Below are 144179 nucleotides of genomic sequence, written 5' to 3' on the forward strand. Positions count from 1 at the left end.
CCATCCAGTGCTCCGTGGGCTCAATCCTAGCACTGTGGTGGCTGTGGGACCACAGCAGCCCGCTCTGGGGACTTTTCCAGGTGGAACCTTTACCTGGAGACAAGGACACTCTGTCTCTAGAGGGAAACAAAAAAGGCAGCTCAACAGAAGGAGAGTAAAGCTGACACCAGCTTCCTGCTGAGGCTTCCTGATTGCCTTTATTGAGCTCACATGCTGCTAAGCATCCAGAAGAAAACAAAACGCAAGCCTGTACAAAACTTGAACCTAGGACTGACCAAAGAGAGGTCCCCATCCAGGAGGCACGGACACCTCAGCCCATCTCCCCACCACGCGCAGGAGATTGTGTGTGGCGCTCAGCCTGGGGTCGAGCTCTGGGGCCACGAACGAATAAAATGTTAATGAATCCCACTGCTGAGGCAGAGCAGGTAAAACGCCATTTAAGAAAAGCTATTAGAAGCAGGCTGTCTGCAGGGAAACATCGTTTGTCATCGCACGCTCAGGCACTTCTCAGACGTGGCGCATAGCACAGGCCAAAATCTGCTCGTGCTTCCCGTGGGGCTGCCGGGGAGCTCAGAGGCCACGGGGGTCCTTGGCATGCAGGCAACCAGCTCCCTCGCTGCCTTTGAAGATCTAACATGAAAAAGATATAAGGCACGATCCCAACAGTTTTGGTATAGCATTCATTTTCAGAGTGAAGTCTGAAAATATTATTACCAAATAACCTTCCCTCTGAGACACATTTTACTAAAGGACGATTAGACTTTAAAAAGGCAGCTCTACTCATTAAAAATGGAAAATCTTATTAAAGAAAGACACAACAATAAAAATGTAAGAAAAGAAACCGGTTGCTAAATGCGACAAAAGGGATGCTCCCCCTGCTCAACTACTAAAATGTTATAGCAAAATGCTAAAAAAAATCCAAATGTTCACACTGATGTATGCACTGATGGATGATGGGACAATTGGTGCCAGATGTTAATATTGAAACACAGATTGTTGCTGCTCTTAGAAAGTTCCAGGAGGAGAAGCTCTTGGGTTTAGTAGCAAGAGGGAATAGAAAGTAATCCTGGAAAAAAATAGCTAAGCCAAGGAGAGCATAAGGTAAGTAGCCCATCCGTTCACATACATGCAGATTTTGATCTGCCAAAAGGAAGAAAAGCAGGTAGCAGAGGCAGCTGGTACCCAAAGCCACTCTCCCTGCCCTCTCCAGCCCCTCTCCTCATCCCACAGAGGGGATGAGGCTGCAGCTCTGCAACATCCTTCCCTCCCCAGTCAAGAGCAATGGGGAAATCCCCAAACAAGATGTGAGCATACCTCTTGCTGGGCTGGGAGGCACACTGAGAGAAAGTCCTGTGCTCCCACCTCCCTGTTGCGCTCATAGAGGTACCTGCCTCTCCTCCTCAGCACTACACTTGATCACTTGATAAAGCAAATATGCTCACATCCAGGGTGACTGAGAAATGGGCTATAAAGAGAAACACATGGGAAAACAGGAGGGACAGCACAGAAGCTCAAGTAACATATTTTTTTTTTCCAGGCTGACCTAGTTACTTAACTAACTGGCAGAGATACTCACTAATGATGGAGAAGAAAAGCAATCGGTCTGCCAGCAGCAGTTTCACAGAGGATGCTAGAGTTTACTTAGCTATTTGTCTTAAAACCAGGATACATCAAATAAAGTCTTTGCTGTCTTGCTGCTTGACATTCTGCTGTACAGTCACTATTCCCAGTTCAAATAAACTTCCAATTCCTCAGCGATTGCCAAAGGATGTGATAAGACTTGAATCCAGATGAACACAGAGGAAGCATTCAGAAACATTTTCTTATGTAACACAGACAAGTACATGTATCATTTTTGTTTTCACTTGTGCTGCCACCAGAGTATATTAATCTGAAAAGCTATAGATGAAGAGATTTTCCATCCCTTCTAATTCACAGTGAAGACTAGTCCCTGCAGGATTTATCGGACAACTGCCAGCTCATCTGTTCTGCGTGGCAGCAAGGTAATAGTGTACCTGTGACCAATCAGTAAAGCAAAAGGCAAGTCTTTCATGAAAACATGGACCTTTTTTACTACTCTTGTCAACTGTAGCACCAGTTCTGCTCTTCTTGAGACAATCTTTGCTCAGATTAGGAGTTACACAAGTAATACCCAAAATAAGTCAACGTCTCACACCTCTGGTCTTATACTGCAGTTCCTGTGCTCACATGGTCACACAAGAATTTCAGCTTGTTGGAAACGCAGGAACAAACCTCAGCAAAACTCAAGTTTCTGACACTCAGCATAGAAAAGTTTGGAAATGGGACCCTAATCACCTAGGTGGAAAAGTTGATGAAGAAAAATTTGGATCACGCAAAAAGCGTACTCCTCTACTTCTAAGAGAGAGGCATTGAGTACACAGTTTACGATAGTCCTGATCAACAAATACAAAGTGGATTAAAAAAAATAAAATGATTTGAGGGGAAGTAGGATGACTTGTGAAGAGCTTACAGCGCATTCCCATCCCTCCCCACAAGCACAGATTTCAATTTCTTTTCACTTGCCTATATATAACTTTTTCCAAACTTAAAAATGAAGGAACAAAAGAACAGAAAGCCAAAATAATTTTTTTCACTGACCCAGAAAATTGGATTTTGATCCCATTTGGAATACAAGGACATTTAGTTATTCAAGTTTGTCTTTTCTTAGGGTTGAGAAACGGCTTTTCCAGCAATCCACAGAACTGGTGCAGTTAGCACAGCACAGGGCTAGTCCTACTGACGGATGGAAAGAGAGGCATAGAGGTGGGCAGATATTAAATTGCAGTTTAATTTTTGTTTAAACTTGTGATAGTGACCTTTAATGACAAGTATCTGTAGAAGTGTTGTACTCCACTAAACATTAAAACAAACCTCATAAAGGTGTTGGAAAACAGTGAGAATATGACCAATAAGGTCAAGCACAGAGATAATATTCTATCCATCTTCTTAGTTATTTTGCAGTGACATTTTAATATTATCATACTCTGAAAACATGCATTGTATGCAATAACTTTATTAGGGTCAAATAGATATCACAATATAGATTCATCCACCGAGTAGCCATAAACTGGTTACAACAATCATAGAAGAAACTAAGCTGTTTTAAGCTAATATGCTTTCAACATTACAGCTCATACAATAAGATTATATACTGATACACTTTTATTTAGAAATGCAGATGATCAGTTTGGATTAGTACATTGTGCTTCAGGCTTTAATTTCTGTCAATGCATCCCATATGCCATAGTGAGGACAGGCTGAATTTTCCAGGGAGAAATCAGAACCGGCTAAGAACCTGGCTCTGGCTATTTTAGGGTGAGTTCCTCTGAACTTGGGTTATTTGGTCAATCCAGATACATTCTCCAGTAGCACCAAGCTAGCGCTCAGAGCAGCAACAGAACAGAGGGATATCTAACAATCTTTGAACAGCACGGATAGAAAGACTGTCTTATGAGAAGAGGGTAGAGAGGAATATTTATGCTTTGTGAAGTCACAACAGTACATGCATTTTTCATGTTTTGCTGTACTGAGCAACAGGGCATCTTCAGGTGGTTTTGTATACTGATATCTGCACCTCTGTTATCTTAGTTAAATAAATACCTTTGTAAACATATAACACAGTTACTTGGTCCTTATTCTCCACAGCTCACATTAAAAGATTCACAAAACATCCATAGAAATAGTGATTTATAGAATGAATACTTAGCTCAGTTAAATGGAATAAACATTGGTTAGGTACCATATATACTACTGAATGCCATTTCAAGGAAAAACATTTTTGTTACAAAGCATTCAGAACTTGGGTAAGCCATATATTCAACTCTGCAAAATATATAAAAGATGCATACTTCTTTTAAACGGACATTTAACAAAGTGTAGTGGCAGAAATTGAGAAGTTCCATTTTCACAGTCCAGACAGTTGGTAGTATGAAACTGCTTATCCATGCACTAAATTACAGATGACTTGGTTAATTGAAATAATAGTAAAATCTTAAGAAACGGAAGATATAATCAAAACAAATGCTCCAAAGAGTCACAGACAGGCAGTTTTGAAAATGTTACATGCATGGATATACAGAATAATCAGTAGAAATAACAGTAAAACACTTCTGTTTGTCACCAAAATGCAGAAGGAAATTCAGTTATATTATGCATATTAAATACTACAGACTTGTGGCTACAAAATGCTTCTACCATCTCAACACATACAAAACTACCATAAAGTTATCTCTACAGAACATACTACAACACGGACTCCAGGTCACCACCTGCAATGTGCAACTCCTGACATTAGTCAGGGGCTAAAAATGCCAGCCCCAGCCACAGGCCACCTCCCATCCACCTCAAAAGGTAGGGCAAGATCTTCAATCGACATTGAACACTGTGTTGTAGTATTAATTTGTGTGAAACCCTTAAAAACCTGGTGCCGCTGAAACTCGAGACCTGTTAAACGCTCTGTGTGTGAGGGATGTAAGAGCTTGTGCTGCGTGAAACCTTAGATTTGATTAGCGAAGGAGGTTGGCCCGCTCTGGCCGTAGCTCTGGGGCTGGCCGTAGTCACCCACCTGCCCGTAGGAGCCCGGCTGGTTGTAGCCCCCGGCCGGCCCGTAGCTGTCTTGGTTGTAGCCACCCTGGTTGTAGCTGCTGGACTGCTTCTCCATGGTGTCTGGAGGGTGCCGCTGGCCCGAGGAGTGCCAGCCCGTCTCCTTAAACACAAACCAAATGTTGCCTGCCCACAGGATAAAGTTCAAGAATCCAAAGACCTGGATGGAGAGAAAAGGATCTCGTCACCCCACAGTTGTGGTGACACCGCCCAGCCTGATGGTTGGGACCCTGCATGGTCCTTGGAGAAGGCAGGGCTGCTCCCAGTCAGTCCATCTCCCCAAATCCGCCAGAAAGGTTCCTCAGCTGTGGAGCAAACACCTAAATTCACCTCCCTTAGCTCTAGCTCGCTAGGTTAAGTGCGTTTCCCCTGCTGTTTTAGAACAAGGTTGGCATTTTCAGCTACTTTTTTGTTGTTTGAGAACATAATTTAGTTTAAAGAAACATTGGAAAGATAAAATGGGAAGGAAATATTTTTAAAAGAGAGGAATTAATTGCTCAGCTGACTTTAAATAATTTATTTTGTTCTTCTAACATTTTCTAAATACTGAAATGACATTTAAACACGCCATTTAAGCAGAGAGACTGATTTATATTGCTCTTTTTTGAGGATTTTTAAAGGAATCTGTCAGGCACAAAACCTTTCCTTCCTTAAGGACAGCACAGACTCCTTTTCCAAAGCATTGAAGCTGGGCAGCTTACAAGCAAGCAGGCTGATGGACTTGCTTGGAAAGGCACATTGCCTCCTCCAAGCTCCTGCCCTTCACACCCATCCCACTGCTGCTCCACAGCACCTGCTCTGAGTCAGGCTCTGCCTTTCCCTGCGGCAAGCTCCTATTTCCATTGATGGCATTTCAGCTAACAGGTTTACATTAGCTAATTTGGATCAACACACGGGTGAAAGAGATGAAAGTACATTTGCAAGGTAATTGTGAAAACAATCAAATTCACTTACAACCGAAGTGTTCAGGCTCGACATAACAGGACTGCGAACAGGCAAGCATTTGTTGGACTGCTGTTTGCAGGCTGACATCAGTAATAGCACCTCGTCTGGGTCGGTCGCAATCTTTACATCTGACAGTCCTTTAGCCCAAGCAGATGAGCCCACTAGCCACAAGAATGAGAAGACCACTGTCACAATGAAATCCTAAAAGACAAATCAGTTGGGAGCATTATACTGGTGTGTCCATTGAGAAGAAAAATAATGTTAAAAAATCACCAGAAAGCTGAAAGCTTGCATCCGAGAAGAGAGAAATAAACAAATAAGAGCTTGTTATTTTGCAACAGGTCATGATTACTGTCATCACCTACAGCACTAATTTTCAGAAGAACTTGATGTGCCCTGTGGCTGCCACCAACATCTTGAGCCAGAGGGCAGCTTTACAAGCTCATGGACAGTATGCAGGGTGCTGAGCTGCCTTGGAAATCTGTCTGTTTGCGATGTCTGGTGCAATTCAAAAACTCAGATGCCCAGGAAGGAGCCTGGCCCTCCTGAGGGCTCTGGATTTCCAATGGGAAGTGTTTCCATCGGCGACAGCATCTGAGACAGAACCTGGAACTGGCTAATCCTCAGCTACCAGATGAGGAGCTTTCTCACAAGCTACAGGTAAGGCCAAATGTCCCTGTTGCATGAACTGTGCAGCCGCTAATTATGACGAGCAAACAAATAAACAGAAAGCCTTGCCAAGCACAGAGACTGCTCAGCTCCTCTGTCCCGGCAGCGCTTTGCTCCTAATCCCCATCGATGAGAGAAGAGGGGAGAAGGTGCGGCGGTGCCTCCAGGCTGCAGCGACTCCCAGCAGCTCTGCTCTGAACCACTCTGCTCACTTTTCCCTCGAAAGGCTCTCAGGAGCACGCACAGGCATAAACTTCTCCTTGTCTTGGCCAGAACAAGTGGCCAAGTGACACTGTTGCTGTGTGGGTTTGGGGGGAGAAGGGGGAGGAGGTGTGATTTTTCAAGCTTTCTTGTGTCTTGCTAAAACAGAAGAGCCTTTCTGCTGTCATCTCTCATCCCATCTGTCAGCCCACAGCAGATGGTGGAGGTGCCAAAGTCTAACATACCGCTGACTGCATTGCTGCGGCTCGATACCCCAGCTTGGTGGGGGCTGCTTCCCCTTTTCCCCTACAAAGTAAAGGTGTGCGAGAAAGGAGGAGAAAACGGTTGGTAAGAACGCAGCATTTAGGGTCTGTATCCAAAGAAATAAGGGATCCTCTGGGAAAAATCAGTCTCCTTTTCTACAGACACCCTGGGGATTGGGCTCTCCATGGCACGAAGCGTGGACGCGAGCCTCTGCGATGGGAGAGGCAGCAGGAGATGAACCAGCCACTCGAGTGAGCCCTGAACAAAGGACTGCTCCGCTCACGCAGATGGGATTAAATTAAGCGTGCTTGGATGCTTCCCAAAGAATACATCCTTTTTTTTAAACAGTGCCACAACTTATTCTCTGCAGGCCTGTGTCTGCCACAGCGCTTTGAGTTCCTCCGACCTCCCTTGGTGCTGCCCAAACAGGCCCTCTGGGAGGGCGTGCTGCGAAGGCTGGGAGCTGACAACTATCTTAGCATCCAGCAGGACCCGGTGTAGGCAGAGGCACGTAGCCCACGGTGTGTTCTCTTCTCAGGGAGATTTCCAGCAAGAAAAATTATCGTACGCTTTGTGTCCTCGCACTAACGGAATGAGAAATGGATTTCCTAGAGGCAACAGCTCAATTTAAAATATTTTCCTAAAAATTCCAGCTGGTAGAAATGCCAAATACTTGCTAAGCTATGAATTATGATGGTATATGCTTTTTTCTTGCAATGAGGCTTGACTCGTTACGTACCTGGCTGCCAAGCCCACATATAGGCTTCCATCAACCCAATAGACTAGGATGTACGAGAGGTTTGGGGAATACTTTACTTAAACAATAATGAATTCTCTCTCAACATCACCACGCTGTTATGCTTTCCAAGTGAAATCAAGCTCTGGAATCAGTGCCTTAACAATAAAATAAACAAACAGTAGGTAGAAATTCAAGGGAGAGACAATCAGACCAAAACTAACATAACATAGAAGATGAAACTTGCACAAAAGAGGAAAGTTTTAAACTGAGCAAAGCTCTCCAGGCAAGTACCTACAGCAGAGGGGTTCAGACTCTCTCTCCAGCTCACAACGTCAGGCTCTTGGCTGGACCCATCCTGCTCATGAGCATCACTTGTGAGCTGCTCCAGCATTTCATGTAGCACACACTGACCTCAGTGCTGCAGTCTGAAGGATTCACACCACTTTAAAAACTGCAGGGACTGAAGCCAGGGTGGTCTTCAGCCACAAGCACAAGCCTTTCTGCTCCAAGTGGGGCAGAGAGGTTGGAATTTGAGGGTCTTTAAAGCCCCTTCTGACCCAAACACTTCCATGATTCTGTGACTTGAGAATTTGCTGCATCTCTTCCGCACTGTGCAAGGAACAAAATATATGACGAGAGCAAACTTATGTCTTCCCTATTTATTTTGAATCTTTGCTAACCTTCAAGCTTTGGCTGGGACTTGAACCTTTCTTGTTTTCAAGTGGGTTTGGATTCCTGGCTGAACATTTTCACAGCTCTGGGTGGAACAGAGTTACAAGATAATGACATGCTGAAAATAAAAGTGAATTTCAAGCTAAGCTGTTCTGTGGCTTAATGTTTATCTGGGGAATTTCTCCTTGGTAATTAAAGCCAGAGTGCCTGCATACTAAAACAAATCTAGCATTTGAATGTTTAATATCCCCATAGCATGTTTTTTTTTTTTTTTTTCCCTCCTTTGGAACAAAGTAATTTTTGTAGTTGTTGTCTTGAAACGATGCCTACAGATCTCTTTGGTGTGTATTGTGGTATGGTTACTCTATACTTCTAATTGTGAAGTTTCTTTTTCAGATCTCAGCTGAGATACTTTGGTCTGCCTACAGGTGCCTTTGGGAAGAAAGCAAAATAGGAACATGTAGGAGAAAGCAGAAAACAAGATTTAAAATATGCAGAATATCCAAGGAGGGAATTTTTAAGAGCTTGAAGTATGCACAACAAGAAAAAAATCTTGCTGCCTTATTCACATTGAAACTTCCTATTACCAACTTTGCCAAAAATGCCTAATTGGGACAATTTTATCTATTATATGATTTAGAATAGAACTATCAACATGTCTTTTCACCTTGTGGTAATCAGAACGTTTCTCTTTGCTATCAAACCACCAGCTTTTGCCAAATTCCTGACTTTAGGGCAACAGTGAGATGTGAATCCAGAAACCCAGCACCCTGCATGCCCTCAGCCTGCCAAACCCGCCTGCAGAAGGCACTGCTCCATGAAGCAGCAGGTGCCTTTCCCTGCTCTGAGCATCTCAGCACTTTCAGAAACCCCCAGGGAGCTGTAATGCATGTCCCTGCTTTCCCTGCTGCCCCGGCCAGCATGGTACCAGGCAGGACAAACCACTCCAAAGCCTGGCTTTCATGGTCACACAGGAACCACCCCAACCAACCCCCTCCATGAAAGCCCCAGCCTGGGAAAGCAGCCAGTGGCTGCAGGTAACAAACACCTTCTTACAATATAGCTCTTTTTTGGTAGCAAAACCTGCTTCATCTTTTCCAATGTCACTTGTGCCTCTCCTCAAGAAGCTTCTGAGCTCACAGGCGAGGTGCATGCTGCTGCATCCCGGGGCAGAGCGTTGGGCTCCCCTTGCTCTGTGTTTGTCCCTTGGTCTGCACAAAATCCCACCCTGGGTTTCCTGCAGAACCCAGCTTTGAGCCAGTTACACGCTTTGTGCTGCAGTCTGCAGCCCTGGGAGCTCTCTGACAGCAGAGACACGCAGGGCTCTTTGGGAGGCACCAGTGGTTGCAGCAAGGTCACAGAGCTTCGAGAAAGAGATGACAGAAGTGGCCTGACATAGCTCTTTGAAATGCAAAGAACTATTCAGGTTATTCACATTTTTGTTGGTTTTGTTGTTGTTGTTTTGTTTTGTATGTCACTAAAAAGAAATCAGTCTTTGTTTTTACAGGTGGCCCTCTATTCTTTGCCTATTTATTTTCTAGAAGGCAGGGCAAAGCAGAGGAAATTAAACATGTTTAACCAAAGACACCTCCAAAGAGAGAATTAGCAGTATACTTTACTCACTTGGTCCACAACATATGTAAAGAACCAAACGGCTTTCTGCTTAATGTGATTATTCACGGGACTCCAGATGCAAACGACCTCATCTCCTTACCTGTAAGCATCTTTATGCACTGCAATAATGAGATTATCAAATAATCACTACAAAAATGAAATATCTCTTTCCAGGGTTATGTCAGTCACTTTTTTGACTAAATCACTTTATGCTTTTGTATCAGTTGATTGGATGCTAATCAAGAGATGTACACGTACACACAAGTGCATGTGATTTTTCCCTCTGCAACTTTAATCCCAGGTAAACTCTGCTCATTCCTTTAGGAATTGGCAATCCAAGGTCTTCTCTCAGATTTATCTATCCAGGACGAAGCCACCCAAATTGTCTCTCTGTGGAGGCTGCAAGGCAAGATGAGGGTACACATGTTATCTGCAACTGTTGCTCACTGCACAGTGCATCCTGACAGCCACAGGAGGAGCTAGCAGCTCCAAGTACTGGGAATATTTCCCTGCCGTGATGTCTCACTCCTCTCTGAACATTAAAATATTTTTTCCACAGTTAAAGTGATGCTCAGCTGAGGTCTCAGCACAGGCTGTTGCTTTTCCCTGTATTTGTGTGAGCAAGGTGAATGCAAAACATTTGTAACTGAAATTCTCTCCATGAGTTTCCTGTGACCAAGCGGTCATTTAATTCTTTACAGTCATATGGTCTGCATTCAGTCAGGCCTGCTGCAATTTGGGATGCATTGATAGTGCTTTACTGCCTGTGCAAGGGATTTTTGATTTTGTTTTTTCTCCTCTCTCTACTTCTATCATACTTATTTTTCAAATCCTAAGAAGACGTCAGGAAGAAAGGCAGCCAGCTCTGAAAGGGCGCAGCCAAAAGGCAGATGCCACCCCAGACTGAGCAGCTACCAAGCCAAGAGGAAGTAGAAGGCCTAAAATGGGAAGGGTTTTAAATACAAAATTATGATCAGGCTCTGCAGCAGAAGCAAGGACAGACAAAACCATCTCCAAGCTCATCACTAAGAGACAAAAACCTGGTAGCCTGGCAGCAGTGCCTGACCCACTGATCTGCTCTACTTAGGAGAGACGAGAGGACGGCTCTGCCTCTCGTGCTGATGCGCTGGGTGACTGCTAGTGTGGCTCAGGCATGCACAGATCTCCACAGAGATTGTCTTTGGCAGGAACAATCTCTATCAAATATCTGATTTGTTACAGGTGTGATCTCATGGGTGCTTCACTGCAGGGTGGCATCTTCCCAGAGCTGGGAGATGCATTGCCTGCCTCCCTTGCACAACGCATTACATCCCTCAGGTGAGCCCTGCAGAACTGGTTTGCACTCTGAGTGTCCCTTCACTCTTGAATCCCTTCTGGCTAAAGCTGTTTTTTCTCTGCTTTAGACCCTGAATTTTCCTTAAATCTCCACTGCACAGGACCTACTCCTTGCCCCAGGCAGGCTGCAGATGTATGCAACCACTGCAGTGGGCAGCCTCTGAGGAGACCACTGGGTATGTGGTCCAGGTGAAGAGATTTTGTTTGTTTGTTTGTTTGTTTTGTAAAACAAACCAAAGCTGGCAGCACAGAGGAGATGCTAGAGCACATTGAACTCCCCTACTGGCAGGCGTGACTGCACATAACCCTAAGCCACTGCTCAGCACCTCTTAGCCTGGCTCCTGCCCCAGCAGGAGCTGCTTTTGCTGTAGGGCACAGAAGCATCTTTATATTCAGAACAAATAAGGTCACTTAGGCTTGGTTTAAAGACTGGAAAACTGCAAACAGCGGCTTTGGTAACAGACACCAGTTAAATTTAACCTGTAGATTCAATTACAATCCATTACACAGAACAAATTAAATCAATGCCACGCTGATGCTGTAGCGGATTGCACCGTGCATCCTGTGACAAACACGACTGCAGCAGCTGTGACAGGAAAGTCCTAGACAATGGCAAATGGCAACATCATAAGCTGACATATTAGTGTTATTTATCTTGTTCCTTTTTCTATTATGCAGGATAGCATGGTTGGTCAGAAAAAAAGAATTATTTTCCACAAGAAAGTTAAAATGGCAGATCTCTGCAATTAATCCCTTGATGAGGCAGTTTGAAATGAGATACTGAATCAAGCAAAGCAAGGCACTATTTATTTACTGTTTCTATAGGGACCCCTTCATCTTGCCCAGTTTACCTCTCCTTTTACTGTGATGATTTCCCTTCCTTCCTCCTTAATTCTTCAGGGTGAGAGGGAAAGACCCAAAGACTTCCAAAGGAAGAGGCTTCATTCCCTTTAATGCAGACTGAGAACCTTTACTTCTGTATCAATTCATCAGTTTCAAATGATGCAACCTTAAATTACTCACATTTTCTTGCAGCAGGAAAATCTCTCAAAACTGCCAAGATTACCTTCCTACAGTTTTATCTTCCACCTGCTGTTACTGGAGCTATTTCCTTTATCAGGTACAGACTTTTTGAGTTGGTGATTTATTTTCCTTCCTATTATGTTTTTCTGATGTTATTTTCTGGTGGCTTTCAGTCATTTGAGAAACAGGTCTCACCCAAATGCCTCGTTTCTGGGAGTGTTAAACTTCATATTTTCTGAAATAGAGAATCAACTTTTTCCTTAGCCAAGTCTTGACTAAAAATTCACTTTCCGTTTGAATTGCTCTCTTCACACCAACACTTGAGCAAGGTATTTCCTTTCCTTTAATGTAACCTTATTCTCATGGTCAAGGAGGAGAGCATTCCCTCTAGCAGTGTGAAGTGCCCCTAAAACCTGTGGATGCAGGGACCTGGCCAAATTTCATGCAGCTGAAGATTGGTGCGCAAGCAAGACCAAGGGGTCTGTCACAGGTCACGATGGATTAAAAAGTAAGGGAGATCTCAAACAAAATAGCTGTCATGGGTTTTACAGCCTTGATTTATAAGAAAATGAATACATATAATCACTTGTTTCTTGTTATGACCCTTTCAGAATCAGTAAAAACAAAAATAAAGGCAAAAACAGGCACAGCTTGATGGGTGCATATAGTGATAACTGGAAGGTAAGGAAGCTCCTAAACCAGCACTGAGACAAATGCGCTGGGTGCTTGTGGTAATTCTGGAAAAACAACCATGTAATTCTTCAAAGAAAAGTCAATCAGCCGCACCCAGCAGTAATTGCACACTTACAATTAGAGGTCCCCTGTTGTTTTCACGGTACTTGTTCTGGAAGAAGATGTAAACCACAGTGGCAGCCAGCGAGTAGAGGAAGGCGAAAACCGCGATGGTGACGAAGAACTCCGCAGAAGAGGAGAAGTCCCCTATCAAGGAGAGCTTTTCTCGGCGTTTCCCTTCACAAGTGGGAGCATCAAAATTCACTTGATGCAACCTGGAAAATATTCCAAAGAGCAGCAGGTGAAGCACAGAAATAGAGAACCATTACCTGAATAAAGATACATTGATATTTGCTGTTTCCCTGTCTCATTCCTAATGCGCATGGATCTCCTGCTTGAATAACTGGCCCCGAGAGCAGTCTCGTGGGCTGTGCTCTTCAGGGCTGCTCATACACGTGAGGTTGCTTCTGGGTGAGACCCAGAACCTGCACACTTGTTTTCATCAGACTTTTAATCAATCTGAGAGAAAAGTTGCTGTTCCAGTGGTTTGGTACAACTCACCTTCTCTGGGGCTTTGCCATGGCAACAACTGAAAAAGGGTGACACGAGAAGTCATTTGAGTCTTGAATTCATACAGTCAAGGAAAAAGAGAACAGGTCTTATCCTCTCTATCAGTAGCATGGGATACCTACTTTTGGAAGCTCAAAACTTGTGTAAAACAGTTTAATGCACAGCTACCTGTAGCTGTTGGGCCATGGGGCTGTGAGCTGTACAGAGCCCTCTATGCTGGAGGTTTTTAAAGCCGAGCTGCAGCAAAAATACACAACTCAAGCCAAAGAAACAGCCTGCACACCTTGGTTTTAGCAATCAAAGCTTGTGCTCACACACCGTTCGCAATCAGCCACCAAGCTAATAGATTTGTGGGGGTCTGACAGCTCCTGCCAGAGCCTTCTTTGCTCTAATAATTCTAATTTCTGATTCAGAAAGAGAAATGGAGTCCCTTGGGTGTACGTGAGTGTGTGCTTTGGCTGGTACCACTGCATGTCCCAAATTAGCATCAGTAGGGACATTGGGCCTGATGAGGGATCATGCAGTTCTGGTCTGAGCTGGGAGAGCAGAAGGGACAAAGCCAGCAGAAAGTCAACATCAGCGATTAAAGAAGTTATGATCTGGTGCTGAGAAAGGATGAGGCCTTTTGGGAGACATTCCTCTGCTCAAGGGCAATTAATGTGCGCAGCAGCGAGCCACCGGCGGCAGCAGCTGTGAATGTATGACTAAATAAAAAGTTTGGTCCCTAAGGGAAAACAAAGAACCCGCGGCAGAAATCACTGAGGATGGATTAATGGACATGTGAGGATTGCATGGCTTTTATTTCCTGGTCCGAACTAAATGTATCCAAACGTGTAGGCAGAATCTTTTCATCAGTGGCTGATGCATAACACCAGTTATCTGCCTTGGGCACTTCCTTCCCTGAGCTCCTGTCGCTGTAGTAGCGTGGCGTGGAAGCACAAAACATGTGTCCAGATCACAGAAACAAGCAGCAGTTGCCTCGTCTTCCCTGTGAACGCAGCCAAGTCTGATGAGAGCTGCACATGTGAGACTGATGCCTCTGAACACATCCGACAGCTTCCTGACGTGGCTGCAAAGCTTTGTGGCATCAGTGCACGCACGGTTTTTTATTAGGTCTTATTGCCCTTTCCTAAAAGTGGAGAAGAGGAAAAGGAAGGTTTCCTAGTGCCTGCCATGCCCATTCTGCAACCTGGAGAGAAAGCGGCTTCATTTCAACCACCGCCAGGACTACAGGAAGGCTTGAAATGCATGATGTGATGTGGGAAGGCCAGGCCGTGCCATGCTGATGGAGCCACATGGTGCTGTGCTACCACCTCACACCGCAAAGAGACTTTGGAGAATTGCTCTGGCCCTCAAGTTACTGTCACAAATACCATGGAACCAGGCCGAGTTACATTAAATACAATCCTACTTCTCTGGGGAACAAGGCAACTCTGACTATATTTTACCAAGTAAAACAGATCTTTAGGGTAGTTTTATTTTTAACCTGGAGTCCAGAAATACCACACTTGGCAACACAATGTTTTGCACACACCAAAGGTGAAATGACTTAAGGAATATTCCTATCCAGGAGTTGCTGCCCAGCCCTGCCCCTTGGGCTGCCCACCACCAGCAGCCTGGCTGCAACACAGCGAAGGAACCAGCACCACTTTCCTTTTCCTTTCCCTATTTTCTGGGCTGCATCTTAGTTCTGAATCACGATAACATCTTACTCTTATCTTCCCAGCGGTGCTTTTCTGGCCAAGCATCTGTCAGTGATACCAGATACCTTGTGATCACAGCAGAACTTTTCCATCAAGTTATATTTATTCACTAGCTTTTCTTTTTAGATTTCTCTAGCCTCTAAGAGTATGTGTGATAATTGGTGTCTCTTGGGGACACCACACCTCTGCCCAGACAACTGAGATCTCGGTGCAAATGGCCCCAAAATAGTCCATGACACAGACCTGGGAAGAGGAGGCTGTGGCAGGGATGGGAGGTGAGGGAGGCCCTGAGGCAGTGATGGAGGATGTTGGCTTTTCAAGATGCATTTTGAAAGTTCCTTTAGGACAGAGGAGGGTCAGTGATAAAAAGTCTGGGTTTACTAATCAAGTCTTCTTTGATCTGGAAGCTCGAATTTTTCCACCAGTGCTGCTGAGTCAGCCTTTCTGGGGGCAGGACTGCTCAGTGATGACTCAAAAAATTAATTGCCTCTACCTCTGCCTCCCACTTTCAATGTGATTCTACCCATTATGCCTCCTATTTCCTCTGACTTATTGTTCTTTCATCTTCTCTCATTTCTCATTCTTTCCACCCCACCTTTTCTTCCGAGTCATCCTTGGCCAGTGTCTTCCTTCTGCTGCTTTTCCATCTCCAGCACCGCCCCTGCATTTCATCTTCACCTCTCCATTTCCTAGGAGAGGAAATCAGGAGCCCTGAGAGCAACTCTCTGCAATCACATCCTTTGCACTTTGTTAACATCTGAGCAATGCTGCTGGGCTGCATTAGCAGAAGTGATTTTCACTGACTGATAATACAAATAAGAAACACTTCACTGTTTACCTAATTAGGGGAAGAAAGTAATGGAAACCTTTCTTCCTAGGTTCCTCAACACCTGAGCTGGACAATGCTTTTTGGCTTGTGCTGTGCTAGGTGTTATTAATTGAGAAATAAAAACAGTGACCCAGGAATGTGACCTTACAGCCCGCATCCAGCGGGGCATTGCTAGGGGCAGCCTCGCAGCTCATCGCTACTAACACCAACCCTTCACCCACTGGGGCTGTTTGCTAACAGCACCACCATAACCAGGCTTTCTGGGTCTGTTTTCCCTCCAATTCACACGAATCTGAAGCAGAGTCCACCAAAGGCAGTCGAGTCGCACTGATGAAGTCACGGTAATTAAGGGCTTGTGAGATTTCTACCACTTGGCAAACTTTCCGCTGCCGTGGGAAATATGATGACAAGACAGCTGTATTGTCTGGCTTGACAAGATCAGAAGAGGGTAGGAATGTTTTACAGTGGAAAAAAAGGATTTTTACATTGTTCCCCGACAGCAAAGAGCGGTTAGGTTTTCAGACACTAATTACTCATACTCTGAAAACAATACATGAAGCCAAGCACACCGAACAAAGCTACAGCTGCTACATGTGCGTGGGGAACAGAAGTTGTGCTCCCTCCATGTAAATGTGAAGCTGCCTTTCCTTGCTGAACTTCCTCAGTACAATATTCAAGACAATTTGCTTTTAATTATGGGCCCTCCCTTTCTCCAGCAGCCTAGGCCACCTGATGATCCTGGAGCACAAAAGCAGACAGAGCCAACTGCTCCAAGGGCCCAGCTCATCCCACATCCCATTCTACCAGCAGACACAGGACAAGAGCCCAAGCAGGAGTGTGCACAGGGCGATCTGATCTCCTCTGTTTCAGGAAATCTCCTCCTTCAGCAATGCACTCAGGGCTGAGCCTTGAAACCAACAGAACATGCAATTAACAGCAAGTGCATGCTCAAGTATTATTGATGAACAGGCAGAGATTTCCTCTCCCGGGCTCTGATCAGTGCCTAGATTAATAAATAACAGATAAAGTTCTGCCTCTGAAAATTCTCAATGGGGGTTAGTGTTTCTCCATTTCTTTACTAGGATGTGGTGAAAAAAACATGACAAAAAATCTGTTTTGGCAGATTGTCCTATTTTCTGAAAATAGCATCTTGTAATCCACCCCCCCACACCCGTCTATGACATGCTTGAACAAAATCTGCAACACCCACACACGCGCTTGCAAAAGCTCAAAGATCCATTATCCTTGCATCAGGCTTTCTTTTCCCCCTCACTTATTTCTGGTAGTCACACTGTCAATTGTATTTACTGTCTGCAAAGCAATCGGAGAAACACACTGCTGGAAATTAGTTACTGCAGGTAGTGCCTGCGGAGGAATTTGTTGCAAAATGTTTATCTTGGCTGGTAATCTCCAAAACAAAGGATAAGTGATATTTCAAAATACAGTAGGCTGAAATACACAGGACAAAGCTGCTCTGGCAAGACAAGAACGTGATGGGAATTTTTGTTTTTCTCTCTCCGCATACAAAGAGAAGGTATTTTTTCAAGTCATCCCTAGAAACACCACAGGTCCCTCATTTTGGAGGACTGTGCTGATGTGCTTTCCCACCAGCATCCCCAGCCAGCCAGTCCCTGGACATATGCACCTCCTCAAAGTGCCAGATGCGGATTTTCTGTAGGTTTAGTTGAAGAACACTAATAAATGGGACCTTTTTCTCTCACAGCAGAGCCCATCATTCCCTGGAGATGCTCCCTGCAGGAAGAAAAATACTTTAAAAGTGACCTTTAATACTCAGGTGAAAGCAGAAATCTGACTGAGAAGGAAAGGCCTTCTCTTTAATGAAATCAAGGTCCACTGACTCTTCCAGAGCCACAACATCCTTCACAGCACACCCTCAAGGAGGGAGCAGTGCACATACTGCTCCTCACTGCAAAGAACATTTCCCCTGGCATTGGGCATCCCTACATTTTTGGTGTTAAATGCTGGCTATCTGAAAGGCTGCCCACACGGCAAGAAACAGGTTTCTTTCCAGCCTTCAGGAGGGTGGCTGGATCTGAGCTCTACACCTTCCTCCTCCTCCTCTTCCTCCCCCAGATCTGCTCTCTGAGGACAGACTGCTATAGGGTGGAACCCTGCAGCAAAGCCATGCTGCGAGCTCTCATACACACCATGAACACATGCAGAGGGAGCCACTGCTAAGCAGTTGTCCTCCATCTCTCCATCTTTTTTTTTTTTTTTTATTTCCCAATTATAGCCATTATCCAGTAATTCCCCTGGCATCTGAGTCTTTGCATCCAGGCCTCCCGGAGCTGTTGAAGTCACTCTTTCTTTGAGGCAGCCAGCCCATTAACGCCACATTTGATCTGCTTCAAGCCGTTAATACCAAAGTTCTCTCCAGCCTTTCAAAGTCGAATACCTGAAGTGTTAATAGACCCCTGGGCAGCTGGGGGGATGTGAGAGGCTCAGCCCAGCAGCAGGACAGCAGGTACCACAGAGGTGATTGTTCCCTGTCCCTTTTGCACCTATGATGTTTTGGCAAAAGCTGAGTTTTCCACCCCTTCGCTAAGAGTGACAGGACTGTTTCTTTCCTAAGCCTGCACTGACAGCTTTTTTTTTTTCCCCCTTGAGATAAGAGAATTAGCATTTGCTTGAGCATTCAGTCCCCTACATTTCCCACTGCCCATCTGCCATAGCTTATCCCAGCACTGCCTGAATATACCACAGCCATTCAAAAATTGTGAGGTGCTTACCCATATTTCCTAGGTGTCCTAGCAATTGTCCATACCTCACTATCTGTCCCCCAAAAGCAGCCTCCCCCTTTTAGTCTCCCCAGAGTCCAGAGGTGCTTTCAGACCCTTCTTCCACAGCAGCTGCAGTGCTGCTTGGGAGCCCTGCTGCTTTTCTTTAAGGAAGCAGAGCTGGACCTCAGGACACTATTTTCTGCCACATCTGTCACCACAAAATCAGTTCATTTTTCTCTGGAAATTGGAAAAAAAATCTCCATCTGACTCAGCAACTTAAGCTTGGTCTTTTGTTTCTTTGCTTTCTAGAGAAAAAAAAAAGTTTGCTGATCAAAGAGGGTTTGAAAGCATTTCACTTTGAATTTCTGTCTTCTCAATTACTCCAAAAAAAGCCAAAATCTCTTCAGGATTATTCAGCATCATCAGTAGTTTCACACTTACATACACACTTCATCTTGCAGACATTTATTCCTAACTTCTGTCCCAGACATTTGAATATCCTAAAGACCTACCAGTCTACGTTCTCTTCTTGTTTATGTCAAGTCAAAATACTGGAAAAATATTTCCCCCTCCATGTTTTCATTTTCTTAAATTGTCAGGTTCCCAGTCCCCACTCACAGTGCAAACACGTGGCCAGTGCTATATTGTTAGGCCACTGTTTTTAATAGGACAAATTGCCAGCCACAGTTGTCTCAACACCACACAGTGCGTGCACAGAGAGGTGGCAATTCCCCCAGCACCAGCAGCACATGAACAGCCATGGAACAGCCACAAACAGCTGGACAGCCATGAAGCCTGCCCAGAGCCATGTGGCATGCATGTCCTCTGCTCCAGCCTCCTCCATCCTCCACCTCCTATCTCTTTAACACAGAGAGACAGGGAGCATCCAAGGTGCCCAGGTCTCCGGGAAGGGAAGGAATAAAACCATTTGGAGGATGGAGTCTAAAGGCTTTGGAATACGAACATCCTCATTAAGACAGAGCCCTGTCCCTGGTGGTATCCACAGCTTGGGAGCCCTCTCGTGGGGCCTGCTACCAGTGGTTGTGTCCACAAAGTTCTTGGAGAGCAGCAACAGCCTCGCCACACGCTCCTGCAGGAAGACGTCCCAGTCGCATGCTGCTCATAGCAGCGAGCCTCCCCAGACTGCGCCCGTAACAGCGATCCAAGCCCTAGTACTCCATCGTAACACCAAAAAGGAAATCCATCGTAACACCAAAAAGGAAATAAAACGGCTCTTTATAGAACATGCTGCTGCAAGCACTCACAAGGCTGAGTGGGTGATCCCAACCCCAATTCCAAGCCCACATCCAGACCCAGATTTATCTCCCGAGAGACTTTCACAGCTCTCCTCAGAAAGGCACACTTTCCCTTTCCATGCAAGCAGAGCACAGCAGTCAAAGACATCCTCCACCAGTCTTTGCAAACCCAAATACTTTCTCAGATCCAGCTTTGCGGTACAGGCTGGTGGGATTTCCCTTCACTAAGCGATTTTCTTGGGGCAAACTGCTTCCTAGCCACCAGGCAGCTTGGCTACTGTTTCTGAAGGAAAGTAACCCTTGATTATCCTTTAGAAATGTCACTGTGTCCATGGAACAATGCAAATTAGGAGTCCTGGAAATGTCACAGGCACACATTAGCATTGCTGTACCTGCCCAACTTTACCCAGTCCCACAGCGCAGACCTGGGGGATCTCACAGCCCATCCATCCCCCACATGCTGCCCCTCTCCCCCGGCCAGCCATGGGAGCCAGCTCGCAAAACAGCAAGACTGTCAGAGCTGAACAAGAGCTCCCATGTGGAAAAAAACCTATGAAGATCTCAACTTCTAAGGTTATATTTTAAGAAAAAGAAAGTGTAAGGCAAACTCCTAAAAAACAACAGCTGAATCTAATGAGACCATTCCTGGGCAGGGGGCACACCAGGCCCCTGGGCAGTGCATCCATGTGGAGCAACGTGGGAGCTCTGAGCCCCCCCTCTTGCACCCTGCCAACACGCTCCATGGCTGCTCTCAACAGTTCATGAGATTTACACCAGCTCCATCTCACCTTGCCTCCCACAATCTAACAGGCTACAAACTCTGCATGAAGTCAATCCAAATTCATGGGTATCACTGGGTGTTCAGCCAGAATCACCCCAAACCATAAATTCTTTGCCCTGCAAGAAGCAGGGTTCACATACAGTTTAATCTAGGTCTATAAACCCTGCAAGCAGCAATTTCAGCTTCAGGACCAGCAGACATAAATATGAGAGCAATTACAGAAGGTGCAGCAACATTCATTCCTTTGTATTGTATTTTCACATTAACTTTGTATTTTAACTATAATTTCTTCAAGTATATTGTCCTAAGGCATTAGAAGCAATCAAATTCAGTCCTCTGTGGAGTTTTACAGCATGACTCCAATAAAACTCCCAGTCAAGACGTTTTCGTTCAAAGTAGAAGTCAGCACCTTCTCTCAGGGACCCTATGGTTCTGGGGAAGCCTTCAGGGCTGCTGCACTGCAAATGCAGATTTGGGAGCAGGGGAAGGACTTGTCTGATCACTGCTGCCTGGGGTATGGGATCAAACACCAAGCAAAGCCAAAGGGTTTCTGCTTTGGTTGCTTCTGCATTGGCAGCATGAAAATAGGCAAAAAAAACTGCAAGGGAAGTAGTAAAAAGCCTGACTTTTAGAAAAAGCCTTTGTGGCAGGCACAGATAAAACACCATCACCATACAATGCTGTAGAGACTATTCATGAATATATATTAAAAATTCAAGTAGGAAAAAAGCTGCATATGTTAAGAAATCCAAAAGTGACTTCCACTTTAAGATCAAGTTACAGTTAAAGTATTAAAGAATTTTTCTTACACCAAAACAGTGTTAAGCATAAAATAGAGCATCTACAAAGCAAAGTAAGCTAGTCTGCGGATCAATACCATCCACATTCATCGAGAATCCAATTGCTTTGAGTGTCAAAAGAAAAGCTTCTACAACTCAATGAAGATTTAAAAAGCAACATTCTCCCTTTTCTGCAGCAGACACCACCTCCACAAAGTCAGTGACATTTTGGTAATTTCTGCAATGGTCATTTCTACAAAGTGTCCACCAACATGCATGGAGAGCAACAGGGTTTTAAAACAATGCTAAAAGAAGCTGACAAAGACTGCTGAGAGGAGAAACTTCCATAGTTGCCTGAAGCCAGCATTGCAGATGACTACTAAAGTTTAAAGACCTATTTATCAGCAGCTCCTTGTCTCCCAGCAATGACCGACATTTATAATCTTTTGGTGAACACGTTTTCCATTGAATTCTGAAGCAAGGCTTACTACAAATGGGTTAAAAAAAAAATGAACACTGGTACATTCCAGCACAGAAATGTGCTAATATTGACATAGGCTTTTTCCAAAGAAAGATAGCTGTAAAGCACTGAGTTTGCTACTTTCTCCTTAATTATCATCTGTAGCTTCTAAGTAGGCAGTTTAGGCCTGACTGTCATATTTCAAAGGAAAAACTAGCCTACCCATCGCATGCAGATGAGGTGTACACTTTAAAGAGCACTCTGTGGAAACATCTTTATTCAAATGAGATGCTTAAAGAGTGAAAAGCTCCCGTAAAATACAATTTCCTTTTCTTTCAGACACAGGGACTACTTCAAGAGACAGTTTTACTAGCACACTGGAAATATAATGTGAGATTTAAAATAAAAAGGGAAAACAGCATTTGTTTTGCTCAATGCTGCAGTGCAAAGGCATGCATAGACATCTCCCCTCTTCAGGCTTTCCCATTAGCGCTAGTAGGCAACCCTGCTCTACCCCACTGACATATAAGTTTTTTTTTTTTTTTTTTTTTTAAAAAGTTGGAAAGATAGAGCTATTACAGAGAAATGTGGTGTTGAGCCACAGTTTTCTAGTCTCCATCCCCAGCTGGACTCACACCTTGCCAGCCCAGTCCATCCATTCCTGGAGCTCACCCCCATCATCGCTTGCTGCCAGGCTCTGAACAAGGCACTGGGTCAAGACAGGGTTCTGCAGAAGTAAGCTCTCCACAAGGCAGCAGGTATGATACTAGCAGATAACCTCTCTACCTGGCAGCACAGCATCCTGAGAGCACTGCTCCTTCACAAAGTTTCACTTAAATCAGCTGCTGAAGCCCAAACACTTCAATGAAACTCTGCCAGTTTCAAGAAAAATGTTAGGCTTGTGACATGAACAATAAAGTAGCAAAAATTCCTCGGTACAAACTCAGTAAATAAAGCCTGCCAACTAAGCTGGCAATCAAGAAAAAAAATGTTTCTTAGAGGATTGGTTAAAAAACACCTTAAAAAGATGAATACCAGCAAGAAATATACAAGCACAGCAGGTGTAGTACTCAACCACTTGCTGTCAAAGCAAAACCAATTAATAGCCAAGTGTGCAACAAAATTGTGGCTGAGATCAGAAGAAAAACACAAATAAGTTTATAGGACCTTCACCAGGACCCTTTCCCAAAGAAAAACTATTGCTTCAGGGCACTTGGATGAGTGACAAGTCCAATCTGAAATGGTGGCGGACTGCTCGACTGTAACAAATAATTCCAAGAAGCTGATTGTTTTTTTCCTTAAAAAATCAGTACTGGGGTGAGGGTTAAGTTGATGAACATCCAGATATGTGCCAAATCTCCAATAGATACTGCACCAAGCACAGTTCCTTATGCTGAGAAAAACTTACTGTAGGACCAGAGATGTCCCAGCCCCCAAAATACAAAGTTGGGAAACTTGAGTTGCACATCCAGGTATCCAGTAGAAAGGCTGCCTTGGGTTTTAAAGTGTGAAGACGTAAAGTAATCCTTTGTGATAAAAGCAGAAGCCAGCAGAAGAAACAAGGAAAAAAACTAGGGTGCTTATTAGAAACAGCCTTATGAAGATCAGCTTGGACATGAAAAAGGTTGGCAGAATTGTGGAAAAGCTCGGCAGAGCTCCAGGAAACACTGCTGGTGGGGTGCTGGTTATGTTGGACTACGGGTTTCTTTGCATATTGCAGCATGACCGCAGGGTCATGGATGTGGGCAGCAAAAAGCTTACATGAATTGATGTACCACTTTGCCACAACTCTTCTCCAGAGGTTAACATGCTTATTTACATTTCCCCACTTCCTTTTCAAAGAGCAAACAAATCCAGGCCCAGAATTAAACTGGAAAACACTTTATACTGGATCTAATTTACTTGCTTGAAACACTTATCAACTAGCCATGGTCTAGCTGTGTACCTTCTAGAAGAAAATGAACATCCTCACAGTTACAGCAATGAGAATGAAAGCAGCTGCTAGTACAGCTGGACACTTTTCTATATCTTAAGTCCTGCTGGAAGGTGCAGCTTTAAAAGCAGCGCTCAGGTATGTGACTGCTTCAGTGCCACCGCTGACAGCCGTGACAGTGCTGTGGTGTCAGATGCTCGGCAGCATCCTTTCTTCCACCCACACCTGCTCCAGTTGTCAGCCAATAATCAGAAAACTGAAGGCACTGGAAAGGAAAAAGCCTTGTGAATACGGACTTACTCAGACTTAGATGCAAGAGAATTGGTGGGAAATTCATCCTACCTACACAAAGCCTACATGCCCATGCAGGCAGATAAGCTTCAGGATCACAGACCTGATGAGGGAGCCTGAACTCAAAGCATTTCTGATTTTTTCCAAAGGTATCAACTGCTCTCACAGGAGTTATTGCCTTTCCCAACCAAGGCCACTCCTGTTTTTAGGGTATCCCCTCTCCATTCAGTGAAAGCACTAGAAAAAAGTGGAAAGATCAAATTCATTAAAATAAACAACACAAACATTTAGATAAAACTTAACAAGATGAAACCAAGTTCCACAGGCAGCACTGGGCCAGATTTTCCATGCACACATCTGCTACCCCACATGCTTTTTGCATGTGCCTCATGTTTGCACAAAAAATGGACAGACTGCAGGTATATTCATACCACATGAATATATCCAGGTGTTGGCTCCTCCTCGTATCCCACACTGCTCAGAGAGCACCAGCCACAGCTGGCAGCCACGCCAACAGCTCAACAGCCATCTACAACCTCAGTCCCAGCTGGATCCCTCCTGCAAATAAACCTGATTTTGTACCATATCCTACAATTACTCAGCAATGTCTCTAGTTTCCTAATAAGCAAGACTGGGAAATTGCAGATCTGGCCACTTCCTTCCAAAAGCAATGGTCAATGTGCCTGTGAAAACACTGGGAGATATTTGCTGACTACTTTTCTCAGTTTTATTAACTTTTTATATAAAGTACTATTTAATAATCATGCAAATTAAAACCACTTTACTGTAGGGTGTATTCTGTAATGAATGCTGAAGAAATGACCTATTTGGAAGTGAATCACATTACAAATTCATGTAACTCAATTTTCAGGATCCATCTCATGCATACTAAGCAGAAATGAAAGAAAATACAGACAAGTTGAAGACAAAAAGTAAACATTTGTAATACCAGGAAATAGGACTTCTGGGGTAATAAATGTGTGTCAAGTGACAACAACAGTTCAAGGAATCAAATTCAGATTCTGCTGTTTGGAAAACACTACATTTTAGAACATGTTAAAGTAATAGATGCTATTACGTCTGGTTTGTACATACTCATAAGCAAAACAGCATGTGATTTCCCAAGAAACCAAAATAATTTCAGTCCTAATATACTGGGTCTGAGACTGGATTATGTATTTTTTTTTTTCTTAATCATCTCAATTCCTTAAAGAAATCACTTATGCAGAAGTGAAAGGTTTCTAGAGTGGTCCTGACATCTGTAAAAACAGAAGACAGTAGGTGTTCTTTTGAAGCAGGATCCTAAAACACAGGAGCAATAAATACATGTTTTTAACCTCGCTATAGTTTTCAGATGTACTTGAACAACAAAACCTCCTCCTCAGTCACTAGTGGTCCAACTTTAAAGCATTAAGGCACCAAGAGATGCAGACAGGCAATCAGTGTCATTTTCAAAAGAAAATCAAAACTGTCATTAGAACTTCCTTCATTTGCAGCTTAGGTAATGGCTGCACCACAATTAATGACTACTTTATCCCCTTTTTTCTTTTTTAGGTCAGTGTGCCTTTTTTTTTTTTTTCTTATCTTGCCTGCCATGGCCCCTTGTGCTGTTCTGGCCTTTATGAGGCTCTCCATGCCCACAGCTGCTCTTCTTCACTGAATTCCTATTCCCCAGTGGTTCCCATAGCCCCATCCACAGCAGGTCCAGCCAAATTAATTCCTCCTGCCCACCCAGAGTCTAAACAGTCTTGTGAGCAAAAATTCAGGAGCCCCAAACTGGAGCTTCATCAGGAGCAACCTGCAACCGAACCGCCCCAACCCAAAGCATACCTGAATGGGTAGGCGAAAGCTATGTCAATGTTGAGGTCACTCTCTGACTTGTTTGCACAGTCCACACTGAGGCGCAGCCCTCCAGAGTACCCACCGCATGTTGCAAATGCAAAGATTGCAAAAAGCTGTCAAAAAAGAAACAAGATTTTTATTTTATTTCATTTCACAAGCAGATCTGTGCAGCAGCAGCTGCCCCCTCGGGTCAGGTTATCCATCACACCATGCACTCAGAGGTTTGCCATGCATTATTCCTGCACCCTTCCAAAAAGCCAATACAAAGAACCATAAAAATTGAAGCTCTTTTGCTTCACATAGACTGAACCATCACCGTTTTTCTGTGTCAGGCATCTCAGCCCTCCCCTCCGGTCCCAGAGCCCACTTGGGATTCACAAGGCAGGCAGCTATTTAAATCACCCGGCTGATGGGCAAGTTTGGACTAGAAGAGAAGGATGAACATGGACTGAGCATAATGAGTCAGTCCTGACACAAATAAAGCACGGGCAGAACTATTTATAATGAGCAGACAGGGATAGCAATAGTAGATTGAGACAGTTCTTGTGGCCATCATCTCATTGCACGATGAAACACACAAGCTGCCCTTATTCCATTTAATGTAAAACTTGGAAAGAAAAAAGATGACTTTTTGATAACTTTTCCTAAATTACTACTACAACTCAAGATGGACATATAGATGCCATAAACTAAAACTCAGCAAAACAGAAAAAAAAAACATCAGGACAGAGGACAAGCTCTGGCAAAATGAGCAGGAACAAAGAGTTAGGGTGGTTCTAATGCAAACCCATAACACATCTTAATCTTGCTGGAGAAGGAAGGATTGGGCAGACTACAGACACATCAGCATTTATAGTTATTTCAGGTGTTCAAACAGAGGAAGAAGAAACTTCACTAGTGTAAGCTGCCTTGGAAGATCTAGAGCAGAAGTGAAGACAGCTTACTTATGCAGTTGTAATCTGAATTAAAGGCCAGGCTAGGCTTTGTTCCCATTGCATCAGTATAGACCTGAAGTAAGCCCATCAGCTTTAAATGAGCTATTCTGAGATCTACAGTGGGTCAGATATGGTAACAAGTAACCCCCCAATCCCAGTCACAATTAAATATACTAGAGGCAAGAAACCCAAAGGAAACAGAGTGCATGCATCTGGAAAAATACCCGATACATGGCTTCCCCAGCACAGATGTACACTTCAATACCACTCACCCACCTTAAACTGGCTAAGGTTGAAGCTATCAGGGAGCAGACCATGCTCTGAGAAAGGAAGGCAACCAAATAACAGAGCATGGAGCAGTGCACACGCCTGGGAAAATCAGGTAAGGTGCCACCCTGCTACTCACTTCCACTGCATGTCACTTAGGGGTAGATTTGCAAAGGTATTTAGGTGCCTAATGATAAGGAAATTTGATAAAATTGTGATTTTTTTTTTTTTAATGCTGGGCTTACTAAATAAAAAAGATAGCTGAAGTTTACTATGAATTGGCTTGTTAAGTAATTCAAAATAAATCTTCATGCCATAACTTGAGTAGCGTTCCTTAATCTTAAACCAGACATTTTCTCTGTAAATACAAAGAGTTGTTCTGCCTTTACATGTGGAACAGCACTAAAATCAGTATTAATCATCTCACTACAATTTGTGAGGCAACGTCAGAAAACAATATATTAAGGAGAACAGGAGAGATTAGGGCTGACCTGCTTTCTGGCCTAATTAATGGAGTCGCAAATACAAGTGTTTTGCAGATGTATAGGGAGCCACAAAGATTAATGGCTTGCAATAAATAAAGAGAGAAGTAAATAAATAAAGAAGAGAGTACAGGACAGACCTACCGTAAATGACCAGCCATCACCTGCAGCTCTTGGCGTTTGGATAAGGAGAGAAAAGAGGTGCAATTCAATGCATCTCTGTTAGTGAAGTAGTGGAAATTAGCATATGTGCCACCATGTTTATTCACCAGGGCCAAAGGGACACCCCAAAACCTACAGCTCAGACTAGTCCTTCTTAGAAAGGATCTTCTCCTTCAGGAGCATCTTTGGCAGCAGACTCAGGCCCCCCCAACCTCAGTCCCTTCAGATCCAGCACCACCTACCCTGAGTACCATGAGGCTTTTCAGATGCCTCCTCTTGCTCAGCAAACCCCTCCTGCTGCTCCCCCTGCAGCCACATCCCACCAGGGCTGCCCACAGTTTCTATCCTTGCTCAGCACATGCTATGCTACAAGCACCCAGGCAGCACCCACACTGGGAACAGGTGGGGAAAGGGAAAAGGAACCAGCTGGAGATTTTTATACCCAGCTCCAGAGAGGGCTGTGCCAGCCCCAGCCCAGCTCTGAGCTGCAGCTGGGTCAGATGCTGCTCGCAGCTGTGCGCTGAGGCCACGCAGCACCTTTTGGAAGCACATTTAAATTTTATTTCATGGGGGAGCAGGGCAAAAGCTTTAAATCTTGGGTATTTCCCCAGGGTGTCTTGGCCAAGCAGCAGGCATAATTCTCCTCTTGCCAAAGTAACTCTGTGTCTTTCTTTTTTTTCCCCTCAAGTTTTGCTGCTTTCTGTTGCCAGTGGAGTGCCTGGTGCATTAAGCCAAGATTTACTTGGTGTGTTCTGCGTGTGCTGTAATTCTGCGGCAGTTGCAGGAATGCTGTAAACACTACTGTATTTTCTTATATCAGGATTTGTGTAAATGGCAGTTGTAAACCCCATAATGGGAGCTTTATGGGCCAGATTCAATAAAACCTCCATCTGCAAGATAATTTTATTGAATCTAGCCTCTCTGAAATTGAAAAGTTTATGGAGAACGGGAAAGCGTTTCCCTATGTTCCTATTTACTCTTTGCCTATAAATCCATGCTCAGCCCTTGTCCCATCTGCACCGTGCATGCACATCGCTTTTCCCCTCCACATCAGATCAATCTCCCAAAGCATGCTTACCTCTGGTTATTTATTATATGGTCTCTGCCTTCCCCGAGGGCAGCACCGTGCCTGCCTTCCCCGAGGAGCAGCTGGGAGAAGCACGGTGCCCTTGGGGCATTGCATCCCTACCCATGCATGTTCCCCCCCCAGCCCCGGCTGGAAGACCCTCCACAAGATTTTGGACACATTTCTAACAAAGCAGCATGTCTCTGAAGATGGCAGTGCCTTTCGGTATGGCACACAGATGTAGGTATTAATACTTAATGAATCCCCTGCTTTTCTAAAGATGATATTCTCCCCATGACCTTGCAGCCTTGGCCGGTGCTGTTGGCATATTTTTGTAGGGAAGCCAGGTAAATCTCACAGTCTAGCTTAACAGAAATTTATTATGGTACTGAGCAGTCATAATGTCTTTAGTGTTGAATCAGATTAGCATGTTTTAAAGACCAGTTGGACACTTAGCACATTGAGAAAAAATAGCAGTATAATTCCCAGCAGAGCACGTGCAGCTCACACCCACCCAGGGCAGGCAAAGTCGGGAAGACCAGCTCATCACTGGAAGCCCTCCCTTCGATTCCAGCTTCAGTACAGTGCCAGCAGCTTCTTTGCTTCTGTGGTCAGGAGCTGCTGGCCACCCCACGACAGGTCCTCCCTGCAGCCACCCAACCAGAAGCACCTATTTGCACTCACACATCCAGGTTTTCATTTCAGCAGCTCCTGGAGTGAGGCTTCAGCCCTGCCCCCCTTGTCTGGGGCTGGCACCCCAAGGAGCTGGTCCCCGCTGTGCTGAGGCAGGTGGCAGTCCCACAGCATGTGACCCCACTCCTCCTGTCCCAGGAGGGACAAACAGGACAGTTTCCTATCAATTCTCAGTGCTTGGCTTTCAGACAAGTCCCCTCAACAGGTTTGCCATGAGGACCAGAAGAAAGCAGAGCAGCTCCCGACGAGGCGAGCTAGAAGACTTATGTAGAGCACATTGCACTAAAAAATCCTGCTAGGAGGATAACGCTGTCATTTAAAATTGATGAAACTTTTATATAAGCCACTTGTCTTCCCCAGGAGCACGCCAGCCCCATGCAGCAGACCTTGGCAGCTCACTGGCAGATTTAGTGGGGCTGGCTGGGGATGCACCCCGCGATGAGGGCTGGTCCTCAAAGCTTCTGCTGTGCCAGGAGGGCAAAAGGGGACTGAAGCTGCTGGAAACCCAGCAGGAGAGGTCCCAGCCCCAGGTCCTGCCTCAGTGCTGGGAAGCTGAGGGGAACTTCTGACGCTCGTGAAGAGCAGCAAGCAATTCTTGAAACGCCTCCTCTTCCATTAGTCACTTTACACATCGAAAGCATTTCACAATGACATGTATTTCTGGCAGGGCTTTTGGATGTAAGACTTCCCCATAATATAGACTCTGAGAAGGGTCTGCTGGAGCTGCCTGGCTTTGTGCCTCCTCTGCTCGCTGGGGCCATGGGGAGGGAGCACCCCCGTGCCCTGCAGCCAGCATCGCCCTGCACGCTGCCTCCCTTCGCTTGGATTATTTATTTATGGAGCACAACCAGCAACTGAACATCATTATTAAGACTGTAAAGGGGAGATTCAAAGGCACTGAATGACTCTACGGGAAAACATTTACTGCAGAGCCGATGGCCCAAAATATGTCACCAGTGAAAGATCGGGGAGCGCTCTCTCCTCCAGTTGCCTGCCTGTTTCTTTTTTAAAATCTGGCATTTTTCCTGCATGGATCCGAGCTGCAGACTTCCTGGAATCACTTCTCCTACGTACAAGCCTTCGTGCACTGGAGATTATCAGATTATTGACTTTGGGATTCCTAATTATATCAGTTTGACTGGTTGATGAATTGGAGGTGGATAGCACTGCAGCCAACGCAGCGCTGGGGGGGAGGCGATGACTAGCAGGGCTCATTTTCCTCCAACAACTATCCAGGGAGCGAGCTGAAATACATTCTCCTCCTGCTGAAAAATAAAGCCTAGAGCAATTGTCCACTAATTGCCAGGATTTAGTGTGCCCTCTTAGATATATACAGCAGCACTGCAAAAAGCAAGCTTGTTCCTGCCCAGACCTGGCTTGTTTGGACCAGGAGCCCGGGGATGAGGGAACATCTCAGGGTGTGCGGCTGGAGGAACCCCATGTTCCCCATCCAGGGAATGTTGTATTTCTGCCCAGATATTGCCCCATCATTGCCTCATTTTTAGCACATTGATGAAAGACCGCTCAGGCAGCTACCCCACATCCTCCAGGATGTGGTGGCAGCTGGGACAGGACTTTTGGGGTCACCACTGGACAAGCCGGGCACACACGGCTTGTCCAGATCTCACACAAAGCACTCATAGCTCTCACTTGGGTAGCAGGCTTCATTTCCAGTGCCTTCTGAAAGCAGAACAGAAACACAACTACAATTGTGTTGGAGGAAAATACTTGCATCAACAATTTTGCCTGGCTTTGCACTGAGCTGAGCAACCCAGGCCTCTCTCACACAGTGTGGTGAGGACAGACATCACCTAAAACACCCCGTCCTTCGTCCCTGAGGCCAACAGGACACTCACAGCAGGCTCCAAAACATCTCCACATGGCTGGGCTTTTCCCTGGGCCGTTTGTGGCAGCAAGTCCCTGGTTGGATTTGGTGGCACCTGCAGAAACCGTCCCCAGTGCCACTGGGCAGGAGCCCTGCAGCAGGCTGGGGCTCTGTGGCATCCTCTGTTTAAAGCACAGCATTTCACTTAATGCCTCGTGTTTTTAAAATAAAAAAAATATAATACTTAATTTGATTCTTAATAGAAAGATTTATGGAAATGAAATTGGGTATTTTTAGTGAGTGAGGATCATGTTATAATAATTCAGTTCCACAATACTTTAATCCCAAGGAGACAATTTTCTCTCTTTTTCTTTGAAGAAAATCTTTATCTTTTTTACTCATCTTTCATTGATTATTCTAAAAATCCCATTTAGGCCCGCCACATAATGGTATGGTAGTCTTTTCTCATTATATTTTAATGGAATAAAACCCAACAGTATATGAGAGGATTAGATAGCCATTCGTTGAGGTAAAGAACATTGTTCCTCCAGATGGCCAGACAGAATCTGTGTAATGCCTTTCCTATTTATTAAGTTCAAAATGTAATGCAAGCTGATGAGATGTTTCATCCAGTGTTTAATGGGTCAGCCATAAAGTTGAAAGCTAATGCTAAGGTTGGCAGCTCACAGGGAAGAGTTAACTGGCAGAAATAAAGACATATTTCGACATCTTCTTGGACTTGGTGAAATGAAAAGTTGTCAGAGAACAAAGCCACTCACACAAGCAGGGCAGAGATGTTAAGCTGTTCCAGCCCCTCCAACCACTTGCCAAAGGTTTGAGATAATTGAAGACATCTACAAGGACCTGCTTCATTATTACTATTACTATTATTAGCAGCCTTATTGTATAAATTGCCTTTTGCACATGGGCAGTGACAGGTCGGCAAGGAAACCACAAAACTAAATGTGCCGATACTTACTGCCGACAGATTTACGAGTACCTGAGTAATTAGTGGGTGGGCACCTCCTTCACCGGGGATGGATCACACAGAGCTGTAGCTCTCTACAGCCAAAGCCCGCAGTTCTTTCCCTCCCAGTAGCCTGGAAGTTACAGCTCTTCCTCTGCTGACTTCCTAACTCCACTTCCCTACCCTCTTCTTTCAAGGAGGTGGGAGCAAAAGAGAGACAGATTTGTTTAATTTGTGCATGCAATCCCTGAATAACTCATGTTGTGACATATGCCACTTCAGCGGAGACGTGCACTCCTTTTTGGGCCTGAAGACTTTTCCAGCCTGCTGGCACAAGAAGGCAGTTGTGATGCTCTCGGCGGGGATGTTCACTGCCATGGAGCCCCAGCGCCAAGAGTGGCCACCCCCAGGCTGCTCGAGTTCATGTGTGAATGCAACTCTGTCCCTGATCTCTGTTGAAAACATGGATTTTTTTTTTTTTTCTCGGCTTTAGAGTCTGATTATGTGGGATTTACTGTGTAATGAGTGTAAACATTTAATTATAAAAATAAAAAGGCTGGACGGTTGCTCATTTCCTCACTTGCCTGGTGGGTTTAAAAACATCTGGGTTTAAAACAGCCCACCATATAACATAACTGCACACAGAGTGTGATCCAAACCATTACTAAGTCGGATTTACTCTCTCCAATAAACACGGGGATTTAGCTTATGGCTGAGCACTGTCCACACATGAAGCACTCTGAAAAAGTGCCCCAGAACTTAATGTCACTGACACCTCAATGGGGGTCCCTTAGGGGCTCAGCAAAAGCCATGATGGTCCCATACCTCCTGCAGTACTGGATGGCAGAGGAATATACATGCAGCTTGCATAAAAAGTATCATACACGGTAGCTGTACGATATCCCACCTGCCCTGGGACAAGGCACCTTCTCCGTCTGCTGTAATCACTTCGTTATCCAATTTGCATCTTTGTTCTTTCCACCCGCCCCAGAGCTGCCAGGCAGACCTGAGTGCCGGAGGAGCATCTTCCTGCTCTGATTACAGCCTGCCACATGCGGCAGCAGCAACGAGAGGTGGGAGCTCTCCTTTGACCAGAAAATGCTCTGACGGCCGGGTGCCCGCAGCGCAGCGCAGCGTGGGGGCTGCAGCGAAACCCTCCCCGGGTCAGGAGCAACTCCACATGATTACTCCAGGAAAGGCGCCTGTCCTTCAATCACGCTGTATTATTTATGACCTAATGATTGCCCATTGACTAGCAGGGATTATACGTTTGCTGAGATGTTTCTGGGTGAATGAAAGGGCATTAACCTCATTATTATCACGGCCGTGCTCATCAGAGGCCATTAGCAGCTTCCTCTCGGCTCCCCGCGCTGCCGCGAAGCCACTTGGTGTCATCTGCTCCCTCTCCACCCGCCGCCCCGCCAGCATGCATGCCTGCACTCGGCTCTGTCTCATTTCTCAAGCAGACCCAAGGAAATGGGTGAGAATTATTTCGTTTGGGAAGGCATCCAGAGAACCCTTGGGACAAATAATCCAGCGCAACAGCTTTGTCCCGTGAGGATTTGAGAGTGCTTTCAAACTGCTAAGCAATGAGGCCTCACTTCCTCCTCACATCCCCAGCAGAGCTCTCTGAAATGATGGCTGGATGTTTTTTTTTTCAGTCTTTCAGTCTCACAACACCCTTACGAGCAGGACCACTGGGAACAAGGCTCTCCTTTAGGAAATCACGGCTGCTTTTCCAGGCAATATGTGTGTGCAGCCAGTCCTGGCCACCGAGACCATTGGTGGGTGTCCTGACCATCACAGAGGTGCCCTTCTTGCTCCAACCCAACCTCCCTACGGTGCCCTTTGCAACAGAGGAAGGCTCAAGCTGTGACCAGGCTCCTGTGCAGGACCCATCCCCTCATCTCAGAGCAATTTTGGGTGGAAAATTCCATCAGCGCCAGCTCCGACCTCAGCACCCGCCTCTATGCAAAGGGCTGGAAGAAGAATTTGCTCCTGGCTAGCTATCAGCACACATGGTAAAAAATAATTTCTTTTCTAATAATTAAAATGATGGGCTATAAATGAACGCTTGCCTTGTTGAGCTCTGGGAATTCACAGGGAACATTTTGAGCAAGAAGAGTTTTCAACATTAAAAGCTCCCTTCCCTCTTCTGTGCCTCCACTCCTCTTATGCTGTCCCCAGAGATGGCACTGCTCTCCTTCCTGACACTAGATCACTAAGAGCAACACCTAAACATTAATGTTTTTAGGAAGCAGCAATAACAGTGTCCTTACATTGGAAGAAAATAAATAAATAAATAATCCAAATCTCACTAGCTCTTGACACACTTCATCTGGCCAGCTTAAGCTGTCCCTGTTTCCTCTCCATCCTCACCCAGACCATATTCCTCCACACTTCTTCCCTCTTTTTCTTTCCATGCCTTCTCACTGGTGTTCCCTGAAATCTGCAGCTGTACCTGTTTCTGAACACACAAGAAAAAAGATAACAGGCATCCCCCTTGCCTGAATGCTCCCCATTTCCTTTGTGTTTCAAAATACTTGCAATTCGGAAATAATCAGGCATGTTTTTCTTTCAACTGCCAGCAGCTGCTGTGTATCTTCTGTGCCACTTCCCAATGTACTTCAAATCCTACCAGAACCCGGAAAAAAGCAGGCACTTGTTCAAAACCCAAATGCATCAATATGGTTTTGGCTGTAGCAATCTTTATACCTGCACTGCTGGAGATGATTATCCAGCTTTTACATCTGCAGATTCAGGCCTGTGGAATAAAACCAGGGCCGATAAAATAAGGAAGCAAAGAAAACACAAGCAGAAAATGCAAAAAGCAATTGAACATGCTATAAATTCAGGATCAGGTAAAAGCTAATTATGGTCATGTTCACTAGGAAGAAGAGGGCACAGTGAGGGAGATAGACTTATTAATTATTTGTGTTATGGTAGCACTTAGAAGCCCCAGTCCTTTATCTGGGACTAGCTGTGCTATACATGGCAAACACTCAAATATCTCCGGGTAATTGCACACATTTTTAAGAAAAATGTGCAAATGCTCTGTTCTTTCACCTTCAGCAGCCTCTGCTTTGTTGTTGCTGCCAAAGGAGTCCAAGTTCACCACTGGCCTCATTCCGAGCAGCTTGCTGGATGCTCTCATGGGTATGAGAACAAATAATTCAGCACAGAGGCATCCTCCACCCATAGCCAAAGTGGGCAAACAGCAGCAAAACCCTCACTGTGGGCACGAGGCTTATCCATCAACAACCCCATCCCCTGGCCTGGGGGACAGAGCACTCACTGCTGCCAACAGGGATGTTTTGTCCTCATTGCCTCTGTGCAAGTTTGATTGCTTTTCTAATTAAGATACATTTTATGGTAATCTACCAGGCCCCTTAGACTAAATCACTCAGTTAATCTGTTGTTAGTGCCCATATGTTTACAGCTTTCGAGCCTGCTGCAGCACATTTGCTTTGCCAGGGTGCTGGGGAAGTTTGGTGAGAGATGAGCTGTGGCGTGGTCCTTCAGGTGGTGGGATGGAAAGGAAAGGAAAGGAAAGGAAAGGAAAGGAAAGGAAAGGAAAGGAAAGGAAAGGAAAGGAAAGGAAAGGAAAGGAAAGGAAAGGAAAGGAAAGGAAAGGAAAGGAAAGGAAAGGAAAGGAAAGGAAAGGAAAGGAAAGGAAAGGAAAGGAAAGGAAAGGAAAGGAAAGGAAAGGAAAGGAAAGGAAAGGAAAGGAAAGGAAAGGAAAGGAAAGGAAAGGAAAGGAAAGGAAAGGAAAGGAAAGGAAAGGAAAGGAAAGGAAAGGAAAGGAAAGGAAAGGAAAGGAAAGGAAAGGAAAGGAAAGGAAAGGAAAGGAAAGGAAAGGGATACACTGCAGATACAGAACCCCATGCTGATCACCTGTCTCTTCCCCTGTATGCACAGAAGGGGTCAGCACATCTTTCTCATTTTCCCTTTTTTCCCTCCAAAATAATAGTTGGACATGACAGGAGAGGAAGGCTGAGGACTTTCACAGTATTGCCACGTCTCCGACACCAGACACCAAAACAAACAGGATTTTTATCGTGGGCTCAAGGGCTCTGAGCATCCTCTCAGGTGAAGGACCATCACCACTTTGCAAACCAAGGGTTTGGTTTGACTAGCAGGAGTCAGCCCCCTCCCCACCTGCACCAGACACCGAATGAAACAACAACTGAACAAGTGCTGTACCATGCTGCCCCTGCAGGACCCCAGCCTCTCCCCCAGCCCCCAGCCCACCACACAGCCACGCTGCATCAATGAGGGGCACCACGCTGCTCTCTGAAAGGACTTGTGTTCAGCTTGCTGAAGGAAAGAGAGCCCAAAGGCAAAATCAAGAAAGACCAACCTCTGGGTCAAGTTGCCATCTGTCATCCTACATACAGGGAAATATTTTCTGAAAAAAAATGGTCATATAATTGTACAAGAACCCTTAATCAAGAATGACGTGACAAATAAAACGCCACCTGCCATCACCAGCAGTGACAGGCAGCTGCTATCCAATATCAACACAAATACCTTTCCCCCCATGGAGCACCTATTGATCGGAAAGGGATTAACAGAGGTGAGGAAAGTATTCATTAAGTCTTCCAAGGACTTGGCTAAAAAAAGAATATCTGGCATCCAGGAGGAGATATTTAAGAAATCAATCTTTTAAGAGCCTAAGGAATTTCTCTAGGAACTGATTGAGCTGATAGGTGCCACACAGCCAACGAGACAGGTCTCAGAGGAGAAGCACCTCCCCAAGATGCCTGCCCTAAAATAACATTTTAGCTCCCCTAAAATAACATTTATAACTCCTTCCAAACCCTAACGCACCTGCCAGAAAGACGCAGCAGCTCCTCCACCCCACTGGCACAGCTCTCGTGGTTTCAGCCCTGGAGCTGTGTGAAGCTCTTTGACCACGGTCAAGAGCAGGTGGCACGGGCTGCTCCGGGGACAAGAGGAGGAAGAGGTGGGGGAGGACTACATGTTGCAGTGCCAGGATGGGCAAAAGGTGACAGAAAACCACGAGCATGGAAGACGTTTGTATGTACAACATAGGGAGTAAGCAAGCTCTGCTGTCTCCCCAAGTTTGTCTTGGTCATATCCTGTAGAAAAAGCATGTGGGGGTTAGAGGGATCATTTCTGCTCAGCCACAAGCTCCTCTGCCAAGGAAAAGCCTTGTAGCGGTGGACATAACCACATTGCTCACAAAGGGCCTTCCACCCCTTTGGCTGCTGGCGAGGGTGAGCCCTGCCCTGCCTGCAGTCACGCCAACCAGCCCTGGCCACTTTTCCTGCTTCACATCTATAAAGACAAGCTGAACCATCTTCTTAATTAACCACAGCACGCCTAGCTTTCAGGGAAGTCTGGCACCCCTGCTATGACAAGTTACGCAGCACAGAAACCCCAGCCCTTTTGTTCTGCAGGGCTGGAGGCAGGAACCATGCTCCTCGGCTCATGTCAGGCAGCCCCTTCCCCTCCAGGGGCACCCAAACGTGCTCCTCGGCCACCTTCCTGCTCACCTGGAGCTTACTGCGCTGAGCCACATACATCGGGCTCGGCAAAGCTGGAAATGCTTAAAGCAATCCTCAGGCAGGCAGGATTATGCTTAGAAAGTGTGAGAGGTATGTGCTGCTCGCTCATGCCCTCCGCACCTGAGAGATTAAACGACTGGGAAAAAAGATTAGATTGGGAAAATGATAATTATGGTTACGCACCTTGTCCTCTAACACTGTGCTGAGCACACATGCTTATGGGAAGCTATGCAGTATAAATGCACACAGTGCTTACAAAATAGAAATCATGTGAAAACTGAAAAAAAAAATGAACTGGGCACACATTCATCCCATTTTGGGGTGGGAAGCGGAGCCCCAGGGATGGGCTCCCTGCTCCAGCAGCCACCGCGCAGCCCCCAGTGGGGCTCAGGAGCTGGCTGCAGAGGGGGCAGAGCCCCCAGTGCTGCCTGCAGCTGCTGTGAACACAGGTGGGAAGGCGAGTGCAACTCCTCCATTTGGAGAAAAAAACATCGGAACAATTAAGCTTGCCCAAAAGTAGCTTCAAATGACTAAGCAGTTATTGCCAATTTGAAATTTCGCTCTGGAAGAGTTCAGCCTGTGCTGCCAGGCACATCCTTACCTTCTCTTCTAGGCTTAATAAAGCCAGTTACAGCCTTACTGGAGCACACTTCAACCATCTATTAGCATGCCCTGGTATCATGAGAGTAGGTGGATTATTCCGGGTAGGGTGTGTGAATTTTCCGAGCAGGTAAATACTCGAGCCTGTTCTCACAGCAGCTCCAGGTAGTGGAGTTTTTAAAGACTTGTGAAGCACCGACGTGATCGACTCCCAGGGATATGATTCAAGTATGAAAGAATCAAAGTGCCGATAAATTAATGAATATAAAGCAGCGAATTCAAATATTTATCATGCAGTCTGGAGGTGTTACAGCTATACATCTTGTTTTCCTCAGCCACACCATTGCAATCACTGTCTGGCATTGCCTGGAAAGCACACAGTGAGCTATGATGGGGAGAGAGAAATAACTGCACCTCGCTGTTATTTACAGGTAACAAAGAGGTCTCCAAGTTAGCCGAGAGCACGGCGGAATGAGGCTGCTGAGCTGTACAAAGCAGAGGCAGGGAGCAGAAAGTCAGAGCAACAGTCTATTGACCTACATTAACGATGTTACACTCTGAAAAGAACGCTATGCTCTTAATTACTTTAAAGATTTTCTTTATTTCAGTAATAGGTTTTGGTGAGGAGCACGTTGCTGCCCACCTGCCGCACTTCAGATTGATCCCTCCAAGGTAATGTGCAGTCAGATATTCATGCTTCAGGTTGATCGATATGAAATAGCTTTCACTGACTTTTCTGTACCAAATATTGCTGCATTATTTTTGAGGAGCCTTTGGTTAAAAGTGCCAGAAGAAACATGACAAATGTTATGTTTAACATTCCTTTAATCCTCACTCTCCACATTTCTGCTGTAAAATGAAGTGCAAAACAAGTTTTCAAAGCAGACACCCCCCCCTGCAATGCAAAATACAAACCAAAAATATTTCAATGTATCTAAAAACCATGGAACAGTTGGGCTCAGCATGAGAGTACAAAGAAACCAAAGCTAAAAACAATTTGGTGGGCTTTGCAATTCCTTAAAAAAAAACACTTCTCCCCCCAAACAGCACAGTTACACAAATAAATAGATATGCATATAACTTACCGGAGCAAATATCACCATACACATTTACAAAAGGATTTATAATCCAACTTGCGTCTCCTGAAATAAAGCAAGGTTTGTCTCATACTAAAAATAAAGGCTCCCAAAAGCTTCTCGCAGTGGAGAGGGAGAGAGAGAGGGAGGGAGGGAGGGAGCGAGCACCAGCTCCTTGCCTCTCTTTTTATGAAGCAAATAAGGAGAGCAAGAAAATCAATGCTGAGAGAAAGTGAGCTGATATACCAATCAGGCAGCAGCCTCAGCCTTATTTGCGGAGGGATAGCAAAATGGTCATATTATTAGACAATGACTACACACAGCCTAAGTGGAGAAATCTAATACTTTCCCCGTGGCAAGAGGCTGATTGCTTTGTTGTGGTGCAGGTACCACCACGGCGTGCTGAGATGCAGCCCTGTCCTCCCCACGGTGCATGCATTCAGCTTTGTTCTGCGTGCACGCTCTGGGGGAAGGAGCACCTCACCATCACTGGGCTGAAGTTGGGCTCAGCCTAAAGAGCCTCCAAACCGGACACTTGCAGGTTGGGGGCTCTTTGCTGTGTTTTGCAGACCCCACTGCCGTGCTTCTCACTGCCTCTCAGACAGCTGCCTGCAGCTCCAGCAAGGAACCCACCCAGAAAGGGGATCAGACCTTTCAGGTCGCATTTACTGTAACGTGCACTGAGCTTCTCCTCTGCCCTCACAGAACTGGACATCCAGAGCATCTCCCTCAACCTCGGGCTTTTTCCACTTCTTCAGTGTCACAGAAAACCTAGGGGGAACCCACAGGTTCCCTTCTACCAAACGGGAAAAGTTGTGCACTATTAATTTACCCAAAGAAAACCTTCACTGGGCCCCTGTTTTCCAGGAGGAGGAGGAGAGCACAGCAGGAGCTTAGCTCACTGCCTCCGACACGCAGGCATCTGCTTGCCAGCAGCACTCATCTCTGGCAGCTGCACACTGGGTCCTTAGGATGCTGCCACACCTGCTGCCCCTGCACCGAGCCACAAGGACCCCACAGCCCATCCCTGCAGACCCCTCACCAGGTTTCAGACCTTGGCACAAGACAGCTCCATGGCTCCTTCCCTTTGCAAGGAGCCCGGCTCCCATCACAAGCCCATTGCCCCAGCGGTGTTTTGTGTAAGTGAGACTGTGAATCACACTCCATGCTATTTTTTTTCCCCACCAGCGCTGGGTTTATCACTGTTTTGCCCTCTTTTCCAGACTCTGCAACAAACGCATGTGACTTAATAGATGAAACACAATGTGAACTTTCTCTTTTATTTGGAGACAGAAGTTACACGCTGGCATACAGAAACACCTGCTGGGTGACAACAGTTCTCTGCAGAGCAAAATCTGAGCACACTCACTTTTCCATAGCAGTTTGGAATTTAGATTGTGCCAGGAGAGCTGGAATTCACAGGGAAAAGCATAAAGATACAAAGCAAAGGGACTGAATGCACCTGATATTTCCTGATCATTCAATTTGTCCAGTTGGGGCTGGCACTCCCAGCACTGGATGCTCACAGCCCGGGCACAGAGGATGCTCACACAGCCCCTGACGAGCTCCAAACCTCTGGGCCTGTTTCCCACGAGTGGGAGCCACATCGCCACACTGCCAGATGTCCCTTCTGGCACCACGGCCCTGCCTCTCCAGCAGAGGCAGCTCGCTGCCAGCCAGCGCTGCGAGGAGACATCACGGTGCCGAGGGAGTTCTCCAGGGAGAGATGCTGAGGCGCTGCTCCACAGCTTGGTGTGTTCAAATGGAGGGGAAGGCATCTGCCTGCTGCTGTGCCTGCTGCCCACCTGAGTCGCAGCCACACCGATCAGACAACCACGGTCTTCTGCATTGTGCTCAGGTCTACAGCTGGCACTGAAACTCGCTGCATCTCACACAGACCAGCCTCCTGCTGCAAGACGTGACCAGAAGTGAAATGCAAGCACCCCTCCTCCTTCTCTGGTGGGATCACTTTATCTTCCCTCCCCACCTCACCCCTAGGTTATCAACAGCTACACTATTGTTGCTACTTAAAAACTCACTGAAATCTTTGGAAAACCTCGAGAAACATCCATTAAAATAGCTTTGCAGAGATGCCCTTGGGAGCTGCCAGACCTTGGCCCTCTTAAACACCTGCCCACCTGGGTACCACCTGCACAGAACATAAGGGAGCAGGATGCAGGTTTAACCAGAGCACGACAGGTGACAGCAGGTGATACTCTATCCTGTCCCACAGTTCCTTCAAACAACACTGCAACACAGGCTCTGTGATCGAAGGAGATCCAGGCTTGATTTTTTATTTTTTTTTATCCCAAACCGTGACACGCCATGAATGGATCAGGTCTAACACTGCTGACAGCAGATGCGTTGGTGCTTGCTGATATGGCAAAACTCTCCTCGGGATGCAGCAGGCCCTGCAGCACTGGTGCTTGCTTTGGCTTTATTAGATTCCTTTGGAAAACTTCATTTGAAATATTGGATGGGACACTTTACATTGCCAAGCATAAAACCAGGCTCTGCCAGTGTCAGCACTGCTAGGACATGTCTCTCTGTGCTGTATCAGAGCTTTCCACTTTTGATTAAGCTGGGAGTTTCAGAGCAAACTAAGATGCTTCATGGGATTTGAGCTCCAAACTCCTTTAGATACCACTGCAGAGCTGTACACATCCAGCAGATTTCTGCCAGCTTTGCTGCGCCACTCCGGGGTCTAAGGAGACTCAGCCCCTGCCTGCAGAAGGTTCCTGGCCAGAGCAGCTGGAAGGGATGCAGTGACAGCAAGGGCTGCAGCCCAGTGAGAAAATCCTCCTCCACTGGGACAGAAGCAGAATTAGGAGGCATCCTCAGGAGGACAGCATGAGACAGGGCTGCTTTTCTCCCAGCTGCACTTTGCCATCTCCTCTTACATCCCCCAGCACAGCACAGGATGCCTAAAGCCCACATGCTAAGTGTACCACAGGGTACACTTAGACCCTCTTACTGCCGTGCTGCTTTGCTCTTGGTACATGTGTTCATATCACCCCAGCAGCCCTGTTTCACACATCCCACCACGCAGAACCTGAGCTGGAAGGTTTTCAGCATAGAGCACCACGGTCCTCAGCTCTGCCCGTGGCTGCATCACACCTGCCTGGCTGGGCTAAAGCAGGAGCAGGCAGCTACATCAGTGCCCATGCCACATTTGCAGGACCTAATTAGCACTATCAGAGCCTCCATCCCAGCTGTGCTGTAATGAAAACATACCTGAAGCAGCCGCTGCAGATAACCCACCAGCCCAGGGAATACTCACAGGGGCTGCCCGTTTGCCAACGGAGATTTTTCACATGTCCCTCTCAACCTCTATTTAAATTTGGGAAGGCAGAAAATTAACAAAGTCTGAGATCTAACTGGAGGCCGTTTGTTTTTCCCATGGAAATGGAACGCTTCCTAATGAACCTCCCCTCCCCCTGAGCCGCCCGGCTCTGGATGCAAATATTGCTGCGAGTTTATCAATCTGCGCCTTGTTTCACGCTGTTTGCAATGCTAATGAGTAAACCAATTTTGACATATTATGTAAGCCAGTTTCTGAAACAGAGATTCTTGGCAGGCCAAATGTAAACACAGACACCCTCTTGCATCCAATTTAAATGAGCATGTTGCTGAAAGCACGGAGGGCTTGATTCTGTTGACTTATTCCTGATTTACTCCAGTGCAAAAAAAAAAAAAAAAAAGTGGAAAAACAAAAAACCCACCACCCTTCAATTCAATTACTAGTGCAGCAGCAATTTGCAAAATGGATCTAATTTTGTAACATGGAAATATGCTGGAATAAGCTAATGCAGGGTGGTGACTGGGGCACCGTGTGAGCATCAGCACAGCACACGGCCAGGAGCCCATGTGCCATTCCAGATGGAGTTAATGGAGGAGGTGACAGCTCTTCCCTCCTCACCTCCCCAACCAAACTCAGGTCCAGGTAGGGGACAACCCAGAGGGTGACTCCTTTTAGCCTCCCGGCTCTTCCACCATGGCTTTGCAAGAGGACCTTGCACACCTTGGCAGCCCCATGAACCACTCATCACCTCATCCACTCAGCCTACTGTGAGGTCCCCAAACTGGCACCTGGCCCCAGCACCAGGACAGCTGGACACCCTTATGGATGGATCATATCCAGCCTTTGCAGGCTGTCCGAGCAGCAGAATGACATGCTGGAAGGCACACAGGTTGGATGGCAGGCTGCGGTGCCCAGCAGTGCTCTGCCCAGTGACAGAGGGATGAGCCAATGCAAATTTAGGGGTAGTAGAAAGAAGGTGGCATGCATTTTAAAGGCACCTTAAAAAAACAGCTCTACTAGAGAGCTGGACAGGATTCATTAAAGTGAAGATAAGCTGGAATCAAATCTCTAATTTGCACTTTTCACAATACCATCTGGAACATTTGCATCTGCCAAGAGCACAGCGTATTTCTGCGGAGAAGCAGAAGCAAATGGGGTTGCAACATACCTGGAGGTGGCCTTTGCCCCTCTAATGGATCTGGGCATCTCCAGAGTGTTTTAAAGCTAAAACACAAGTGTGAAGCTGAACTGAGCTGCTCCCGCCACAGCAGAGGAAAAGAAATGAGATGCTCTGCTGTGAGGTTGGGTGTGCTGCTGCAGAAAATATTTATTACACGTGTCAGAGATCCTGCCAGGCATCAGAGCTACAAAGCCCAACCCCACGTTCAATCCTGTGTCACTTCACAACATCAGGACCAGGATGTCATTAATCATACCTGGCTCTTTTGCATTATAAAACAAATGAAAGCACGAGGAAGAATACTTTTAGCCTCCAAGCAAATATCCCATCCTGAGCTTTCAACGATGACAGCAAACCTGAGAGCTCTTTCCTTCATGCTGCGCAGCACTTTTAAGCTACGACCATAAGCAGCCGAAATGTCACACATTTGCTGGCTCATCAAGTTCCACCCTGCAATTTTGGAAGTACACAGTTGCTAAAGTAATTCAAGGTTTGAGCATTAAGTTTTTTCTCATGCCATACCTATACATGAAAAAGAAGAGGACAGTGCTCAAAAACAGGGCAGCTGACAGGTGAGCATCACTTGGGATGGAGACAGCAGGGAGATGAGCTGCCAGCACACTCTGCAGCAAAGACTAGGAAGAGAAGAGGCCCTGCAGACCCCAGAGACCACACAGGACCTTGCCCAAACTAGTCTAAGCCCAGCTCTTTGCCAGGCATCTCCCACCCCTCTAAGCATGACTGGTTAGAAGTCTGGCTGCTACTGCTGGCAACTCCCTTTGGAAAGCCCTCACCATCCACCCAAACACCTCCTGTATTTCTGATGGGGTTACTGCCCACTCCCCCAGCCTGCTTTTTCTTGTTGTTTTCCATGTCTTCAACATCAAGTACTGTTTCTGCACTTCTGAAATACCAAAGACTAGAAAAACATAGAACAAAAATAACCTGAAAGCCAAGTGGGCACGGACTGGATGATGAAAACAGCACGGAACAGGAGTGAATCAGATTAATTTCTATTGTAATTTTTGTAGCTATTTAACAGGAAGAATGAAAAAAAAATCTAATTACTGTCAACTGTAAGTTTTCAGCTTCCCAGCCAGCAGAGTGCTGTTATTAAACTACTGCATAATTGCCTCTTTTACTCCGCTTCCCACAGAAGTTGTGTTATTTCACTCATAGTTAAACTCATAATATTGGCTTCATAACTAATCCTGTCAATTGAAATCCCCGGGCTGGTGCAAGGATAAAAATAGCTGAGTTGTTTCGTTCCTCAGCTTTCCTTCAAAGCCCATCTCACAAGAACTGGGGCCGCAGCTCAGCAGGGCCATGTCCCTGACCCACAGCTACCTGCAGGAATGTGCTCCAGCTGAGCACAGGGCATGGGGACAGAGATGACTGCCCCCCTGTGCTGGGCAGGAGCTGTCCTGCCCATCTCTGCCTCTTAAGAAGGAGAGCTGAGGTGAGATATTTAACATCGCACAGCTGAACCCCACCTCTAAGCCCCAACCTTTCTGCCCACCCCAGGACTTCAGGCTGGTGCTGAAGTTTAGGTGATGCTTGCAAAGGCTGCAGGTGCACAGAAAGCAGGGGTTTCTGCCTTCCCCAGACACCAAGCACTAGGTATTTATCTCACACACAAGACCGTGCCAGGGCACCCAATTCCACTTTCAAGCAAAGAAACGGAGATGAATGATCATTAAAAGAAATACTTATCTGTGCACTTACTCAGGAGACTGCCATAATGCACTGGACTTCCACCCACATGAATTTTGGAAGTTTAGGCTGCCTGAACCCCTACTTGCTCCTTGTGTGTTGGGCAGACCCTCCCTGCTAACCCCAGCACAGTCCTTCCCTGCAGACAGTGTTTGCTGCAGGAGAGCCAGGACTCCACATGGCAGCACATCCTCCTGCCAGCGGGATGCTTCTCTCGCCCAGGACACACAGCAGGGCTATAACTTCCACCCAGCTCAGGTTTGGGCGAGGCAACAGGGCTGGAAAGGGTGAAGGAAGGTGGCTTTGATCTCACACCCAGCCCTGCTATCCCCAGCTCCGTCTCTGGAGACACCAGCCCTGTGCCAGGGATGCTCTCTGGTGGGCACGCACAGAAACTGCTGAGAGCAGGCAAGGAGCAGATGGGAAAGGATGCAACATCCAACACAGGCGTCTGGCCAGCAGCTGCTTCCCCTGCAAGCCCAGGACCCCAGCTTTGCCCTCCGACAGAGCTGCAGAGAACAGGAAGCAATACTAAACCCCTCTCCTAGGGCTTCCACACACACCTAGAGCAGCTCGGCACCCATTCAGCTGCTTGCTTGGCTGCGACTGATGCACAGCCCAGAGCACAAAACAGCACAAAACACTCCAGCTGCACCCCGTGCCTGCAGGGGAGCCACAGGAGATGGCTTCAGCTGAGTGTTTTCCCTCCTGGCAGAGCCACCAAGCAGCAGCAGCACCACCTTTGCTTTCCCGGTTGAGATGAGAGGAAGGAAACTCATTTATGTCATTGCACAGTCCCTCGGTGCTCTCACACAAACCAGGGCTGCTCCTGGCAAGCCCAGCCTGGAGACCTGGGTGTCCCCTGGGGCTGGGGCCAGCAGCCCCAAAGATTTAAAATAAACACAGCCTGATGTAGTTCTTGTTTTCTCACTGATGTTTGTGCAAGTGAACCTGCAGGCTGACAGCCCTCCTTGTCTAGTAAGCCTCAGAGCTGCAGAGAAGCTGTGCTATAGGCCAAGGTTAGCCCTGCTGGTGGTGGCACTGAACTGCCAGTGCCTGGCCTTGGGGTCAGGGGACAGAGCCCACGTTCTGGGGCCTGCCTCCACACCTGCAGGACATAGAAAGGATGAAGGAAGGAAAGGCTCAAGTACCAGGATTGAAGGAAGCCCATTACCCTGGGTAAGAACTGTCCCTGCACAGTTCTCTAATGATGTCCAAGTACAGGAGTAGAGGAAAAGGCAAAGGAAAGTGAAGCTGCCAAATATGTGGGCAGCAAAACCCCAAGAGGAAGAAGCACTGGTGAGGGGACACCACGTGCAGACACTCAGAGCACCACAGCAGACAAGGGGGTACAGGCAACCTGCCTCTGCTGGAGCTGACAGCAAATGCCTCCTCTTGGGATGCTCAGCCAGGTCCTCGAGGAGACATGGCAAAGCAATCACTCTCATAAAGCAATCACTCTTATCCAGATGTACATCCCTGGGTAGCAGTCCTTTGGTGCCTCAAACACTGCTCTGCTCTTCCTCTGTGTCCCCAGTCTCCAGTGCCTGTGGCATGTCCATTTAGTTCTGTCAGCTCTTCAACCCCCAAAGAGAAGGAGGAGTGAGAGTCCCAGGCTGTCCTCTGCTCCCCCTGATGTGGCACAGTGTGTTCATCAATCACCACAGGTCCTTCGGGAGGAACCTGGAAGAGGAGAGCACAGGCCACGTTAACACTACATAAATCAAGTTTTTGAAGTGTAACTTTCAAATTTTCAAAAATCTGGTTTGAGCATGCAAGAAAGCGTGCTTAAGGTCTCACTATTCCCCAGATTAAAGTACTCTAGGTGAATGGGTAAAAATGCATTTGAACTGATGATTTGACCAGGGGAAAAGGAAAAGTGCATTTCTGCTTCAATAGCACCTAATTAGCAGTGGGATTTTAGATGCAAAAGCAAAACATAGGCCTTGCCATCAACTTCTCATTTAACAGTTCAATCAAAGAAGTCATCAGCCTTCCTTGGTGGCTGTAATTGAGGGTTTGCACAGAATGCAAGGACTGTTGTGCTTGCAGCTGAGCAGGGAGCCTTTCCTTTGGCAAATCTTGTATGCCTGGGTGAGTCTGCAGGCCACATCTGACTAAAAGAATTTTTCAGCCAGCTCTTAGCACAAGGCTTGCTCCCAGATGTGGGGCATCCCACTGCTCCAGCTCCCTCAGAAGTAGTGGGTTGACCATTTGGTGAAAGATTCCACCTCTCTAAGGGATGCCCAAGCAGATGGCCACTTTCTTGGTCATGCACTGCCCTGTCTCTTAAGCTCTAAGACACATTGACCATGGAAGGTCACAAGAGCATCTCATGTAATCCCAACACTCAATAAAACCCAGCCATGCCCATGACAGAAAGTAGCATTATCCTTTTTTTCCTCTGGCTATATCTTACCAGAATCAGCAGCAGCAGGGGTCTTCTGAACATCAGCTTCAGGAGGGTCGGGTGCTGAGGTACTGTATTTCCCCTGTGAACGAAGGGGAATGGTGCATTTTTTAAGTTCTGCGTTAGGCAGCCGCACAAGTCCTCTAGGTGGAACTTCCCTTTGGAGCGCAGGAGACTGTCCTTGTCCAAGCATCAGAAGGTGTCTGTGCAAGTCAGCTCATTGTCCTTAGACTTTAGCACATTTTTGTGAATATGAAACTCAAGCATTTGTTATTATTTCTTGATGTGAGGAGCCCCCCAGCAGCACCCCAGTTTGCCCAGTCTCACGCAGTGCACTCAAGCTCTCACCTATGAGCTCCATGCCAGTCACTTCCAGTAAACGGATCTTAAGTGAGCTGCCCAGGATCAGGAACTCCTTCTGAATGAGCTGTGGTATTTATAAATCCATCACACCCCAGCTGTTTCAGGCTACTACTGGTGGCTCTTTGTAGCTCTTTCTACCCCATCCACTAGCCTAGCAATTTACTCTTTTATTCTCCAGGCACATCACTTATCTTGGTAGAAAAGCAGTGCCTGCTGCTGCCATCTAGATGAGCTCCACCTCATTAGCTCTCTGTTTCGTTATGAAACTTGGCTGTAAACTTATTTGCTCTCTTTCTGCTCACACCTCTCCGTTTCCCTCTCTCTGCTATTATCTCTCTAATTATATTATTTCATCCTGTAATGAATGTAGCGCTTGTAGGAACGATGCTCTGCAAAATTACCTTCTATTTGCATTTACATCTGAGCTTTTATCTTTACACAGAACAGATAAAGAGGGATGAGGAGGGATCTGACAGTTACCAAGAAGCAGCTCTGGCTGAACTTTTAACCAGCTTTGGAATTACTAATGCTTTTTTTTCCCCGCCCCCCCCTCCAGTCTCTCCTTCTCCCCCACTTGCATTTGTCACACCTTTGGCAGGAACCCTCCACAGCAGCCTCTCCTCCAGAGGCACTGACAGCTCTCTGCTCAACCCAGCCACCTGGGCCACCACACCTGCAACCACAGTCAAATTTGGTTAGACAGGCTAACAGGGCTAAAATCCATGGGGAGGAGGAAGGAGTTCAAATAATGTGATCTTGTAGGCTTCATTTGCTTCAGAAATCAACTTGGAAAATACGGCCAATCAAGACTTATAGAAAACATAGGTTTCAGGGAAAAAATAAATAAAAAAAATTACTGTATGCTGACTAGTAAAGCAGCTAACCCCACATGTGGGCTATTTATGCAGCAGTCAAGTAGTTCTGGTTTCAATGCCAACATGAAAGCCACAAGCCCCCATTAAGCTCTGAAATTCAGTATCTTGAAACTCTGCATGAGATTCCCCCACACCATCACTACCCACCGAGGGGTAAAGTGCTTCCAAATTGGATTGTCCATCCCTCCCTAAACAAATTCCCAGCTCCACAAGATGATAATCTCATCTTGGGAGCTGAATCGTGAAGCATGTGAGACAAGGCTGTGAGCCGATGATCAAACTTTATGAAAATGCCCTAGCTCTTATCAGGAGAGATCAAGCTAAGACGGATCAGAGAATTGAAATCTCATCATTTCATAAATCAAACCACCGCCTGCATGCTCCCAGTGGCTGTCCAGGAGCACTCATGTTTGAAGGACTAATTGCAAACCAGTATGGTTTTCTTTGCTCTTTTCCAGAAGATAAATTAACAGAGATATCACAGAGATGCTGTTCTCCAGGCAGCAAGCCATCGCTAGGTCTGCCCAGGTGAGCCTCCCGCATCTCATTTACCTTACCAATGCAGTGGAGGTTTGCAGACACCTGGTTTTCTCTCACCACAGTGCTTGCCTGGTTTATTTCCAGTGCAGCAGAAGCAGCCAGCTCTTCCCTGCCATTAGCACAGGATGTACTGTGCCCCTGATGCAAGGCACTGCTCTGCAATCCTCATCCCTCCAGAGCAGCAACTCTGGGTGCTGGGGCTAACCAAGCCCTGGTGTTCACAAAAGGTTGCATGTACTCTCCGAGGCAACACAGGTATTGCTTATTTATTATTTCTTAAAAGAAAACTTCCAGAAACAAAGTCTCTTTGAAGCTACGCCACCCAGCCCAACTGTGCTGAAGCTGGCCAGCGAATTCAAAATTTATTTCTGCACATTGCTGAGGATCAGGGAGCCAGCATGCACACAAGCTGACTCACAGCCGAGTTATTTCAGCTGATGCTTAAGACAGGACTTGCAGACAATAAAGCAAACATCCTGCTCAAACTAATTGCCCTCCCCAGAAGCCAGGCAGGTAGCAAGCCATCACTTCAAACCTCAGCTAGCACTCCCAGGCATCTCTAAGTGCTTGTCTCCCCTTGAGGCAATTAACTCCTAACTCGCTGACAGTTTCTGTCTCCAAGAAGCAGATCCTAAATTATTGGCACAGGACTTTGCACTCATATCTCTAGCTTCTGTGCTCTTATTCCCTTTCATCTGCAAGGCTTTGCATGGGTTTGTGTCTGGGCGTGTGTTTTCTCACACCAGTGGATTCATTATTTATGGGGCCGAAAGAGCCAAGCTGCTCAAATGGCTGCTCATCATTTAGCTCTTCTGCATGTCTCTCAAAGGCATAATAAACATTATGGGAAAGCAAATATCAGGCTCCGTGGGGTTACTTGAGGGAAAATGGAGATGCGACCTCGTGGGTGCCGTGCAGAGGGTGTGCCACGTGCCAGGCTCTATGCTGGACCCCATGCCAGCAGCTGGCACTGCCAGGTCTCAGCCCTTCCACAGAGCCCTCCCTGTGCATCCCCAGGGGTCTGCATGCTCCAAGGGATGCTCTGGGTCAGGCACCTTCCCAGCATCACCAACATGCTTGGTTTTAACAGCTTTGCCAAGCAGCACTAGAGGGCAGAGCTGTTTACCCTCAGCATATCTGACACCAAGTAAAAAAAACTAAAAGTATGTATTTTCAGCAGCATCTGAATTCTAAATGACTGCCCAATCTGCAAGCCCATTAATATGCAAAAGTCACACAGCACATTTCTGTCTAGAAGTCACAAGCACAGGCATTAACAAGCCAATGCCAAGCCTGGGTTTCCTTGCTCTGACTGCTTTCCCAAAACCTGGAAGACACCACGTGTGGGGCTGCCTCTTGCTGGCAGCACTGCCAGCCTGGGCTTCTTGCAGTCGAGGACACGGGGTAATTCCAAATCATCTCCATGATGGGCAGATAGCAAAGCCTGTTTAATTCCCATCACCGATTTTAGAAAAAGACCTTGCAAATCAGCAAGCTTTGATCAGAGCCCTGAGATCACAGACCTCACCGACACTCCCCTGGCCAGGCTTGCAGCTAAGCCTCTCAGCAGCTGAGAAACGCTTCTGAACAGACACAGTGTTCCAGGCTTTATTTAGCTTTGATTTTGAGAGCAGAGAGCTCGTAGGAGCCCCCCCAAGGCAGTAAAACAGGGCTGTTTGAGGGTACATCCACCCACCCACACCAGGAGCCTTGGTGAGCATCTCCACCAGTGACCACCACGGCTTCCAGCTCTCAGCTCACTGCACCTCATGCAGGAGGGACAATAATCCCCAAACCTGCCTGCTTGCCCTATACAATCCCAAAGCCTTTGTCTGTCATAACAATCCCTAACTTTCTTATTGCACTTTGCTGACGTGCTCCTGGAACCAACTGCCCAGGGCCCGGCTGCTTGAGGAGATGTCCAGCTGATGGGCAGCAACAGAGCAGCGGGGAAGGAGCACTGAGAAACCCCAGCTGAGGATGCAGGTCCTAAGAACCCCACTCAGATATCATTTTCTTATTATTTCCCCAGTGCACACACAGTGTGCTTTTCTTTATTATCACCAAAATCAGTCACCCTGCAGGTCTGCCTGCTGCCGGGAAGGGAAGCGGAGAAGTCTTATGTGGAAAGTCACTGTTTGTTCCAGAAACAGGGGAACTTGCTTATGAAGAACTGTAATGCATTGTACCGGAGCACCTGGCCCTGCTTCCTACGATGGCACTTCATAAGAAAACCTCTCCTGAGAGGGAAGAGAAAGGCCTGCAAGATACAGCTCTGAGCACAGTGCATTAATGGCTTAGGTGATGGCATAGAATAAAGCCGGCGATCTTGATAGTCTGAAAAAAAAAAAATCTATTATTAATACTTACAGAGCAGGAAGGAAATTATAGTTATATTGGTTTTATGTCTCAGTCACACTTTGCCCCTTGCCACAGTTACTTTGCACCACATCCCTGCCTCCCAGGCACAACCTGCATTTCCTTCCTCGCAGAGAAAAGGCACCGCATTGACTTGTTTTTGTGCAGAACTTGCTTTTAACATCACCCAGCAAAGAGGGTTGGCAGGGTCCTCAAGCAGAGGCCAGGCAAGCTGTTGCCCTGCCCAAGGCAGGGGCAGCTATGCCATTTCTGGCAGATGTTTGTCCAACTTCTGACCCCCAGCAACCGCAATTCTCCAGCTTCCTGTGGCAAATCCATTCCAGTGTTTCTCAGCCCTCATATTCAAGTTATACATCCCTTAATATCATTTCCGCTCATTCCTACCACCAAGTATGTAAAAAACTGTCCATTCCCTTCCTTTCTGTAGCAGCCCTGGAGAACCCATCCACAGCAATCTCATCTCCTTGCAGTTCCCACCTCTCAAGACTAAACAGCCTTAGTCATACAACTTTTTTCCCTCACAGCCTCTATTCTCAGAATATTTTTGGTGTGCCTGTCTGTGCTCTGCTTCCCCAATTACCTCTTCTTTTGAAGGCAAAGCCCAAAACAGGATGCTTTCCCAAGGTCTAACCAGCATGGAAGGACTGCTTCTCTTCCCCACGAGGCAGCTGCCATACCCCACACCTACTTGGCTGTTCTGCACCACCACCCTTGTTCCTTCAGGCTAGGAAGCAGCAGCCCACAACCAGAGCCTGGCCTCAGGGGTCCCTGTGGAGTCACAGCCAGGCTGTGCTGGTGAGGTTGCTCCTGCACCTCCCCAGAGGATGCTTACAGGAAACCAGATGGCTCCAGATATTTTCTCCACATCAAAGCCAACTCTTAAATTACCTCAAGGAGCCACCAGCCTCTTTCCACTGGCTGCATAATGGCCCAGGCAGATTACGCACCACAATTTAATTACCCTAAGAGCTCCTGATCCCCTTACTCACTGGCTACTTTGGCTTGCCTCGTGCACACTTTGAGTCCTACCCTGCACATCTCCATTTACTCACGTGCTGCAGAAGAAGAAGCCACCAGCAAGGACCAGCTTTAGGTCTGACTTACACACACACATTGCCTGCTCAGCTTCCAACCATACCAGCCACTAGGTACAGAACTGCTGCTCCTCCCTTGAAAATCACAGCTCAACAAGCCTCTGCAGATGGGATTAATGATGGTCTCTTAAAATTTCAGCCTGGTTGGCCTGGAATCACCTGCACCGAGTTAGACCTTCAGCTCTGGTGGGCTTATTTCAAGCTGCCAGGCCAGGTGTGGCTGGGTTCCTCCTTCTGCTTTGCACAACACTTGAGCATCTTTTAGATTGCAGCTGAACTTCCCTCACCCCTTATTGTGCACTAAACAATTTGGCGTGCAGCTATCTTCTTCAAACAGAGTCAGGCAGAACATTAAGATGGATATTGTTCCTGCTCCCCAAATGATTATAAACAAATTACTGCTGGAAGGAGCAGCATTATATTATCCTAACATTAGATCCATTTCTTTGGCTGGCTGTATGGTTGCTGTCTAACTGTGACTGCGCTTGGCATGGGCAGTGGTGGTCCAGCTCTGCTGGGCTCATGTTGTAGAATACTTACATTTACTCATTTGACTTACATGTTATCTCCAGGTCTGCTGCAAGTCTCATTAAAAAGTCATAAATTATGAGCAATAAACTCACAAACCATACAGAAGGACTAGCCCCGTACCAAGAAGAACACAAAATACTAGCACCCTACATAAAATGAAGCAAGGCCAGACAAGGTCCAAGCAGCATTACAAAGCTAACACCCCCTGATGTCCACGACCAAGGCTGAACCTGGTTCAAATCACCTCAGGTTTTACTGTACACCAATTCATGACTACACGTACCTGCAAAATCTGCTTGTGGCAGCACATATGGTAGTTGTGCAGCAAAATACCTGAACGGCAGAAGCAAATTCTCATGATAACCATAAATGCTCAATTAGCTTAGACAGTTTTTCAGTGCCTGCTCAGAAGCTGTTTGACTATTTAATTATTTAAGCGTATAGCAGCCTTTTTGTTACTGCAAAACTGGGGCCTGTCATCAGGCGATAAATAAAACACACACAAACTGCTACCTGAGAAGCATCAAGAAGCCAGAGAAGCCCAGGGCCTGGACAGATTTAAGATCAGAGCATAGCTGTCACTTGGCTGTGCCTATCATCACGTTAAATGTGATGGGCACGATACCTGCTCAGGTACTATCCAGGCATAGCTGGACATCCAAGAGGAGCTTGTGAAGGGGGCATGCAGGTGCTATTCCGTGGGGCAGTTTCATGCAGCCTGTGCCCATTCTCACCCCCATGATGCTCTCCATGCCCACAGAGCCTCCCTCTCCTGGTGTTGTCTCCTGCAGTGGGCAGGAAAGGCACCCAGCACAGGGGCTCAGAGGTACAGGGCCAGGATCTTTGGGCTGGGGAACACACTAAGCAGCCTGGAATCTCTTTGCCTTGCACCTGCAGCTCACCTTTTGTCTCATATGACTGCCTTTTTTATTTTATTTTTTTTTATTTTGAAGAGGTATCTCACCAGTTAGGAAAAAAAAAAAAAAAAAGGACCAAAGAATATCCAATGTGACATTTAAAAACTGAGAATCACCTTGTAGCTGCAAACCCACATAATGAATGTACCCATTTGCTCCTCTTGTATCGTGCAAGTATTTTTAAATTCAGCTTTCATAAAAACATGCTCCATAAGAAAGAAAAAAAAAACTCTTTATTTGTAATATAACAATTTGATTCTCTTTTATGATGTTTGCATAGTTTTGTTTAATTTTGTAGAAAACCAAAACAGAGACTGGGATCAAAGACAGTGATTTCATTAGAGCTGATAGGTTTTATAGAGCTCTGCAAAGTTCCACTGTTGCCTGAAGATGTTTTAATGCCGGAAAGATCTTTGCATTTCCAGCCTGCCAGTTTCTGTTAAAATTAATAATTGCAGGCATAAATGGGCTGCTGGTTCTTACCTGAGCTGTGACTTTAGCACCCAGCTCAGAGGTGACATTCTCCCATCTGCAGCAGGCAATTTGGGGCAGGCTTAGAAATGTCAGCCAGGTCACTGCCAGCAGGTGACACCACGGCCCATGCCTTGGATTAACCAAAACTGCAAGTACTTCTCTGTACCTCCGGAAGGGATGAGTGGGAAATTGAAAAAAAAATCAATCACTAGTCTCATGTTTATTTCAGCTGATCATGAAGTCTCTAGTTATTTTCTTAAATTTTCTTTTCCTTGTTTTTGAAAAAAAAAAAAAAAGAAATAAAAATCCGCTGTAGTAGGGTTGTCAGTGACAAAGCTTGACAATGTTGAGCAGTACATAACCTCAGATGTACACAGGCTTAAAGGAGGCTTTGTAGGCAGTGTTACTAAAATACAAACACATCCAGTCAGCTTTAGGGTAATTGATACTGTTTGTGGCTAAAACTAGTCGACACAAAATCGAACAGAGGTCACAATCTGCCCTCACCTTTGCATGTATAAAGTGCTGGGAGGCGATGGGGGAAACAGGCTATTATTTACAGGGCATATAATTAAAAATTGAGTATAAAATTTCCCGAGGCCATGCCTAGGGCCCGCTGTTGATATTACGTTCCCATGTTAGCACAGACACCGAGATGCAGTTCCCTCGGGAGATGCCTGGCGTGGCCAACCCAAGGCCAGGTATTCACACCCTGGAAGAAATATTTGGCTGCTTCTGTATTTTTCTCCTTGTTTCTCTGGAGCACAATTATCCTGGAAGGGTGAAGTTCAGTCGATCCATTCCAAGCTGGGCTGGCTGCATTGAATCAAGATTTTAGCTAATTAAAGAACTATAGCAAAACAATTTTGCTCCCTCCCTTGTTCTGAGGTTTGGACCCAGGAAAGCAGAGAAGCTTTGAGACTGTCACGTCCAGGACTCCTTCTGGCGAGGCTGGCCTTGCTGCCAGCCGTGGTTATTTTGGTGCCTGCTCACGGCTGAGCAGCAGCAGCCCTGGAGGCATCTGATGCAGAGGAATTTGTTCAGAAATCTCACAAGCTAACAAAACATGAAGTTCTCAGCAACCCCCTCTTTGAAGAGTGTTTTTCTGAGGAAAACAAAGTTATTTCTTTGCCAGTTCTCCATTCCCCTGAGTACCCAGCTCCACCACCAGAGATGATGCTGGGATGGGACCGCCACATCCTTCCAGTGACACCACTCACCCGGGCCTTCAAGCAGCCTCCATGGTATTGCTCCTGCACCAACTTCAGCAGATGTGGCTTTCCTCAGTGCCTCTGCTATTTTAAGGCCCCCATCCTCTTTGCAGAAACATATAAAGAAACGATAAAGGCATGTGAGAGCCACTCCAAAGTAAAGGCACTTTGAAGCCTGGGTCACTTCTGAGGTTTCTGTGAGCTCGGCCAGGCTTCCTGCTGGGCAGAGATGCAAGGGAGAGCTGCTCCCTGCCTTGGAGCTTGGCTGTGCTTGCTGCATGCCCCCGTGTGTCCAAAAATAAATGGAGATGCTCCATGTATCACCAGGACAACAGCCAGGGGGTTTTAGGGGAGGTGGCATGCAAAGGAAAAAGCCAAGGCTGAATATTCCCTGGAGCTTACAGCAGGTAAGAACATAATACAGATATTTAGTGATCTTGTTGTTGCTATAATCCAGGCAAAGTCACAGCTGAGTCCTTCTGGGGCTTTGATTTTAAAGCTCAGCCCTTGTAAACATGCTGGCTGAACGAAGGGTATGGATAAAGGCAGCGGGAGGTTTTTCTTCTGCAAAGAGCAGGGAAAAAAATATTTTATTGAAAAAAAAAAATCACAAAAACAGACTTCTATTTAAGCAATTTCTTTCCAAAATTTTGGAGAGGATTTCATTTCCTCTTGAACTTGACATCAAAGCAGACATCATGCTTGGGTTAATAAGCACAAGAAGCGAAACCAATTAAAATATTACTGTCACCGAAGGCAGACCTGACTGGGTATAACAGCCTGCCAGATTTTCGCTGATGTGGTGATGAAACACAAATATTTATGAGCCAAACGCTGCCTCCACCATCGTTCAGAGCCCTCTGTGTGTTCCAGCACCGAGTCAGGATTACAGCAGGGGAGGCTCGTAGCAGATGAGCTCTTCGCCTCAGCCCCCCCTGCCAGGGGAACAGCAGCAGCTGCACTTTGTCCCTACGCCTCTCCTCTTCATCACAGCATTAGGCAAATGCGAATGAAAGCGTGAGGCAGAGTAATAACACTAAGAGTGAAAAATCCGGAGATAACTTTGAAGTGATGAATCCAGACGCTGCACAGAGAAAGCCTTATTCATACCACAGCAACAGGGCCCCTGCGTTATTAAAAGGAACAGCCTTGAGCTCCCGGCAGACAAAAAGGAACTCTTCTTTACAGCCAAGGCACAAGAAGAAATGGCTTGCCAGCCTCTCACCAAAAGCCTGTAGCCAAGCCAAGAGCTGAGCCTCGGTGATAGCCCAGTGTCCTGGAAGAAATGTCCCAGCAGTGCAAATCTCTACCTGAAAATTACACCTACCTAATTAAGAATATATTCCTCCATGTCTATGACATCTATTACTACAGCTCAAGAGGGATTTGTGCTGTTTCATAAATATCACCGTTGCCTGCTATTAGATATCCAGTAAGGCCCAAGTCACACGTTTGAGTTTAGGCACAGAAATGTTTGTTTTCTGCATCATTTGAAGGCTTCTACATTACAGAGTGCAGCAACAAGTGCAGCAGTTGTGGGGTTGTGTCTGTAAGTGAATCACTGTAATTCTTCTGACATACTCCATCATGCACTTTTTATGTACCATACCAAAAGCTCCTCAGCTCAGTTCACGTCAAAGCAGGCTGCCCTAAGACTGGCAGCTTTCTGTTGTAAGCTTCTATCATCTTCATAGCATGGAGTTCCTGAGAACTGAACGGAAATAAGTAGCTGGGGTTACTGAGGCACTGTTGTATTTTTCAGGAGGTTATGGGTCTCCACTGTGGTACAGAGTAGGAATAAGTTAGATAAATCCTTGTCAGGAACAGTTTAGGCTGATCCTGCCTTGGGGCAGGAGAATGGCCTCAATGAACTCTCAGGATCAAAAAGGATGAGAAATAACTGAATCACATGGGAAAAATGTTACTGATTGGACGAATAAAGCTGAGTAATTACTGCATTACCTTTCTATGTCTCTAAATGACAAGAGATTCTGTAAAGCCAAGTGTGGTCTTGGTTTTGGAAAGACCACACTGCTTTTGCTGAGGAAAGAATTGCTCATTTCAAGCATCCTATTCCCAAATCCACTTTCTGGGTCACATACTTGCTCCTATGTAATGCTCACAGAGGAGGAGTGGCTACAGATCTTTTAGGAAAATGATAAATTTAATTTAAATTCTACTGTGATCTACACTGCATCCTCAGAAGGCTGTGGGAGAATACAGCAGCCAGAAATGAGAAGTGAGCCAGTTATTAAGTTCAAGCAAGATGTTAATTAACCTCCAGGAAAAACACCTCCAAACCTATAGGGAGAAGGAAGGAAGGGAATGGTGCACGACTCGGCTCTTGTCTCCTGCCCAGGTCACCCACTGCCTTCTCCACACAGAAGGAGAAGGTGTAGCCGCTATCTCTACAAAATATGAGCAAAAAAAAACCACCTTAAACTAACAGAGAGGAATTCCAGCTTGGCCTACAGGGAAGAACCACAGGTCAGTTGAAATGCTGAACCAAAGATACTTTACAATCTCAATACCAATTTGCCCACTGCCCTCGGGACAAGGCACTGACTCCCTGCTCTGCCCCAAAGGGCCAGCCCCAGGGCATCGGCATGCCCAGAGCCATGGATTTTCACAGGCTCTGATTTCTCTCTCCCTGCTTCACAGCCAGCAGCAGCCACTGAGAGCAGACGAGCCCATGCTGCTAGCATTTTTCTGAGGAACAAGCATTGGAAATTTGCTCTTTTTATATTCTTCATCCATGAACACAGGCCCCTCTGGGCTTCCAGTGTGACCACTCTGAAGGCAGCCTGCATGTCTCTGTCAGGGAACGGCTGGGTGTGATCCTGCCTCTGACACATGGGCACTTATTTGCCATCAGTCTTCACTGATGGAGAAGGTCAGCTTGCCTCCTTTCTTGCCTCCAAGCACTTTGTACTTAGTCCTTTGCAAAGAGCATCCTTATACCTGCCTTTAATGTTAGGGTGGTTGCAGTTCCCAGATAAACACAGATTCTCCTCATAGGGAATTATTTCAAACTGTCCCATATTCCCCCCCTTTTTTTTTTTTTTTTTTTGTTATATCCTTTTCTCGTAGACAACATGTGCACTGGTGAGATAAACTGGCAGCAGGTGAATGGGCAGGGGAGTGGGGATTTCTCACATTTTGGATGTTACAGGAGGCAAGCACAGGAAATCATGAGTTCCTAGAATCGTTACAACTCTGCTGTGAAGCCTCAGCTCGATCACAGCACGAGGAGCAGGAGCTCACCTCGAGAAGGGATGAGTTGTATGCAAACCTTCCACCATCAGCATCTTGCTGTCTCACTGCAGCAGCACAGGCTTCTTTCAAACCACCTTAAATACCATTAAAATATCACTCATAACACACTAATTGTGCGCTAATCCATGCACCTTTGGCTGTCTCAGATGACAAAATTATAACCCATAGTACAGCAAGTGGGGATCATTGCTCTTTGTACCAAATAGCTTTTCCCTGCACTCAAGATCATCATGAGTAGGTTTTTATATGCTAAATTTATGCAAATAAATGCCACTTTGGCAACTTCTTTTGTCAGCACTTTTATGACAAGTTACATACATAATGCAATGAATCTGTCCTGCTGAAGAAAAAGGCAAGCGTTTCTGAGGAAATAAGAAAAATTTAGGGAAAATATTCCAGTCTGGAACAACTGTCAGCACCTTCAGAAAGTTATTCATTGTTTCCTTCACTGGTGAAATTTATTGCAAACAAAAGAAAAGAGAATTAAAAAAAAAAAAAAAAAAAAAAAACAACAAACAAAACAACAAAAAAAAAAAAAAAAAAAAAAAAAACAGGGAGAAGCAGAGAAGCCTCCCAGTGACCAACCTCTGCACAACAGCCCCCCACCCAGGATGCTGGGGCTGCTCTCTGGCACAAGCTGGTGTTCAGCAGGAGCTTTGGCAGCAAAGCCTCCCTCTTCGCAAGCTTCCCAGGGCCCTGACTCACCGCCACAAACATCTGTGGCACATTAAGCTGTGCATCTCTGAGCTGGGAGAGCAATGTCCTCTATCTGACTAAATAAATCACATTACTGCTTCAACAGACATCACTGTAAGGACTCGATACCCAGGCAGATCTTGTTAGCGGAGCTCCTCAGCCCAGCACCTCGGAAGAGGTTAATCCATTTAGTCAAGCCTTGAAAGATCAGGCTGCCAGCAAATTTCACCATATAACACCTGGGATCTGCACAGGGCAGAGATGTTTGGGTGATATTTTATTTTTTTGAGAGCAGAACATCCTTACCCTACAGTGGCATCTCCCAGCACGAGCCACAACTGGTGGCTATTTTGAAGTAGCTTTCTAAATCACAGCTGCAGGCAAAAGGGATCCCTCCCTGATTTTGATGGGAGCATGAAGTAGGTTGTTGCATAGGTAAAACCAGGTATCTGTGTTTGTTTTGTTTTTCTAACACACCATGATCTGCTGACACATATAATGCAGATTACAGGCTCTAAGTACATTAAAAAAGGTCAAAAAGGTCAGTATCATAAGGTTGTCACAGGGCAAGGAGAAATAAACATCTTTCCTTAAATTTTCTTATAAATAATGAAAATTTGTGACTCTTCGATCTGCTGATGCTGAATCAGCTGCTCCAGCTGAGAGATGTTATATCCAAAATATTCTGTACCTGGTATCTGAAACAGCAGATGTTAAAGGTCCTCCATCCCCAGACACAGCATTTTTGACCCAGGAAAGTCTCTGCAGTTATGATTCCATCACTGTTCCCCTCTAATGTGTAAGAAAAGAGCAATATGTCTCGTTGGTTTGCTTTTAACCACATTTTATGGGATTCAATGTAAACAGAGCCACCTGTGCAAAAACAGGAGACTCCAATTAAAAATAAGCTCAACTGCTAAGATGACCCAGCTGCAATAAGCACAAGGAAACACAGCTCCCAGCCAGAGAAGGATACATCACTTTTCCCTGTACTCCACTTTCCTGATGTGTGCACGTGAAAGGCTGTCTGCCAACCCAAAGGAGAAGATGGACAGAATGTCAGTTAATGGTGGGCTTTTATATGTTCATATTCCATCTGAGCAATATGAAGAAAAGTGAGTTTGAATGCTTAATATTTTCACCTTTATTGAAATTAAATATTAAAAAATAAATAAAAGGTAAATAAACAAAACCACTTGCTGCACATTCAGAACAGTTTCAAAGGTTTACAGTGATTCCAATGAACCCCACAGATCACAACAAATACACTTGGGTGTAAGTGTTTTTTAAAAATTCACCATGAGTGGCTAACGTTACTGTCTTTGTCCATCACAAAAGCCATATGAGCTCAAAAAGACATCACCAAATATTTTAGACCAGGAAGACTCTTTATTGACTGCTTCTGAGAGGTGTACAGAGACTTTGTCAGGACTGGAAACAGCTTTCATCTTCATCCATGCTTACACATTGTTAAAAATGTAATATATATGTAAATGTATATATCATAGTATATAGATATGAATATAAATAATATCACAGACTTCATGAAACAAACTCACAGCAGTACAAGCCTCCCCACTGGCCTCTGCACCAATGAAAGCACCAAGCTGCTGGACCGCTTACTAAACACAGTTGCCGTACAGCACAAACAGCAATACGTGCAAAATCACACGCGAATGTATCTTCCACCCACCAGGATAAACAAAAAGGTTTCCGTAGAACACAAATAGAGTGACTTTGATATTACGGTGCCTGGGAACGCAGAGATAATGAGCTGTCACAGCCAGGAGCAGCTCAGCACCAGCGATGCAGCTCCGCATGGTCACAGCTCCCATATAATACCGATTGCTTCAGCATTTCTGTCGGGATCAACTTGACACCTCAGGCAGTTTGGAGAAGAACCATTTAGACAACATACAAAATCCAACCACATCCAGAGGAAACTAATTAAACAGAAAGTATAAAATACTTCTAAAGCATTAAATGATGGCTGGAAGGACACCTCAGTACAACTGAAGTGACCGCAATTCAGCAAAGCCTCTGTTCTTCTGATCCCAAAACACTGGGAGCTTAGAGCATTCAGGAAACATGTTTGATTGTTAATCTCTTGCAGTGAAACCATCGTTGGAGAAGGACAGCAGCAGCGATACCTACTGAATGATCCTTTCATGTCACTCACTGATATAATGATGCTACACTTACTTCCATCGACTAGAAGATGTGCTTATAAGGGATAAAATTTTACTTTCAAGAAGCCTTCATAAATATGTTAACTTTTTTTTTTTTTTCTTTTTGCAGTTTTGGAACTGCAGCCACTCTATTTTTCGAGGGGCAGCAAGGATCCCTCCTGCAGCCAGCACAACCTCCCCGAGGCCGTCCCACTGGCTCTGCAGCAGGGAGCAGCACCCAGGGCCGGCCCCAAAGAGCAGTTGGGGCTCATCCAAACCTGCTGCTCCCCAAGCACGTCAGCCCGGCAGGCCCTGTGCACAGAGGTGCTTGCACCCAAACAATCAGCAACTCCAAAACTCCCCTGAGTAAAAGCATTCTGCCAAGCTAGGTGCTGGCAGGTTTAGCAAGTATGGATAAGTGCAAGCATGCTATTGTCATGTCAGTAATGCATTCCTTTATGTCTCTGTAAGATGAGCCAGATACAAATAATACCAAACTTATGCATCTTGTTAAGTATGCAATTAACTAATCCAAATTGAACTGGATAAGAATTCAGCTGAGCTTAGTCCCTGCTGCAGCCTGTTCTTCCCCAAATTCTTCATCTGTTACAAAAAATGTGCTCTGGGTGACTGGAGAGGAGGGAACCAGCTGAATGCAAGGACTTGGGGACAGCTCAGGGACATAATCCTGCCTGCAGAGCCAGGGCACAACTCCTGGTGGGGTTGCTCCCATCACTGCACACAATTACCTACCAGGTTTTTCTCTCTGCAAAACCCTGGAAAACAAGCACCATAATTTGGAGCCTTTTGCACTCGTTAGTAAACAGCAGCAGATTCTGCAGGGAAGGGCAGTTGTTGAATCTGGGTCACCAGAAAAGCTCATGTTTTTCCACAGCCGGCCAGAGCCTGCCACCAGGTGTCACTAACTTCTTGATTAACGCGGATCTGATCTGAAAACGCTCCTTTATCTGGATATTTCTTACCCAAGGGGACGACTTTCACGCATACCACCAGCAACCAGAAAAGATGCCCACCTTCCCCTCCAAAATCAGATGGCACAAGACCCACTCTTGTACCAAAGCTTTCATTACGGCTGCTCCTGCCAATGGCATTATGTCTGCAGCCATTCCTGCAGCCTGACACCTTTTAGAAAAAGAAAACCTAACCCGACCATGGAATTTAACTCATCCCCATGAAGGATGTTGGGGTTAAAGGTATAAAACAACAGGGTTAAAGAGCACCTTGGGAAAGGGTAAGTGGTAACTGCAAAAAGCACAGTTAACTGTCCTGATAGCTGGAGCAAACGGTGCTGGGACAGCGACTTCCCATGTCAATCAGAAATAACACAGAAGTGGAAGCAATGGAAAGAAAACAGCTCAGATGGTGGGGAAAAAAAATCTTTCCAAACAGTCTCATATGTTTGTGTGCAGGCATGACATTTCTACAGTCAGCTCAGAGTGAGAACTGGAGACAAAACATGAGTTACTAATACCTCTGTATCCGTTAGAAAACTACCTGGAAGGAAAAAATAAATAAAGAAAAGATATCACAGGAGGTACTGTGCCCCAGTGGTGTACTGTCCACCACTGCAGTGCCAGGTGGACACAAGGTGGAGGCAGGGGCACACAGAAGCAGACCCCAGCACCAACTCCAGGCACGCTGCCACCACTCTCGGTGCTCACAGGCATCGCCACACTGTGAAGATGATCAATGAGGAAATATTCCCGCAGCATCCAGACACTGCCTTGTCATGTGAAAGGCACTCCCAGAGGGGCTTAAAGCTCTCTTTTTATTCTGATTTGAGCTGCCATGGATACAAATTTCTCTAACTGGGAACAGACCTTCCCTACTGGTTGATGAGCCCCAGGTCCTTTTGTTGAAGCAAGCAAACCCTCAGAGGGTGACAAAACCTAACAGCAGACTCAAAACCCTCAGAATCATACGGAAATTAGAACTTTCTGTTCTTTGGAGCCTGGCCAAATGCCCCCGAACTTACAGCATCACTCTGGGTGGCCCTCATTTCACCATAACCCTTTGAGACTGTCCCCATATTGCCCACCAAAGACATTACCACTGGCAGCACTGCTAGGTTCAGGGATGTTGTTGTCCACATCCTCATATAAGACCATCCCTGAAATCTGAATTTTTTGCGTTTGCTTCATTAGGCCATGCAGATGCTGAATCTGAGAGAGACACAAGATCAGAAATGATTTAACTTGTTTTTGAGGCACAACTTTATATGTCACCCATTCGAGGAAGACTTCAGCCTTGGAGGGCCACCAAAGCCCCATATCGTCTACATCAGGCTTAAGCTAAGATCTTCCCACCAAGCTGCAAGAAACATTGAAAGACTGTCAGTTGTAGTTAAAAAGCTGAACGTTTTCAATTAAGTACAAAGCTGCAGGTAAACATGCCTCTGTTCTGTATTGATTTCAAAGATGTTGTTTAAGATTTGCAGCCCTACCTTGCCTGATAGCAACATAAAATCTCAAAGGTATTGCACAAGGTGTAAAAAAAACAACTTGTCATTTGGGACAACAAAGCAGAGATTTTGCCCGACTGAAAAGCAGAGGTGCCACCTGCGGTTTTAGGACAGGGGAATTAGCTGAGCAGTTCTGGCAGGATCTCCAGCGGTGAGTGACTTGGTGTGCTGGGCTCATTTCTCATCAGGAGTTACACATTTTGCACCTGCTCCTGGTTCTCTGCAGAGCCCCAAAGATGCTGTATTTCGCACAAGGAAATTGAGTCCACAGCACATAACACATTGCATATTCTGCTGAGAAAAACACCACGCTATGGAGGAGTGTGGTGGGTGATGCAGAAATGTCCCAGGTTTGGCCCTACTCCTGCTGGGGATCAGGGCAGCATCTTCCTCACAAGCCAGGATGAGGCCCCTTGCACAAGCAGTACTCACCAGCAGCTGAGTGTTTTTCTCGGGGTGGGTATCTTCTCCTCCGACAGAGCCTGGCTCAAACAAGCAGAGGCCTTGTGTTCTGCTTTGATTTTGCATTTCATTATCCCACTCTTCACAGTGAGCAGATGTGAGGAGGCTTTTCGTTTTTTGGAGCATTGCTATCTGCAGACTGGGTAGAAAACACTGCGTGATACCAGACAACTGTCCAAATACATCCAAGTGCTATATCCTCTTATCCCTTGACCTCCTGCTTAATCTAGAAGTAATTCCAGACCTCCCCCTTTATTGAATTTTTGTATTTATGATGAAGCCCAGGTTCATTAGCAGCATCGGCAGAGGAAGAAGTTTGTCATATTATTAAATCAGCAAAGGGGATTCAGGAACCCTGGAATCACTTCTCAGCTCAGACACTGGTTTCCTGCACAAGCAACCAGTCTTTTTGTCCTCTTGCCCTCCCATGCATTAAACAGAGGTGGAAACTTTTTCTTTCTCCTTCCCTCCTGCTTGTACAAGCTGTGAGGATGGTTGGCAGCGCTTACTATGAGCCACATTTCAACACAGCAAAGGGTGAAGTGAGTGCCTAACCCACACTGAAGGGCTTTAATTGTGTTTTTATCAATGGTGAGTCACTGCAAGTCAAGAACTGTGACAATATACCCTAAATCATACAGGATTACCACACTGTGTCAAACAAACATATAATTAAGCGGCTTTAATATGTTAACAGTTTGGAATCAGATTAGTGTTGTATTAGGCTAATAGAGTCAGTCCCCATTAATCCAGATGAATTGCCCAACTCTGTTAGTTTATTTAGATTCTTTTTGTCCAGAAATTAAAAAATATAAATCTAATTCTCAGCAGAAGGTGCACGTGCTGTAGGGCAGGATGAATTCATGAAGATATCTGGGCACGTGGATAAACCAAGTGCAGCTTAACCGGTTCAACTGCACAGTGCAGAACTAAACCCCCTAATCCTCTGTGATGAGATTTTTGTGCTGTATGAACACAACGGGTACCACGAGAGGAGACAACGTATCTGGGAGGCACAGTCCTGAAGCAACAGCACTGAGCTCCCCTGGGCTTAGCACTCCTCCAGCACCAGTGTTAGAGCCTAGCACCACCTCATCTTGCAGACACGGCTAAAAATGCAGGCAGACAAGGCACAGATGCAAGCAGAAGATGCTGCCTGGCTTCCCCAAGCTATCCAAGTTTTAAATACGAAGTTTAGGGATCACACACATTGGGACAATAGTGCTGGGATGTCTGCACACCTTCATCAGGAATGACTGCTTGCACCATAGCAATATTCACAAGCCAGCTCAGAAAGAGTGTTTATTTTCCATCCATAGATTACTCTTAAGGATGATTACACAGAAACATCCAGCTGAAAGAAACTGTGGATACCCAGGTAAGGAGAGGGAGAAAGGGCCGACCCCTGTTGCTAATGACCTTTACAGCACAGATGAGGTTTAATCCAGCCTTGCTTAATGCAGCTTGCTCTTGGCACATCACGAATCCAAACCACAGCAGAGTGACAGGTTGCCCCATCAAGATACAGATTTCAGACTCAGAGGTGATGCTTCAAGTCCAGATGCCTACGGCCACCCACACACTATTTCATATATATATATACGTGTGCAAAAATATATATTCTCATTACATACGTGTAACTTTTGAATTTTATATATATTTCTATTCTATGTTGCAGCAAATCAACATCAAGATTTTACTTCTTCAGTCAAGCTGGCTAAGACAAAATCACACATTATGTACACAATCTTTTTAAAGCCAATTTATATTGCTTTACATTTGCAAAATAAATTGGACTAATTGTCCACATTTTTGTATAACAGTGTAAATAATTCATTTTAGAAGTTAATTTTAAGCTGATAACCAGTGCAGTTTGTAAAAAAGGTTTCTGAATTAACCATCTACATTCAAGGCAGCGTTCAGCCAGCAGGAGATGCATTTGATTTATATTGTGTGAGTACAAGTGAGCCACCCAAACACCCACAAAGCAGACTACATATGTCCAAGTAATTAGCCAAAGAACTAATTCATCACACCCTTTCTGAGACAAATTTAGCAGTATGAAAGGCAGGATGCTGTAGCCACCTGACATTTTGTGACTGAGCTTTTATTCACAGCGAGGTGCTATTCTCAATACGAAGCACTAGGCCTTGAGTTACCAAAAAAAAATAAATAAATAAAAAATCCTGGTCCATGGTGTTTATGCTACCGGGGACAAAAAATCTGCTTAGAAATATCACCAGGAAAATGTCACACAGTGAGGTATCCGTGACAGAATGGCTTGGAAATGATGGGGTTTGTGCTGAGAGTGAAATAGCAAAACAGAGCGTAGATGGGGTTGGACAATCTGTGTTTTCCAAACCCTAGAGGTCAGCACACAATGCTAAGAAGTAAAATCACTTGCATCTGTTTTGTTTACAACGGCAGTCAGACATTTTTTGTTTGCTACCAAGCACTTATTGACGTGTAGCTCACCAAGATGAGAATGTTTTATAAGAAGCATCTTTGCACTAGCAGAAGACAATGCTGTGCAAGAATAAAATGGTATAAATACTTCTCTTCGCATATAGTAGTATTTACAACATGCAGCAGTAAACAACCCAAAAAGCATGGTTGTAGACACTTACCTCCAAGGGAAGCTTTGCTGCCATCTCATTAATAGGCCTTTGTTGGTGGCCGTCTTGAAGGCAAACAGGAAAGCCTGAGCTGCAGCAGCGCTGGCAGACAGCTCAGCTCCCCTCATTTTTACCATGGTGATGGCCAGGTGCGTTTTCTAATTACAAAACTAATACTGGACACAGTGCCTCATGTGTTGTTCACCCTGAGGGACAGGAGGCTTCTGCAACTTGGGAAGACACCTTTGGTATGGTGCTGTCACTCTTGGTGGTGTACCTATAGCCGGTAAGAGGCTCCTGGTGCTTTTGGAGGGGAAGAGAGGGACCCATAAGGAGGCACCACATGAACCTTTAAACCTCAAACCCCAGCACTTCCCCCGAGACCAGCTTGTGAAGGATGTTTCTTCCCAGCAGAGCTGAGAAGAAACTTCCCCACTGACAACAAGGAACCTTCTCTGGTGGAGCCTCAAGAGGAATTGCCCTCAATTCCCACAACACACTAAACTAACCATTTTCTATTTCATCAAAATTGAAATAATGCATTAAACAATGCAGCCAGAAAGAAATTTCCCAAAGAACTGTTTTTATAAGCATGTATTTTCCCCTTTAAAACTTTCATTTGTCACAAATAGCTGTTGACAGGCAGGATGACATGTTCTGTACAGAAATTTTTGACATTGTCAAAATTCTTCTTCTGAAGCTTTCAAAATGAACAGTTTCAGTTGAAAAATATTGTGTTACAAGACTGTAACACATATAAGAAAGAAAGTATAATGGATCAAAATCAAAATCCTTCAATTGACCAGATCTGAGGTTGGGGATGTGGGTATCTTTTTCAAAGCAAGTACACTTTCAAGATTCCAATGTTTCTTCATGACTCAAAGCAGACAAAATTTTGGCAGCCTTGTCTTTTTTTTTTTTTTTTTTTTTTTTGGAGGGGTAAGACGTGAAGGCTGCTTCCCTCATGGCTTAGCCAATCATCAATGAAGAAGAAATGACTCTCATATGTGGGGAGAAGGCACCGATCCAGCCATGGGCATCCACCCCATCCCAGCATCCAGGGGATGTGATGTGTATGAGGAGACCAAAGCCTGTTGCTCCTTCACCACGGCACGACAAACCTCACAGTTCTCAGGCCTCTGAGATCAGGAGATGCTGTTAGTGCTACAGCCAGGACACTCGAGCAGTATCACGAAACCCACAGCCAAATATTTCATCCCACATGGAGTGATAGGGCCTGGCTGCTGTCTCCAGGCCCACCTCCTCCCTTTGGCGCTTACAGGTATGATTTGAGGACAAGGAGAGTTTCAATCTGCTTTCAAGGGACTGATGCTTGTTCTGATAAATCAGATGGCGTCTTGGTTTGCTTTTATGTTTAGTGAAGGATAAGGTAGGCAGGCTGTCATGTTGTCAAAACACTCACACACCCCACAACAAAGATGAAATAAACCATTTCAATTTCAATACTGGAAGCTTTAACTATCATTTTATTTGTGTTTATATGCAGTGATGACATTCAGGTGAGACTAATGCCCATGCTAATTGCCACAGGCTCACAAGCAGTGTTTTCTAGGTAACAAAGCACTTACAAAGACAAATCTGTATTGCAGTTTCATTCATACTCAAATCCGAGGGAATGAGTTGGCATAATTGTCAGCTCCATCTTTTTGACATATTTGTAATTTGATATAAAAAATTAATGCAGACAAAGTAAAAACATTCACAGCAGAGGATAAAGAAACGCACAGCCCAAGCCTCCCACTCCCCTCAGCTGGAGGCAACGCATTCCCTCAAACACGGTATTTATCTTTGCCTTCCTAAAGTATTTGCTGGTATTACTATTTATTTTTTCCTAACGACATGCCAAGGTATTACTTCCAAAATGACTGGTTTCTATTCTCGGTTAGCTGCAGTTCCCACCTCCTGCCACCTGCCAGCCAAGTCGCGGCGGTCGCTTGGAGCAGAAGGTTGGAAGCACACAGGATGCTCTGCTCTGAGCAAGCCCTGGGGCCTTCCGCGGGAGCGCCAGGGCTCCAGGCATCCTCCAAAAACACACCAGGAGAGCTGCAAAGGAGCTGAGGTCAGAGGGAGGGGAAGGGAAACTGAGTCACGGGGCAGCTGCTTTTCTGGGATTGCCCAGAAGAGCTGGGAGAGATGTGCTGGCCATTGACCTGGCCGATACTTCCTTTCTCCTGCTGCCCCAACAAATTGGTTGTATGATGAATACATCACCACACACACGGCTACAGCCTCTGCAGAACATATTGCTTACACAAATGCCAATTGTTTGGCAGTTGGAAGAAATTTGGCCAAGCCCCATTAGAAGGCGCTGTTTGGAGCCGTGCTGATGCGTCATCCCCTTGCCATAGTATTTTTAGAGTGATCTGTGATTTCTTGCACTTCTGCCGAGCACTGGCCCTTCCCAGGCTTAAAAAAAAAAAAAAAAAAATCTGCTTTGGCCACGATGGGCACACAGAAAGGAATAGCAGCTGAATTGGTATCACTGTGCTCTGAACACAGCAAGTGCTGTTACCCTCTCGCTGTAAAGCAGAGTGAGCAGACAACCAGAGCAGTTGGATCCAGATCTTCGTTCTTCAGGTACCGACTTTAAATACTTCGCAACAGCTAAAGCAGCACAAGAATTCCACATTCGGTTCTGAACTTCTCCCTAACCTTTGTGGTGGCATTAGCATAAGGCAAGGAGACATATTTTGACTCCCATCTGTGCAAATCCTCCCCGTGCTGCAGAATCAACATTCTGTCAACCAATTATTTTATGCTGTATCACAGCACCGGGGGGTGGGGAGGAGGGGGGGGAAATCATCACACCTACAATCAAAAGAGCAAGGTTTTGCAACATAGCATGTACTAAAGATGTCTGTCTTAAGTCAAACTAGCAGCCATATTTTATTCAAGAAGCATGTAAACAAATCTGGCACATTCATTATAAAAAAAAAAAAAAAATTGTGTACCTAGCATGTTCATCACATTTCAGATATTCCATTCCTCCCTCCCCACTGAGCTCCATGGAGACAAGTCAATCACAGTTAACCATCTGGTAATCCTTAGCCCAGGCTGTGCAGCTGCTACCTACCATTTTTAATCAGGGCTATGTCTTCCATTCATGCTAAATAGGAGGCATGAACAGCTGCTTGGCCAACACTTTCAAGCAAGCTCTCTCTCTCTCTTTAGTATTCCTGGCTTCTCTTCCTTTCAGCTCTACATTTTGCCCATGTTTTACAAGCTTTCACTTAAAAAAAAAAAAAAAAAAAAAAGAAAAGAAAAGAAAAGAAAAAAGATAATAGTAGTGAAACAAGAGGAAAATGTTTCTAATAGTTCACTCTTTAAAGGGTATATCTGCTCTATGCATGTTCCTAGGGGGGAATACAGACTGTGATCACAGCCTCTGCTGTGGAAGTATGAAATCAGTGTGCCTACAGAAATGTGTTGCTTTCTTACCTACAGAGCCCTGAAGAATGGCTCTCCATTGCTCATTTCAGGTAATGAAGATTTCAAGCACGTAAAAGCCAAAAAAAAAAAAAAAAGTTTAAATCGCAAATACAGGAGTTCAATTTCAAAATGAGCCCTGTACTTTCTGCAGTGTGCACCGAGGGTTTCCTACAGGCTTTTCTGTACCCCAGCATCCAAGCAGAAGCCTCCTTGCCTCCAGGAGATGCAGGTCAAGGAGGCTGCCAAAGGCTTGTTATCACCCACACCACCATATCAGGTGCTTTGCTGCTCCCCTTTGAGCCATGCCTTTGTTTCTTCCACCCTCCAAAACGACTTTGAGCTTATTTTTGAAGAGGATCCAACATCCATAGCACCCAACTGTCTTTCCTGGAGATCTAAATATTATAGCATCAGCACAGCAATATCACAGCTGCAATTGCTCCAGAAAGCAGCACTTACCCTGCTCGGGTGACAGATACCAGCCCAGCCCTGCACTGGACACACACACACAGTCCCTCATTCTGTCTGTTCCATGCATCCAGAATGATGGCTGCAGAACTCTCACCTCAATAACATGAAAAAGTCAACATTTACCCATGGTGAATCACAGATTTGCTTCAAAGCCAAGATGATGGTCACGGCAATCCACGGTAATGCCCTCTAGAGCCATCCCAGCAGGATTTCCACTAGGATTTCTCAGGTGCATCCACTCAGGTGTTAGCTGAGCCTGTTTGTTTAAGCCAGCTCCTACAGCAGAGGCTGTTCTTGTGAAACATTTATTTGCAATTTTTTCTTCCCCCAAATCCTCCTGCAGCCAAGAGACACATCACTTCTTCACTTGTAGCAGCCTTTTAAGAAGAGCAGTATCCTGAAATAAAGAAGTCACCAACCTCCTCCACATAACCACATAATTGTACCGCAACAACAGTCAATTTATACCCAAATGCTTTTGTTACATATTTTGTTATGATAGCATTACAACACTGTAGAATATTGTTACTTTTTCAACCTAACAATAGATAAATCCAATATGAAGGTCATGCTGGAAATAAATGTTTTTTTTTTTTTTTTTAAAAGACACAATGCTACAGTTATTAGTAAACATTGTCTTTATTAATGACATGACATTGAGGAGGTATAATCTTGTAGGAGTATATCGATCAGTTTGCCCTAACAGAAAATAAAGAGGACATTTTCAGTACAGAACAATGGCAGAAAAGTGCACACATAGTCCACTGTGAATTCAGCGTTTAACTTTTAAGAGTTTGCCACGAGTAAGAAAAAAAAAGCAGATTACAGGACAATGTTTCATCTTATGGAGGGGAAAATTCCTCCAAAATACAAAACATGTCAGAGCAAATTTTAAGTAAAGGTGATCTAGAAATGCAGTAGAAGGACCCTGTAAAAAATAGTTCTAGGATAATGAGTGCCACCAACCTGAAAAGGTTAATTTTTCTTTATGTATTCACACATAAAATTACAACAACTGTTCTGCTTTAACAGCATTTTAGTATTTCATGGGGATAAAAAAGGTTTTAACTGCTTTATCTAAATGTGCAGACTCACTTCCACTCTTGCATCAGTCGTCATGGGTTGGAAAATCTCTAAGTTTCTCCGTTAGTCCTTCTGGGGAGTCTTGTTCCAACCACAGAAGTCCTCCCCATGAGTGGTGGTCCAATGACATACATCTCTAGGCAATGATCAGGCTGACAGCAGTGAAAATGGGGCAAAAGAGAGGAGCACAAGGAAGAAAAATGGATAGAGGAGAGCACAAACATGGATGATCCTTTGGTTGGAAATACGTTATACAGTGGAACAGTTTTCTGCCTACTGACTAGCTAAACTGAACTGGAAATAGGTGCTGCATATGTTTATCAAACATCTGTAAGAAACTGGCCCTTGCTGAAGGTTTTGTTCTGCTTGTAGGCCAATGCTAACCCTCTACCTTTCCCTCTGTATATCCCTGTGTGTTCTGGATGTGAATAGCCTCTCCTTGTAAATTTAGGATAGAAAACACAGTATAAGAGAATAACATATATATATGCAAATAACAGGCAACACCGAACTATCTGAGTATTAGAAAACCAAGAGAGCTAGAGTTTATGGTAGTTGCTCTGATTGTGCCGGCTACAAACCTGCTCTATGGACACCACTGCCAGCACCAGCGCTTCTCCAGAGGGGATAACAGGACAAACTCCAGCTCAAAAGCACCGCCTGAACAACTTCTATGCAAACTGCCACGTGCCAAACAAGTGCAGAAAACACTGGCTGTGACTGCAGCTAAGAGCAGCAGATTTCCTCATTCAATGTGAGGCTACAAAGAGCTAAGCTTTTCAGCCCAAATACTCTTCCACGTTATCCTTAGCAGCCATGCCCACGTTGTAGCTGGTGGGTGCTATTTCTGGCAGAAAAGCTCCTTCTCTGATGACATTACTGGTGCACCAAAAGGGACCATTTCTGATAGGGAAATGTTTCCCTGAGCCATTAGACAAAGAGGCAAGTGATGGTGCCCCTTCCCTGGGCCAGGCACTGTTCTTGTATTTAGAAGAACTTTATGGCACTTAGAACACTTGATAGGTAGGTAAAATCAGTGAGGTACCATTAATTCTCAAAGCAATGGATGCCATGTGACATAGACAGACACACATCTACCCCTGCAAAGAATCAGAAAGGTTATAAACTTCTACACTTGCATAAAACGTACAGTGGGCAAATACTGGATGTGCTGAGATGCTGAGCAAAACAAACAAACAAAACCCAACAACAACAAAAACACACAATGATGGGTTTGGATTTAATAACTTCTTCTTGTTTTTTGTTTGTGTGTCATAAAGCAACATCTTCCCTTGGGGCAAAATCTCACTTTTACAGTATTTGGTCCCAAGAGAAGAATGTATTTTCCTTAGATTTACTCCTGAATAAAAGACAGCCTGGCATCTTTGTTGGTTTAGAAACAAAAACAAACCACAACCTGCCAGAAGTGGGCTCTAATAAAGGTGGTGGTGATGATGCTGGCTCTCCCCTTCACCCACCAAGCGTTCTGGTTATGAAACAGAGACTGAAAGGGCTGAAAGGGAATTGCAGCATCTTTAATTAAGAAAACAGAATGAACTGGAAATCTGGAAAAATAACTTGTGACTAATATGCAGATTTTATCAGCTTGCAGATCTGAAGCCACAGTTTGCTGGAAGTTGTATCCATTCTGCTAATTTTCTCAGATTAAAAAGGCACTTGTGTTCTCTCTCTAACTGAATGCTTTGCCTCCATGCTTTTTGCAGCATATGCTCAAGTTTGCAGTTACTATTGATAGAATGGAAAAAAATTATAATTCTTAAGATTTTTTTTTTTTTAAAAAAACTGTTTCAGGTCAAATGCTGCAGAATTGAAAACACAATTCAGATAATCAAAATCAAACTTGAGTCCTGGGACCTTCCCTTGCAAAATTACTACCATAGATGGAATTTAATTTAAATAAAGGACACAGTAATGCTTAGGAGAGGCTCACTGGAGCCTCTGTACATGCATAAAAGCTGGCAAGTACAATAAAACAGCAGAAGTGCTCAGACTATTCTAGTCTGAGTGTCCAGTGGGACACTTGAAAACTGTTCATTTGGAGAAGGATAAATACGGTATTTTAGAGTAAGAAGAGAAGTCTGCTCTGTGGTGTCAGCAGGAACCCTGGGAGCATCTATGCTATCAGAAGAAAGAACTCAACAAGAGAGCACAGTCTGGGATAGCAAAGCCCCACAAGTGAAGGATGTGCTTACACCCCCACACCGTGCACTTCTTGAACCCACCAGCCCCACCGGTAAGGCAAGAGACACTGAAGTCATCAACCACACTCTGCAGAAAGGGTCAAATCCTCTCTCACACACAAGCTTACCACCCACGACTGGGGCTTATAATGACTCTCAACCACAGTTTTCTGCAACAGTCAAGCCCTTGGTTCCCTCAAGAGCAACACCACCACAAAGTGAGGAACGAGGCCATACTCACTTTGGAGCCTGCGGCTACGGAACAGGAGATGGGATGTAAAATGGGAAAGTACAGATTGGAGCACTGCACTGCCTGCTGCAGTACTTCTTCCTTCTGCTGTGACGTGAGATTTTGCAATGCTGTTCAATCAGAAAGTGCTAAACAGGCCAATATGATATGACCCAAATATAGTACCACAGTACATAATTCTGAATAGGAAAAAAAAAAAAAACACAAAACAAAAACAAACAGTCAGGTAATAAATTAAAGGCACCACAAATAGGAAGCATATACATTTACCTATAGGAAGGCTTACGTTACCCATGATGACTATGACAGTTAGGTTTGGAAGCAAAATTTTCATTTCATAAGCATTTTTCTAAAGCAGCACCATATGAACACAGATGTAGATCTACAAGCTCATACAATCTCAAAGATGAAGTGACTAAAGCTATCATAATATGTATGACCGGATAAGAAACATGATACTGTCACTCAGTTAACAACACGATACATGAGAAAGTAACACAGAAAATGTATTCCTAAGGAGTGTGAAAATACATTAACTCCTTGGTGCTCTTCACAAGCCATTATCACCTACAGAAGGCACACCATAAAATCCAAATCCCAAGTGTCAAAGACTAAAGACATGATATACAGCCATAATCAAATTTAATTACAATGTTTCATCCATGATCACCCTGCAAATGAGTCGGGATCAATAAATGAATTCCCATCAAGTGGAACAAGCTGCACATTCAGCAGGATAAGAGTTATCCCTGTCCACAGCTACAGAAAAAGGATTTGTTCTTGGGACAAGATCACTTCTAGATTGGCTGAAGTTGGGGATGGCAGCATTGCCAGTCTGCTGCTTCCCAAAAGCTCTTTGCAAAGGGCAGGGCTTTCAGAGTGGCTGCAGATAGCTTACGTACCCACCACAGTGGTCTTCATTATATTCAGTATTTGAAGCATAAAGCATTCAACAAGAGGATATTTTAACTCCTAAAACCAGTCAATTATGTTTGCTGAATTACACCGCATGATCGAGTTGGTAAGGACAACTAAGGAATAAGTGTGCAACAAAAGCCCAGTTTAAAATAGGTCACTCCTTTAGAAAATTCTGTAATTACACACTGCAAATGCATTTGTATGTTCAATGAGTAATACATGTTTCTTGCGATGAGAAAGCCTGGAAAAGCTTAATCAAAGCCGAGCTTATCACAGCAAAGGCTAATTGGCTTCCATAGTGCATCATCCAGCAGAATCTAGCATTAGTGCAAGCTCCGCCAACCATTAGTTGGCAGAAAATCCCAATTTATTTTGATAACAGAGGTCTTACCTCGGGGGGTTTCCATGACCACATAATCAGGTGGTGCATCAGTGGCCCATCCCATGCCCTCCAGTCAGCATCGCCCAGTTAATCAACTTGACAGCCAGGAAAGATGGGAACCGACCGCGATTTGGAGAGTAATTTGGGAAGGGAGAAAGGTACTGGGTGATACATAATGAGCTGAAATCTTTTTTCTTTTAAAGAAGAGTGCAAAATAGAAACTAATTAATAAACTGCCATGAGTAATGCAATCCAAAAAATGCAAAATAATTGATGGACTGAAGTATTTCCCTACAGCAAGCTGTCATCTTGGTTTGTGAATTGTAAGGCTGATTTCCCCCGTGTTATGCAAAGGAACTGACCTTTTTTTTTTTTTTTTTTTTTTTTTTTTTTGTCCTTTAGACTCCTTTTTTTAGCTGCTTCATCTTCTTTACATTAAGGTGGGTTTTCAGGCAAGGAATAAACCTAACCCATCTCTTCCTGAGCATAATCTGCATGTGCATGAATGTGGTGATATTCTGGACAAGTACAGTTTGTGTTTCCAGACTTGGATTTCCACCGGGACAACATGTGACAACAAATAACAAAACCTACAGAAAACCAGACCTTACAGCTTAATATTATTATAATCAACCTAGTAGAAAATACCATGAAATATTTTTGGCTTGGTCCACATCAACAGGGAAGAGCTAGAACCAGACTCTACTGCCATTCTGAATGCAGCATAGACCCATCAACACAGAACTTCATTGCTGAGCTCAGCTAATTAGCAATGCCCCATTGACAAGGTCAGGTCCAGGCCCATCCCATGCCCTTCCAATGGGACATGCAGCTTCGCCACTGCATCCAGAGCTGGCTGAGGCATCTCCAGATCACTCGTGGTGCATGCACTGTGAACATTAGTCATTCAAATCACCCAGCCACAAAACTCCAATTACAATGGTTAAACGCAAGTAAAACAATCTAATTTTGTGCTTCGGAAGACCAACTAAGTAAGAGTCCCCTCACTGCCCGTAAATCCAAGGGCCGGACCTGGGCGCTTAGGGCCGCGTGTTTCCTAGGCGATAAGCCTTTCATTTTTCTGGAAGACATTTGAAATAGAGCATAGGAAGATTAATCCTCCCCAGAGAAGAGAGAGTTCACTGGCTAATTTCTCTTGCATTTAGATGTAATAATTAGGCGTATTGATTCTCCTGCTTTGTTCCTCACCATTATAATGAAATAATTAACAGAACTTCAAGAAAATATTTGAAAGCGCGTTTCACGTTGTCTCTTCAAACACGGGCCACCTAACACTTACGTGCACACTCAAAGGGAAAAGCTGGAGGCAGACTCTCGCCTTATTTTATCTCTGTAGTTCATCAGGCACCAACTTCAGGCAGCAAAGCACTGCCTCGGGCTCCACTCCATTTGCTGCCGCTGCCGACTCCGAGTGGCAGCACAAACGAGACCCATCTGGTGCGAGCAGGACGCGCGCTGCCTTCTTGAGCTATTGCAGCAGCTTGTTACCGAGGGGGCCCTCCAAAAGTTAAGGAAAAAAAAAAAAAAAAAAAAGGCAGTATTTGTAATACTGTAATGTTTGCAATTCCCCTTGCAGAGCCTCGCGGTAGCTTTCTCGCAAAATATTACACAAATGGTATTTCTAGTTCAAATCTGTAGGATTCTTAGAAGACAATGTTGATGTGTCAGCACTGAAGAGCGCTCACGGGCTCCATTCTCTCAGACAGCAGCACAAGCAGGGTCTTCAAATACAAGCATGAAATTGTCCATGAAGGGCTCAGCACCCACAGGAGGAAAACATACCCCATGTGATGGGTTTTTTGGGGCTCCCTGACGCCCTTAGGGATGTGCAGTTTGGCTGAATGGATCAGGGCCCGAACTGTGTCTGTTGTGCACCGCTGCACGTACACACAGGGAAAACCAAAGCTGTAACAATTATTAGTAGGATGAATGAAGATATTAAACACGGAAAAAAGTTCTGAGAAAAGCCTATTCACCATTTAAGCCGAAAAGGATTTTCTCATATCTAATTTGACATTACCAACTCAACAGTTCATAAGAGTTCTCTGATCTCTACAGCATGCCTCAGTTTTAAATAATTTTCTGGATTTTTTTGATCAAATAGCCTTGAAAAATATTAATCCTGTTAAAATACAGGGAAATGCATATGCATTTTAACACATGCTGGCATCAAAATACCAGTAAGCCCGGATGATACAAAATCCTGGTTTTTCAGCTGCTGAGAGGCAAGTTGGGGACTTACCCCCCAAAAAGGTTGCAGATGTGCTGCCCTGGGGTGTAGCACCAGATGTATGAGATGTGTACGAGCATCCAGGTCCAAAGCAAGGACCAACCCACACAGAAGCGAGGTATATTTGCAGGGATCGCTGGAGCACCCCTTGCCACAAGAAGGGAAGTCACAGCCTGCTCTGCCTTCTGCCTTCACACAAAGCTCACTCAGACGCTTGTGACTAATTTAGCTCCTGCAGAACATTAGCTGTTAACATTTAATAGGCATCTCCTGTACCCAGTGGTCACTCTGACAGCAGGGAACCGATGTCAATGACTGAACACTTCATATGGAAACCTTGGATGTTCCTACCTGTCAGGAGGAACAAACATCTGAAGAATGTGTTTCTCTGATATTTATATTTTCTTGGAAATGGAGGTTGCCTGTATGACTCACATTCATGTTTTTCACTTGTGATATTTTTAAAAGCTGAGAACTCGCGCTGATTGAGTGCAAAAAGTGCAACTTTTCTCCCGTCCTACCCTAAAGGATCTTTCAGCCAGGTATGGGTGACAGTAGGAGCTGGGAATGGGTCATCTCCATTTAGGAACATCAGTCACATGTGAAAGCTAAAACTTGGCAGATTTGAAGAAACACATAAACCCATTTTCTATGGGAACACCACCCATATTGGAAAACAAACAAAAAATCCAGCCAGAACAAGGGTTCCTTTCTCTCCCTCCACACAAGAGTATCTTTACAGTTGAGATCAGAGCTAAATAAGACAACGTAATTAAATAACCAATCTAAGGAGATATTCTCAAGATGCATGCACCCATGTGGCTTGTTCCCATGAATATTCTGTTGCTGCGCATCCCTTCTCAAATTCACTGTGCTTGCATGAGGACATCACACAGAAACCTTTGCCTGCCATAGCTGCGTGGTAGGGGCTGCACCCACAGCCTCTGGGTCTGAAATTACAAGTCTTACAGCTAGTCTCAAAGGGCCAAAAGTCCCCAAAAAGAAATACAAGAAACAGGAATATAAGAGGAATTAAAGGCTTTGAAAATACTCCCTGGAGTCCAGGTTCTCCTTCAGCTTAGAGAGAGCTGAGTGGGTCCCCACTGTATCAAGGCTCACTGAAATCATATTCAGGATAAAATGTCTTTAAGAGCAGGCAAATGTAAACAGTGCCTTTCTTTAAACACAATTTAGTTGCTTTATAGCATCATTCAAGAGACAAACACAAGCCTCAAGCTCTGACAGACACAACTAGCTGCCTAGAGGAAAATCACAGGCAAGATTTTACTTTGTCAGGGAAGAGGTTTTGTGAACACATTTCTTTCTGCAGGAAGCAGCAAGAACAGGAAAGTTGAGGCAGAACAACAACACATCCAGTCAGAACAGTGTCAAAAACTGTAAATTTGAGAAACTGTAAGAGAGGGTTTTCTGCCCAGCCAGGATGGAGAGAAGCAGAGTCCCTCATGGAGCTCAGGAGCACACAAGGCTCCTCCAAACAGCCCGTGCAAATAAGCACGACTACCTCACCAAAACACCTGAAGCAGCTTCTTTTAAAAGAAACAACTTGCAAGGGCCTGAAAAACTCTCTAACAATTCCGCTCACAAGGGCTAACATTACCACATTACCCATTTGGCCTATACAAGAATTTCTGCAGCTGAGTGCCAGGGAGCACAGTTTTCTTTGCAATAACCCAGTGCGCTGCCAGAGACACAATTTAAATACATTTCCATTGAGATAAGTTATCTCTTCCCCTCCCCACCAGCCGCTTTTAAAAGAAGTGTCTTGAACATACAGCACTGCAGGGTTTTTTCTCCTCGGATTTTTAATTCACTGGCATCACGAAGACCTTCAGCAATTTACAGTGTGAAGAGCACTCTGCAGACTGCCCTGCTCCAAGCCAGCCCGTACATTACGGTCACTCCATTACTTACATTGCATTACACCAGGGCAGCAGTGCCCGGGGCCAGCCCAGGCCAGATGTTTCCCAGGGCCCCACATCTGGGCTGCCCAGCTCCTCTGCAATGTGGAGCTAAACAAAACACTTTGTACCCTTGGAGCTCCAAAGCGGGATAAATCAGAGAAACGCTGCGGAGAAGGCAGCCACATCATCAGGCTGCACTAATCAAGGTGGTGCAATTAGAGAAGGAAAAAAAAAAAGTTGCTGGAGATATCCTAATTCTGTTGAATGATGGCAAGGAACATCAGAGCGCACAGAATATCTTTCTCCCTAATTTTTGCCATGATGGCCTCGGCTATGTCTTCTCATCAGGCAGTGGGATGCAAGTCAGACTCCCCAGTCATGTGTGGTTTTGGGGACAGTTTTGTTCAGAGAGTGTTTTAGCAACTATGACTAACCAACATGCAAAGATTTTGCCCTGCCTCTGGGATTCACTCAGATACTAATAAAATAGCATCTTGGCCAGAAAAATCTCACGGGTTTTCTGCCCACGCGTTCAAACCAGAGTGCTCCTGCAGCTCCTCACCTAATTCCTGCCTGCTGTTTCTGAGATCTCTTTTCCCTGGGCCCTTCCCATCCGTACATGCCACGTGCTGGTTTCAAACATCACAAACAACACAGCTGATAAACAACAGAACAGATTGCAGGAAACTCTTTGGGGGCACCTGCATTTCTTGGTAGACTGATACACAGGAACACCGATAAGATGCTGGGAGGCCAGTGCCTAAGGAACAGAGAAGCGCTATACATGGTGCATTGCATTCGATTTTGCTGCGTGCCACCATATGGAACAGAATCTCAGCGTCATCAAACGTTTACCTAAACTCCATTAATGTCTTCTGCAAGCCAATATTTATAGCATACACACCAGTAGCTGCTGTCAGAGTGTGTATAAATGTTAAACTGAACTGTTAAAGAAACATAATGACAGATGTAGAGATGCTGAAGAGTGCAATCTATTCTAATTTATGATAATTTATTTCCATCATCTGGAGCCCTATTCAGAAGAGAAAGCTGAATGCATCCCAAAGCGCATCACGGGATGGAGTGTAAAAATCCCCAGAAAATCTCTTTTTAAGAGAGTACTCTTGTCCTAACACCCAGTACTTGCTTAGCAATCTCTCTGTGCAGGAGCAGTACAGATGTGGGGTACTTGGAGCCCTGCCTCCCGGCAGCCCTGTAACACGCAGATTTTATTGCGAGTTGGGAATAGCTGGGAACTGTTCGTCCCATGAGGGGTGTTGGATCATTGCTGAGTCACTACTTTTTGGGCACTGAGCTGCACAAAAAAAATATTTGTTAGCTTTGTCAGAGCCTCTTCAGCTGCATTAGCAACCCATACAACATCCACGGTGGCCAGTGCTAATGAGCAGAGAAACAAAAAGATGGAAAAGCATTTGTATAAAAGAGCAGAGCATTTTGATGCTGTGGCAGAAAGAGCTTCTCCATTTCGCTGCTCAGCAGCACAAGCTGTGCTGGCGCGGTTCTGCTCCGAGCCCCTCCTCGGTCTCCTGTTGCTGCCATTCTGCCATGAAAACCATGATGGAGGGGATGAAAAAAAAAAGCAAAAACAAAAATAACAACCTCTGCCAGCACTAGGTCCTTGTGGTGGGGAGAGCACCGATCCAGCCTCAGAGCACCACAGGCAAGGAGCTGATTTTCACAGCACCCTGGCACTGTGCTCGGCAGCAGAGGGAGACCTTCTGCTGCGCCCACCCCGTGTCCCCTGTGTATGTCGATACGTCAGCCACAGCGAAGCCAGCCTCTGCTGCCTGCCAGGACATCACAACCTGGGCAGGCATGGATGGATCTCGTGCTGGGATGGGCACCCCTCTGCAGAGCTGCCTGCCACATGCGACAGGCTGCAACGGCAGCGTGTGCATCCAGGGAGCCAAGGTGCAAAGGAAGAAGGGCTGCCAGACACGGTGCAGCTCTGAAAAACTTCATTTTTGACCAAAAAATAAAAATAAAAAAAAGGGGGAGGGGGGCTAAGCACAAAGCGTAAGCATAAACCATGGCACCAATATGCACACTAAAAATTCAGTGCTTGCCAGCTGAAAAATTTCCAAAGCCATTTTCTGCATATACACTTACTCACCTTTTTCCCCAAAAAATGTTGTCTTTGCTCCAAAAATGTCAACTCTCCTTTGCAAGTCCCAATTCCAAGGGCTTTGGAGCATGAGGCCATGCTGGACATGGTGCAGTACCAGGAGTGAGCCTGGCGCATCGCAGTGGGGTGCTCTGGGCTGTGGACAGGAGGAGAACATGACCCAGCCGCTGCTTCTTAATGGAATTATTCTGAGTTGAAATATTGTAGCTTCTGGCAAAAAATATTTCTTTATTTGCTATCTCACTAGAAAGCCCAAGATTCCTGTGGAAATTTACACAAAAAAATGTTTTCCCCCCATGACATGAAGTTCGTTTCTCCAACCAGCTCTACCAACAACTCTGATGCAGCAATGACCATTGCTTCCCTGACACCTAGGTACAGCCTGAATCACAAAGGCCAAATACTCCACAGCTCCTCAGTCATCAGCTCCAAGCTACAGAACAGCAGAAAGCTTACTTTGATACATTTGTCATAAAAGCACCACATGCTCCTACCTCACTCACCTCCTGTCATCACCAAAGTCCCATCACCAGCAGCGCAGAGGAAGCAACGCGTAACCACATCTTTCTTTTAGGGCTTTGCCACACATTGAAGACCGGCCGCAGTGGGGCTGCTTGGCCACGTGCCGCTCGGTATGCATGTTTTGTGTTTCTGTACGGAGAAGCAGCAGCCTGCCAAACACTCTCGCACTGTGCAGTTGGCTGGGACGAGTCAATGAACATGCCCTGAGCACAAGGAAGGCAGCGCTGCCTTGCTTCTGCTCTGATGGAGGGATCAAACTTTATTAATTTTTATTAATTATCCTGTTTGAAGCTGATTCTTTTTTGCAATAAACCACTCTCAGCCTCAAATCTTTCAGTGGATAATTCCACCCATGACATTTTTTCTTCCCATACCATTCACAGAAGTAGATAAAAAAAAAAGAGAGACTACGTTTAAAAAGCTCTACTGAGACATCACTAAAATATTCCCAAATAATCTCTTGGTCCATGTGCCTTTGGTCACCAGTTGGCAAAGTCTGTTTGGGATGCACTCGCTACTTGACAGCATGCAGCTTTTGCACTTTTATTCATACTCAAATGCATTCCTGCATCCGCGTGCAAGATTAGAATAAAAAGCTGCTAGGACACAACAAAAGACACTGTGCATATCAGCTCGCTGAGATCAAAGGCACACAGCAGCACAGAATTTAATTAAAATGTTAAAATTAAACAGGAAGGCATCCATTGTTTAATTTTTTTGGCAGGCGTGTTCTTGCAAAGCAGAACCTAATTCCACTCCAGCAAGCCAGCTGCCCTTGGAGATGGCGACCAGCAGAGCTCTGCGGGCTTCTGGCCATGGGATGTGGTGGGGAGGGGAGTCTTGTGCTCGCTGTGGTTTGGTGGGGAGAGGCTTCAAAGCACAATTTCAGAGAAAGCACCCAGAGAAACTGCTCCACTCTAAAGGGTAATTATGCAAGTGAACGTACTCTGTGGTAATAAGGCAATTTCCAGGATCAAACCTAACCCCATTGTAACCCCATATGTATAATACATACCCAGGCGTAATTCCCCCTTAGAGTCCCAAATGGGAGCTGTGACCTTGCCCTCTTCAGTCGCCCCCAGAGCCAGCTCCATAGGAAAACTGTTTCAATGGGGGGGGGGGGGGGGGGGGGGGAAACTGATGCAGAGCAGCGACACTTCTTTGTGTGCATCTGCACGAGGAGTAGCAGGGGAAGCAGCCACCTGCTTTTAAATTTGCTCACAGATTGCCCAGCAGACACCCAGGGAGAAGATCACTCTGAAAACGCTCCATGCAAGGCTCAAGTTTGCTTCTTAAATTGAGATGTTTTCTTAAATCCTGAATTTTGACTTGGATGGTGAAAGCAGCCATGGACCATAACACAGCTCATGTGCCAGCATCCCCAAAAGGCAGGCTGAACCAAGAGGCCAGGTGTCTCTGTGGTTTTGGGAACTCTGCAAGGATTGGTTTGCTACTTCTATGGTCATGTTTCTAGTGCCAGAGAGACTTTTCCCCTAGCATCAGGGAGATCAGCAAACACAATGTCACACATGGGGCACCAATACCAGCACCCAACATGCAAGTGCCTAAGGGTTTGAGCCGAGGCTTTGCACTTCAAAACAAAAATACTTTGCATTTTCATTACCTGAGGAATAACACAGGAGGGCAGAGCATGGACGTCTAAGGTGAATTTTGAGGACAGACACAAACCTCTGTTTGAAATTCAGAGAGCTGCTGAAGTGCTGCTACTCTAAGTCAGTGGCTGAGGTAGCAGTGACCACACAGCTGTTAGGCAGCACTGTTTTCAGAGACCTTCTGGGCAGAATTTCACCTTTGGTACTTCAGGTTCCTGTGCACTTCCAGAGAATATTCAGCCAGGCCGCTTGCAGCGGGTGCTTCTTGTGGAATAAGGATCAAGTTGACAGGCCGGGAGTTCTGCAGGACAGTCAAATCAGATTTATTTCTGGCAGTGGCTGACTCTGGGACCGTACACCCATCGGAACATTTCTAACATGCTATTGAAATCTTCCTGCTCCAGTTTTTTGCCTACTTCCTTAACACAGAGGCATGGCAGACTGTCTCCTCAGTGCCTAGGATGCCCGCTGGGACCTTAGCAAAGAGGTGTCCCCAGTCCCTCTGTACAGGTTGTGGTGACCTCTTACTCTGACAATACCCACACAGAGTTCTGCTGTGCAATGGCACCTCTGAGCAGAGGCTGGGCGGCCCCCAGAGCTCCCCCAGTTTCTCCAATAAGCCCCCAGCTGCCTCACACTCTGCTCCCCAGGGCACGAGCTCCGCAGCTCCCACAGGCACCACCTCCAACACAGCCCTCTCCCAGGTGTTACGGCGTCTTGGAAGAGGCACAGATGGAACAGCTTGCTCACAGCAAGGCTTATCCATCCGTCAGAACATCACAGAAGAAGGAAAGGTGTAACAAAAAAGCAATAGGCGCTGTGCTGCAGCCTTTCCCAGGCAGCTTCCTTGCACCATGCACCTTCCCCACTGCTTTAGGACTGAAGCTGGCATGAGGTTCCTGAGCCCTTTCTGCTCTCTGAGGACCACAGCGCTGCCTCACGCTGCAGATGCCTGCTGCTCTGGAGAGCCCCTCTCTCGAGGGCTCACATTAGTCTAACCCTCTGCTGAGATTTTTCCCATCACAATGTTATAAAAACATTTGGTGCTGGCAGTACCCGAGCTGTCTGGTGTGGGATCGCTCCTTCCCATCACAGCCACCGCCTCCGAGCGTGGCCACCAGGAGTTCTCACCTCTCTGGGTGTCTGAGCTCAGCTTTGAGCAATTAGCTACCGTATACAACTAGAACATGCAAAAATCTTCTGGATTTCTCTTCTGGAAATCTTCCCTAATTGACTGAATGCCATTACCAAACCCTTTTAATGCCATAATTTGTGTCTGCAGTTAGAACCATTGAAAAATCCATCGTTTCACATTACTTAAGCATTTCCTTAAAAACAGGCAGCAATATTAGCTTTTCCAGCTGAGCAGTGAAGTATTCTGAATGGAAAAACATTGTTTCCAAAGGCAAACCTGAGAAGTTTCTGCCAAAAGATAAAAAATTGTGCAAATTAAACAATGCAAAAGCTGGCAGTCTGTCTATATTCGGTATTCCCTTGCTTTTGCCAAAAAGAAAGCAAGCTGTCACCTTAGCAACTATGTCACACTTTGCAGTACATATGTCACTTTGAACAAACACCTTAAAAGCAGCACCTCCACCCTTCTGTTCCTTTCCACAATGTTCTTCACAGCACCGTGTGGATCCCCCTGGGGGGTCACAGCCTTTAAGAGCCCTCTGGCCAGATGCTGGACAGACAGACAGACAGACGGCCCAGTGCTGTTCTCCACTGGGCATCCCATGACTATAAAACACGTAACTGCTTTCATTCAGTGCCAGAGGAGAAAGCTGGTGCAGGTGCGGTGCTCTGCCCTTCATGGCCAGCCCTCGCGGGGCTCAGCATCACCCTTCTGCACCCCTCGTCCCACAGCATGAGGGGGTTCCCTGAGTACAGGTTTCGGGTCATCATCAGGAAGACTCGTGCCCCTGGGGACCACGTGGGGTGCCACGAGCTCAGGTTCACGTGGGGACCACAGGATGCGAAGGATGGAAGCTGTTTATCACAAGCACATTCCTCCCTGCCTGCAACATTTGGATCCGGAGATGGCAACAGGCAGGGCTTTTACCCGGGCTCCAATTATGCAGATGCTGATTTACAGGAGTGATGACTGAAACATCTCCCTCATAAAAATTGGCAAGGAGCCTTTAACTGTGTATGTCTAATGGCACAGCCCTCTATCTCCGTGCATCTTCTTGCTAGTTTGAAAGTCAGATCATTTTTGTTCTTCCTTTCATAGAAACCTGGTTTGCATATATAATCAAATTTAGCATTAATGAGTCTCTCTCCTCATCTTCTATTCCTAATGCTTTGAGCAGCCACGCTCAGATAATACCATCTGATTCTGCCATCAAGAAGGTGGCTTACCATAAGGAGATTTCACCAGTTTCACTCGGATTTCTTTCTAACTCCAAAAACTCAAGCTTCCTTGAGCACAGTTCCTCAACCACACGTGCTAACCCAACGTAACTCTTGCGTGCCTGGTCCCACTCAGTTTGGGCTCAACCTGCCTGAGAATTATCAAGATTTAAATGAATACTTGGGTGACTTTTACAATTGATACTTCCATGACTATAACATGAGCCCAAATGGAAACATGAGGCACATATTGAAGGAAAGATGCTATTTGCTTCCAACGTGGTCAGGCATTACTGACATTTTCTCCTTCCTATGCCAGCATTTATACCATTTTAAAAACAACTTCCAGATACAAGATCAACACGATTCCCAGTTTCCGACGGGATCTATGCACACAAACATCCATGTGAGCAGCGTGCAGAAGGGCCAGCTCTGCACAGTCTGCACAAACACAGGATCACAGAACAGATTTCCTGCTCCTCCACTTGTCTTCTGAGTTTGCAGTCTTTAGGGCTCCCATCTCTCTCCTGCTACCATATGGCAGCATATGGCTTGTCGGAGCCAAAGGTTCCCAAATTACAAGGCTCCCAGAAGCTGAGACTTTAGGACCACAAGGTAAAATACTGTGCAGGCACTGTGAGAGCTTCTGCTGCCTCTGCCCCAGTCCCACCGACAGTGACATACGCTCTCACATCTGTCTGCAGCAAAAACTTCCCAGATCTTTCCTAAATTTCACATTTGTGAAATACCACGCACAACAGAGCCTGATGTCTAACAGCAAAAACCACCTCCCAGTTCTTCCTAATTAGAATAACTTCTCCAACAGAGTTTGCTGCCTGCAGAGCAGCAGTGCCCTGGTACGTGTCCAGAAGTTGTGCATCCAGTTACAGGGCCCATCTGCAGGGCTCGCTGCTCTCAGACACTCACACGCCCTTGTTTTGAAGTGGCAGGTTTTGTCCGTGCTGAACTGCAGTGTATTTTGCATGCATTATGCTAAGCTGCCTATAAGAAATCATCCAATTAATGACAGCTTAACAGAGAAGGGTTAGTTACACAGTAATTACCTTTCTAACGTTAAAATACCATAGAAATGGATTTACAGGTTTTTGATTAAGTAGCACATTTTATTGATCTGACACTCTACATACAAGGTCTGTGAGATAGGAACTGGGCCAGGTTTGCAAAAACAGCCTGCTTTACGAGGAAGACTTTCAAAAAACAATCTTTTTTATTTATTTAATATTTTCATGTATCCTATACATGGAGATGGACAGACCCAATACAGAACGCACAGTCTGGTCCTGGTGTTGCATGAGCATAAGCAACATCAACTTTTCAACAATACAAAGATATTATTAAGTCTTTTCTCCTAAAACAAGGTCAGGGAAGATCAAACACTCCAATCTTCCAGCCTTGCATCTACAAGGAGCATTAAGGTCCAGCAGGATTGCCCTGCTCCATCACCTGCAGTACTCCTCAGGGATCGCTCTCTGCCCATGCCAGACAGCAGCCTTCTGGTTGAGCAAAAACCAAGCAAGCACAAGCAAACTTGATGAAGTGGCTCAAACAACTTTAATACACCCTTGGCCCATAGTACACTTTACAGAGCAAATTGCTGATCACAAATGCCTCATGCAGGAGTCACCTTGTTCCCCCCCATTTACTGTCATCACCAAGATCTCTAGTTTTTTCCAGGACACACTTGGAAGCATGCAGCTACTTCAGTCCATTCATATGCATGCAAATATAACCCAACAAAAGCACTCTATGGCCAGACAAGCATAGAACAAAAGACAAGACTTATTATCAGTCTTTTAAGACTGAGAGACCCTTTGCCTTCCAAGTACGCATCTGTTTGCAAGGCAAGGGTGCTAACCTTTCAGAGGCAGTACAAACAAAGCAAGCTTGACTCTTGCCAAGATGATAACAGCCTGACCTTCTTCTCATCTCCCAAGTCAAGTGATCATGTCACAAAGGCAAGAAAGCAAAGCCAGGTCAGCTCGGTCCACGTACACAGAGTTTTGAAACCACATTGGCATTTCACTTGTCCAGTTTCCATCAGAGCTGAATGGGGATTTGTTGTCCAAATGCCAGGCACTGCTTTGAAAACTTTTAATACATCCCATGAAGGACCATGTGTGGTGAGTACCTACAGTCATGCAAAAACTGGAACGTAGGTTTTTTTTTCTGCACAAAGCAAGTATTGAAACAACTCACACAGATTCAGGTTTGTTAAACAGCTTAATGTCCACATCCAACTTGATCTATGAAGAAAAGCCCCAGCAGTGTTCTTCAGACTGCAACACCACCAGTAGATGAAAACCACAGCTATAAAACTGTTCCCAGGTACATCCATACCAACGTGAAAGGGACACAGTAGCAGGACAGTCCTGTAAGCAACCAGAGCTGAGGGCACACACGACTCACTCTTGTGAATGCATCCATAAGGCTTGTCCTGCAACACAAATGTCTCACATTTGTCCCCGTAAAAGCAGCACTGGCTTAGACAGAGCTCCTTGTATGGTTTTTGTGCCCCAAATACCCCCTTGTCTGTGCTCACGTCTGGGCAGGGCTCCAGGCTGGCAGTGGTCAGCTCCTGCCCAGAACAAGGAGCTTGTGATGAGGAGCTGTAAAGCACCTGCGGAGTCATCAGGACTATGCCAGTGCCCCTCCACCTGCAGAGCAGTGCAGGCTCTGCACCTCTGCTTTATCAAGGATTCCAGGGAAATGCATTATGGACATCACCGCAGCTCCTGGTATTTTATGTGGTCACTGGACAAACACCAGGCTGTTTTGCATCTGCAGGAATGGAGCTGTTTGTGGTTAATCACTGTGAAGAAGTAGCAAAGTCCTTAAAAACCTCATCTTAATGACTGAAAGTATCCATATTTACAAAAAAAAAATAATCTTTTTTTGCAGGCAACCCCATGAATCTATATGAAGTATGTCATATCCATGTCATACTGCAGATGCACAACACCCTGCTTTTCAGCTGATTTGCTTTTGTAGGGCTCCAGAGAGGCAACAACTTTGGGACAAATATAACACACTCAATAAACTTGCTTTTCTTACTTACTTTTCACAGACCCAATAACAGCAACCTAAGCGCATCCAGATATCTACATGATGGAAATTAATCCAGGGAGATGAACGTATTTCTTCTCTTTCATCTTTCCTTTCTCTTTACTGTCAGGTGCACATATAGGGGAGTCATTTCTCAAGCAGAGCTTTAATAGTGTCTATGGCATTGCAACTGGTCACAAAGGACTGTAGTGCCACAGTAGATAGCCATGAGAAATAAACTTCAGCAGTGTATCCTTGTCTGTTATTCCATGGACCTTCAAGTGAGACAAGGAAACGAAGAGGAGGAAGAACAAACTTGGCTCTTAAACAGCTTTCCCCTGCCCCCAACGTGTGCCATGAAGCAAGAATTGACTCAAAATTGGGAACACCCCGAGCCTATCTTGTACAGCTGTGTGCAATTTTCCAACTCCAGAATTGTGATCTGTATGCTGTAAGTACACTATTACAGTGGTAGAGCTCTGGATTTTTTTAAAAAATATGCAACTCTGAGGCTTAATTGCTACAAGTCCCGTGTTTTTTTCTTTTAACCTTTCATGGGCCTGAGCCAACATTGTCTCTACATGGCTTCCAAATGAAATTGCTTGGCTGGAAATAAGATTACAACGTACATGAGAAATACAAATGAAAACATATTACCGTACCATGAATATTAAGAAGACTCAGCCCTGTTTCAGCATCTTCTCTCTGGGTGATAATCAAAACAGAAGCTTGAAAAAGGCCTGAGTCCCTGCTCCTCAAGACACCAGTGCACCAGTGACTGCACAGAAGCTGCAACTCGCACACCAACAGATTGCTCCTGCAGCAGTCACACTTTCACACCTGAGAAACCTACAGCCATCCCAGTTGTCTCCAGACCTGCAAATATTTGCACTTGCTTGTACAATGGTGCTGCTGGAGTTGGTATATGAGAGGTTTAATAACAAGACAAGTGGACAAGTCACTTCCTCCATGGGCCTACCCAAATTGCCCAAAAGCACGCGTTCAAGATTGGACTGCTCGGACCAGCTGAGGACATTTTTGGTCCACACTACCTCCAGGCCACCAACTTTTCCAAGGAAGCCTCAGAAAATCATCAAGGAAGTCCGAGGAGCCCTGCCACCTGTGCTGTAACCCTGCCCATGCCACGAACCAACATCCAGAACCAGTGTGTCTCCAGCTAGGCCATGAGCTTTGCTTCTCTCCAAATGCAACCTAGGTCCCAGGTGGGAGGTGTTCAGAGGTGCCACGAGTAGCACGTGGGCTACAGCACACAGACAACAGGGGAGCAGTGCCAGTTTTTCTCCTTCTTAGACTGTGGAAAGGGCTTTCCCCACTCCCAAATCCTACCTGCTTGATTTCACACTAGAAATCAAAAACTTGGCTTTCTGGGAAACAAATAAAAAAAGCGCAAGTTTTCCAAAAGCACGAGTTAACACCTCCCTGTGAGATGGTAAATAAGCCAGGAGAAGGCAATGTTACAATCACTCGCTGTTGCTTTCCCAAGCCCCAAAACTCCACGTAAAGCTGTGTTATGATTCAGCTGTCACGTCACTCACGTGGCACCGGTCACACCTTCCGATAGGTGATTACCACGAACCTCTGAGAAACTCATCAGCGTTAACAAGAGCAGGTTTAATAAATTCCTCTGTCACCAGCACTTTCTGCATAAAAACCCCACTCACACATCATTTAACACCCGAAATGAAACAGCTGTAAATTCAGCAATTAGTGGTGTAATTTGACTGTTCTGATCAAGTGCACTGAAGGCTGCGAGGCTGCTGGGGGATGTGAAAGCTGCCACAGAATCTGCTGGAGATTTGTAAAGTTTAAAATGAGAATTAGGCTGGAAAAAAAAAAAAGAAAGGAGTTTAAGGGAAAGATGGCCACTTATTTGAGACCAGAGACGGTGGGGAGAGGTGGATGGCAGTCAGTGGGCATGGTTAGAGGAGGAGGATGATGGGAGCAGCACGAGGAGCTGAGGAGAACTGGAATTTGTGTAACCCAAAAAACCTGTCGAGTGTATAGCTAGATACAGTCCTACACACTCCTTGCACTAAGATGTGTTTAATTCTACTCGCAGATACATTTCAAAAGGGGGAAAGAGTAATTTCTGAGACCATCTTAAGTTTTAATGCACTCTGCATCCTCCTTCCCCGTTCCCAAGGGACTGATCCACGCCAGCAGTGTCAGAGCTCTTCCCACACAGACACACGTGTGTTTACAGACATACAACCACAAGAGTTTCACATGTAGTTTTCAACCATGACAAAGGCAGACTTATATTCAGGTGTTGGAAAAAGTTACAGAACTAGGAAATCATCAAGAAAAGAGCCCTGAGAGTCCACAAGTCGTGTCCCAAAGACGCCAACGTGCTGGGGAGATGGAACAGTTTCCTGGAAGGATTCAGGCTGTGCACCCCAGTGCTCACTGCCCAACTACCACCAGCACAGCTTCAGCAGGCAGATATTGAAGACACCACACTCCCAGCAGCTATTTGCCAAGAAAAAAGCTTTGCTCCCCGTTCTGCTTCACGTTCACTTTCACAATGAGTGGCAGGGCGTGCTGCAGAGTGGCTGAAGCCCCCCAGAACCGTGTCTGGTGCTCAGCCCCTCAGCACCCCGACCTCTCCTGCAGGCAGGGGCAGCAGCACCAGCTGCCTTTGCAGGAGCTCTGGGGACCTTGTCCACCCTCCGTAGCCACCACGCACAGGTCACCCCGCTGCAGAGCCACCTCGAGCCCACGTCCCCATCACCCTGTGCCATGGGACTTGGGGCTTTGGGGCTCTCAGCGTGGAGAGGAGCTACTGGCAGTATGCAGGGACCAGCAGCTGGCTCCGGGGAGAGCAGCTGCCCCACACATGCCAAAACTCCCCCTCAGCAGCACCCCGCGGGCAGGCTGCGCGCGGCGGGTGCCAACGTGCGGGTGAAGGCACCCGCGCACGGACGCGCCCCCCAAAATACGCGGCTTACATAATTCCCCAGCCAGTCGGCGTTAGGGGAATGTGATTAATCCTCCATGACATGTTCTGAACTTTCCGTTCAGAGAGGCTCTCTCCTCCCGCAGACCTACTGGCGATGAATGTCATTTGACCTGCAGACTTCACTACGAATGAGCATCAGAGCAACCAACAGTGACATTGCTCCGCAAACCAATTATCTGCCTCCTTCCCCGCTCGGCCCAGAGACAAGTTTGCTCAATGCATAACGAAGATCTTTTTTTCCCCCCCTTTTCTTAAAAATTTGTTTACATCCAGCACAAGGATAACGAGCACCCACAACCCCCCCAGCCCGTCCCACCGACCCCACCAGGGCAGGACGACGGGTCCCCATCCTCAGCCCGGCAACCCCATCCCAGCCCGGCTCCCACCTGTTCCGCGGGGCTCACCTTGGGGACACCCCCCCCGAGCCCTCCACCACCACCACGGCGACCCCCCCGCGGCCGGAGCACCTCTCCCCATCCCTCCCCACGCGGGACTCACCCACTCGAGCACCCTGAGGAAGGCGAGCGGCTCCTTCACCACGCGGAAAGTCCCCGCGGAGGCGAGCTGCGGGCAGAGAGAAGGGGTCAGCACCGCGCTCCGCTCCGCACCGTTACCCTCCCCCGGCCCCGCACCGCACCCCGCGGAGCTCCGCGGACCTGGTCCACCGCCTCCATGGCGCCGCAGCCCCGCGGAGCCGAGCGGAGCCGCCCGCCAGCCGGGGATGCGCTGCGCGCCGCTGCCCCCGCGCACGCCAGGCGGAGCAGCCGGGCGGGGCCCCGCGCCCCCCGCACCGCCCCGCGGAGCCGCCCCGAGCCCCCCGCACCTCCCTGCGCCCCCCGCACTTCCCCGACCTGCGCCCGCGGGCTGATGCCCGCTGCGCTCGCCCCTCACTCCCCCACTCACTTACTGTTATCGTATTATCATTATTAAACATAAATCTCTCTCTATATATATTTTTTAAAATCTTTAAACATTTTTATTTCAAAAGGAAAAGGTCGGGAAAGAGTTAAAATTAATTAATTAATTAATCAAAAGGTTCCCCGCGCCCCTGCACCACTCCGACCTCCATCCGCGGGCTGATGTGCACAGCACTTGCCCCTCACTCCCCCATTCACTTATTGTTATCATTTCTTTTAAAACACACACATATATATATGTACATATATTATTTTTATATATTGTTATTTCAAAAGAAAAAAGTCGGGGAAAGAGTTAAAAAAAATAAGTAAAAGATTCCCCGCACCACTCTGACCTCTGTCTGCTGGCTGATGCTTGCCCCTCACTCCACCACTCACTTATCATATTATTATTATTATTTTGAAATATAGATATTTTAATTTTTAGACACTTTTATTTCAAAAGGAAAACGTTGGGAAAAAATAAAGAAAATTAAAAAAAATGTTGTTTTAGTTTTTAAATATTTTTATTTCAGAAGGAACGTTGGGGAAAAAGAAAAAAAAAAAAAAGTAAAGAAAGAAGATGAAAAATAAAAAATAAAACAAAAAAGGAAGAAAAAAAACAACCTGCCAAGAAGCTACTCGTATCTGTGCAGGAGCAGCAGGGCCGTGTCCTTCTTTCCCCTCTTGATCTCCCCAGGCAAACTCTCCTGCCACCCCCGGCCCCCCGCGGCAGCCCCGCTGCTGTCCCGCTCCCTAAGCGCTCCCTTGTGCTTTTGTAGCATTTCCTTGACAGCAGAGCAGCGTTTTCCATGTGTGTTGTCATTGTGCTGGCCTCATTTCCCAACGTAACCCCAGTAATTAGAATATATCCTGGGTGGCACAGCCTGGCAGGAGCAGTAGTTCCCTGCGTAAGTCCATGCTTGCCTTGCCCTCGCGTGCTGACAGCGCTTCCAGTTCCTTGTGGCTTTAAAACATCACCACGAGAGGTTTGTGATGGGGCCAGATCCTGCCCAGCAAGGGCTCAGGATGACACTGAGAACATAAGCACATGTCCCTACGTAACAGCACATATCCAGCAAGATCTAGCCCCCAGTTCTGCAAGCACTTACGTACTTCACTCACCACCACCCTGACACACAGCTCTACCACCAGGACCCCAGTGCTCTAAAAAGGATTTGGGCCCTAAGTAGGTCAGAGACAGCACTACCTGCCACAAAAATACCTGAAGATTTCTCTGTAAGCAACCAATCAGCTGCAGGAGTTTACATTAATTAGCTTTGTTCAAAACAAAGCTCAATTAAAAAATCCATATGTGCTCTAGGAGCAAACAAGAGGCATGTGGGATAATGAATTTCTGAAGGTTTAAGTGGAGTTTGATATAGAAGATTCTGTGTCAGAATTGTGGAACTGCAAGGAACCCAGCCACATCCTATGATAGCAAAGGGAGTGGGCCCAACTGTTTTTTTTTTTTTTTTTTTTTTTAAATATTTCCCCTATCAAAAATAGCTTTGGGGTCAAAATTACATTTCATTTTTTCAAGGGGAAAAAATAACAAAGCAACAAACACACACAGCCATTGTAGTTTATAACTCTCCTTTCTTCTTGCCCTTGAAATAAGAATCAGGAAAGAAATTGATTATGAAATATTATGGAATTTTTTTATTTACATTTATATATATGTATATACACACGTATTTTAAGGGACCACAACGCTTTTCAGCAGTTGTAGTAACTGCCTGGAGGTGGCTTAGTGCTATGGGAGGCAGACTGCCTTGGCTGAGGCAAAGGGACAGAGCACCCCTAAGTCTCCAGAGGGCACAAGCAGGCAGCACCCTGCCACCCTCTGCCTTTCAGCCACAGCTTCCCCCACTGCTGCAGAGAACCAGGACCAGGTCCCTGTGAGCCACCTGCCTGCAGCTCACACACCTGGGCCAGAAACCAGCCCAGTGCCCAAAAAGTGCAGCCACACAAAATACTGAAACATTTAGTAAAGTTATAACTGAGCAGCAGATCAGGGAGATGTGGGCTTTTTTTTTTTTTCTCTCCTTAATTTTATCGGTAGAAATGAAAGCTCAATCTCCACTGACTACCATGAAGGACCATAAGCCTATTCACCTACTCTCTCATTAATTACCTTTTCTTTTAATCCTAAGATTTTTAGGAGCACCTGAGCTTCTGTTTTCAGAAACTGTTAGTCTCAGACACGCAAAAGCAGACATTCTGAAGACCCTCAGCACCACCAGGACGGTCTCTCTTGACAACCATAATGGTTTCCCCATTGCTCTCCAACTCGGCACACTTCAGGAGCTGAGGAGCTCCTTGTGCTGCATTTTCCATCCCCTTTCCACCATCCCAGCTGAGTTTTGGCTTGGTGCTGTTCAGCACTCAGCCATCCCCACCTCAGCTCCCCCCTGGCTGGAAATCCTTGCAGAACAGTGGCAGTAACCTGGTTTTATAGTCAGCACTCGGTGCCTCTTCTAGCCTTCATTAAGTCTTCCCGATGACTATTAGCATCTGTCCTTCGATATGGCAGAATGTGTCTCTCTGGCTTTCACAGCTGCTCTCTTTGCATGCAGTCCCAGTTAGCTTAGAAGAGCATCTTCTTGTCACTTCTTGAGCCTCACACTACACAACTTGCTCTGCACATGACATTTTTAGAGATCCACACTTTTTTGATAAAATACAATACACTGAAACATATGTTCAAACCATCAGACATGATAGGTCTGCAATTAGTTGAGAAACAGCAAGAACCTGCACACTAAGACTACTTCTTTTACTAAATTATATTCATTGTTTTCACACCTGGATGGCTGTGCTTGGCATGCATTAATCAAAAAAAATGCTATAAAAGGTGCAATTAGAAAATAGCACGAATGAAAAGTTGTCCCTATAAAATAATTCTGCTCTCCCCAGACGAGATCTCACACCATGCACGTGCTCCCAAGAGACAGGAGCTTCCCACCTTTCCTTTTCCTGGAAGAGGTTCCACGTGGCTCAGGATTAAGTGATACCCATGGGAGCTGAGCAGTGGCCATTGTGAGAGGGGGAACACCAACATCAGGGATGACCCTGGTGGCACTGCCTCTGCTGCAGTCACTGCCAGACAGTGGGGATTTAGCTTTGCTTGGGACATCTTTGGTTTAAAGATTATAACCATCTGCTAACATGGAAGTTTTTTGCGTTCTGCTAGACTGGACACTAAAAGTGCACACACATATACACACGCACCTATAAAAAACAAGAACCTACAAAAAAACAAACAAACAAACAAAAAACAAACAAACAGCTGAAAACACATTTCTCTTTGTAAGTAAAAGAGCACAAAGCCTACGGCCCGTGGGCCCATCCAGGCTGCAGCAGTGAAGGCCAGACGGTGGGGGTCACCCCATTTGAAGGGATTGAAGGCAACTGGTGATAGCACCAGCACTATTTTTTTTTGTGAGCAGTTGGGTGTGGAAAGGAGGTCTCGCACAGGCGCGAGGAGGACCATATGGTGCTTAGCACACCAGATTTCTCAGCTCCAGCCAGGCCTCAGTCTCACACTCTACCTGTCATTCTTCCCAAGATCCGCACTATGGAGGGTCATTTCATCCTCTCGGGGTCCCCATCAAATTTGTTCACAACACGTTATCCCCAGGAAGAGAGAGTTGCCTCTTGGATCTTTGTTGTTTTTAAAGCTACCAGCCCCTTGGAGCAGGTTACAATATTTTTCCCTGCGGCTGTGTTTTGCACCAGGGAGCTTTTAACCTCTTCCTGGCAGTGGGGAGACCACTTTCCCATCCGAATGGGAATTGCCAGACATTTCATGGTTTTATTTCATTTGATGTTTCCACTCTAAAATTTAACAGTTAGGCAATAAAATATGGGTTTATGGGACAAGAATTGCCTCCCAAGTGACCAGAAACCACACATGGGTGAACACTTGGAAAAGCAGCAGACATCTCTGCCCTAGACTGCTTCCTCTAGCCCATCTTCCAGCATCTTCAGGCCTTGGCCCATTTCCAAATTCTAGGTGTCCACCCCTGCATACAAATTGTCTCTAGGAAATCCTGTTTCCCAATGAACTTCATTTCCTCTTCTCCATAGAACAGCACCAGGTGGGGACATCAATGCCTCCCAGCATGTTAAAGTCAATGAACTAAAAGGCCATGGTATTGGAGAATATTCCACCCTCAGAACCTGAAAAAGCTCCCAAACAGAAATCTGTGTGATCGTTTCAGAGCAGAATAGCTCAGAAAAGACGTGCCTAAATATATCGCCATATACAATGCAAAGTTTACAGGACTCAAATAGAGCAGTGAGAAAATTGTTGACTATTAAGCTGAAGATACAAAAGTGCTTTTTTCCTTAAAATTAGTTTTGTTAAATCAGCATTTGTTTCTCCAGTAACACACTTCCTTTAAGCAGGTAGCAGGGTCATTTTCATAGTGTGGGATGCAGATAATTACAGAGCGCCTTATAAAGGTTTGGTGATTAAATCAAGCACCAGATGTTTAGCAGCATGGCTGATGTTGACCCCGAAGTATTAATGTCTACAAGTCAGACTACCTTAATGTAGTTCTTAGATCTCACACAGGTCTTACAATTATTTCTTTCCTGATCTCTAAGAGTGGCTGTAGCAATCATCTTTGGTGTCTTTTTGGATTTCAGATATGTGCATTTGAAATGAAATTGAAAGTCAAGTTTTCCTGAGTCCAAAAGACTTGTCTGACTGTGCTGAAACCTTTGTTCAGGGTACAAAGCAATCCTGGTTTGATTTAAAAAATTAATCAGTCATTTTCCTTTTCTGTCTTAATCCTTCACTGACATCAAGTCTTGTCATTTTTGATCCTTGCTTCCGGAGTGTATTGTCTGACTTTAATCAAAAGCATTCTGTAATTAGGTTCCAGCTAATTTAACTTAGACTATTTAAAAGTGAAAAATAGCCCTGCTTCCTGCTAAAACCCAGCTGAGTGTCAGAGGAGTTGAGCAGGGGTATCTTCAATTCATAATTATTTTGCTGGCAACAAAATCCTTCCCTTAAAAGCACAGGAATGTAGTTTATCCTGGGCATCTTACGGGTGATTTGTACACAGGAACACAAACAGCAGAGACAAGTGTGAGGAACACTGCTGCAGTCAGATTCTGTCTCTCTCCGAAAACCTGGGTCTGGAGCTCTAAAAGGGACGCTGTCAGGGCTGGGATCCTTCAAATACGACCTACTTTTCCATTGCATCCTTTACCAATGAAAAGGTTTAAATGCTACATTTTCTTAAAGGAAGAAGGGAAAATGTCAGTGCACTACCTCCACGGTACAGCTCCAGAAGCTAGAGCTGTGCTAAGGTAACTGCAGAGGAAGGGGCTTGCTCTCAGCCCTGCATGGAAACAATGCCCTCAACTGCCCCAGACCCATAAGGGATGAGTCCAGAGTCCATGCCCTGTATCCACACCCCTGCACAGGGCTCCAGGGAAAGAGCAACCACCTTGCCAGCTCTAGGATTGATGCTTGAATGAGAATTACCACAAGCTTTGTCTCTGAGTACTGGTGTAAACCAGACACACACGATTTACATCTTCAGAAAAGGATGAGGTGGGTATACTGCATGCACACCTGTATCCCAATAAGTATTTTCCCTCTCCTTCCCTCTCTAGGTGAACATCTATTTGCCTCCCTTGCTCTGGGATTTAAAGCCCTGCAATTTGGCAGCATAGCAGGTGCAAATCGCCCAAAAAAGTGGAAAATAGGGAAACTAAACTCACCAAAATTCCCAAATGCACACCAGGACAGCTCTGGAATTTGGAAGGAATTTTTCATGGTTGGCTATGTAAGATAGCTAATAGAAAAAGTAGAGAAGGGGAAATTTCTCAAACACCTCTGCTCTCCAAGGCATGGCAACCAACTCCCTGTGCAAACAAAATCTGGAGCAAGACAGCAGCAATATCTCCTTCTCCTTAAAAACTGTTGCTTGCCTTTTACCCTGCTGCCTGACAAAGCATGGGATGAAATTTCAGTCTTCTTCAGGGAAAGTTCAAACTTGTATCATCCTTTCCAGAGGGTGCCCCAAGCACTGGGCTGCAGACAAGCCCAGGCTGACATGCAAAACATCTGCTGTGCAGCTCCAGCAAGGTCAGAGCAGCAAGCAGGATATTCCAAATAAACTTGAAATACTCAGCAGATTTCACTCTGAAAAGGTGAAAGCCTGGCCATGGCAGACGTTAAAGACTATGACCCACTTGGATGTTCTTGCAAGAGAAATCTCATTAGTACTTGGTGGGCGGATAGAAGAGTTGAGAGTGGTGCTGATTCCTGTAATCTGCAATGGGATTTTGAGAAACTCGAGCGAGCAGTTCTCTATCCCACTTTTTGGGCATCAGAAACAGAAAACAGACAAGTGTAAATTATGGGGAAGCAAAACCCCAAAGATCTCAGCAAGGGACTGCCTGTAACATCCCTTAATGTCACACCCATTGCTACTTACAGACAATTCACACAATATCTTTGCTTTCCTCATGCTGACTACACTTCTCCAACTGCCTTCTCAGGCTCTGGGGCTGAGCAAGTAACAGTGCTTCAAACCTCCAGGTTTTCATAAGAAGCTTTACTACATTTATCTTTTTTTGTGTGTGTTTGTTCGTTTGTTTTTTTCTAAAAAAAAATATGAATAATTTGCATGTACGTGCTGAAATCAGATTACCAGTAGCACCTCAAAACAAAATTATCCATCACAAAGAAGACTGTTTAAAACAATAGCCGACCACCAAAAAGTATCTCAACATCCTTTTCTCATGTTACACTTTACCTGAATTTTCTTCAGCTCTGCGATGTGGCTAAAGCTGTTACAGTTCATCAGCAACCAACACGACTTATCTGTAGAGCTGTTGAGACATTGACATTGGTTCCCTCATCCCAAGCCAGTTTTTTCAAAGTTTTGTTTCATCGTATAGGATCTTATCAAGAAACTCGAGATTTTTGAGGTCTGTTAGAGTTCACTATTCCTTGCAGCCCTGTCCCTTACAAGACACTTGCAGGGTGCAGCACCCCAGTACAGAGCTGGTTCTCCCCAGCCCCTGAGATAGGAAGCACCGAAGCCTCCTCTCCTCACCAAAGGCTTCCTGGTCCTACTACAACCTGTCTGTGGAGTAAGAAGGAAAAGCTGTTGAACATAATACTACTTGTAGGTCCCCTCCAACTGAGCTATTCTGTTCTAAGATGGGCACAACACATCTCACAGCCAGGACTCAGAAAACCTGAGGCCTAACAAACCTTGGTTCTGCCACAGACCTTCTAGCCTTTAGGAAACTATATAAGCTCTTGTTTCTTGATGACATTTCTTCCCAGTAGTTCCTTGTCTTTTCTCCCAGGGAGGGAAGAGATTCCTTATCCAGCATTTGCCAATGTCTCCCTCACTCCCGCTCAGTTTTACCATTACACTACGAGACCAGCTATAGCACCACTGAAAGCTACCTGCTTTCTTCATGGATAATGGAAGCTTACTAAAGAATAACTAGATCTCATCAGGATAAATTAGTTCTCCAAACTGGTTAAAAATAGCCTTCTAGAGCTCCAAGTCCCTGGAACAACAGTGAAAGTAAAAACCTTTTATTTTGAAGTATTAAGAGACTCTACCACCAAATCTTCATTGGAAAAAAAGCAACACTAGAGAACCCTACAGTACAGAGAGCAGGAAAAGACCACTAACACCAAAACAAAACACAATGAAGGGATGCTGACTAACAAGAACTAGCATACAAATTAAAACACAAAACTGAAAAAAAAATGCAACTTAAAAAAAAAATCCAAAAGATCAATTAAAAAGAAAAAGAATACAGCCCAGAGCAAGAACATCAAGTAGCTGTAATTAGGGTGGGTTTTTATTGAGTTAGCCCCTCCCAGAGGCATTATTAAGTCAATTAGGGATGGGTGAGGAAGGCTATGTATAGCCCTCTAATGGCTAGTTCTGCCTGATAGAGCTTGAGGGTTTGGGGGAAGAGGAGGCAGGTGAGGCTTTTCTTGAAGTTTTCTTGAAGCAGCAGTACAGTAAAGCACTAGGTGAGTCCAAAGTCTGGCAAGATCTGCAGAGTATCTCTTGTTTCGGTCTTCTTTATAGTTGCATACTTCTTAAGACAACTTCTTTTCTTGCTGAAGTTCATTTTTCTTAGAAATAAGAGAGATCTTGAGACCTTTAAAATGAGAGTAGCAGAAGGGAGTTCTGCAGTATCTTTTTTGTCTTCTTCCTTGAGTTTTATCACCTATTGTCTCCCTTCTGTATTTTGGGGTTTTGTCTACGCTTCCTGCTACGGTTTTCAGAAGTATTTGAAACCTTTCAAGAACTTTCCTTCAGGCACAGAAGGAGCAGAGGGCTATGGTAGCTCTCACAGAATCAGTCTGGGGAATGGAGGGGAAAAAAGAGGCTTGAGTTTCTGAAATAACTTATCCAGGAGAAATGATGAGCTCCGGCTGTCTGAGAGCATTTGGTAGGCCTAAGGAAGACTGGGCAGATAGAGAAGGAAACAGAGGGTTCCTTTCCCCCCAGGCTGTTGTCAACAAAGGTCACGTAGTGGCACTGTGCTGATTTTCTCAGAATCAGCCTTGGCAGAAGCAACTTCTCAAGCAGCCTGATCTTTATGAAGTCCCTTTAGTTTGTTTTAATGACCCATGTACACCAGAGCTTCCTTATGAGCCTGGAGATCTGTAGAGAAGTCCTGTGTGAGTGTGTGTGCATGCCTTAGTAGGTGACAGTCCTAGCACCTTATAGAAACAGTGGCTTTGGCAGTGCCACCACATAGGGATGTGAGCTGAAAGGACATGTGCAATCACAGAACAAAATCCAGCTGTTCTGGCCTTAAGCAATGAGCTCAGCATGTGTGAAAAGGAGGCCAAGGTCTGGGTATTCATCAGAGCAGAGCTATGAGCCAGCCACGTGATGTGGCCATGAAAAGGCAGATGCAGTTAAGAACCCTCTTAAGGGTGGTATTTTCAGTGGGGATAATGGAGTGCTTGTATCACTACTGAATTTGGGATGTCATGTGATGTTATGGTCACCCAAGAACAAGAGAAGTGAAATCATAGGCAAAGGTGTAGAAAGGAGAGTGTAAGAGTTTAGCTGCTTATCCAAACAAAACAAGGCCTGGAAGGGAGCATTGTGCCCATCTGCATGCCCTGGCTATGCAAGAGTCCTCAAAGCTCAGGGCTCAAGCTTGATTCCTTTGCCAGGAACAGCTATTTCCAAGCACCTTGGCCAAGAGGACTTTACTGTGTAAGTACATCCTTGGATAGCTAATATAACATGAGAGTTTTCAAAAATCTGGATTTGGATGCTATATAAATAAAGCAAAAGAGTCTTGAGTCTCTTATTCTTCCTGAATTTAACGCAGACTACCTGTTGATGTTAAATGTCTTGTTATTGGGACATATTGATTTAAAAGCAAGGCAATACCTAAGACCAGAAAGACTTTACATTGTCATATTAATCCTTCTAACAATTGAAATATTTGGATATATGCAAAAAGATATAGTTCAGGCAGTGAAAATGCTTTTTAAAATTTCTTTCAAAGCACATTGATTTAACAACTTGCTCCATTTTACGTTGAAATCCTTACTACCATGAACGACCATGCAACAAAATAAGGAAAACAATTAGCCACTGACTAAACACAAATAGATTCCTGTTCTTTCTGTTTTTAAAGGATAAATTATTTTTGGTACAATTTTTAATAACGTTGAAAGTGATGTTCACATAGCAAGAAGAGGAAGTAGATTCCTAGGAAGATCTTTCACAACTGTCAAGCAGGACATCTAGTGCAAAGTCTGTTCAGCGCTGTTTAGTGCGAAACCACTGGTAATAATTTGGCCATCAGCACCAGGCTGGGACGTGTCAAGAAGCTGGAGCAGGCCAGATTTCTGCTCTGGGAAGGAGATAGTTCATTCAGCCAACACAAGGTCCTATCCTGCACCCCTCCAGCTCAGTGCAGCACAAGGCATGATGCCAGCAGGCTGCCCTGCTCCGTGAAACCCAGAGCCAGCCCGGAGGATGCTCGAGGCTTCGGGACAGGCAGCCTGGAGCAGCTGCCCCCGGTGAGGCTGAGCTGCAGCCACTCTCCTGATCCTGGAGCTAAATCTGGAACAAGTCCTCTGAGATCAGTGGCATTTCCCTCGCATAAAGCCATTGTGTGCGCAGGCAGATTATCCCAGGCCAGATGTCATTTTCTGCAGCCGCTGACGGCTCTTGCACAGTGGGGGCATGGCTTGTCTGCACCTTTTCTCAGCTTTTTACTGCACTTACCTTAGCTTCAGAGCAGGAGAATTCACAGCCATTTCTTGTTCTTCTACCTTATTTTCCAGGAGCTCAGTTTCATTATTTGTAACTGTTATTATGGCACATTAAAATGTGAGTTGCTAAAATAAAGCTGAGATTCTTCCCAGTCAGATTTAGGATGTACAGGGATCAACATTTTTGATTTGAATTATTCCTTGAGCCACCATAATAACAAATATTGCCAAGCTTCTGATTAAATCCTGAGACCCATCAGCACCAGAGCATGCAGAACAGCCCCTTGACTCAGCCAAACACAATCACTGCAGTTCATCTGCTTTAACTAGCTGTGGTGCTGGCCTCAATGGCACAAAGCTGCATTCTCCCCTTGAGCAGACCCTTTGAGAGCAGGGAACCAACCCAAGGCCCCAGCTCCCACCAGGAGCATCGCTCTGCCTCTCCTGGAGGACATGAGCAAAGCCATCCTCATGCTACCCAAAGCCACTGCCCGTGCAAGTCATCTTTCCTTCCCGAATAAAGGAGAACCTTGCCTGGATCTGCATGGGCATACCAGTTTCAAAGCTGGCTGCTTTTAACTCTGAGAGAAACAGAGATGGGATTTATTACTGGTACTCGAGAGTAATTTACAGCCCTGGTCATGTGCTAGAAGCTGTAGGAACAGAGAACAAAAACGCTTTGTTAGAAGTTCTTGCCTAGGAAGCCTAGTACATAGTGGACTTTTAGCAGATCTGCTGTTTGGTTTTCTTCAGTTGTTTTTGGCACAGGTGATTGTGTGGTGGCTGAGATAGGAGAGATGGTTCTGTAGGAGGAATGCACCCTTTTGCGAACAAGCCTTTGAATCTGCACAGAGAAAAGCTCCTTACTCAGCATCTCTGCAGTCAGACCCTGACATGCACATTCTGGGAGAAAAGCAAGAGAGAAGGTGATGTAAACGTGACCGGATATCATCAAGATTTAGAGATTGCAAACATTTGCATGTCATTTCCACACTCTTGGTCCCGCTCTAATCACCAGTGTAACATCTGGACCTGTATTCTTCAGAGGCTTTGAAGAGCAAAGCACTTGTATGTCAAATGAACTTCCCTTTTGCTTCGGTTCAGACATAGAAAGACATCAAAATAACACCAGAGATAATAAGTAGCTAAAGTATACCTCATTTTTCATTGTATAGACTCCCTAATCACACCATGCATATGCTTTCCCTAATGCATTTTATAAGCATGGCATGCAAACCTCTCTTTGGAGCTATTTTGTGCAGGCAGGCTTTAATTCTGGGGAGAGAGAGAAACAGAGCAGACATCTGTGCTCCGCTACATAGCTTGAGTTTAATTTTGAGGAGAGAGAAATGGAGCAGAGGTCTGTTCCCTTTTACAGCTCCAGAGTTTAATCTGGGGGAGAGAGAATGGACACCAAAGCAATGATTTTTCTCTGAAAATTCCCACCTACTGTGCCAGCTGAGAGTCAACCCTCACCCCTATTCCTCCAGTCCCTGCTGTACCCTTATCATGCACAACCTCAAGGGGAAAGGAGCAGAAATATCTAGTGTATCCTCTGGCATATGTTGTATTTCACAGCATGAGTGTAATGCCTAAGCACAGTATTTTTCTATAAACCAGCATGCAAGTCAGAAATCCTGATGCTTTCAATTACTGGACATCTGAATGGGAAAACTGCTGCTGATGGGATCAGGCCTGGCAGCACACAGCGACCCAGGGGGACCAAGGAGCAGCTCCAGGAGCTGAGCTCTGAAGGAGGCAGGGCTGTGAGCTTGGTGGGGATGTGCCATGGTCCTGCTCCCCATGCCAGGATGAGCTGGGCAATTCCAGCTGCTGATTTCCTTAGTGATAAGGCAGGGAGGGAAAGCATTATGTGCAGCCAGAGTGGCTACATGCCTGCCTGCAGGATGGGTGAGCACAAGCCCAGAAATGCTGCTGGCAACAGGGCTCCCATGAACTTGCTGGGAGCAAGGCTGGGGCTCTGAGCACCTGCATTATTTCAAGCAAGATACCGCACCTCTAAGTTGCCACCAAAGGAGACAACCTAAGTCACCTCCTGTACTTATAGCAGTTTGACCCCAGAAGTCTTATCTGATGTGATGATATGCTGCTGTTTCTGGAAACTGTAGCAGGTTTGGCTGATGGCAAAAAATGCCAGGGTACACCAGTCATGGCTCTCCTTTGTACTGATTATGATTTTGTTTGTCAAGATGTCGACCTATGAAGAGCAACCCAATTATCACTCATCCAAGATAAACAGCATCACTTGTTATCACGTATAACGTACAGGAGCTATCAAAAGGCAGGAGGTAATACAGCTCACAGCCAAGGTTCTCTGTCCCCATGAGGTGGACAGTCATCCTGATAAAAGTACCCTGTGTTTGTGCTTCCCCATGCACAGAGCATGGTTTCAAGGAAATTAAAAAAATATTCTTTGAATGGGCCTTTGTACTCTGGATTTAAGAATGAGGGCCAGTGCTGCAAGTGAATATCCCCATTGCGTTTAAATCACTAGGAAAAGCATCAATAACAACCTGAGGATAAGGGACAGAGATCACCAGGTACCGTGCAATCTGGGACTACAGATAATTTTCAGAGTGTCAGGCCCAAAAATGGTTTCTTGTGCCAGCTTCTAGGTTGCAAACATTTGGGTTTGCCTTTCACAAGATTTATGGGATACCTGGTACAATGCGTTCCCCAGGAGGTGGTGTCTGGGGGCGGCACAGGGGAGAGCTGCAGCCCACCTACTTAATCTTTCCAATGGAAGAAGAAAAGTCAACAGGGGTGAGAAGCCTTTGCACCCCTCCATGTCCTGCCAAAACACAATCCAAAGAGCTTTTTATTTTAGGCAAAAAGACATCAAAGTGTCCTAAGTATCAAAGTGGATGAGCTTGACAGATGCCCCACAGTCACTAATTGGAATCCTACCACTAATCTCACCTGCTGCAGAGAGTTCTCAATGATCACCACCAAATAAAAAATACAAGAAAGAAAAAAGAAAATACCACAAGTACATGTGTAACAAATGCTTTTTGAAGTTCTCTTGCACTGTGGGGGAGATCACAGCACAGCCAGCCTGAGGGGGAGCTGTGGTGCCAGGGGAACTGCTGTGCTTCAGCATCTTCCCCAAACTCCTCGGTGCCTGTAAAACTGCTTGCTTAACTTGCTGGTGAACCGTGCCCTGAGGTAGTAAAATGCTTTAGGGGGTCAACTGTAAATACTGGTCTAAAAGCTGTGCTCAGGAAAGCATACAGACTTTTCTAATTCCTTAGTCCTGTGTCAGGTTCTGACAGCTTGTGCTGTGCATTACATTCACATGTAGTCCCAGGCTACTTTTCAAGTCTCCTTTTGCACCTCGTACTTCAATTTTCCTCTCACAAAATGTAAACTTTTCATGAACACCACTCTGACACAGAAGAACTCACAACTGTTTCCTTACAGAATAATCTGAGCTCGTAACCCCACATCAGGAGTGTCATGCCCCTGAGTTTAATATATGGGACCCTTCTCATCCCAGCCCTGTAGGCAGAAGTTTCTTTTCAGAAGCAAAATCTGTATTCCCTTGCAACAATATTCAGCAATCAAGAGTTTGACTAGCTCTTCGTGTTTCCAAAATGGATGGCATAATTAAATGATTTAAAGCCTGCTGTAATCAGGAGTGCACAGTCAATGAATATTCAAGCTGTTCTCATTGTTAGGGATGATAAAGAAACATCGCTTTTGGTGGGTTATTTTTTATTGTCTAAAGAGTCATCCAGAAGATGGTGCCACAGTTCTGCCTGTAAAATGAATGCCAGACCAGAGAGAGTCCTTGCACAGAAAATAATACTTCATTGAAATTTAAGAGTAAACTTATTTTCAAGGGCAGCTCAAAGCTCCAAAACTGACATTTAGTCTGTGTTAAGGCTCTTATTGAAAACTAGGGCAATGTATCTTTATTGCTTTTGCTCTGTGTCACTCCAGGCAAGGTCAGCCAGCACGACAAGGAAGAGAAAACCCATCCCATCTTCCCATTCCCTTCTGAAAAAGGGATAGATCTTTGGGTATTTGTTAAAACACTCTTCCTGGGGAGCAGCAAGCCATCAAAAACTATAAAGAAGACGAGCACAAAACAAGCCTCTCTCTCGATGCTTTATGAGGCTTCAGTGGAAGGAGGAGATGCAGCATAAATAGAGAACATAGCTGTTTCTTCTGGTTAAGTAAGAAAGAAGGGCATTTTCGAGGTTTTGTGTCACTGAAGAAAGTGATGATGTCAAGCCTGCAGATCCTTGTAATCAGATCAAATAATCTGATTTCCATTTCACGAATCTTCGCACTAACATAGAAGGAAAAAATGAAAATTGAGATTGCCATGAAACAAAATCTTTGCTCCTACCGAAAGCATGCATTTAATTTTTTCTTCCATTACAGTTTTCTGTTGTCTGAGGTCTCTTCTCTGTAGCTCAAGCAATTTGTCATCCGATTAGTCTGATGAAGCATAGAGAAGTCATTTGAACTGTAAATTTTCTGCAGGCAAAATAAAATGCAAACAAGAAGAGCTTCCTGTGCCTGCCAAAGTGATGATACTCAGAATACAAATAAGAAAAAGCCATGCTGACAGCATAAGCTATTTTTATATTCTGTCATTGGCTCCCGGGCATGGCAGTTTGAACAGGACCGCATCTGTATTCCCAAACCCAAATAAACCATGTAGTCTTAAGTGAAGTTCATGTCTTACAGAATAGCTGTTTAATCACAGTGAAAGGATACATTGCAGGCAGGATGAATCACGACGTTGATTCACACTTGGGCTGTGTGTTTGCTGCTGGGATCAGCCTGGACAGGAAAGCTAAGGAGAGGAGGGTTTCCTGCCATTGACATGGGGAGCATGGGGCCAGCGGGGAGCTCATGGTGGCTGCAGGAGCTGGGAGTGCTTCACGTCATGGTTCAGTCCTGGGGCTTTTAGGAGCCCACCTTGAGCCCCACCGTGCTGGGTGAGTCCTTGTGGCCATGCTCAGGACATGGGTGCTCTGCCACCCTCCTGTGGTGACATCCCAGCTTCCGCAGGCAACCAGTTTCATTGCCTGAAAGTTACCTCCAGGGCCAAAGCTCACTGTGTGACAGCCCCCGGTTAGGTTTTCTGCATGAGAAGGGTGCTGAATGTCTGCAGATGAAGAGGGATGCTGGGCTCCCTCTGTCCTTCACACAGCCCTAGCATCTCTCAGCCTCACCCTCACGTGGCTCCTCCCTGCAAAGGCAGCTGTGACTTCCTTCACTTCTTCAAAACCGAAGGCATTTAGAAAACAGAAACATTTTTTTTTTTTTTTTCCACAACACTCTTAAGCTGCTGAATTATTGCACAAACACATGGCATGTACTCGTTACCTGCCAGGATATGCTTAACAAGTCTGGCTAATTGCAGTAAATCTTGCTCTTGCACACTGTTTGTCAGCGCTGGATCTTGAAGCCTTTCGGGAGGTCAGGAGCATTAGCAACAGGCAAGATTTCCCACAGAAAGCAGAGCTGAAAGGAGTGCTAATAGGACTATAACTGGCAAATAGACCATGCAGCCTCACAGAGGCCTTGATCCCACATGTTGTTCCAAAATAATCCCTTGGAAAATGTTACTGGAGGAACAGGAGACTTTTGTGATGCAAAAGAACTGCTGCTCATGAATTTCTGGAAAGTATTTTTTCCTCTAAATGAGCACAGAGAGGAGACTTCTGCCAAGCCTGGGAGTGTTTTACAATCCAGGCACTACTAATTCACCACTGTGCAATATTATTTAAGCAACGCGATTAATTCTCACCTCCTAACTTAGAAGATGACTCTGATCTCTACAGCAAGCCTCTTGGAAAAGCCAGGCTGCTGCTTGCTTTGGCACAGGCAGTCACACCACACTTCACTCTTACCAGCCCCAGAAGAGCTCAGGGAGCTTCAAATGTGGGTCACATTCGGCTTGTCCCTTCCCTGGGACGCCGCCTGTGGCCCTGCAGTGCTCCCAGACACGCCAGGGACATGGTAGAGGGACCACAAGCAAGCACCAGGCTGTCTCCCAGGATGGAGCCCCAACCAGCAGCCATCCAACCCAGGCAATTAAACCAGGGGCAATAACCCAGCCTGTCATCAAATTTACACACAGTTCCTCAGGAGAAGTGTCTGAGTGCTTTGCTTTCCCCCGGCATTTGCTGGGCTGACTGCTCAGCAGCTGCCCGGGCCATGTGGCTTTCTGGCACATGCGGGATGCTCAGGAGGGCACCATTTGGGTGGCACCGGCGGCCACGTGGTGGAGGGATGATTGATAACCCCATCGGAGCCACGGCTGCGCTTCCACCCACGCTTGCTGCCAGGCCCTTTCAAGAGCAAGATGCCTCTGCGCTCTGCTCTGTTTTTGACAAGCAAGTACAGCACGATACACAGCAAGATATGTCCGTCAGGCTTTTCACAGCTTTGGACAGGCCTGGCTGCTGCTTTAACCCAACTCTTGAGCAACTGAGCATGTTTGGGGATGCTCCCAGTGCAACCCTAAGCCAGGAGCTCTCTTGCAAACTGCTTCCCACCATGAATGACAAGGGACTATTGGCCTTGACACAAGACTGTAAAATCCTTGCCCTGCTGGGATGGAGGCAGGAGATATGTCCTGTATCCTGTGTGAGTGATGCAGACCTGGGGCCTTTAGCATCAGTGCTCTCCCAAGTTCTAGAAACTTGTAAAAAGTACAAAATGTCAGGAATTCCTGTGCAACCCTACTTTGTTTTGAGAAAATGGGGCTTCCTGATAGGAAAGAAGCTGATCCATGGATAATAATTATTATTATTTTTTAATTATTTTACTTTTTATCAGCCTGTTCTCTGCAGACGGAGGTGAGAAGTTGGGTGTTAGGCAGATCCTTGTTGGCACTGGGAAGTGGAACTGCATCTCCTGCAGTTAGGAGATGCCAAGGTAGTAGTGACTTGGCCAGCACAGAGGTGAAGGTCTGCTGGAGAGCTTCAACTGCAGATCCATTCTTACTGAAGTCTACCTTGCTCAGGTTTGAAAGAAAGGAAGGGAGAAATATTATCCAGATTATTAGCAGTGACTTTTGCCTTTTTCATTAGGACTTCACCCTGCAGGAGAAAAAAAGGGACGGCAGAGCTAACGTCATGGATAAAATTGAAGCCCAAACCTGATTTTCATGCTCTATTTATTGCAGTAGATCAGAGGTCTTGTCTGAGATCCTTGGGAATGTAAAGAACAGTGAGTTTGTTAGAGCAAAGAAGCAGTTGCATATTTTCTCCTGCCTCAACACAAAACTCAGCTGTCTTCTCAGGCTGAAATGAGTCCTTGTTCAGAAACTGACCTCGGGAGCAGAAGTCTTTCATGCTGGCCAAGAATTTGACCCCAAATGCCTCACATACAGCCAGCTGGCTGGGCTGGGGCGCATCCTCTTTCCCTCGCACAGGGGATGCACCACCCATGGGTGCAGAGCCTGGTGCTCAGGTGCCAGCACACAGCTCTCCGGCAGGGAGGACACAGGGGTGCAGCTGGGTGACCCAGAGCCCCCAGAGGTGGATGTGGCATGAGCACGAGATCCATGATTCGGTGTGGGAACAGCCAGCAGGCACTTTGCAAACCTCCTTGCCACGGACTCATGGCACAGGGAGTATCCAGAGGCAGCACCCCAAAAACACCTTCCACTTCCTTTACACAAGCACACTCCAAAAAAGGGCCTCTGCTTCCTTTCTCCAGAAAAATGACTTCCCCAGAGATGCTGTTGTTTTTTTGGCTGCTGTTTCCAACACACTGAAACTCACTGACGTGCCGGCTGGGCTTCCGCACTCATGAGTTTTCTCTTTCCAGGATCCAGCTGAGTGTCTTGGGGGAGTTAGAGATCCTCCATTGTGAAATTAAAGTAAAAAGCACAGCTCCCAGTATGAGGGCTGTGTTTCTAGCCCCAGTTTTGTATTTCAAAGAAAATGGCCTCACTTAGCAAGTTAGCTGCAAGAGCGCATGGGCCGTGTGCCAGCACTGCCATCATCTCGCTATCATCTGCGCGCTGAATTACTACATAGTGACCTTTCAGCAAGTTATTGGGATTATATTGAATTACTTGGGGGAATGCTGGGACCAAGGCATCAGCAAGTGTCCTTATAGCCAGGGGGATTGTGTGGTGGCCTTCCTTGTGCCCGTTCCACCAGCAAAGTGCTGCTCCTGAAGTCAAAGAAGTGAGATTTTTGTTTTTCGGTAGCGGAGCTGCAGGTTTTTTCTTGTGGGATACCTCATGCTGAGGTAGATGCGAATCAGCTGGTCTTTCCTTTAGGTGTCTGCATTAATTTGCACAGAAGAAGTAGCTTTTAGTTTGATATTTGCTTAAATGAACATAACAGAAGGTGAGGAGGAGAGAAAATGATTAGCAGATTCAATCACAGAATTGCTTTCAAAGCTCTTCACAGGTACTAGAGAAGCAAAGCACCCAACTGATGGGAACATTTTGAGCACGCTGATGTTAATCACAAATGGTCTCAGACTGGTTCAGTTTAAACCAGGGATCTCTGGCTGGAGATGGAGCAGCTTTCCCAGCTGTGAGCAATGCCAAGCAGCCATTTTATTGTTTACTGGCACATCAGCATGTGGAGGAAGGAGAATGCCTCGTGAGCCACAGCAAGAGCCACTAGAAAGTTTTCTCATGTGCAAGTTTCATATTTTTTTTCATGAATTTCTGTCCTATGAATATTTCTTAAGTGCACTTGAAATGGAGCTGAGACATAGGGCTGTGCTGACAGCAGAGCCTGTTCTCCACTCTTCCCTACCCGTGTAGGCAGCATTAGAAATCAGTACATCAAGTATCTCAAATATCTGTTAGCTCACTGCAAGCCCTAGGATTCATAACCCTGGACAACACTTCAATGCCAGTAAGAGCAACATTTCATTTCCTTTTACTGCTGTGGTAACCTTCCAGTGCTGAGATACATGCCTGTGGTCTCTAAGCTCATGTGGTAGGTAATAGATCTAATAATCCACATTTCATTTTGCAATTTCCAATAGTAGGAAACTGTGTTTGCAAGGTTGCACTTGTACAACACCTCCCCAGAGCCCTCCTTGGGTAGGGGGTTGCAGCTGCAGGGCCTGGAAATGTGGTGGTTTGCACCCCCAGCTGGAGCTAAAAGCCAGCATTACATTTGCTTTTCACCAAAAGTGTCTCATTTGTAACCTGCTTATGCAGCACGCGCTGCGGTTGGGCTCTTATGTGTGAGGCAGATACATACTTTAATCTAAGCCAAATTTCTAAGCATTGCGCTAAGTAATTGCATGCGTATTATACACAATCTTACAAACCTGATGACACTGCTAATGAAGAGCAGCTATTATAAATGGTGGCACTTAGAAAAAAAAAAAATTAATACTTTTAAAATTAACTAAATTTCTTGTTGCACAGAAACGTACCATTTCTAAGCTCCCCCCTTAGCAAGTGTAACCTCTTAAATCTGTGCTGCTAAAAACAGGCGGCACACCTTTTATTCGAAAGAGAGTATAACACCAATAACTCCTACTGTTTCAGTGCAATGGGAAAAATAAATACCTCAATATTTAGCCATCCTCCTGAAGCACAGTCCATTCAGTTGCATTTCCCTGCAATTTGCTGAGCTGCCACTTGATGGGGCCGCCCGTCTCCTTTTGTAGGATCCTGCCCTCCTCTTCCCGAGGCCCTGGCGCTGGGGAGGCTCCGGCAGGCAGGGCAGGAGCCACATCTCACCCCCCTCTGCTCGCCTGAGTCCCTGCTCCTGAGCCTGTCACCCCTTTTCAATTTCTCTGCCTCTTTCTACATTAATCCGTGGTTGCAGATAAAATTGCTTTCTAAATCTCTCTGCTCTGCCCCAGGAAAAGGACAGTAGCAGCAGTGACTGACCCAGGGCATGCAGCTCCACCTCTGCCCTCGTTATTTCCAGTGGTGCCACAGTTTCCCCCCTCAGTTTGAGGTCTGGGGTGATCCCCTCCACTAGTGGGCACCTCCATGGACCACCCTCAAGTACCAAGAGGGCTGGGGGGCATTTTCTCAACTTAGAGGCACTCGGAGTTATCACAATCCTTTGTTTTCTGCTGAAGGAGGCAAGCAGACTGCAGAAAGGGTTTAACAGCACTGGGAAATAACTCTGAGCTGGTATTATTTCCTTACGTTGTTGCAATATTGGCCAATATTTCATCAGATGTGCTTTAACCTATTATCTCCTTGGCTGAACTGGCAAGTGTATGGCCATCATAGGATCCATTAATAAAGAATAACCATGTGAGGACTTGGAGGAAAAAGAAACTAGACAAGTATCTGTGCACTGGCTTTGGGAGAGGAACAAAATGTTTTTGCACACCCTTTTGGCTTTTCCATGTTCCTGACTTACCGTTCTGCATCCATGGTCTGGCTGAGGGTGAGGGCTTCAAACTCCCTGCTTGTTACGTGGCATCCCTTTCAGAGCACTCCACCCAACGGGGCCCATATCACAGCCTTAATGCTTTGCTGTCTGCAAAACAAAACAAAACTTTTATTGTGTAAGCATGCTCTATGCTGGCAGGCAAAGGAGTGTGCTAAACTGCATCAACTCTGAATACCAGGTAAACCATGGAGCTCTTTTTATAACACCAGAACCAGCAATGTGTGATGAGCATGGGGAACGAAGCTCATTACCAGGCAAGGGGAAGGACAAGGCAGGATGGCAGCAGTACCACCAGGCCAAGGATCACGTAGGGATGGAGCAAACAGGCCTTTTTCTTCCCTACATGATCAGCTACTTGCAGCCAAGCGCTTCTAATTGCTTCCACCAAAGTTTATTCCCTTGAACTACTCAGCAGTGAATTGTTCTGAAGTCTCCAAGGAACTGGGGAAAAGAGGCATTAAAGAGGTTGTCATCTCTGTCAGTCAAATAAATGGCTGTTTTGTGAACCAGGGGAAGTGCGGCAGGCTTAGCAGGCTTGGACATCAGCAAATCACTTGCTGCGGTGTCCCCAGGGGAAATTATTAGTTTTGATAGCTAGGAAAGGGCTTGTGGAAACTGGGAGACGATTTCCAAAAGTTCAGGAAGGGCGAGAACTCGGCACCCTTTCAGCAGAACACCAGGCCAAAGGGGGGGCAGAGGCCGTGTTCCTCACAGACCAGGCCAGGACTGAGCCCACTTCATGTGCTGGCAGCCTCCGCAGACAGTGTGTGCTAACGAAGTTCAGCAAGGAAAGAAAGCTGGAGGCACTCTCACCACAGAGAAGGTCTGACCGCTGGGGAATGAACGTGGGATGTAATTGAACAGAACCGAAGCACCAGGTAACGCATTTAACAAGCAACTCCGCCGTAAGTTGAGAGCTTGTTATTTGGAAGCAATTTCTCTCGTTGTATCAGCTGCTGACAGATGGGGAGACGTGAAGTTGGGATCAGGGAAATGGGAATCCAGGCGTGTAGTCGCTGAGAGCTTCTTCTAATGCTGACATTGATATCGACGGAGATCTCTGCAGGAGGTTCAGCTGAGCTAAACTGAAGCTGAGCTCACCCAGAGGCCCTGGCCACGAGCAGGATGGTGCCCATGGGACCTGCTCAGCTCAAAAAAGGGCTCCTTGCCTCAGCAGGGGACAGAAGTGGTGGCACAGCATGGCACAGCACCTCACCTTGCCCTACCTTGTACGCCTGGGAGCACCTCTGTGGGGTACCCGGGGGCTTTGCTGGCCACGGGGCTGCGTGTCCCGTGGGGAGGCTTGTGGCTGCCTGCCAGCACTGGGGAAATTAGGGTAATTGTCAAAAACAAGCAGCTGGAGGTTTACTACCAAAGAACAATATTTGGTTGATTAACTTTCTGGGACAGAGATAGCTGCAGCTGAAGCTTCGGCAGAGAGGGGCAGAGCCAGCACCTCATCCAGACCCCCCGTGTCTGTCCCCACGGGATGGGGACATGGCAGGGTCACATAACTGTGCTGTCACCTGCAGGGAGCCTGCGTGAGCCCACAGGGATTTCCCAGGGAGGGAAATTATCCGAGCATGTTTGCCTCCAACCCACAAGAGCAGTGTGTGGGGGGCTCTGAAAGCAAAGCCCCTGCCACGGTGCTGCTGGCTTTGGCCTTCCTCCGGTGCTCCTCCTCACCGCGGCTGGGAGCAGGAGGGTGCGGGGAGCCCCAGCACTAGGACAGGCGGTGCTGCCAGCAGATCTGGAGAGGCTCTTATCAGCACAACACAGCTCCCAGCCCAACGTGTTCAGCCCGCCCCAAGCGCTTTGACTTTCTCTGGGTTTAAGAGCACAAGCAGAGGACTCCCCTTTGAAATAAAGACTCTATTTTTTTTTTCTTCCTATTTTCTCCTTCAAAATTGTCTCGTAAACAAGGGATTTGCCTAGATATTTTAGAATACACACAGATTTTCACTCTACCATTTTCCAGACTGAGCTGGAAATTAAGACATTTTGAAAGGTAAATGCACACTGACATTGTTCCAGGGGCCAGGAGCCAGGTGCCTGGCCAGCCGTTGGTACGTGTCTTGGTACGTTGTCCAACTCTTTGCAGTACTGTTGTGCTGAATTTAACAAAGTAAGAGGCTAATGCACAATTTCATTTATAGTTCGCACAAACTTTCCTGCTGCCAGCCTTGAAGTTAGGTCACAGAGCACTTGCTTCAAATTGTCTGGGCTTTCAGGGCTTTGAGTTTCATACAGGAATGCCTTTTTTTTTTTTTTTCTTTTTTTCCTGACTGTTTTAATGAAGCATCACTGAATAGTCAAGGGAGCTCGAGCACATAGCTGGTTTAAGCACTGCTTGAGTTTGTTGGTTAATCAATATTATGCATACAAAAATAGCAACAGCACGACCTATTTCCCCACTCCTTTTTGTTTTGTTTCCTCCTGCTCCCTCGTCTGTCAGAAGCCACCTCTTGACACTTGCCAGCTCTTTAGAGTTGGGGCTCTTTTGTCTATATATGTTTGCCAGTACAGTGCAGTGAGATCCTGCCTGTGTTCAGAGAGAGAGGGAAAAAATAAAATAAAAAGCCCTTTTTGCATGGAAACTTGCACAAATTTCCTAGAAAACGTATCCAGGGCAGGTCCATACCTCAGTTCAGACAAGGCGAGTTGGTTTCAAATCAGTTCTCCATTTTGTCTGAACTTCTCATAGGAGACTGCTGTCTATGGGAAGCATTGCAGCCAGACAGCTTCTTGTGCCTGCTTCCCACAAAAACACAGCCTAAAAGCCCTGCAAAAGACCTCTCAGAAGCTGTTATGGAGAAATGAGGACCATGGGACTTGTGAAGGGTTGCTGGGATTTCTCTCTCTCCAGAAAGAGCAGAAGGGGAAATCTTTTGACCGTAAGGAGGCTGCATTGATTTTAAACACGCTGATTTGCTACAGAAAGAGTCTGAAGGTGGGAGGTGAGAGGGTCTCTCTGCCTTCTAGCTGCAAACTTCTTCTATTCTTACCAGAAAGAAAATGCAAAAGGAAAGCTCAGGAAATTCAGATTTGGTTCAATTATGCCCTCTGCTGCTACAGGGCTGAAACAAGGTCCGGTGTAATTTACAAGAACAGCATGCAGCGTGCGATTTGAAAGCTCTCCTTTGGCTTAGAGGCTGGGAAAGCTAATTAAAACCCTTTTTGCTTAGAAGACTTTTCTGGCTCTCTTCTGCTCTCTCCCCCCATGTAATAAGTAATGATCCTTCATTAGACCAACATTATGCAAGAGGTATCATTTCACTACCTTGCACAGCCTAAGAACGATTGCTGCTGCCATCAGTATTGGCAAAGAGACTAATCCAAGCCATGATGTATTAGTGAGGGGCCATCAGAGAGTGAGGGGCCATCAGAGGAATGCTGGTGTAATGTATTCGAAAAAGTGCAGGAGAGCAGCTGGGGAGGAGAGGGAAAAGAAGAACCACCAAGGCTTCATCTGAAATGGGCCCTCTGCTCAAAGGGTGCCTACAAACTTTAATACACAGCAAAATACTTTTCACTTTGTTTTCCCACAAAACACATTTGTTCCTCTCAGAGCACAACTTCTTTGTGAAATTTTGATTTATTTTGTTTTTCTTATATTTATTGATGCATACAGGTGTTCAGCAAGCATTAGTGGAGTTTCTTAGGGAAACGGCTGTTACCCAATACCCTTTATTCAGATATATTTGGGCTCTGCAACACTGCAGAGAAAGACATAATGCTACAAAAGCCTCCGCAGCAAGGGAAGGAGGGACCTCACTTCTGACCTGAGATTTCTGTGCCTCTGTCTTTTCACATCCCCAGGCTCTCCGAACACTTGGTTCTTGTGTGCTGTCATCGCCCTCCCGAGCACATGAAGCTGTTTCACTCATCTCTCTCTCTCTCAACAAATTTCAACAACACCAAGATTCCTTATGAAACACTGCAGTACAAAGAGAAGGCAACTCAGAGAATCTGAAATACCACCCCTAAAACCTGCGGGTTAGAGAGAGAAATGGAGAGACACACACCCTGCTACAGCCCCATGAGCTGTGACGTGAAAGGCAACTGGAGGAAAAACTGGGGAGAGGCACTCTGAAAAATGATGGAGATGTCTGAGACAGCAAGAGCCTCTAAAAAAGGGAAAAAAGGGGAATATGATAATGAAAGAGGGGAGAAAGAAGCTGCTTGCCCAGCGGTGCTGGCAAGTGTGTGAGCTGGCACTGCGAGCTGACGATGATGGGTGCACATCAGGGCAGAAGTTTACATAATGCAGAAACACACAGCCTCCGTTTTCAGACCTACAGGGGGGTTGGTGCCTGCCATCAGTGTCTAGAAGAAATGTTCCCCCTTAACAGGATGATTGTGTTTGACATGACAAGGATGTGACAGCTTCACGTGTGGAACAGCAACGGCCTGGGTGGGTCTGGTGAAGGCTGATACAGTGAGCTCAGCACGGATCGTGTCTGCGCAGACAAGAGAAGGTAATCGTGCCTTTAAGTCATCTCAGTGCTCTACACATAACAAACATATTAGAAGGTTCCTATTCTTACAGGTTTTCGGTTCACCTCAAGGAAATGCCATTATAAGGACAGAGCAGGTTTGACAGCAGGCTCAGCTTTCTCTCTAGTCATGATTTATCAGAGCAGGAAGCCCCTCTGAGCTGAGGATGTGTTGGAAGGTGCAGGGGGAGGGATTTAGCTCATGGAAAGTGCAGGTTTGGCCATAAGGCAGTCACAGAGATGTGGGTGACCTGGGAGCAGCCTGGCATCAGCAGCACCCAGGCTGTGCCCTCCCCTGTCCCAGCACACGCACGCTGCCAGAACAGCTGTGCAGCTAGGAAATCAGGGAGGGAAACGTGTGGCATTTCATACAGAAGCACCTAGGGTCACTGGAGAGATGAAGCTCCATGGTGATGCTTATTGGATGACCCAGTGAAGAGATCAGCTTGGTCCCAGCCCAGACCCCACTCGTGCTGCTCCCCACACCTACTTGTGCTGCTCAGGCTTCCCCAGATCCCACCCTCAGGAGGCAGAAGGCTCCAGGTGGTTGTTCCTTTACATGAGCTGTTTCTAAATCTGGGAACCAGCAAGGGATGTGCTGCTGCTGCAGGGTGCTGAGCACAGTGCTCCTCAGGTCCCCACAGGAACCCCCTGCATCACCCTACAGGCAGCATGAGGGGAAGCAGGCCACAATTGTGCCAGAGATTGCCTGTCAGCTTGTGAGCATCCATCAGGATTAGGTGCTCAGGATGAACCGAGGGGCAGTGAATTATAAAAAACACTCTAATTTATTTTGGTGTTTTTCTCTTTGTATCTCCAAATTTCTTTTCCTCAAAGTGCATCTTTTTACACTTTATATTCCTAGAAATAGCCATAGCTGGATAGCTGCTGTTTTATGAATGGACAGCATTGTTGAATCAGATTAAAAAAATCACCACCAGGTACGTGGCATTTTAAGAATTCTGTGGTTACATCAGGTGCTTAAAATGCAGGGGCCTCAGCTTGCTCCGTGCTCCATTTTCCCACAATCTCTGAAAGAGCCAAAATGGCCTGTGATGCCTGTTGAAAGATTATGCAGTCCCTTCAAAAGTCTGCAGGTGAAAATGAACCAATTGTATCTGAAAGCCTGAGAGCTGCCGCAGCCAAAGGTTCATGTTAATGGATGGATCACCCTCATTTGCAGCTAGGATATCCAATATTAGCAGCGTTTCAGAAAACCAGAATAGACCAGATGCCTCGTAATCTGCAGGAGAAAATGTAATGTCTCCCAGAGGCTGATTTTCACTGCCTGGCTCCTTCTAAGTCTGCACCCCCCTGGGAGTCAGAATTTGGGTCCCTAAAGGGGGCAGACACGAGGTGGCTGCTCTGGGGTTTGCACAACCTGCATCTCCCCGCTGGCAGCCGCAGCGTCCCCCAGAGCAGTGGTGCTGGCTGCTCCTCGTCTCTGCCTTAATCACCCTGCGACGTTACAGGCATCATTAATATCCGTGCACCCAGATGGCTCCCAGCCGCCGTGCCCAGCTCCCCATCGAAGCTGTGTGCTCAGACCAACTGGCTGCACTGGGAATTGTCTCGGAGACGTGAGAGGAGCAGGGAGACGCTGCAGACTCTTTCCAGCAGCAAACACCCAGGCTGCAGGCTGCTGAAACCCATGCAAGCGCTGCCACTACTGGCAATAATCTTTGGATGGGGCTTTAATACTGAAAAATGGGGATTTCGTTCCAGAACCACATTGTGCTTGTGATACAGATTTTCTCTGATCCGATTCATATTTAATTTATTTATCCAGATGAGGAACGCATCAGGAGGAGGGCGCGAGGATGGATAGGCACGAGGACCAGGCTGCAGGGCCCTGCTCTGCCTCCTTGCCCTGCCCTCATCAAGCATCCTTTCTCCCCACCAAGATGCCTGCAATGGGGCACGTGCCTGTCTGCCTGCTCAAGGAAATGCAGCAAGTCTCTCAGCAGGGCAAATACGAACAGATGGGGAATCTTGCATCATCAGAATTTCAGGAGAAATGTAAGGCTACCTATGCCTCATGAGATGCAAACTCCACTCTCTTTAATATTCTTGATTGCGCCTGTGAGCAAGAGATGCTCTGGCAGCGTGCTGGATGCTAACGAAGACCTCTTCATTGTCACACTTAGCATGGTGAGACGGCTGGCCTCAATTTCCATTTAGTTGTACAGTTTGCAAACTATTTTATCAAACAGCTGACACGCTCTGGAGAAGTTGCTTCATTAGATTTATTTATTTTGCCAGAGCGAATCCTTGAGCATAGACATTTTCAAATCACTTGTAAAAATTGTGAGGCAGGTTTCTGCCCTCCTGAAGATGGGACCTGCCTGCTTTTTGCCTTGGATCAATTTTTTCACTGGTTTTATCTGTACCGTTGATTATCTTCTGAGCTCTCACGATAACTGAGGTCCTTGCACAAACAATGTTTCTTGGCAATGCAGGAGATAAGACACAACTGCACATGAAGTGCTGTGAAGACAATCCTCCTGAAGATGGGACCTGCCTGCTAGGTCTTCTTCATTAGGTACTGCTTTTTCTGCATTATGAGGGCTCCTATCTTTCAGAGGTGCCTTTACATCCCACTTTATGGATTATAAGACTTCACAGTTAAAATATTTAATCTTGTATTTTAAGTTCTGCTTCTCAAAGGGCTATTAATACTGCAGTTAACAGCTGAACCACCTTAATGCTTCTCTAGTGTTTTTCTGTCTCCTTTTTCCTTGTTTTGAAAGCACTGCAGCTGCTCTCCTGCAAGCCTGCAGATAGCAGGGTATTTTCCTAATTGACAGCTGACATCTCCTCTGCCTTTTTGCCTTGGATCAATTTGTTCACTGGTTTTATCTGTACCGTTGATTATCTTAGAATCAGAGAATCAGAATCAGAGAATGGCTTGTGTTGGAAGGGACCTTAAAGATCATCCAACTCCAACCCCCTGCCATAGGCAGGGATGCCAGATGCACAAATATTAAATAGGGAATACTTTCAGGTCACGATAACCGAGGTCCTTGCACAAACGGTATTTCTTGGCAATGCAGGAGATAAGACACAACTGCACATGAAGTTCTGTGAAGACAATCTTCCTACCCCAGCCAACACACTGTACCCCCCCTGCAGCATCACTGCCCTCAGCTGAGCCAGGACCTTGTGGACCCTGTGGCAGTGCCAAGGAGCACGCACAACACTTCCCGGAGCTGCTCAGCCCTGTGCACAGATAACGCAATTACAAGCATTTGTCTCCCAAACTTTATTAAGGAGTTTCTTAAAATCTGTCTGCAGCACCCCATCATTAGATGTAATTAATGTTTGTGCTGTGGACAGGGGTAACCTTGCAGATCAAAGCTGTAGTAATTCATTTTTTTCTGTTGCAAACAGCAACAATACCCAGAGCTCCCTTGAGCCATTCCATCTTTATTAAATAGACAGAGCCTTGGCTGCTCAGATTTGATAAATCAAGGGCCAAGATGTGGGCTGAGGTGCAAGTGCGTATCTCCAAACATTCAATCAACCACCAATATAATGAGTGGAGGGTTGATAATTATAGAAACCTAGCATATTAACAGGCAGAACGTTAATGGCAAAGAACAACATAGAAGCTTATATTCCCTCCAGCTGAGAAGGTAAATTGCATTTCCAAGTTATGACAAACTTGACATTTATTATTATCTATTATTATATTATTTATCTCCTTTAAAGTATCGTTTAGAGGCCTCAGATGCGGTCAGAGTCTGACCGTGCTCTGAAAAGGTTATATTTTAAGTCCCTGACATTAAAGATAATATTTCCTCCTGTCTCAGTTCTGCCAGCTTGAGCAGAAGTTAAGCTAATTGGGAATACGTCCATCTGAGTGTACGGAGGAGTGTGAAATGCAAATGTGAAATTCTCCAGGTATATATTAAGCAGTGTCCTGCGCTCCTGCTCGCTGAGGGACTTGCAGGAGGTGGCTCTGCAAGGTCCCCAGGTCCTCCCCACGGTGCAGGAGAGAAGCTGGGGCACATTTGGGCACCGTGGTCTCCTCCACCTGCCTTCACACTAGCCCTCATGCACGTGGGGAAGGCTGGCGAGGGCTGGAACCAACAAAATGAGGTCCCATCTGTGTGATGCATGCTCACCGTGTGCCACCGTAATTAAGGATGATGATTACCGCGTGCAGATGTGCTGGTGTTGCACTTTGTCACTACGGCAGTAATTTCTTTTCTCACTTGGCGTTATGAGATAATAACTAAAGGTTTGTATTTTTAGCAGCTTCGTGGAATTTAGGTCCAATTTGTTGTGGCATTTCCTAATGTTCATTTCATCCTTGTTGTGCCTAACCCAGGCTGCTGCCACACCAATCAGTGGTGATTTTATTCTTAATTACTGCATTTTAAAATGACAATTAGGTTAAAAATTATATTGTATAAAAAACAACTTACATTGCACAGATCTGTTATGAATGGATGAAATAGAAGTCTTCCCTTTTCTGGTTTTACAAAGTTTTTGCGAGTTGTTTTCCATAATACTGATCATAAAACAAGGAGCTCCCAACCTGTCACAATATTTTGGTTTGCAAACAATACATGGAGATAGAAATAAAAATTGTAAAAGAAAAAAAATAATAAAATTATTTATAGAAATAAGAAATCTGTGTTCCCTCTTGCATGCATAGCTGTAAATTAGAACTCAGAGGAGGAATTGCTGAGGTTTTGGGCTCCAATTTCTGACATAAATTGGGGGACACTGAACTGAAGTGAATGAAAACAAGAGTGGATACCAAACAGTCCCAGTAAGCCACCTCAGCTGAGCCTGTAAAATATGGTGATTATTGCACTGGCCGGGAAATGCTGGGCTGCAGAACTGGAAGATCTCACTGCCAGGAAAGAAATCACTTGGCTCAGGTGCAGTCTAATATTTCAGCCTAATTTATTTACAGGTAGGTACACTCATGGGCAAGTATTAGGAGCATTAGAGCATTGGAAGGCCAATGTGAATCATGGATGGAAGCCTTCCAAACTCCACACACAAACTTTTCTTACAGAAAATAGGGACCTGCACTCACATCTTAGCTGTCTGCTGTCACTTTGATTTAACTCAGCAAGTTGTTAGTGACATCTCTGTGCTCCACTTCAGATATTTCATAAGGAAATAGTCATTGATTACCCAAGATGAAAGACTTCAAATGGGACTAGCTGCTCCAGTGGAGGAGGCTTTTCTGCTGCAGCCATGGCTGGGTGTGCTGGGCCTTTGCTCTGGCTCAGTAAGGACATTTCCGTGCTTTCCAGGAGAGGGATGTTGCAGCAATCACTGTTTTTGTGGGAAAATAAATAAATAAATAAATAATAATTAAAAAAAAACATAATCAAGCAGCCTGCTGTGGATAAGTTACTACTGGGGGAAAAAATTCCCATGTCTTGCAGGTGGGTCCTGCTGCAAACCCTGGCGGAACAGAAAAACTGTACTTTTCCCCATTTTAAATCATACCATCAGCATCTGGCTCATTTTATGGAAGGACAATCTGCACCCTGCAGATTAGTGAAAGCCTCCATTTATTATCGTTACGTCAGTAATGTACCTCATCCCAACTCTTTGCTAATCACTCCAGTGATCATCTCGGGATGAGTGGCTTGCAGGGGACAAAATGCCCTCTGTGGGCGTACAAACCCTTCTGCACCCTGTGCCACCCATGGGTTCACAGCACCCAGGTTGTGGCAGCTGCTGCACCATTGCCTGGTAAAAGGCACTGCTTAATTCCTGGTCTGTTTCTTTCATTTGAGACTGTTCATCTTTTGTTCTCAGATAATGTTTTTAAATACTGTGTTTTGCAGGTGTTTTTTTTTTATGAAACTCCTTCAGTGACCTACTTTGAGTTTAAAATAACCTTATTAGCAACACAGTAATGATAGTTAGCCTTCCTACATACGATTTGTCTTCAAGGCATTGCTCTAACTTTAGGCAATCTTCACAGTGGTTGTGAGAGGCAGGTGCTCATTGCAGTATTTTGAGACAATTCTGTTAAAAACGGAGATGATGCGGAAAAAAAAAAAAAAAAAAAGTTAGACTTGCTTTCCACAGATTTTTTTTTAAAGTCTAATACTAAATTTTGTTGGAAAAATTAGGTTATTAAGAAACATGGAGGTAATGGCTGTCTAACCTTTAGCCAGGAGAACCTCTCATGTATGAGCAGCAACAGGAAGGAGACCAGCATCTGCTCAGTCTTTACTGGTACCAAGACCATTCCTTGCATCTCAGTCATTTGTAGCTTTTCTGGATAATTTGACATAATGAAGCAGGCAAGAACAAGTTGAAAGCCCAGGAAAGTATTTCCAAGCTCCAACCAGCTCTACAATATTTGAGAACATGGCTAAGTCCTGAACAGAAGAAAAAAAAATAGTGTTGTACTTTGGCTACTTGTTCTTTCCAAGGTCTCTTGCTAAGCCCTAGGCTAAACCAAGTACCTTGCTTATGGGACATACTTGGATCATTGCATGTTACTGTTCCTTGGCCACCTCTTACCAGCCTCCATGCTCTTTTGAAAAGAATTAAAAAACATCCAGAGGTAAACAACTGCTGTGTTGTCACTGCAATTAGATCTGAGCAATTCCCTGAGCAGCCAAAAAGCCCTTCACTGCTCAATTTTTGGACCATGCTAAGGCATTCGATATGCTGCCATATGTTTTGGCCTAGAGACTGGATTGAATGTCAAACAGAATGAGATTCTATATGTAATGCCGTGATTCATAGGACAGACATTATATTGGCACATTTGAAACAGCTGCAGGAGCTGAGCCTCAGGGATACCTGAAGGGGAAAAGAGAGGAGCAGCTGCCCTGAGCCTGGTGCTGGTTGACTGGGCACCCTAGTTTTAACCAACAGGTCATCTCCTAACGCCAAAGAGGTTTCATATGCCTCTATTGCAGAGAAAGGAACCCGAGGTTTGTGTACTTTCCATATACCCTGCCTCAGGGCACGGGCTGATCCCCACCACGAAGGTTTAACCTGGGGGAGCTCGTCTTTGCCAGCGGCAGTGAAGTGCTGACACACTCCCACGGCAGTGAGACGGCTTTCCTCCATGCCTGCATTCATCTGAATTCCCCGGAGGTGAATATCAAGTAAGAAACAATAGGCTTTGTGATTCATTGGCACTGGTGTGTGGGAGAGAAAACCCCGCTGTGCAGCGAGAGGCCCAGCTCAGCATCCTGCAGCTTCCCTCAGCACCAGTGGGTACCTGGGGCTCCTGGTGGGACCTTCAACCTAACTGGACGGTGATGGGAAATCCAAACACGTCTTCCATTTGCTCAGCAAAGATTCTGGGATGACCCCTTACTAATAAAAAATGCTTACTATGTCTTTAAACTCTTCTAAGGGATGTGGGCATGTTTATCATGGGAATAGCCAGCGCTTGCTGCAAATACGGAATTATTGGGGATTTTCCTACCTTTTTACTTGATCAATTCTTCTCTTGTCCTAGTTGTCATCTGTCTGAGGTGGACCTCACTCTGACTCACCCAGCAATTATTGGGAAGGAAATCGATGGACAAAGTGGTTCCCATTTTGGAGAGCCAAGTAGTTGTGCTCCAGCTCATGATGTTTTTCAGGTTTTCATCCAAATGAAAACATTTTTGGCTTGTCAAACTGAAAGCACAAATCAATTCAGAGCAACTAAGTTAATTCGTTTTCTCTAAAAAGAAATCATTTAAAAAAATATCTCTGCATAGGGAAGGCTGAGGTGAAAAATTATGTGAAATTACAGAATGAAAGTTGTTTTAAAATGAAAATCAGGGTTGTAGTTTGAATATCCAAATGCAATATGGAAGCAACTACAAAACCATCATTATTTTTGTTGGAAAGCTCCTTACTGTAGGTTTCCCTTTTGATTAATCAGTTGAAAACATCCGGAGATGATTTAGCTGGTCTTCATCTCATTAAGTTAAGCAAGAGATTGAATAAGTGGGCAGACCAGGAGGGGATATATGTGAGGGAGCCTTGCCCAGCTGTCTGGGAACTTGGCCTGTACACACAGCAGACAGTGACTGCCTCACTAGGTGGCATTGGGTTCCTGAGGCAGGTCCTGAGCTGCAACTTCAGAAAGAATTACGCTGGATGCGTCACTGTTCTTAAAAACAGAATATGGCACCGTGACTCATCCCACATAAACCTGTTAGTCCTAAAACACAAAGAAATGCTTATAAATGTCTTCTGGAAATTTTATTTCTCTGTTCAGATTGCTGAAGCAAATGGTATGGTGCAACAAATCCATTCCACTGTTTGTGCATTAAGTTTTTTTCCCCACTTTTCTCTGCCAGTAACTTGAAATGGAAAATACCTGCAAGAGACCCAGTATTTGCAGCTGTGCCATGGAACATCAAGAGCAATGGAAGGCCGACCTCCGAGGCTTTCAGTAATATTAGTAAATTGTCACTCTTTGAAAGCCCTGTTGGCACTGCATTCTCTTCCTTGCAGAGTCATTTAAGCAGTTTCTACATAATGAAAATTATAGCACCACATAGTGCTTAATGAAAACACCTGGTGCCTGCATCTAACTGCTCCTATTGTAGCCAAACATCTTAAAGGATATTTACAGAGATGGGTTGACACCGAGGTTCTCCTTGATGAGGAAATCATCAGAGTCTGAAGGCAAGATGTACAAAGCTAGGCTCTCCTCTCTGCTCGGGAAGAAGTGGCAGCTGCTGGTTTAATCAAGGAGAGCTAGGGTGCATGCACACGCCTTGAGGCACTCACCTGTGGGACAGCTCAGACCAGGGTGGTTTGGGAACCATCTGTGACACCACCTCCCTGAGAGGCACCTGGGAGCCTCTGGGAAATGCACACAAAGGGGCTCTGCAGCATAGTCTTGGTTTCAGGGCCAGAAACACACACTTGCAGGAAGAAAATCAGATCCCTGCTGTGTGGGAGGGCTGAGGCCTCTGCTCCCCAAACCAGGATTTGCAGAGCCAAAAGGCAGAGCAGAGCTGCTGGGAGGACACAACACAGACGTGCCAGGAAGGAGAGTGTGCTTTGCCTGCGCTCAGCAGGATTCAGGCATGCCCAAGGTCTGTGTCAAAATCAGCCTCTTGCATGGTGAAAGCCAAGGGCCTGGTGCCTTGGCTCTCCAGACCAGGTGAGGAGTGGAAGGTAGGGAGGTGCTATCACCTTTACATCCCCCTGCTAGCAGCGTCACCCAGGAACCTGGTGTCTGAGCACACCAAAAGCTGCAGAGGTGCCTTCAGCCTGCCCAAGGCAGAAATCCCAGAGAGCCTCTATGGGAGGAGTGTGCTCTGAGAGGAGCACAGAGAAAACTGCATTAATTTAAGCTCAAAATGAAATTAAGCATAAAATTTGAAATGAGGGAGCTTGTTGGCTGTCTCAACAGGAAATTACTGTCCCCTAACACAGTTAGGCAGCCTGGCCCCAGGGCGGCTGGGCAGAGCACTGTAGATGCCCTGAGCACAGGGAGGTTTGGAAAGGGGATGCTCAGGACTAGTTCAAGCACTTCTCAAGAGGCAACGCAAACAGGCACAGTTGGCCAGTGAATCATTGACTGCTCAGAGTGACAGACACATCCAAAACAGCAGCTCAGCCTCCTTTCATTTGTCTGATGGAGTCTGGTGGGAGAAGGATGATGATCAGGTGTGAGGAGGTGACAATCCCTGCACAGCCCCTGGAGGCCCTGATGTGTCAGGTCCCCTCTGTCATGGGGCAGAGATGACATCTTCCCCCTTGGAACAAAAGCACACACAACCATGCATTTGGGGTTGTTTCTGGGCCTGCAGAATGAGCTTTTCTTTGAGGGGCTGCAGAATGAAGTTTTCTTTTTTCCTCAAAAAGGGAAGGAGCTGGCACAAGGCAGCACTGAACCCCAACCCCATACTGACCTTCTCTGCAGAGCAAGCATTCCTTTGACCCTTCAGCTCATCAGCAGTTTTAGTTTGAAATTATGCAAGGAATTACAACTGCTGAAAGGAAAGGGCCTTACTCTTTCCTGGCTGAAATATTGAAGGTAATGGAGAGAGGACATGAAAAGGTCTCTGGGTGGAAATGTCAAAGAATAGGAATAAATGGGTATAAAAAATCGCTAGCTTTGTTCTCCCAAACTTGCAGCAGAGTCCAAGGCGAGAAATTCTGCAAGGACACAGTGGATTAGTGATAACCCTCAAGAACAGAGGATAAAACATAATTGAAAACAGCGTCATCTTCAGTACAGTAAGAGAAAAGAGCAGAGTTAACTCAGTTGGTAAAAATATCAGCTAAAACATCTCCTCCTTTTCACCAACAGGCCAATGTTTAATGAATATTTCCTATTAGAAACAGCAGGTAAGTTGGAAAAGGTCTGCTGGCAGGTTCCAAGTCTTCTGTAATGTTTAAACATATTTCACCAGTTTAGAGCTATGTTCACATTTATGCTAATAATCCCTCTTAAATACCAATTTAAACACAAATTCCTGAAGCTAAAACCCATTAGATATTTCTGTAGATGAGCACTGAAGATCTGAGAACTTGCATAGCACATATTGTAGTATGAGAAATAGCAGCAACCTAATAATACTAACTGCTTAGTAAACATAATGGAAATGAGCAGAGAACATTGAATACTTAATACAGCTCCTTTGTAAGTGTTAAAGACTGCCTTAAAGCTGCGGGTAAGGAGGTGAGGACTTGGCAGCTTCTTTTAAATGAGGTAAAACATAAGATGCTAAATTATGCATTTCAAGATCCAGAGAAGTCAGTGAAAACATCTTCAAAAGAAAGACTTAAGTGTAAAGATTCACTGTTTGCTGACTTCTGCCTATGTGCAGGCAAAATACATCTTCATCCCAGCCTTATGTTTGGTGGGAATTCAGATTTATCATACCTTTTGCTGAGTTCATGTTGGAAGGCAATTAGTGAAAGAGCTCAAGCAGAGGCCATCAATATTGCTCTGCTTGATTAAAAAACCCATCTGGAGCTGGCAGTGAAGTAGCCTGCTATTGGCAGGGGTTATTTAGTGCATCACCGTTCCTCTGCAAAACTCTGCATTTCCTCCATTATCACAGGGTGAGATCCCTGTGGGCGGAAACTTGGGAGACGGTTTTAAAAGTGAACGTGAAATAGAGTGAGACCATGGTGCTTGTCAAAGGGATCAGCCCTAGAGGCTGCTGGCTCCCTGGATTTTGGTACAGCAGATCCACCTGAGGGACTTCAGCACCGTCTGGGTTTTAGCCCATCGTTTGCTCCTTTAGCTGGTTATTGCAATTACAAAGGGTGAAGTACCTGGGTCTCCTGTGTTTTAACTCTCTAAGGACATGAAAGGGGCAAGACCTTTAGGGAGAGGTTACATCTTGCTTTACATCATCTCCAATAGCTGGATAAAGAGCCAACGAGAGCTCTTTTTCAGCTCTAAAATCTTACTGATGGAGGGCTGTGTGGGTTGAGCACTGCAAAGAGAATACAGAAAAGTAGAAGTGAAACCTACCTTAAATGAACCTTTATTCTCACATTGTTCCTGTACTGGACTTTGCAGCTAAATCTTCAGCCCAGAATGGGTTGTGTGTCTGAGCGAACACCTGATAGCTCCAGCTGTATCAGCTGCTCCAGGGCAGGCACTACCACTCCTTACCGAATTTCTCTTGACCACAGCTTAGTAAATATGCAGCAATTTGGCACATCACACATTCATCCCTTCTAGCCTTGCTCCTGTGCTAGCTGCAGGAGAAAAGCCACCATGAAATTCCCCCAGCTGCAGTTTGTTTCACCAGTTTATTTGTTTGACAGGAGGGTGGGGGATCACTGGAGCTCTGCATTTCCCAGCTGAAGCAGGCAGCATAGTGGTGATGGTGGCTGTCAGCATTTAAAATGGTCAGCCAAGAGCAAAAGGTCTATTTAGCCAGGCTGGGAGCTGATAGTGATTGAGGAGGTCTATGGTTGAGGAGGAGGAGGAGAAAAAGGGGCAAAGAAGATCAAGTAATGAAGTTAGACATAGTGGGTATGGTCTCATCAGTACTGGTTTCAGCTGCGCTCCCATTTTCATTCAAAACAATTGGTTCCAAAGAAAGCTACTCCCAGGAGTGGAACCCTTCAAAGCTGAAAGGCTTTATCTTGGGTGAATCACTGAGTCATTAACAAAGGAAATCAGCTTGATCGCTTATTTTTAAACCTGCTTTTCTCAGATTCCTCTGAAAGTGGAATTTCACAGCTCTCACGGTGCAGCCTCTGCTTACTGCCTGCAGCAACTAGCAGTTGTGGAGCAGCACTTCAATCACCTTCCTGCGTGCAGACGTTCACAAAGGGCTGTATTACCTTTCACAGCAATATATGGGCTATTTCTCACCAGCCGGGGCATTATTAAGTCCTTTCCAGCTCAAGGCTGGCACGTTTCCTTTCAAGGTTTCAAACTTGAGGATTAAAATCATGGAGAAATTCTCCTTCAGTTGCTGCTAGGACAAAACCCTTGGATTTTTTCAACCCCCAGGACCCAGATTTAGCTCTGGCATAACAGGGCATGGCTACTATTCCAGGCGCTCCATCTGGATGCAGGACACTATCAGCTGTAGGGACTTCAGGCCCAATGCTGTTTCTCTGGCCAGGGTGCTGGGAGGCTGTGTAATTACTGAGCCAAGCAGACAGTGCAGGATGTCATGTGGAGGGATCTTCTCACAGGAGAAGGATGGAAGGAGAACGGGCTAAGCCTGCTCCCTGCCATCTGTTATTAAAGCATCTCATTTTTGCCAAGATCCTCCAGTTATCCGCTGAAGCCTCCCCACAATGCTGACTTTCACTCCTTGGATCTGTCTGGGTCCTTCTACTTTCATTCCAAATCACTCAAAAAATGCCATAACGTGAGATTTGTACCAAGCCAGGGCCTCGGTCCTGCTGCCCAAAGACACTGAAGCATGGCACATCTTGTGCTGCTGGCAAAGGCACTCAGGCACTGAGGGAATGCAAAAGATGATTGAAAAAATAGATTTGAGTTAACATTTTAACAAGAAAACAGATATCTGGAAAATAAGGTTTTTCTAGCCTTAATGATTCTCAGATTTTGCCTTGACTGGCAATCCTGGTGGTGGAATACAATAGTTAAAAGAAGGACGTTACTTGTACAACACATGCACATCATTTCAGATGGAAATAAATCTGGTGTTATTCTTTACCTTTGTGGGCTAGTCCAAGCTCCCATGTAGTTTCCTGTGTAAGAAAACCATTACAAACAAACCTATTAAAAGTCTTTTTACCTGAATTTTATTACTTTAAGATACAGCTAATCACTATGTTAGAGTCTGGGGGAACTAGGCAGCACACTGATAATAGAAACTGAACTCTTCTTTCAAGCTACCAGAGGGGAAGTTAATCCTTGGGTAATTTCACCCCAAAATTTCTTATTCACCTGTAAGCTCCCAATTTCATATTTTTTTTTTTTTTATTTTTATTGACTCCAGTGGATTCAAATGGGTGATGCCACTAGACAAGAATATGGCCCTGAGTAAATTTCTGTTATCCTAAGAGAATACATCTAAATAACACCATAATACAGTAAGGCTGTACAGAAGAATATGTAGGAGAAATTACTGAAACCCAGCTGGACTATTTGCCAGGATGATATTACAGAGCTGGCAATGGAAACAGTTCAGTTGAATATATTTATGATCAAACTCAACTGAAAGATACCGGTCATGATGGATTTTAATTAGTTTAATGGTTATGCCTAAAATGCAGTCAGATCTATCAATTGGAAATCCCTTTAGCAGTCCTTATTTTGTGAAGAAGTAGTGCTAGAGGACCATTCCAAAACAACAACAACAAAACATTACTCATACAGCGTGTACTACTTATGTACAGATATTGCTTCAGGTCTAAGGAAGTTACTGAGATAGTTTCAGAAATACTATCTGATCAATTAATTAATTATTATTATTATTATTTTTAAGATCAACAAGATGTAGAGGCCATATTGAGCTTGCAACAGTGAGTGGATCTTTTTAGAAACCCCAGGGACCATTCCCAGCAGTATTTACAAGGAGAGCAGACCTGCCATTTACTCTTGGGGGTCACTGACTTTGTCTTATTTCCTTTGCTTATTTTATAAGGCAGAGTTCCCCCCTGCCTCTCCCAATGTTTATTATTTTCAAACCAATTGAGTATTTATCCATGCTACCCATATTGCTAACAAAACAATAAACATTCCTTAATGCAATATTTTTTTCTCTACCAGCCTACTTTCTGTTTGTATCACATCTCTCTGACTGCATCAATCATGCAGTCAGAGAGATGTGATACAGAATGCCATAAATTCATGAAAATCACTAATCAGATTCAGTGCTGGGTGAAGGCCCCCGAATCACCTTCAGACTGAAGGCTAGTGCTCGGCTTGGCGAGGTGCTCTGCATTTGAAGACTTCATCTAGCAAGACTTCAGCAGCTGAACCTGTGATTATGGCAATCACTGGGGATGGTGGTCAGGTTTTCAGCTCTGGAGAAAATCCTGAGGTTTGTTTTCATTCTAAATGAAAAAAAGATATGTATCAGAATTTTCCTGTAAACATGTTTTTTTCTTTTTATTTGGTTTGGGAACATGGGAGTGTTTCTTTTCACTCATGCTAGATCACGTAGTTCTGATACAACACTAACTTTTGTTTCAATAACATGAGAACAGCCATAGTCTGGTACTTATCCTGTTATTACATCTAATATTCTACTGTATCATAGTCCAGGTGAAACAGCTTCAAGCTATTATGAAAAAAGTATTCTGACATAATAGAGAAATGAGTTTCTCTGTTCTATCCTCTATGAGTTCACTTCAGATTTCAAAAACTTCATCCAAAGCCAGGCTCCTTTACAAAAACATTTCTAAGGCAAAATAAAAACAAAGAAAAACACCACTCCTTTGAAAATGCATTCACTGTTATTTATTCACACAAAATCATAGCCTTCTTTTGCACGCACAGCCTAGAGGAAGGGAGCTGAGTTTCCCAGACCGTTTCTTCTCCTACATCTGCCTTGGAAGAAGCAGCCCTGAGCTGAGGAAGCCCAGGAGCCGTGGATGCAGAAGCTGCAGCTCCAGCACCGGGACTGGCTTAGGGACCCAGCAAATGCCTCGCGTGCTCCAAGACAACTCAGCACCATTCTGCCCTGCTCCCAGAAGTCAGCTCTGTGACTGAGGGGAGATGACTCGGAAAATAATAATGAGGCTTAATCTAATTGAAAGCACTTTCTTTACCTTTGGAAAGGTTCAGGTCCCAGCTCAGGCGATGACCTTCAAGATCTATGGTGGAAACTCCGGCAGTGCTGATGAATGTTACATAAATTATCCTCCCTGAATGCAGAATAATCACCACAGTTAATACAGTTCACTAGTTAAATTTACTTTATTGTATTTCACACAGACCTATTTACACTTTAAGACCCAATTTGTTCCTGTCTATTAGAATACACATTGATTTTTTCAGTTTTAACGTGCAGCAGAGCGATGCTGAGGTGAAACTCTTCTTAGTCTGAGCCTCTTGCAGCACTATTTGCATCTGAGAATAAGGCCAGTTCTCTCTGCCACTGGACCTGCAGCGCTGAAGCATCCAACTGCCACCAAAGGCCAATTTTATAACAGTTAATAAAAGCCAGAACGACATGAAAAATGGCACATAGAGAGCTGGCACCCAGTCCAGGCTCTGACTATTCATTTTCTAAGCCTCCTTGTAAGAGTTTCATTATTTTCTTTTCAATATTCCAGTAACAGGAGAGGGATAAGAGGTGATTCCCTGGCTTTGGTCTCCTAGAAGTGATGCAGCAGTGTGAACAGGGGTGCTTTAAAACACCGTGGCTGAAGGTGTAATTTTGGTGAGTATTTTCATATGCTGTGCCTATTCATTGTCATCAATTATAAATGCTGCCTTCAAATCAGAGGTTTTGGAACTGAAGCAAACTCAAAAATTCAAGTTATTTAAGCCCTACATCAAAATAGATGTAGTTTTTTAGAAAGAAGCAAGTAAACAACATAATTCTTGTCTTAATTCTTAAAGGCAAGTTCTCAAACATACAAGAAGCAATTTATTTCTATCCTCGTTGTGTTCCCAAGAGTTTTGAGGGTAAACTATTTGGAAAAGCCATTCTAATCATTAAGGAAAAGCATCCACCTGCAGCACTGCAGCATCAAGGACCAGCAGATTGGGGTCCCTGCCTATGGAGAATTTGTTGCCTGGCAGTGAAGTGTGGAAACCATGGCCATTCTTCCTTTTGGGTTTTGTTAGCGTTTTAACATTTTGCATGTTGCAAATATATATATATATATATTTTTTTAAATGATCTTACTCATTGAAATAACTATGAACATCTCTGCACAACAGGCATCTCAGAAGGACAAAATTATTCCCAAGTGTGAAACTTGCAGCTGAAGAGAACTGGAAGGGAATAAAATGGGGGAAAATATGACATTTTGTCTAGCTTTTAAAATACAAAGTTTTTGGAAATGTGAAGCATTTTGTCTCAAAGCTTTCAAACTGCTATTGGACGCTTCATTTGAAAGAATAGCTGTTTTCTTTTAAAGTCTGATTTGATTGACAAAAGAAATTCATTAAATTGTTTACAGTGAATCAGATCTTTTAATTCTAAGCCAAACAAAAAGTGTCAGTTGTACACAAGCAATTTTGGTTAAACCTGAGTGTCTTTGCCCTTGGGATGAAGTACACACAGAGTGTCCTGGTTCAACCTGTAGGGCTTCAGGCACAGCACATGGCAGTTGGACTTGCTCTATGAGGGAAAATAAAAAGACGTGGCAATCATTTGAAATTAGAGATCTGCCCGGGAATGACAGAGACAAGAAACTACAGCAGACATTGCTAGGCACTCTGCTTTTCTTACATGAGGCGTTTAATTCTGTGGCTTTTAGCGGTTCCACACTGACATCCCTTTTTACATCTTCACTTTTAAGCAGCCCGGGTTCCTCATGTTTCTCATGGGACCGGAGCCGTGTTAGACCTGTGCTCATCAAGTCCTCCTCGTAGTGCAGAAGTCGTCAAGCACCATGCAAAGGTAGAAGTGAGAGCTGCAATAGAGACACTGGGATATATGTGACTGATTGGCATACTTATCAGCATATGGCACCCAAGTCTTCTTTAGAATATAGTAACAGCCTCACTTGAGTCTACTACAAGAGATATTTGCATGCTGAAGGGCAGTTCTCTGCAGCACATTACAGTTTCTATGGAAATACATGTTTTTGTTTGCTTGGTATCTGAAATATAATGGCAGACATGGCAATATCCACACCAGAGGGTTGGTATTATAAATGGCACTGTGTAATCCCATGCCCTGTGGAAAGCTTTGTTGTGTGATGTAAGGGCTGAGCAGTGATCGGCATTTAATTTGACTCTAGGGAAGCACAGGGAAAGACTAATAAGCCTATCTGTGGACAGCTGAATGTTTAAAGTTGCTGTTACACGGATATCCCTTTCCCTAAAATGTAGTGATTTACATTTTTACATAAATTCTAATCAATTTGACTTGTAATATTGCTAATAAAACATGATCTTTGCTTCAATTTATCTACATTTTTAACATAGATGAGATATTGAAAATGAACAAGAAAAAAAAAAAAAAAAAAGTGAAGAAGAAGAAAGACCGGAAAGAAGAGAAGCACCAATGATGTTTTATCTGATAAAGGAATTTTGTGGTCAGTTAATCCATAGATCTCGTGCCTCAGAAAAAAATCTCATTGTTGAGTGAGGCTCAATCCTCTGTACAAACTGACATTGGCAATGTCCAAGGCAAAATTCCTATTGAAATCCACAACACTAATATAGATTTAAAATAATCCCATTGAAATGTACAGAAGGTGGCAATTCATATCCAGAATCAGCAAAGCAACTAACCTATCTAGGGTGTATAAAAATGTCTGTGTAAGGACAACCCACAGAAGCTACTTTGCTAAATGAAAATGGAATTAAAAAAAAATAAAATAAAATCTGAAGGATCCTGTCTGTAAAAATAAATCCCATGTAGGAAGCTACACTGACAGAATAAAGTAATTGTCACAGATGACTCTTCTGCACTATCAACACTAAAAACCTCTTGAAGAAAGGAAACCTCAGCTCAGCTCCCAGCTCCTCTCCGGAAATAGCAGCAACAGTGAATTTTAATCTCTGAGCTGATTGCATGGGAGAAAGCAAAAATAAGAACCTTCCCAAAGCTGTTACAAAGCCTGGAAAAACAGCTAGGTTTGGTCATCGATTCCAGGTTTTGTATTGCATAGATCAGTGTGGGGATTCAATCCTGAGAGCTGCGGCTCCTGCTGAGCTGCTGGTTCCTGGGGGTATTTCCTGGAGTCACTAAGAAACAGGGGGACTGGATGTGAGGTGCCCCAGGCAGGACTGAACCCCAAATGCCCTTTCTAAGCTGCAAAAGTGAACTCAACATTGAAAACATCATTGATGAAATTTCATTAATAGAAATTACAAGGAAAATTATTACATTTCTTGTAATTTTGCAGTTCTTTCATCCTCAGAATTAGCACTCCAATTTACTGTTGGTTGTTTTTTGTTTGGTTTGTGTTTTGTTGTTGTTGTTTTGTTGGTGTTTTTTTTTTTTTTTTTTTTTTTTTTCAAGGGGACATGGTGTGTGTGATCATTTCACACAAATTCCTTGGATCTGGGGGTTTGGTGTCAGCTTTCTCATGCACATCTCTGCGATGGGACGAGATCCTGTACCAGTCCTGATCCTGCACTTTTCTGTTGCCCACATGAGTATGAACTACTCGCATGAGGGAGGACTTGCGACACATTTAAAAATAAATCCTTCTGTATGTGTGCTGATAAGACTAAAATATGCCTCCAGAGCTGCATCTGGAGAACATCTGAAGAAGCCATCAGCGGTGACGCAGTACCTACCACTCTGTCCTTCATCTCTGCATCCTCAGCCCGTGTCCAGAATACAGCAGCATGCATCAGCCCCAGTACAGCAAAGTATCTGAGAACATTTCACTCTAAGCAGACGCTTAAATCTTACATTAATATCAGTGGGACATAGGCAGCTGCTTAAACACTTTATTGAACAGGAACAGACTTAAGCAGGCACTTACACGCTTTGTTCCATCAAGACATAAACTACCTCTGAAGCAAATCAATGAATTTTCCCTTTCTATATGCACATGCATAAAACATGCACCCGAGCTGAGCGCTAAATCAGAACGTACTTTCTTCCTCAGTCTAAGTAAATTCTTGTTTGCTCCAGACTCCATTCCTGCCAGATATTTTTCATTTCAGCTCCACTAACAGGCACAGCAGGCTCAGCCTCTGTATCTCTAACGAAGTTATTTTGACGGACACAATGGAACACGTTCTGCATGCCTTGCATAAAGAAATAGGCCTACAGGACCCATCAACAATGACAACGCTAGTTCACCATACAGTCAAATAAAATAATGCAGGTGGAGAAATTAGAAATATTAATCTGCCTCTAAATCCAGGCTTTTACCAGTCTGAAAAGGAAGATCTCCAAATTATAGCACTTTCAGAAGTGCACCAAGATAATAATAAATTAGCTCCCACCCTGTCTGTTTTTCAGCCCAACTGGCTGGAAGGTACACACAGAGGCACCTACTAGGTTTGCTGTGGTTGAGGCTTTGTCAGCATTACCATTATTAAATCCTGTTTTCAGAGTTTTATAACTTGCCTGTGAAAATTTACTCCGGGCTCAGGGCTGACATTTAAAGCGTCAACTGAGAAGAAATTAATTCCTGCAGTGTATTTCTGAATGTGCATGGCTGTTTTTTTTTTTGTTGTTGTTGTTGTTTTTTTAAAAAAGTTGCACGAAAGTAAAGGGAATTGAAAGTTGATGGGCTGGGATGCTATTTCAAGTAATAAATATTTTCAGGCCCCCCAGGGAGCTTTCTAGTGTTGTTTTTATTTAAGGCAGAGACATTGCTCTCACTCCCCAAGGGCTTGACCAAAACCAGCTCATCACTGCAGATGAGCCATACCCTAAACCAAGGAGATGGTTCTTCTGCAAACTGTGCAGCTCCGCAAGAGTGTGATGCTAATGCAGCACCTCGTTGAGACACCGTGACACCGTGACACTGTGACACTGTGACACTGCTCCCAGTGACTGCAGCAAGACCAAGGTTTCATCCTTCCCTGGTGCACCAACACCAGCCTCTGTCTCTGCTGTCCTTGGGATGCAGCCTGTGCTTCTGTGATATGCCTGTGGGGTATATATCTGCATCTCAGTATTATCTTCCTGCCCCATATTCTTCCCTAATGGCTCTCCCCGATGGAAATTTAAATCCACCCTGTCGCTGCTTTTTATGAGGAGCCCCCTTGGTTCTAGGAGTACTGTACTTGTTTTGAGTCTCATGGTTGATCAGGAATGAACTAATTTAGCCAAGGCCAATCTAAATGACAAACTAAGTTTTTTCTCTAGTGGGCATTTAAACTTTTAAAAAAGCAGAATGATTGTAAAGACAGTTTTGAGCCAAGCGTCTGGCAGGCATTGCATTTGTCACTAGGGAGACAAGGGCCATCAATCTAACTAAATTGCTGTGTCTATATGAAATACTTGGCAATAATCAGGCAGTGGAAAAAAACAGAAAACAAGCACAAATTGTAGGCTTTACACCCCCAGCCTTGCAGGAGTGAAAATGAGATACTTTTTTTTTTGCTTCTTTCCCTCTGCCATTTTGGGCTGCATGCTGCTGGTATGGGTGACATTTGCTGTCTGCCCAAGCAGCCTGTGCAAGGTGAGGAGCATCGCTCCCAACCAGAGCTGCAGCCAGCCAGCAGGGACCTTCCCAAGCCCATCAGGGAAGGCATTACTTGGTAGCAGCTCAGTAGCCACGAGGGCCATGAGGACCACTTGCAAAACTGCAGCATGCTCCCCAGAAGAAGCTGGTCCCACCCCAAAGAGCATCCTGCCCTGATAGACGGTGTCCTAGGAAATGGACAGTTCTCTGCTTCCTTCTTCCCAGTGATCCTGATTCAAAAAAAAAAAAAAAAAAAAAAAATGGACCAGCATTGACGTGATGCTGATAGTCAGATACTTTGACAAAGCCCACTTGTAACAAGGTTTTTGTGTGCACCTCTGAGTAATGCAGCGGCAGAGCATTTTGCCATCAGGATGTACCCTCCCTGCCCACAGCTGGGTCAGCCTGCTTCCAGCAGGGTCAGAGCATCCTGCCTCGGATAAGGAGTGACTGAAGAGTCCTGGGGCAGCCTCTGTGCTGAGTCACCCTCAAATTAGTTTTTAGTGGTGGTGTGTGGGGTATGGTTCCCAGCTGCTTTTGCCTCCTGTTCCCTTGCCTTGCTTGTTGAACATTGGAGCACAATTTCATTTCAGGCCAGCATGCTTGGCTTCTGTGCATTTGCTTTCTCTTTTCTCCCTGTCCCAAGTTCTCAGGGTAATTAGATTAGGGTTACTTTGAGGACTATTCAGAGAAATCCAGGTTTTGCCCAGCCTTCTGCTGCTACGCCATGTCCCATTCCTGTCCTCTCCCTCGAACTGCCAATCTGATTTGTAAGTGATATCAATAGTTTCCTTATACCATTTTTGTCTTACTTTGTAAATCATATTCCCTTTGTGGCATACTGTCAAACGCTTCCCTGAAATCATGATAGATGATGTCCTCTATTACATACTTATCTAGCAATGCCCTGATGTACTCAGAGAATTCAAACACATTTGTCAGGCACAAGCCTTCCCACATGAATGCAGCAGTCACTCAGCAGGTCCTGGTGATATCTGCTCCAGGCTTGGAAGACATCAATTCTGCTACAAACCCGCTCTGTTTCTGGTGTCTGTTATGTATCTTTGCATGGGGCTCCGTTTCTCAGACAGTGAGAAATCAAACAGGGAGATGTACACAGAGGGACAGGATTCTTTAAAAAAGAAACAAGGACAAACACTCAGGTGTCAAACACTGTTTTTTTTTTTTCTTATTTCCAGCATAGACAAATTACCATTTCTGTCTCCCAATCTGTCTTTTTCACCTAGAAGAACAGTACCTGAACATCTCATAAGTACTAGAGGGAATGTGTTCCCCAGAAAGTGTGTAGCACCTAGGAAATGCCAGCAATTCGGTCCGAGAAGGCACATCTTTGGTTGGATGAGTCCCCCCAGTGCTCTAGTCTGGACCTCAGCCTGCCAGGAGATCCTGATGCTGAGCTCATAGGAGACCAGCAGGGAAGGGGTTAAGAGGGAGCAGCTCTAATCTGACAAACAGCGGGGCTGGAAAGCCTCAAAAGCCCTGCAAGATGTAGGCTGGCATATGTTGTCTCCTCATACGGCTGGGTAGGTTACGCTGTGAGTGATGATGTATTTGCACGTAGAAGACACTGCAGACAGTAGCAGTGCCGTCTGTGTCCTCGTGTGACAACTGTCCCTTGTCAGAATCTGTCCCACACACAGCTACCCCTGTCACTTAGGTCATTGTCACTCCCCAGAAATGCTTACCTAAGCTGTTCTGGAAATCTGGGTAGAAATTCAGCCTCAAAGTGTTTTTCTGTTCCTTTTTCCTCCTAGGGGAAGGAGATTATCCACTCACAGAGATCATAATATGGATCCAAATCCCAAATTGTATTAAAAAATAAAAGCCAGTGCCCCTTCTCCTACCTGCCAGACCCACCTTCTTTTCTTCAGCAGGTTGAGTTAGCTGATTAGGTAGAACGAGGTCAAAGAAAATCAAAGCCACATGTTCATCATAGCTTCCTTGGAGACCTCAGCTGGTGCTTAGCAGAAGAAAGGATCGCCCCTATTCCTCCAGAGGGGGCAAGGCAGTGCCTTCCCTCCCAGCTGTGGCAGGAGGGCAAGGTGGAGACATCTTCACTCAGAGATGTGTCCTTCAGGGTGGCTTTTGGTGGCTCCACCAGAAAGAGCTCCTGGGTATTCCTGCTGACAAAAGGGGGTTCGGGTCATCACCCATCTGATCTTTGCCTCCAGCAAACAAAGCAGAAGAGACATATGGTTGCACAAACCGCACCGACTGCCTGTCAAGTCCAGTATTATTTTTATTTGAAGCAAATAAGTATATAACGTGGCCCTCCACCCTCCTGGGAAAGTTACTCTGCCAGCATTCACGGTGCCTACGGTGACTTCCAAAAGAAGCTCTTAGCATGCAGCACAGCACGCCTAAAAGAGCATCAGATATAGATCAGGTATACGTGGGACTGCCCGGCCTCCAAGCTACCTGTTATTTTTCATGTGTGTTTTGCCTGGAAGTCACCATCCAGAAAGTGCAGAAAATGAGAAGTGGCTGAGATTGGCTCCTGTGGGGACCAGCGCCAGAGCAGCATCCCTCTGGTGGCACAGGGATGGATGCTCTGCACCCTGCCCACCCTCAGGAAGGCAGTCGTGCCCCTGTGGCTCAGACACTGCTGCTTCTTTGCTGCCCCTGACACACAGCTGTGCCCACAGGCCTTGCAGACATCCACCATGGCACACAAATTAATGTAGGAATGGGTACCTTCACATAGCTCCTGGGAACAGTTGTTTCAGGAGTGGAAGAGTACTTTAATGACAGATTACAAATTGAATTTTAATGGCAAACAAATGGTGAGCTTTGTTTCTGCATCAGTAGTCTCACAAACAGGCTCTTGACCCTATAAATAAATGCTGGTTGATCCTCTGCATTAAACTGGCTGATCACCAAGGAATAGCTCTGTGTTTCGTACTCTGTCCCCATAAATATTCCCATTTTTGCTCCTCTGTGCCATGCCAACCAGGACCACCAACAGCCCCTCCTCGTACCTAGGGTTTTGTTCCCTTTACCAGCAGACTGCACCACAACTATCCATCATCCCATAGCCACCCTCAGCCCTCAGCGAGCTGTCCTAGGGCATGGGCAGGCTGTGCCAGGGGCTGGGGTGGGAGAGGAGGAGCACAGCCAGATGGATCCCGCACGGCTCGGATCAGCGCACACACCGCTCAAGCTCGCGTCGAGTGACAGAAGCAATAAGAGCAATTAAACAAAGAGGTCTAATGGGAATTTTAATCTTCTCTCTGCTAAATGATGATGGATGTCAGCAAAGGATACATAGAAGAGAATATTTGAATAGGCTCCCCATGCTGTGTCTATCGCTACCAACATATTTGGGTTCATGAGAAGTTTCTCTGCTATAAATAAAGCACAGTACTTCATGGGACCCACCAGCAAGACCAAACTCATCTCCAACCTTTGACTAGTTGCAGTGGGAAGGTTTCATCTTCTCTTCTGTCCATGTTGGATTGATTTCCTTTTCTCTGGTGTCTGTCTCAAGTATTTACAACACGGAAAAAGCAATATTAGGAAATAGGTTAATTACCTATGTCCA

At 45.4% G+C, this 144179-nt stretch overlaps 2 protein-coding genes and 5 long non-coding RNA genes across 9 annotated transcripts in view; all 7 read right to left on the reverse strand.

The window, feature by feature from the left end:
- The window catches only part of SNTN (sentan, cilia apical structure protein), a 5040-nt gene extending 4945 nt beyond the window's left edge, over positions 1–95 (reverse strand). Inside the window, exon 1 of the mRNA XM_084530332.1 lies at positions 1–95. This exon is cut by the window's left edge and continues 87 nt beyond it. The gene's annotated coding sequence lies outside the window, so the exon portion shown is untranslated.
- Positions 96–3018: 2923 nt separating this feature from the next.
- On the reverse strand, positions 3019–94630 carry SYNPR (synaptoporin). Of its 3 annotated transcripts, XM_084530333.1 has the most exons (6): positions 94554–94630; positions 94396–94461; positions 25991–26115; positions 12894–13092; positions 5578–5769; positions 3019–4783 (listed from the first exon to the last, which is right to left on the reverse strand). In XM_084530333.1, exons 1-6 carry the CDS (start codon positions 94569–94571, stop codon positions 4517–4519), a joined length of 867 nt encoding a protein of 288 aa, XP_084386459.1. In that variant the 5' UTR covers positions 94572–94630; the 3' UTR covers positions 3019–4516. The 3 variants fall into 3 exon arrangements, with proteins under 3 accessions (XP_084386459.1, XP_084386460.1, XP_084386461.1); XM_084530334.1 differs by lacking the exons at positions 94396–94461; positions 94554–94630 and adding an exon at positions 39616–39803; XM_084530335.1 differs by lacking the exons at positions 94396–94461; positions 94554–94630 and adding an exon at positions 28091–28261.
- LOC311441817 lies at positions 46542–53564 on the reverse strand. Its single transcript, XR_014696229.1, has 3 exons — positions 53420–53564; positions 48220–48292; positions 46542–47483 (listed from the first exon to the last, which is right to left on the reverse strand). It is a non-coding gene; the product is annotated as an uncharacterized lncRNA (long non-coding RNA).
- On the reverse strand, positions 51573–53204 carry LOC311441818. The gene is made up of 2 exons (XR_014696230.1): positions 52948–53204; positions 51573–52325 (listed from the first exon to the last, which is right to left on the reverse strand). It is a non-coding gene; the product is annotated as an uncharacterized lncRNA (long non-coding RNA).
- Positions 55780–61355, reverse strand: LOC311441820. Its single transcript, XR_014696235.1, has 3 exons — positions 61258–61355; positions 56604–56699; positions 55780–56199 (listed from the first exon to the last, which is right to left on the reverse strand). It is a non-coding gene; the product is annotated as an uncharacterized lncRNA (long non-coding RNA).
- Positions 94631–111877: 17247 nt separating the features above from the next.
- Positions 111878–116552, reverse strand: LOC311441821. The gene is made up of 3 exons (XR_014696236.1): positions 115685–116552; positions 115401–115520; positions 111878–113330 (listed from the first exon to the last, which is right to left on the reverse strand). It is a non-coding gene; the product is annotated as an uncharacterized lncRNA (long non-coding RNA).
- Positions 116553–124829: 8277 nt separating this feature from the next.
- LOC311442375 lies at positions 124830–131614 on the reverse strand. Its single transcript, XR_014696590.1, has 3 exons — positions 131373–131614; positions 127359–127555; positions 124830–125227 (listed from the first exon to the last, which is right to left on the reverse strand). It is a non-coding gene; the product is annotated as an uncharacterized lncRNA (long non-coding RNA).
- Positions 131615–144179: the final 12565 nt, after the last annotated feature.

This window comes from Aythya ferina (assembly GCF_964211825.1).
Source record: "Aythya ferina genome assembly, chromosome: 10".
Taxonomy (NCBI): domain Eukaryota; kingdom Metazoa; phylum Chordata; class Aves; order Anseriformes; family Anatidae; genus Aythya; species Aythya ferina.

What these genes read in the sequence shown, in the direction of transcription:
- SYNPR (XM_084530333.1), bottom strand. An exon ending in TCCTCAGGGTGCTCGAGTGG is followed by an intron (nt 26,116 to 94,395) that starts GTGAGTCCCGCG and finishes CTTTTTTGACAG; the next exon opens with CTTTTTGCAATCTTTGCATT. An exon ending in GCTTTCGCCTACCCATTCAG is followed by an intron (nt 13,093 to 25,990) that starts GTATGCTTTGGG and finishes AATATTTTCCAG; the next exon opens with GTTGCATCAAGTGAATTTTG.